General features: G+C 35.3%; 2 protein-coding genes, 2 long non-coding RNA genes and 1 other non-coding gene across 7 annotated transcripts; 2 read left to right on the top strand and 3 right to left on the bottom strand.

Annotated features, from left to right (window-relative positions):
- Positions 1-5,116: 5,116 nt before the first annotated feature.
- Positions 5,117-6,372, bottom strand: LOC130013659 (uncharacterized). Its single transcript, XR_008788865.1, has 2 exons — positions 6,086-6,372; positions 5,117-5,246 (listed from the first exon to the last, which is right to left on the bottom strand). It is a non-coding gene; the product is annotated as an uncharacterized LOC130013659 (long non-coding RNA).
- A 12,127-nt stretch (positions 6,373-18,499) lies between these two features.
- Positions 18,500-35,957, bottom strand: LOC126826664 (uncharacterized). Its single transcript, XR_008788701.1, has 4 exons — positions 35,661-35,957; positions 25,739-25,825; positions 20,157-20,248; positions 18,500-18,639 (listed from the first exon to the last, which is right to left on the bottom strand). It is a non-coding gene; the product is annotated as an uncharacterized LOC126826664 (transcript).
- Positions 35,958-40,295: 4,338 nt separating this feature from the next.
- LOC126826672 (uncharacterized) lies at positions 40,296-43,190 on the bottom strand. The gene is made up of 3 exons (XR_007682359.2): positions 42,688-43,190; positions 42,335-42,432; positions 40,296-42,164 (listed from the first exon to the last, which is right to left on the bottom strand). It is a non-coding gene; the product is annotated as an uncharacterized LOC126826672 (long non-coding RNA).
- Positions 43,191-43,246: 56 nt separating this feature from the next.
- LOC126826661 (transcription cofactor vestigial-like protein 4) lies at positions 43,247-53,074 on the top strand. 2 transcript variants are annotated; one of them, XM_056102127.1, is made up of 6 exons: positions 43,247-43,294; positions 43,438-43,971; positions 44,318-44,495; positions 46,481-46,767; positions 49,620-49,763; positions 51,016-53,074. In XM_056102127.1, the coding sequence occupies exons 2-6, from the start codon at positions 43,893-43,895 to the stop codon at positions 51,234-51,236; spliced, it is 909 nt and encodes a 302-aa protein (XP_055958102.1). In that variant the 5' UTR covers positions 43,247-43,294; positions 43,438-43,892; the 3' UTR covers positions 51,237-53,074. The 2 variants fall into 2 exon arrangements, with proteins under 2 accessions (XP_055958102.1, XP_050411601.1); XM_050555644.1 differs by having other exon boundaries at positions 49,617-49,763.
- Positions 53,075-57,156: 4,082 nt separating this feature from the next.
- LOC126826649 (uncharacterized) lies at positions 57,157-83,188 on the top strand. 2 transcript variants are annotated; one of them, XM_050555624.2, is made up of 19 exons: positions 57,157-57,503; positions 66,717-67,032; positions 67,647-67,751; positions 68,272-68,346; positions 68,838-68,984; positions 69,636-69,749; positions 70,240-70,348; positions 70,758-70,852; positions 71,063-71,113; positions 71,380-71,496; positions 72,003-72,149; positions 72,972-73,088; positions 74,114-74,287; positions 75,159-75,295; positions 75,485-75,548; positions 76,410-76,615; positions 77,601-77,787; positions 78,653-78,748; positions 79,248-83,188. In XM_050555624.2, the coding sequence occupies exons 2-19, from the start codon at positions 66,724-66,726 to the stop codon at positions 79,392-79,394; spliced, it is 2,397 nt and encodes a 798-aa protein (XP_050411581.1). In that variant the 5' UTR covers positions 57,157-57,503; positions 66,717-66,723; the 3' UTR covers positions 79,395-83,188. The 2 variants fall into 2 exon arrangements, with proteins under 2 accessions (XP_050411581.1, XP_055958101.1); XM_056102126.1 differs by lacking the exons at positions 57,157-57,503; positions 66,717-67,032; positions 67,647-67,751; positions 68,272-68,346 and having other exon boundaries at positions 68,774-68,984.
- Positions 83,189-138,103: the final 54,915 nt, after the last annotated feature.

Raw genomic sequence — 138,103 nt, 5'->3', positions numbered from 1 at the left:
AGAAAAGCAGTTTAATTAACTAAGCATATTATCAATATTATCATAATATTAAATATCAAGATCAAAGTGACCATTGACCGTAAACGCACACACTGATTTCACACACTTATATTTATTTTATTATTTCTGTGCCCATGTCAACTGATTATAGTGGGCAAGGTTAAAAAAAAACAGCGGCTGCCAGGCAGGATACGCCCACATTTTCGAGAGATGGATAGAGAACAAGCTAACAAGAAAGTGATTTTTCCTACAATCAAGGGCCATAATTCAGGAAATTACAATTCGATATGCGCATATATCGAAAGGAACTGAGATCTTTGTGTTATAAACTTACATTTCAAGTTTCAACAAAATTGGATACAAATTTTGACCTCTAGGAGGGTCCACAACCTTGATATACCATATTTTTACGCTATTGAGAACGAACGGCGGCCATTTTGTCTGTCAATTTTGGGGCGATTTTCACAAAATTCAAACTCAACTGTCCTTAGGGTGGAACGGTAATATAATAATACAGTTTTTTAAATCGGATAAAAATTATGACCTCTGATGGGTCCACAAGCTAAAAACATGATTTTTCGTTCAATCAGGGGCCATAATTCAGGAAGTTACGGTCCGATATGGGCAAATATTGAAAGGAACCGAGATCTTTGGGTTATAAACTTATATTTCAAGTTTCAACAAAATCAAATAAAAATTGTGACCTCTATAGGGTCCACAACCTTGATATACCATATTTTTACGCTATTTGAGAATGAACGGCGGCCATTTTGTCTGTCAATTTTGGGCCGATTTTCATGAAATTCAAACTCAGTCGTCCTTAGGGTGTAACGGTGATATAATAATACGTTTTTTTAAATCGGATAAAAATTATGACCTCTATAGGGTCCACAAGCTAAAAACGCGATTTTTCGTACAATCAGGGGCCATAATTCAGGAAATTACGGTCCGATATGCGCGAATATCGAAAGGAACCGAGATCTTTGGGTTATAGACTTACATTTCAAGTTTCAACAAAATCGGATAAAAATTGTGACCTCTATAGGGTCCACAACCTTGATATACCATTTTCTTACGCTATTTGAGAACGAACGGCGGCCATTTTGTCTGTCAATTTTGGGCCGATTTTCACGAAATTCGAATTCAGTCGTCCCTAGGGTGTAACGGTGATATAATAATACTTTTTTTTAAATCGGGTAAAAATTATGACTTCTATAGGGTCCACAAGCTAAAAACGTGATTTTTCGTACAATCAGGGGTCATAATTCAGGAAGTTACGGTCCGATATGCACGAATATCGACAGGAACCGAGATCTTTGAGTTATAAACTTACATTTCAAGTTTCAACAAAATCGGATAAAAATTGTGACCCCTATAGGGTCCACAACCTTGATATACCATATTCTTACGCTATTTGGGAACGAATGGCGGCCATTTTGTCTGTAAATTTGGGCCGATTTTCACGAAATTCGAACTCAGTCACCCTTAGGGTGTAACGGTGATATAATAGAACGGTTTTTTTTAAATCGGATAAAAAATATGACTTCTATAGGGTCCACAAGCTAAAAACGTGATTTTTCGTACAATCAGGGGCCATAATTCAGGAAGTTAAGGTCCGATATGCACGAATATCGAAAGGAACTGAGATCTTTGGGTTATAAACTTACATTTCAAGTTTCAACAAAATCGGATAAAAATTGTGACCGATTTTCACGAAATTCGAACTCAGTCATCTTTAGGGTGTAACGGTGATATAATTCAGGAAGTTACTGTCCGATATGCGCAAATATCGAAAGGAACTGAGATCTTTGGGTTATAAACTTACATTTCAAGTTTCAACAAAATCGGATAAAAATTGTGACCTCTATAGGGTCCACAAGCTAAAAACGTGATTTTTCGTACAAACATGAAGTTTCGATCCGATACATGCCAATATCGAAAGCAGCCGAGATCTTTTGGGGATAAACCTATATTTCAAGTTTCGTCGAAATCGGATAAGAATTGTGACCTCTAGAGAGTCCACAAACAATTGTGGACGGACGTCCGGACGGACAGGAGCGACGGCATAATACGTCCACGTGAAAATGTGGGCGTATAAAAATTATTCTCGGCATCTTAGGTTAACCCAGAAAGTAGGAAAGGTATGGACCAAGTATTTTTATATCCTTGGGGAAAGGATCCCCGTCAAGATTTAGGACTGGTTAATCGCCCAGTCTTTGTCCAGGGAAGTAACTCGGCCAATGTAACTGGGAGCAAACCACCAATCTTTTTGGCATTGACTTTAATATTTAATTCATGTCACCCTTTTCGACTCCAACTTTTCCCAAAATGTTGGTTTAATTGGATGCTCTTTACCACATACGAGGTGACATTTCGCAATGTTTTGCTCCAACATCGTTATGTAAATGAATATGAACTATCGTACATATAACTATCCGCCTTACATATCACCGTAACCAAGCTAATAACCAAATCAATAGGCCCTAATAGCCTATTCATGCGCGCCGGGGAGGGGAGTGTCTACGGTGCCTGGACCCCCTCCCCACCTCTGAAATGGTGTCCCCTGATAAACGTCATAAATCAACATTGACACCGCGATTTTGGCCAGTTATTCTCGCCCCGTATAGTGCCCCCCCCCCCCCCAAAAAAAAAAAAAATCCTGACAACGGGTCTGCGTTGCTATTGGCATAAAAAATGTATTCACTGCAAAAGAAAAGTCTCTCGGGATTAACACTGTTTACGATATAAGCCTCATTAATCTATTTATCATTTTCATATAAATTTGCAACATCCCCATTCCTCAATTATTTACCCTTCTTTAGGGTTCTCTTAATGCTACACTTGTCCAACTAGTCTGGGCTGTCGGAACAATGGGTTGTTTTTTTTTTCAGCTTTGCGATATACGAAAGCCTTCAACAGAAACCATTCAAGAAAACATTACCCGGGGACATGACATGGTGATGGCTGATAGACTGAAAATCTTTCCTCGCGAAAAAGCGGTAACCAAAAAAAAAAAAAAAAAAAAAAAAAAAATGAGTAACTGGGGACTTTAAAGGTACAATTTCATATTTTCTAAGAAAGTCATAACATAATTATTTCTATGTCTTTTGCTCAATAGGTTGTCAACACACTATACGATCATAGGTTATCTTTCTCACGCTTAAACATCTTCACACCGGAAATAATAACACAATTACCTCTCTTCTTTTCCTATTCCCCACCATGGAATAACTATCTTCAAACGTTTGAATTTGAAGTTGAAAATTATATTTTTGCCAATTTCTCAACTGGCAATAGTGAATTATAGGATTAATAGGATTATTCTTTAACAAGGTAGGACTGTTTATAGATACCATCTATTTTAGGGCTTTATTTTAATACATTTTAAAAATATAACTTAAAAATATGAAATTGTAACTTTAAACTTAGTGCTAGACACACGGAACGAAAAGACACACTTGGTAGTCTACCTCTAAAAACTTCTGCACGCATTCTGTGTAGAATCTACACGAAAACATATCCAGTTAGGATGGATTATTTTAGGAAAATTTTTGAATGCTAGCTGAGATCCTTGACGGGGGGGGGGGGGGGGTAGGGAGTGTATGTCGAGGTTTCAATTCCCCGCTTGTACGTGACAAGAAGTAGGGTCGCCTGTCTAACCTTTTGGTTTTTCTCCGGGTCCTGCGATTTCCTCCCACTGCCAAAGACCCCCGAGCTCAAAATAAAATTTAACCATATGTTAGTCCCGAACTAGTTTTTGTCTAGTGTACGTTAAACCCAATTTCCTCCATTTCTCTCGCGAAAGGGCCACGCAGACGAAGGCGACTAAGTGCTGACTGTCCCACGTTGCATTAAGCGTTAAACCCCCATATTAAATTTGATTACAGCATCAATAACAAACTGTCTTGGGCTTAATTTTGGATTGTGGCTGAACAAAATGTCCATGGTTTCATGTTTTGAATTCGTCATATAAAGGGACAAACAAGCAAAATGCGTCCCCTTTCAGGCGAGGAGGTAAAGAATTCAGTGAACATTAACTGACAATCACACTGTAGGCACAATAGCGACGGAAACTACTAATTTCAGTTTATTGTCAGATCATGATGGAAAATACCATTTCTACAAATATAACAAACAACTCGACTGTAAATTTTTAATATGATTTCTTTTATAATTTTTAGAAATCTATTTTTAAACAAAAATTCTAACAGACGGTAACTCCACCGTTTAAATAAGGAACAAGTGATCTCAAAATCAACATAATTACATAAAAGTCTGATTAACACGAACGATTGATGAGGAACAAAAATATCTTAATAATTGTAAGATTAAAACAATACACTTAAATTGATATTACAAAAGAAACATATCAAATGATAAAGAGCTAAACCTCTTTGAATTAGGTGAAATTGAAGTATGCAATTGGGTTATCTGATGTGTTACTTGATAATAACAATGTGACAAACACTATGCAATTCAACTCTTGTTCTGAATGATTAAACGGGAGTCGGCTTGCTTACACATTTTTGTTGAAATTTGTCTTCCTGTGTCGACAGTGGAACATAGAGATCAGCTATATATCCCAAAACATCTACTAACGTAAAATTTTCAACCTGAACAAAATTCTATTTCTGACCCAAATCAAAGAGGTCTGGCCATTTTAAGACATTAATGATTGACATCTCGTAATAAAAGCAAATACTGTGAGCGCATAATAGTTATAAAAGTCAAGCGGTTTATTTCTTTTCTATGGGTATGTTTCGCGGGGCATCTTCCAAAGCACCAGCCACTGGCCCAGATATGCTTAAAATTCCATCTTTAGACAAGCTTGAAGTTACAGCCTGGGGATCTACGCCCTCGGGAAGGGTGAATTTTCTAGAAAATTCTTGATAGACAGAAGAATTGTCTGTCTTTTCCTCGTGTTTAGCGTGTACACATAGCTCCCTTCCGACGGTTCTGATATCAATTTCCTCGGGTTTAAAATTACTGACATCTAGCTTCAGGTCGAGGGCCTTACTACCGTCATCTTTAGTGCTGACAGGCTGTCTTAAATGCGCCAGCTGCTGCTGTAGACTGCCAATAGGACTAGCAGAAATAGGATCACGCGGTGTTAGTCTCATCATAGCATTTCTCATATCATGCTGCATTCTCATGGCATTTCTATTGATTTCGTCAAAGATGTCATCAAAGTAAAGGTCTTCAGCCAAAAAGGGAATCAAAGCTCGTCCAGCCATGTTTATGGTTACCTGCAAAAATTTGAATATTTTATTTATTTTTAATAATAAAACCCCAAACCAAACAAAGATAACAAAAAACAAAAACAAATAAAAAAAAAAAACAAAAAAAAACAAGCCCAAGTAAACGCGACAAAAGTTGATTTTTAATGTTGACTGTAAACAATTGTTTGAAATGACAATAATGTAAATATATTTCTCAAAATTCTCGACCTATAATTGTTGTTTACTAAAATCGTCGATATAGCCTGTGTCTGTTCTCAAGCGGAGCTTCTTGTTGGCTAAACATTCAGCGTAACATTGACGGGGCCACAACAGAAAAGTGTTGTATGGTAGAATATTGCTTACACAACATCCATAATTCTATCTCTTAATTACTACAAACATAAAATAAATAGCACCATTTTAAAGTGTTTTTTTTTTTTTTAAAATTTGAACTTTTTTTTATAGCAACTAACAAACCAACGTTTTCTTATATTATAGCTGATAATTCAAACTAAAATCGGGAAAATAGCCTAATTTTAGTCGTTGAGATCTTGTCCCATAACTAAATGAAACAAAACATAATGCATAGGTAACGTTTACAAACAAAATTAGTACGCACAATTCCATTGTTATACAAATACATGTACTCTATAGTTACATCTAAATAATATTCAATTTAAAGCCGATGAACGTCATTTGCATTTTTCGGGCAATGTCTAATTTTCATGACTTAATCTTCTCAAATTGATTATCTAACATTTAAAAGCAAACTGATAATATCACGGTAGATAATAATCCAATGAAGATCATTTTTCTATAGCCTGTTGACTGTAATGGAAATAAGAAAACAGCCAAAATAAACCCACCTTGTGTTTTCTGTGAATGAAATCTTTTCAGTCGTTAACTTAAAAATTCCTAGCGTTTGTCTTGGTTGCTTCTTGTGCGACAATTACTGCAGAGTGGTCAGTTGTGTTACGTTTAAACATATATATAGTACTCTGTGTTAAGTCTACAATGTTCCAGTAACGTGCAGACGTTTTGATGCGAATTCAACCAGTCGTAATATTTTGTTTTTAGTCGAGATTGTCAAGATTGGTAATAAAGACGCATTATACCAAGTGATTATCTAACAGTCAAGGCCGTGTCACTATTAGGTCAGGCCAACTGTCTAGAAAAATCTAGAATGAACGCTTGTTTATAAATTTTTACCCGGAAATACAACAATGGGCTAGGATTTAATGATTCGTTGATACAGTACTTTGGTCATTTTGAGACTAACGCATGATATTTTTTGGTTCTATTGTTACATGCAAGATAGAGGGAGGGATTTAGAGAGAGCGAGAGGAAGTTGAACGGGTTTAACGCCTAACTAAGTCAACTCGGGACAAACATGCAGGGTTTAAATGTTTTTCAATAATAATCCTTCTCGCGTATGAGATTTGATAGTCCGGTACAAGTCTAAAACGCGATGCGGTTTTATTGGTTCCACTAGCCTACTGCTGGGCATGATAAATTGGTAGAGAGAGAGAGAGAGAGAGAGAGAGAGGAGGGGGCCTACGGAGTACGGTACTACAACTTTATTTCAACAATTATTAAGCGCAGTATATAATACATATAGCTTGGTTAGAGCTGACATGTCATAAAACCCATTTCAACAATAACTGTGGTCTTTAGCAGAGGAAGAAATACGGAAAACCAGGCGATGATCCCCGGATAATCATAACTGGCTCAATGGCAGACCTTATGATCTAAAGCGCACGCGTCAGTCCACCCGGCAAGACGGCTAAATCCATTTGTTAGGACGCTGAGATGTAAATAAGGTTGGGGCACGTGTTTGTTGGCGAGATTGTAGTTTGGGGATTACATCTCGTGATCTATGAAGAAAAATTGAGTTGGCCTTTTCATTTAGCACTAACCGGGCTACACCCACCCACCATCAGCTGGATATCAATAAATGTTGTTTGTAAGCATTGACTGGGTTGGATATGGCTCAAGTTTGGATTAGGTAGCTAACCATAGCGCTATCGTAGTTAATTTTGCCGATAGATTATTGTTGATAAAACAATGCAACATAAACGCTTTTTTTAAAACTTAAATACAATATGAAAACAATATTTAACCATTATTTTATTTCAAAACATATAGTCCAGGCAAGATGCGGGGGGGGGGGGGGTGTTGCTGCAATGCTGCAATAGAAATGCCGACCTCGGTTTTATGGTCGGTCTAGATTACCAAAAAAAAAAAAAAAAAAAAGTTCTAGTCCGAAATCCGTGCCCAAAAGGATAAAATTGGAAATTGTCAATTTTTATCCAATTATCATAATATCGAGTGAGGCGGGAAAATTCGAATTTTATATAAGGATCAAAATATACGTTTCCGAGGTAGCTGAATTCATTTTTGTGCATATTTTAGTGATTAAGTGATTCCTCTGTGTCAATATAGGAGAAATTCCAATTAGTGATTTAGATTTCCGATTAGGATTGGGAATTAATGATACTCTACCTTAGACCTAATTCAATGACAATCATCCAGTATCAACTAAATGTTGCGGCGTGTGGGTATGTCGACTAAGGCCACTCCCAGGTCATGCGGAAGCTGATCATGCCTATTGAAGCACGCGGTGAATTTAATTCGCAAAATGGTTCAAATTTGAGACGCAGATGGAAATAGTATCGCCTGTTTGTCAGATATGCAGTGAACCATTTGATAATGATCTGCACCGTTTTAAAATAACGGGTATTGGGGGCTTTAATAAGGCGGCTAGGCTGACAAATTATGGTCCTGATTTCAAGCTCGGTGAAAAGTAGCGTGTGGAATGTCTCTACTTTCACTATTGCACAATGTTGTAACACTATTGAAGTGGAAAAATCCTGTACCGGTCTAGACAGTCCGTGGTGCCAAAGTTCATTTTTGCGGACCTTTGTCTTCTGTAAAAAAGACTAGCAGACGGTCCATTACAACAGATGTAAGCGGTGACCGCTGTTACAGGAAATTGACGACTGGACATTAATCTACTTGTATTTTGCAAATTAACGTTGAAGATGGTGTCCCTAAATAGATGACACTCATTAATTACTTGCACATCTAACATATCTATAAAGCATCTAGCATTGAAATTGTGGATATCGCTCGAATCCGATGAAAATTCCTGCCAGGGTGTAAGGATGGTTGCGGGGTCTGGCTATGTGCCATCCCTTCCGAACATGTGCCCTCGACTTTCGACGGAGTTACCTTAAATACTCAAAGAAATGCCCACATTGCCCACCCTTATGAAAACATTGTGCCCTCTTTTTCTGCTCCCTTACCCTGTTCCAACTAAATCCAAAGATATTAAAAATCATTCGCACTCAATGTACGTCCGTTTTGTATGATGATGTAAGAGCCCCATACAAGCTCAAACAGAATAGATTTCACAGCCGGATTAATGTTTCCATAATATTCAGAATCAATTAATTTGTTTTATTTATCTAAATGAATATAGAAAAATTGCAACACGGGCGACGGGAACGTTTTTTGCTGCTTAGCATACTCAATACGCCGCTAACCGTCACCACGAACTCTGTTGACATTTAATCTGTCATCAATAACTTCCATGGCCTCGTTTAAAGTGTTCCTTGATCGTCTTCGCGTTCTTGGGGTTGTCAATCTACTTTCAAGTCTAACCCCTACCCCTCCCCTCATAAGGGAACAGAATCGAATGAAACTTGGCAGGTACCCTTTGTAAGGAATAGCAGTCCCTGTTGATGCTTGTTTTTCTTTACTCACAGGTCGTTTGGCATGCAGCTAACTATATTCATGTTCAGATCTTTAGGACTTAATCATAATCCCTTAACCAAGTGTCAATGTATGGTATGTCATGGCTCACAAAGACGTCAAATCGATTCTATCATGTGGCACAGAACTCAAATTTTCCCGATCATTTTCCCGATCCTACCCCCTCTCCTAAAGTGCCCTAACTTTGGTCTACCAACCTTCATTCGGAGGCCTTAGCTCATTGTCGAACTTAGTCATGACTTTATACCAAGTTTTATTCTGTCCTACTTTTTCTGCCATTGAAATTGTTATCTCCGCTCATTATAGTCGGTCTCCATTTCCTGTTATCTTTGCGTCAAATTCGGAATGAAGGTGTGTAGTTCATTATCAAATGTTTCACTGTATATCGGGATCCATCTGTGTCTCATCGTATGATTCATTTTTCGAAATAAATTCGGTGTGTGCTTTAGTAGGTTTGGCCATCTTGGCTCAATTTTTGAGGTTGGTGATCCAAATTGGACACACCCGCGACGCTGCGTCCACAGTAAGCTGAGAGAGGACTCTTTAGTCATGCCTGCTACGCTGCTTCCGCAGTGAGCAGTTGTCGACCAGAGAGTCTAAATGAAATTTAGTTGATGCTTGATGAATGCAGTAGTGTTAGATCTGAGGCAGACTCGACTACACTTAATCCACAAATCTCCAATGGGATTTCCGTATATTTTGATCCAGGTGAAATAATTAATTACCAAAATAAGAAAATGTGTCGAAAATGGAATCAGCTGCCTCCAAAACGTATATTTTGACACCAAAAATCCGAAACTGACCGCCATCTGGAATTATGTCCCAATATTGACTCCACTGTATAACTAAACACCAAAATGTGCATGGGAATGGATTCAGCTACCCCGAGAAGATATATTTTGAAACCAAACTCAATCATAATATGATAATTGGATGAAAATTGACATTTTCCAGTCTAAACTGGCGGCCATTATCAGAACATTATATCGATATGTAAAGGTTTCATTTACATCACCATACATATAATTATGTCGTATTCCGTTTAATAATAAAACACTTTGCAGTTTTATAAACGTAAAGAGTTTTTTTGATAACGGAGCCTCCACCCAAAAAGTTCAAATGTCCTTGACCTTACGCTAATAGCAATGAGCAAAACGTTATTTCAAAATACAAATTTTTAAATATATAATTCAAACAACGACTGAATATATATCAGAATACAAAAAAATGTGTCATTACGTTCAAATTAGGCCTACGATTTAAAGCGATTCGAAAAGGATGCTTTCCTAAAATATGTTATAAAATAATCATCATACGCGATCACCTTACATGGGAATGGGTTAATACTTTAAACAAACGCATGTACCTGATTGGGAACCGAAAATCTGGTTAGTAGAATGCTTTATTGTGGCACCGCTTGTGATTGACGAGCTGCCTTGACCGTCTGTCAGGTGAAAATGTTTTTTAACTCCTTTTTGCATGGGAAGTAACTCTACTTAACGAAAATAGTTTTTTATTACGACATAACGCCGGTTCCAGTAACCTTCATTTTAATGAGTTTGGGTATAAAATCAATTTACAAATCTTTCAATGTTGATAGATTGCTTTTCAAACCGCAAATAAAAAGGATACACACAACAACAACAATTGTATGTTCGACAGCACTGAGCACACATCGATCTGTCGCCTGTTAGACTGTAAAATATATTAAGGAAAATCTTTAAATCAAAATACATCAACATACTAGGTGGACATATTATTGCATTCTGAACATGAGAGACATATGGTGGCTGATTGGTATCATGTCGTAATGTCGTGATGTCGCCTTTCATAACGCGACAACCCGACAAACCGACATCACGACATTTCTACCCGACATCACGACAACCCGACAACCCGACATCACGATATTTCTACCGACATCACGACATTTTTACCCGACATCACGACACTAAAAATGTCGTAATGTCGATCGGGTAAAAATGTCGTGGTGTCGGGTTGTCGTGGTGTCGGGTTGTCGTGATGTCGGGTTGTCGGGTTGTCGAGTTGTCGACTTCCATGATCAATGTTATAAGCGGCCACGATGATATTCATAACAAAAAACTGGCAATTAAGAAAATGGTTGATCAAGTGGAAGTAGATTCATACTCACCATAGGCGTACGAGGCGGGGGGGGGGGGAGGGCACCGCCCCCCCCCCCCCCAAATATTTTCATGAAAAAAAATAGAAATCTGAAAAGAGCTCAGAATTGTGAGATCTTGTGAGATCGGTCATTAGCCGAGGAGTTGTTGAAAATGGGGTAGGGGTAGGGGTATGGCCTTGTCGGGGAAGGCTATGGTCTTGTCGGGAATGAATGCTCAGTTTGTCGGGAAGCGTCGCGCCGTCTGTCGGGTTTTGAATATTTTTAATAATATGGAAGCGGAAAGAAAGCAGTCCAGTCAATGATGAACACGTACGCCATCTGAATAGAACTAGCACGTACACATGGCCTTTCTCAGTTCTTGACTGTGTTCCTGTATACTGGCATCCAACTCCATGCACCGGACGAGCCCAGTGATAGAAGTGATCTGAAAAGCAGTATAAACTCTCTTTTTATGCCTTCCCTGATAAAAAAATGTGAAGTCTAATAAAATGAAAAATGTGGCAAAAGTAAATCGTTCGACTTGTTCTTTGTTTTCGTAGTAATAGAGCTTGTATTTTAAAGATGACTTTTACCAGTTTTTATGCTGCAACTGACATAATTTACTACCCACTCCAAATTACTAGAAAGTATTCGAAATGCCTGGAAATCGCGTCTACGGCCGTCTGGTTTTCAAAATTTTATGAGGGAGGCCCCCCAGACCCCCCGTCGGACGCTTAGCGTCTCCGGCGCCTTGTCCGCCCGCGGACTCTTAAAGAAATATATTTGTCGGGAAAATATGCTGGCCCCCCAAACAAGTTCGGCCACGTACGCCTATGACACTAACAGTGCAGTTTGAGTTACATTCGTATCCATTTGTATACGTCCACATTCATAATGTGAACCGTCTTCATTAGCTCAGTCGGAGCAGAACAGTAGGACGTTAAACCCCATTTCATTTCATAATGTGAACATATTATGAAGCCGCCCTTGTCTGTGTGTCTGTCATTGAGTCAAGTGGTGTGGTTTCCAGCCCAAGCTTGTACATAACAAAGAGTAGGGTCGTCTGTCTAACCTCGTGGGTTTTCCCCGGGCCCCCCGCTTTCCTCCGACTGCTGAAGACCCCTACGCCCGAGCGAATTATTGAAATAAAATTGAACCATATGTTAGTCCCGAAATGACCTAGTTTGTGTCGAGTGGACGTTAAACCTCTCTCTCTCTCTCTCTCTCTCTCATGATCAAACTCAGAATTAGCTAGAATCAAGGTTATTGTGTCCCAAAACATCGACCAATCAAATTGCTTATCTCTGCTTAGCCTTAGGAAAATCATAAATAAACAACAAGATTATGAACATGTTAACGATTGTATACAGAGTCAGTTAAAAGCCTGATTAAATAAATGTGTTTTAAGTTGTTTTTTAAACGAATATAGAGATGTACAACATGGTCAAGATATAACGCGACAACCCGACATCACGACAACCCGACAACATGACAACCCGACACCACGACATTTTTACCCGACATCACGACATTTTTACCCGACATTACGACATTTTTAGTGTCGTAATGTCGGGTAAAAATGTCGTGATGTCGGGTAAAAATGTCGGGCTGTCGGGTTGTCGTAATGTCGGGTAGAAATGTCGTGATGTCGGGTTGTCGGGTTGTCGCGTTATGAAAGGCGACATCACGACATTACGACATGATACCAATCAGCCACCATAGAGACACGCTACCTGCTGAGAATAAAACAGCTAGTTATGTTTAGTTTGTAGACTTAAAGGGCGTATGGCTCTATTTTTGGAACCTTGAAATAAACAAAAATGGTTATAAAAGCACATGCTAATGTAATATGAATGTATGCAAAGTGATTTATATTCAATTTTTGAAGAAAATATTGTAATTTCTAATCAATTATGTTCGGGGAAATACGCGAGCAGTTAAAATTGAACGGCAGTCGTTTACGCCTGCTTAGTGCATCCTACCGTTTTTAAAATCATTATTTTTGTCGTTTGTGAATCAGCCTTTACTAATTACTTCCAGATTGTGTTGTAGGATATGTTTTTATTGTGCATATCTCTCCCAGAAACTTTTTTCTGCTATTTAAGTCCGTGAATATAGCAGCTTGAAATTAGTCTCTATCATTCTGACAAATATAGACTACCTGAAAATGGCCCAATATTAAGAATCATAGCCAATGTGAACTCCAGTCAACTAGTCAATCAATCAGATTTACCGTTACATTTACATGGCATTAGCAATTTCACTGATTAAAGGAGCTAAATCTCTAATATTTGAGACCTAGAAATTGACACAAATGGGTCACAACGCATATAATAATGTAATACGAATGTATATAAACTGATCTACATTCAATCGTTTCTGTTTTTACTCTAATTTGAAATCATTTATGTTCGGCGAAATAAGCCAGAAGTATCAATCCAATGGCAATCTCTAGTGTCTAGTTATTCCAGTCTACATCGATAGCATTTATTGCGCATGCTCTCCAGATAACATGATTTGTGGAAAATGTCTAGCCTCGTTCTTCGAGTATGATTTTACAAATGTTTGTTTTGTCTGAAATATTGGATATCAGAAGCCCATCCTTTCCCGGAAAGATCACAACGTCAATCTTGATTTAAATTGACAAATAATTCGTGTTTTCAATGTCGAAGACTTTGGATGATACTGAGTTAGAGACTTTAAACAAATGATGAGTCCCAAAAAACTAGACACTGTTTATCGCATTGATTTTAAATGCTTTATCCATTAGTCAATTTAAAGAAATTTCGATTCCAGAAAAATTTATAATTATTGTTCAATTGATATAGCGCTTCATTACACATCAGTGTTTCTAAGCGCATTTACAAAAAACAGTTCAAAACCATGGAATAAATGTGTTTTAAAGTTAGTTCTAAAGCTCTGGATGGAAGAGGACTCACGGTTTTTTTTGGGGAAAGATCATTCCACATTTTAGCTACTCTGACAGAGAAAGCTTATTCACCAGAATGCTTATTAAATTTCGGAATTCTCGATATGCACAAATCAAAGAGTTCTGTTAAAGATTTGGGTGCAGTTTCAGAATAAATTGATTTAAACACATTCACAAGAGCTTTAAATTAAATTGAACCCTCGCTCGAATTGGAAACCAGTGGAGTTTCTGTAACTTATCTGATATATGATCATGTTTTCGTGTTCTTGTTATGAGACGTGTAGCATTGTTTTGTGCTATTAAGATGTTACTAGTGCTCTAACAACACTTTGGCGGGTACCAGTATTGCGATTAGGGGCGTATCCTCGAAATAGCTCTCATTTGAAGATGCATTCTCCGTATATTATTATTGATTTGGGGAACTGGGGACATAAATTCATCGGTGACATTACTAAGATTCTTAGTCCGCTTCTTTAGATCTGAATAGTATCCGCTTTAATCAATTTACTGGATTGTGATTTTGATGATATGACAAGAAATTCGGATTTGTCATCGTTAAGTTTTAGCTTCTTTCTGGTCATCCATCATCGAATGTCTTTAAAACAAGTCTCTAGTCTACTAATAGAATCCTTGGAAGCAAGATATTTGTTGTACTGAAAATAGTCATATATTTGGGTGTCGCCAGCAAAGCCGTGGTTTTGTATCCCATGTCTTCTGGTGATGTAACCAATTGGAAGAATGTATAGGAGAAAAGGTAGGAGTCACAATACAGATCCTTGTGGAACGCCTATTGTAACATCACAGGGTTGAAACACGGACCTATTTATTTGCACCTGTTGTGTTCTATCTTGAAGATATGACTTTATCCATGACAGTGTGGCACTACAGATTCAAACTGAACATTCCAGCCTTTGAAACAGAATACTATGATCTATAGTATCAAAGGAGCACTGAGATCCGAAAGTACTAGGTGCACAGCTAGTTTTTAATTTAAAGTAGAGCCGTCTCTGTGCTATAACCTCGTTTGTAAGCTGATTGAACGATTCGTGTAAATCATTTTTAGACAGATACTTCGAAATTTGAGACGCAATAACTCTTTCAATAACCACAAAAATAATGACCGGTGGCCGAAAACTGTCTCACAATGCACAATTGCTTCAGACCAAAATCTCAGTCATGGGATTCCGGGCATTTTATTTCTCCGACTAGAATGCATAATGCTTATCACCCCCCCCCCCCCCCAGAATATATCTCTTTACCTTTCTTCCCGAAAAATCTGATTGTGAATGCCTTCACTGATTGTGATGGCGAACATTTTCCGCTTAGCCTAAACTAAGAACTTGGTGTTAAGCTTCATGACATCAATAATTTGACAAAATTCGATAATGAGCAATTCCTGCTTTGATTAAAGGGAGTTATAATTAATTTGGTTGCCCCGTGCTTTGTAAAAAGTATATTTTGGAAGTGGGCCTCAACTGTTGTCTTGCTGTCTTTGAGTAAGTGTTTTAAATAAAATATTAGACACAACTCAGCTGTATATCTGGGTACTGTTAGATAGTTTAGAGTGAAAATTAATATAACACGTAAAATCTGAAACAAAATAATGGCTGCATGTATATATTGCAGAAACTGGCCTCTCAAGGGAAATAATTAAGAACACCAGCACGTGTACTACGTGATGTGTATATCCTTTTATCGGATAGATAAATAGGAATTGGTATCATTTTCTCGGCTTTTAGTTTCATAATTGTAAAAAGAAATTGCAGTATATCTGCATTCCCGAAATAACCTTACTTTATTTCGTGATTACGAAATAGTATATCCTGGGCTGTCATGGAAATATTATACAAAAATATGCTCTTCTATTCACTTGTATTTTGACCCAGTAGTCCGACATGTTCTTCCATGTTAAACGGGAATCCAGAAACTTTCCATTCTGAACCTTATTCTCCGTTGCACTTCTGCCCTCTCCACATTCACCCTTACATTCCGCGTATAATGGTTATTTGACAAATAGATCAATTGCTTAGGTTTAGATGACTATGGCGGCGTCTATCTACATTGCTCAAATATCACAAAATGTCAACTGTTGATAATGCCCAATTCTTCTCATACAATGAGATGATTCGAACGGGGAGGATGTTTAAGACAACTGGGGTATACGAATTGAATAAGCTGTTTGATCTTAGTATGAGTGTTTACCTATCCATAGCTATCAGACAAGTTTGCTAGACGATGGAATAAAATGTTTGCCAAAGCTCGTGAGTCTTTAATTCCAAATATCAGGTTTGATTTCTGGAAGCTCGGAATGCCTGCAATACCGATTTAAAGTTTCATCAGTTCACTAAAATGACTTCTGAACATAGTCCTTATTCCGAATTCTTTCTATACGGGTCACAGTGAATATTTTAATCGTAATTTCCCAAAGACGCGCAGATCGCAAAAGCCAACCAATTTCACACAAAGAGGTATAAGTATTACACCGCAGTTGTCTATTAATACTGGACCCCAATTCACCAAGAACTGTAGTGCCGTGATGTTGGGTTTCGCAAGCAGTGAACTATAATTTAATACCAAATTCACCGCCCCCTCCCTCCCCCTTGTGTTCTTATAGATACGACAAAAACTTTGGCGCTTCTTTTATTAAAGGCATAATATGTACATGCGTGTCTTGTTATAAAGCACCTACCAGATTTCTATACAATTGTAAAAATGATTAAAGTTTCAGTATTGGTAATTGAGCCGTCTTATGGAGGAAAAACCTATTTTGTCCACTTTCTATGTAATGTTGATCGAATAGCAGCCAAATGGAAGCTAAATTTACCATCTGGGTATTTGTTAATAAGGAATTCAGCCCGTTAATATGCTGTTTTGTAACACAGCGTATCCCCTTAGCAACTTTTTGGACCAGGAACGAGTACCCAAGAGCTATTCATCTTGTAGTTCTTCTACTTGGTAGCAACGGTCTTCGAAAAAGCTTACGCATCCGCCAATTGAATTGCGATCGATATGAAACTTTGCATGCTTGTTCCATCGATCGATTTTTGATATGACGCCACTCTCGGTTCCTGGTTAATTATGGTCGTACTTGTTAAAAAATATAAGGAGAACACTTTCCAACACAGGTATCTATATACTTTCACATCCTGATAGAGCAGGAACGTAACTTTATACCATCCGGAATACGTTGATAATTAATGTTGGAAGTCAGAGATAATGACAGCGAAGTTAATATTTTAGCAATATAATAATGCACATTAAAATCACAGCCTGTCTTCAAGCCAATCAGCTTTTTTTTCTATAGTTCACTACAGGTAATAGGATTGCACAATATAAGGGTTTATATGAACTGTAGACAATCAATATTTTACAATGATGACGGGACAACAAATATAAATATTATAATTTCACAATATATATAGCAGTTATATCAATAATCATTTCATCTGAGTTAGCCAATATAACTAAACACAGAGCTTTTGTATAGTATGTTTAAGTATACCAAGCCCTTTTCAATATACTTGCATTCACCTATTGTTTTAATGCTAGGGTTTTCACCTGTTTCGAAGCCACACTTAAATGACAGCGAATATAATTCTAACTAAAACTGGGTATTATTTTCGTTCTGTTCAGTGGGATGGACACTATATTAACATCTTAAGGCATATTTATTAAGATAAGCACATTCTGTGCCAGTGATGAGAGCATACATAATAGGCTTTCTCTTGATCTTGATTTACCAGCCAATCAAATGTCTTGAAAATCAAAGCCTTTAAAAGGTTTTGAATGGTAGGATTAGTTGGTGTAAACAAATCACAATCTACGCATTTCTGAACACACACCTTAATGAAATGTCTTTAGAATAAGACGAAGTGGAGTAACCAACTGAAAAATATCCAATGACGTGTCTAAATATTGGTATCATTTTATTTAGACTAGTAACATCTATGCTGTAAGAAAAGTGCTAATTCCAATGACCTTTGTGCTAATTAAAGAGTACAATATTTCCGCAATATTCGGGCGTAGGCTTTTTATATCAAAGTAAGGAAGCTTTGGATTTTCCATTACCACTCTCCCATTGTCGGGAGCGGCGGAAGTGGTGTGACAAGGAAAGAGCTGGCTAGTCATTCGGATGGGACAACAAACAAAAGTACACCTGTAGAATTCCAGAAAGCGGAAAAAACCACGTCTACAGTCCCTAGAATTTCACACAAGATCATAGACATAATAATTAACTTCATTTTAAGTAAATTGCATGCCAGGAACAATATCTCTTAACACTAATTTTGATAATATGGCAGTGTTTACAACAAACATGGTGTATGCATATAATTGTGTTTTTCTAACGAATAATAATAATCATGGTCTTTCTGCTGTTTCCTTGAATTTGCGATCGCGTCTTAGTGTTTTCTACAAATAATAACTGGAACGGGAGAGTGATGAACAACGTAATCGCTGACGCTTCCCAGGAATGTCCGCTTGATCTTCCCATGACCACGTGTTCCAGTAACAATCATACTAGCCCCTTCGTCATTAGCTGCTTTAATGATAGCCTCCCCTGGTTTACCACTTCCCCGCTGAATTCTACCAGATATCTGTCAATAGAAAAAGAATATGAAAAGACCTGGCAAAATAAATGTTCGCTAACTACATTGATCTATATAGAAGAGAAATGTACATGTATCAGCGCAATCTGTTTTACAGTCCTAATGCGACATCCGTCTTTTATCTCTGTCCAAGATGACTGACCTTTAAAAGTTCAGACCGCTGTAGTTCTAAGGGTGACGTCACATCACAATGTTTACCAACAAAGCAAGATGGCATCGATAACGCCAAAAAAGATTACTTCTGTGGCTTGTTTTTGTTGTTTTAAAACAAACACGAGCAGGTCAATCAGATTAGACGGTAAAAAATGTACTTCTGAAAGAATTCAGAGTAGACAAACAGAAAAAAACGTCAAATTGATGGTCACACGTGCGTTGTTTACATTGAACGTAGTAATATGAACTGGTACGGGCAAAATTATATCGTTTTACCCATTTTACGCCTCCGCGTACTATTTTCTGTACCTATTTACGCTAAATATGGAATATTTTTTATCAAGATATACTTCAAACACCTTTATTTATTTTTCTAATACTAAAAAAAAATGTTTCAGAATTTAATTTGTCGAAAGAAAAAAGTTAATATTTTGTAGTCATTAAGTCGCATCGATGTCATCCTTATCAGTGATTGTAGCGGCCAAGCGAATATTCACTGCGGATCAGTGTGGTATCAGCGGCGATGTCGTGGTTTGGGTCGTTACACGGTTCAACACGATTTCTTGTGCTTAAGGATCGAGTGAAAAAATATGTTATGTACCTATTTGGTTCCGCTACTAGTACTAGAAGCTTTTCAGTAAATGTTTATTATTAAAACAAATCTTTAATTGAGTTTTATTCCTATAAGTTTTGTTGTTTTAGGGGCCTACTTATTATTAAGGTCTACGCTCTACTGTCGATTATGTGGTTGTAAATTATGTATGACTGCTATTTTACTTGAAAAGGTCACTTTTTCTGGCAAAAAAACATAATGAGCGGAGCCAGTCAGGATACCAAGTCAAAACGCAAGGTTTCAGGACTAAAGAGAGAGAGAGAGAGAGAAATGGGGTTTAACGTCCACTCAACACAAACTAGGTCATTTCGGGACTAACATATGGTTTAATTTTATTTCAATAATTCCTTTGCGCGTAGGGGTCTTTAGCAGTGGGAGGAAACCGGAGGACCCGGAGAAAACCCACGAGGTTGGAGTTTCAGGACTAGAACCTGCAGTGTTATGATTCGGGAGACCTGAAATGTGTGGGTTTTCTCCGGGTCCTTCGGTTTCCTCCCACTGCTAAAGACCCCTAGGCGCAAGCGAATTATTGAAATAAAATTAAACCATATGTTAGTCCCGAAATGACCTAGTTTGTGTCAAGTGGACGTTAAACCCCATTTCTCTCTCCCTCTCTCTCTCTCTCTCACACACAAGAGATGCGGACATTTATTACAAATTCTCCATATAGTTTAAGAATAAAAAGAAAGTTGATGACATATCATCAAATAAACTACTGTAGAAGTTATAATCAACCCACCCCAGCATGGTTCATTAGTTGACCAAATTTGTCTTCTATAAATTTCATTTTTTCTGTTAATTCTACAATCATTGTTTTTGTATGTCCCGGACCTGAAAAGACAAAAAATCAAAACACAATTTATTAAAGATACTTTATGGAAGATTAAATAATGAACTGGCAGTTCTCGCTATAATAATTAAAAACTAGATGATGTAAATGGATTATGCTGAAAATTACAGTCAAATTGCTTCCTTCTAAGTCCAGTACACCTTGTTACCGCTGTCACGGTAATTAAAAAAGTCTCGATTATCCATTTTTGCGTTTAATCATCCACGGACGTCGACCAGCAGATCGGATTCAAATCCATTGAAAATCGGACAGAAAAGGTAGCTTCGAGAGTTGATTATTGTCTATTCATGTTAATAAATGTGTAATTAATAGTTTATATAACATTTCGGACCCAAAGAAATACCTGCAATAGGCAGATTTGCCTCTTGCATAATGCATGTTTAACTGTAAAAAACATTTTCCATAACGCTGGGGCTAAAGAGGAATCAACGCATAAATCATTAAACTATATATGAAATGTCTTTTATTTTGTTTACTACTTTACGGCTGGCTTGAAATACTATCGATTTTCTGTTGAGTTAAAAAAGACGGCCATATAAATCTTACTTTATCTATAGTTTATTTCTTTTTATAGTCCGGTTAACGTGGTGAGTCTCGTGTGCACACGGTTGTCTGAGAATAGAGTAATCGTTAAACGTGGGAATAATTGTATTAAGGGAATTAAAGACTATCATGTTCCGAGCTCTATAGATATATATCATTACACATACGAGGGCTGACTGTAGAAAGTTGATGGTTTCCTATTATATTTCTACATAGTCCCCTTCCGAGTGTACACACTTTTGTCGAGGAAGGCATTTTCTTCATCCACCCTAAAATCGTCATTCACAGCTGACATTGTGCCACCATTACTAGGGAATTGAGGATCCGTTAGTTGTTTTTTATTTTTAGTCTGACGGGTCGAAATCTGGCCAAACAATTATCAGGATCTGAGTCAAAACGGCGCAGATTGTCACGGGACGCCAGGAATCCGACACGTTTCAGATCCGCAGTCAAGAGCTTTGGCGTCCACCTTGCAGAAACTTTTGTCATTCCTAACTCTATGGCGATAATTTGCTCAACCCTCACCCTCTCATGACAGATGGTCATACCACTGGCAATTTGTCGAGTGGTCAATTGTCGACCAGCCATCACCATGCCCTGCACCCGAGTAATATTTTCTTGAATTATGGCCTTCCAGTAAGCGCGTGATCTACCGCACTTAAATTCCACAGCCCACTTCTTTACTGTGGAAAGGAAGGGGCATCATCCCCTAAAGGGGAGACCATGTCGACATGTATCTGTGTTGCGGTTAACCCTTTCAGGTGCGGGTACTGGATGACTGTCTGATAGTCAGTTTTGTCCATTTCTGGTGATTTAAAAATGGGTAGGGTCGAAAGATGATGTGGTACAAAGACAATAATAACACTACAGTTGCAGGTCTTCTGTCTATGATTGTACTTGTTGGTGGCAAAAGTTTATTTCAAACCAATAGATTTATTCTTTTCAGACTTAGAACCTTTCAACCAGCCCTCATAGCAGCTCGTGTTTCATAGTAACTCGCATTATTTTATCAATTGATTTCATATGAATAGTTGAAGCAAAATTATCCTTCGATAATTTATACAATTCTAATATAATGCAGGTTGTTTTCTTTTAGTATGATCGACCAATGCCATGCACACAAAGAAAATAAAGAATCGTTATGCGATCACACACATTATTCAAACTGATTCCTGTGCGATCAATATGCCGTGTATCGTCTTATATTGGTTCTCTTCTCGGTATTAACTGGTTTAGTTACGTGATAGGGATGGCATGGCCGACAGGTCAAGGGCTGTCTGTCATGGTTTTGTTCTCTCCTTGTACCTGCTAACCATCAATCGTCGATACTAAACATGCGAATAACAGATGACTAACAATAGAAGCTAAAACTATCTTAGACATGCTTTCCTGGTGTTTCAAATGGGAGGGGGGGGGGTATATAGAAATGATGTAATGCATTAATTCTGGCACAGTGAATAAAACAATATAGTCGTCAATTTTATGTGCATGAAATAGTAGTTGTCAGGTCCGGCACATTAAGCACCATACCACACTCGGTCAAATATGAAGATAGACATTTGATTGGTCTGTACGGGAACCACGGTGGCTGAGTAAGTACGACATTGGCTCACTAGCCTGGCGGTTCTGTGTTCGGTCCCTGCGTTGGCCGCCCAGAAAATTCATCGGGGTTATTAGGCGTGCCCCCCGCCCCCTTTTCAGTGGTGTAGGACAGGGGGTCTGCAAAGGAACAGTGTATAGTCGTTCGGATGTGACGAAAACCGAGGTCCCGTGTACACATTGGCGGGCACGTTAAAGAACCCCTGACAGTTGGAATTTGAAATAAGAGCAGGCCACAGCGCCGCTGTTCGGACCCAATTTTCCTCATAGCACACTGCATGACGAATGCCCGTCTTCATTAGCCCTGTTGGAACAGAACAATAGGACGTTAAACCCCCATTTCATCTTGCTTGTCAAATATGTACGTATATCCATGATGTGCTACACGGGTTACATGTCCGTAAAGCAGATTGATACTTATACACTGCTCGTATGTATCCGTTAAAATGCTTAGCGTGTTGCGCAAATTGTTTTCATGGATCAAGGATTCTTTCCATTCTGCATGGATGCATCTTAGACAACCCCACCCCAGCACCATCCCCACCCGACCTCGTTACTAGAAATAGAATAGTTTGAAAAACGCAATTAACGATCAGCCTTTTGTAAATATCTGCCGTCATGTTATACAATATTCTACTGCTCTCTCAATGCATTTCAATATACATTTTAAATACTTACACTATGATGACGTCGATGTTTTACTATTTTTCATGATTCTATAAATTACACTTAATTAATAAACATATATAACGATAATCTTCTCAATGATCTCTATAGCATATGGCTGAGTGCCTTTTAAGTTTTCATGATTCTGTAAATTGCACTTAATTAATAAACATAACCGTAATTTTCTCAGTGACTTCCATAACACACGGCTGAGTGCCTTTTAATTAGAATAAGTCTGTGGTAATTTCATATTCATAATTATATTTAATTCTAATAGAACATCAATAGCTATAAATAAACCAAATCATATAAATGTATAGTTAAAACTGGGCTTTTGGTGTATTACAAGACGTAGTGTTTTCGTCTAAAACCAATAAGACAAATAACATGCAATATTTACATATATAGAATAACATCATACAATATTATAGACAATCCCAAATCGAGAGTTTCAAAACTCAAATTAATTGATAATCATATCATGGCTTGTATTGAGTTAGATTATCTATAAGAACGTCTCAGAAACTGTGAATCGATCACAAATCATATAGGCTAGATCTGTCAACAATCGCCGAAGATTATTCATTTTTGGCGTTAATTAATCATGTCGATGCGATGGTGTCGATGTGCACCCCCCCCCCCCCTCTCAACACACTAGATTCAGGGGGCCCTAATGGCTTCTCCATGTTGCTCTAAATAAAAAATTATAATTAATCCACCACCTCCCATCCCTAAACACACCCAAAACAAGAGTGCACGCCCTTTTAAGTCAGTACATAATACTGTTAGAACCCCAAAACATGGCTGGGTATTACGTTACCCCGTAACACACTTGAAACCTTCTGTGTAAATATAACTAATTTTAGGTAGAAACTGTATTAGAATATATTTTCCTTAGCGGTAATTATGAGTCAACCAACGGCATAATATAGAATATATTTTCCTTAGCGGTAATTATGAGTCAACCAACGCAATAATGTTGACCAGATCTGGGCGGTAAATTCCACCACTACTGCAAAAAGTACAGTTCTTACAATGGTACGATAAAGACGGGACACAGAAATGTAAAGAAAAAAAACTAACGGAAGTATTAATTGTATACGTAAGTACATTATACAGTCTAGAGACACTACAATGTACTTTAACGTCGAGTACAGTGTTTGGCTGCTTAGGCATTTCCATGGTACATGTACTATTATCTAGTAAACTTATCAGGAGAAACTGCAAGGAATGTTGTGCTAATGCGTCTGTTTACGAAATGACGTCTGAACTAATAACCACATGTTTATGTCTCAACAGAATATTAATATAAACATAAAAGATTTGTTAATTTGGTGGTATTACCTTTAATAACACAGCTTATCAGTTAGGTTTTTGGTGGAATTACCTTTTATAACACATCGCAGCTGATCAGTTAGGTTTTGCAAACTGTCAATTTAGAAAATAGGTTACTTAAATACCAGTGGCTTGCTTTCTAAATTATGTCACTAAAACGGATAATTAAAGATTCTGTTCAAAACATGAACTGTCAAGAAACCGAATCTTTCAATTTGTTTTTTTTTGTTGGGTAGTAATATATACACTTATCAACCTGTTGAGGATTAAAGTCTCCAATTTCCTAACGACTCACCAGGAACATAAGCTGAGATAATTGAGTAGAAATTACCTTCATTTGTTGATTAAATGGCATCTATTTACGTTTATTACGTATGCTATAAATGTATATTTTCGCCACGCGCTTTCCTAATAGCATTACTGTTATTTTAATGATGTATTTAATGAGCTATATCGCTTTTTTTCAATCTGAAACCTGTCGAAGATGGGTAATGCAATTAATAAATAATGTTCTATGTCCCTTGACAGTATGTGTAATATAATTTTTACCCTCGTTAAAAATGACAGGCCACAGCGTTAAATTAGAGATTTTCTGTTTTTATGAGAAATATTATCTTGATTGCAGTATTATGTTGTTATGAAATGACGGCGTCGGAAATAAACTAAAGATCGCTAAAGGCAGGATAAAAACAAGTACAGGATAATGATTAGGAAAAAAGGGAAGCGTGGACGTGGTGATGACTATTTGAATAAGAAAATGATAATCGATGTGTTCGTTATACAAACGTTCTACCGTAAATTTTCATTTAATTTCAATCCATTCAACCAACACTGACGAATGAAGAAATTCTCACGGGGGCTCCACGTTTTACTATAGGATGCATGGTAACTGATCGGCCATCAGAATGGACCATACGTGTCTCGGGGAATCAAAGAAAGCATCTTCAAACCAGCATAGGGAAAACCAACTCATGCTCTGGATCTGACACGCACAGGGTATCTAACTCATCATGCAATGGGTCTGACACGTTGAAGTTAAAATGACAAGACTCCTTTGATTTGGGTAAACATTAAAAGTCTTCATTTACTAATTTTGTTTTGTGATTGTCTATATATTTACAAGCTGTAGGTCAAACGTTACAGCCTATGTTGAGATATTTCTAGTTTTGTGTTCGACACTCGATAGTTTCAGCCGAAAACGAAAATAAAATAAATAAACAGACTTCTGCTTTCTATTTCGAACCGAATATTTAATCGTATTTAGCTCCATTAAACATTTGCTGAATGAATGTTATGAAGTGAAATCATATTATCAGTAAGCAACTTACTGGCATCACGCATTGATTGATAATCATGGTCTGTACAGTGAAGTAAAATAAGAAAATTCCCTGGTCTGTGTACAAAATCTCTGTACCCTGAAAAGAGAAAAAAGTTGTATATTATCATATTTCAAAAGACAGCGATGGAACCAACAAAGTAAAGGACAAACAAAACAAATGATATTCCCAGATACATTTTTAAAAACTGAAAAGGAAATATTTAATGGAAACATCTGATATTGGGGCTTATGGGGTTTGGGGAATGTGACGTTGTCACGTTGTTAATGGCATCGCTACCAAAAAAGGGTCCTTAAAGAATGTTTCTCGATGCGTCATTTTAGCGCTAAATGAATCACATTTACAAACTACTATTTTATGAAAGACGAATCTGCAATATAAATACCAGTCCAAAATATGGTTCAATCCCGTTCGATTTTTACAAAGATATGTGGAATTCATCAATCTATGCTGTTCGAAATGTAATAAGCTATCCGCCAACACAATAACAACACAATTACCTCCCCTGTTTTGCTATTGACAACATGGTGCAGCCATTTTCCAACGTTGGAATTCGAAGTTAAAAATGATATTTTTGTCAATTTCTCAGCTGGCAATAGCGAATTATAGGATTAATAGGATTAGTCTTTAACAAGGTAGGACTGTTTATGGATACCATCTATTTTAAGGCTTTATTTTAATACATTTTAAAAATATAACTTGAAAATTTGCAATTGCAACTTTAAATAATTAATACAAGTACATATTAGCATGAATTATGCCGTGAGAAATTGGATTTTTTTTTTTTTTTAGCGAAAAATGCAAATGACGCATCGTTACTTTAACTCTCTGTGTTTTAAGTAACTTATCGGTTTGTTTATAAAGTTTAAATGTTAAGCCCCATCTGTCTTTAGAAAAACATTGTATGTGGATTTTTGTTTAGAACTTAGAGATTTCAATTGTCACTAAGAATGAATGCCATCAGCTCTTTTCGCTATGGCATTTTTTTTTAATCATGGCCATTACAATCTGTCCTCCTTCATAGATCTCAAGTGCCATATTCAAAACCTCCTCTCCACTGAGCTATAGAAACTCAACTCAACACAAGTATAGCCTGGTATATACAAGTTAGTCCTTTAGCCAAGTTACATAACGCATGTGACGTCAAGGGAAAATCCTGACATCAAACTGGATAGGATAGTTATTAAACCTGACAAAGTAAATCCTCAATAGAAAACGAATAATATGTACTTTTATCTGTATAGAAAGCCATCAATCCAGGGGCGTTTGGGATTTGAAATCATGCACATTTTTAAAATATTATTGCAATGTGAAATAAATTAGTTACGAGCGATAAATATTAAGTCATCTGAAAACTGAAGTAATATGGAAACGCTGCACCAGGTAATGATAGGTGATGTTTTGCTATGGTGTTATTTTTAAACTCATTTTTTCGGGTTAATTACAGCCTCAACATGCTAGAATTAAAGGGAGATAATAGCGTCTGAGATCAAAAATACCCCCACTAAAAATATTATTTCAAAACGTATTTTTATTCATATAGTCTGGATGATGTAAACCCATTTATCAGATAAAATTACAGTCTAAACGCACGTGAATTAAAGGGAGATAATAGAGTCTGGGATTAAAAGTACTCCCCACTAAAAATATTATTTCAAAAATTATTTTTATCCATGCATTCTAATCTAAGAGATTGAAGTTAAGTCAATGTGTCGATTCTACACTCATCTGTAGTTTTTCTTATCTATAAAAGTTATGATTTTAAAATATTTCTGTACAAGTCAGATCTTGATTTACATAGCTTTTGTGCTTGTGTTTGCATTATTATATAAGATTGTAACTTCTCCTTAATTTCTTGGGGGGCTGGATGGCCGAATGGTTAGCACGTGCACGCTGTATCATAAGGTCTGCCATTGAGTCAACTGGCGTGGTTTCGATTCCCCGGTTGTACGTGACCAGGAATAGGGTCGCCTGTCCAACCTCATGGGTTTTCTCCTGGTCCTCCGGTTTCCTTCCACTGCTAAAGACTCCTACGCACAAGCGAATTATTGATATAAAATTGAACCATGTGATAGTCCCGAAATGACCTCTCTCTCTTTAGTCCTGAAACCTTGCGTTTTGACTTGGTATCCTGACTGGCTCCGCTCATTATGTTTTTTTGCTCTCTCTCTCTCTCTCTCTCTCTCTCTCTCTCTCTCTCTCCTTAATTTGTTACCCATTTCTCTGTCGGACTAAGAGACAAAATTCAATATTAAAGTTAATGAGGCAATCTTTTGTGGTCTGTCTCCTGTAAAAAATATTCTGCATCGAGTTAACTTCGGAAATGTTTTATCTTGAACAACTTTATGTTATTATATTATGTGTACCTTTATACTATACTAAGTAACGTGTTTTATTGATTTACCACCTGTGTGTATGTATACATGTATAGTAAAGCAAGAAGGTAATATAGGTAAACAGATCAGTAACGGTCTGTAGAATATATGTTTATACAATAGCATCTCTCTATATCTGATTTGTTTATCATGAGTCGACCAATTTGCTTAAAATATGAGTTCAAACCTTTAAATTAGCAACACACCTTTTTAGAAATAAAGAATGATACTTAACAGCGCAATTTAAAATTACAGTGCCGTTAAAGTGGATTTCATTTAACAAACCCCAGAAACTAAACAACACACACACCCAGACACACCCCACACACACACACCATCACAGAGAGAGAGAGAGAGAGAGAGGGAGAGAGTGAGAGAGAGAGAGGCTAACAAATAAAATACAAAATTTCAACAAATAAACGAAAACAAATAATTATAGAGTTTTCATTTAATGTGTGTTCGAATTCCAGTAAAAATATAATTTGACTTCGCAATAGATATACCAGGAAAAACGGCCAAGCAGTTACACAAACATTATTCACAAAACTAAAAATTTTATAAATAAAACCTCAACAAATAATCCCCCTCCCCATCATTAGTGTCGGTCTAAATATAAGATTTTCTTTATGCGAGAAACTAGACAGCGTGACTTTAAAACGCCATTACATATGCCAAGATGTAGTGTAATTTATATTCTCACAAACACTCAAGTATGGTAATCAAAAACATCAACTACAGTAGAGCTTAAACCAGGAACTAGAACCTGATCTGTATATAAATATGAAGGAGGTGATGATATATGATATATACATGTACTACTGTGTTGAAAGTGAGAATATAGACCTGAATATCCAATTTACCCTTTGGCACAGATCGTGAAGAAAATAATTCGATCATCATTGTAGAATGAAACTGAGGAACCCTGAGGAAATCCACCTTAATACCATGCTGGAAATAGTGTGAACCATTTCGGGCACATCGGTTATTACGCAAGTTATCCGATCAATTTCCAGTGAAGCTGCCACAAACATTTGTAACACTATTGACGACAGCAGTGTGAAGCATGGCACTCCAGGTTATCTGATTCGTTAAATTGCATTATAGAGGTATTTGCATCTTAAGAGAATACACCTTCCTTGGCGATTTAATATGATGTATGGTTGACGTTAATTAAATAAAATCTAATATCATTGTTGTATGCTGCCACAGTTCTATTATTAATCGATCATAATTCATCTACAACTATATAATACTATATTATTATAAACCTGGGGCATATTAATAAATTGCAATTGAAGAACAGATGTAGGATTTTTGACTAGTTCGCGTTTTTTCGTTTGTTTGTTTGCTGTTGTTTACTCGAGCTTGGATTAGAATTTGAATGTCTTGTTTTCCACCGGCGTATTTTTCAGTGTCCAGAATATGTTATATATTATGTTTCCACCAGTGAGGTAGAATCACTATTTCATCTACCAGGGTCAAACTCGAAACTTGTGGAAATTTATGTACAATTCAAACAGATATGGTGATAACTGTTATTGCTAGAAAGTTCACAGCAATAACTCATGAAACAAATTATTGGAAATTCAAAAAGCGTCCTCTTCAACCACTGACAGGGAGGACGAACATACACGATAAGATTCCAATCTAAGTATATAAAAATATTATTAAATCCAATTCCAGAATCAATGACAAAAACCAGAACATTTCCAAAACTTAACAAATACAGTATTTTTACAAGAATGTAATTATTTTGAGCTTGGATTTCAAGAGCTGGCGCTACTGAGTTTAAAATAAATTTAGTTTAAGTATAAGCCATTTTTGGTTTCGTTAGTACGGTTGTTAACACGAACCTTGTTAATTTGTTTAGGTAAACTTTACACCTGATGAGGCGTCAGTAAATTTTTATACCTACAATAGTTGTTTTGATTGAATTTCGAAGGAATTAAAAAAAATCAAAAAAAATCCAAAAAACCATGTTGACTAAACTGGTGATATGCCAGAATTCATTATCCGTCGATTAAACGCTCCCTTTCATTGATTGAACATACATGTATCTGGATTCAGTATGTTTTGCACGAAGACCAACATAATATGTTGTTATTTTGAAAGTTCACATTTCTAAAGGATTTGGATAGACGTTAATAAAAAAAAGTCTACTTAACCAATTTACATTTTAGTTAAAGCCAAAAGACGGCTACATGAACATTTAAGTGGAAGATAAGAAAAACAGATCTGTAACGCAATGGCGCCATGCTACATTTATCGATCAACGCATAATAGGGATTGATTTACGGCTCTTTCTACATAAAGTTAACCGTTTATAGGTGAAAACGTGTCATCTGGGGTTTATCTAATGTAGTTACCGATCCGGAAACTATCGTGTCTGATTTTTTTGCTAATAAGTGAACACACCAAAGAATTGTATTGAGCAACTGGCATCGAAATTTATAAAAAATATTACACAATATGATATAAAATAACGGCATGTCAAACAAGAAAAATACATTTAACCGACATGAGTGGGCAGATTAAGAACCGTTTCAACCGTCGGTATATATAATAGCATGTCAATTTCCAATATCTTATAGGTTGTATAATATATACTCCCTTTGGAATCATCATATTTCACTGGACTTCTTTATTTCACTACATATAAATAATGATGAAGAAAAGCACGTACTCCCAACCTTTAACATTGTCTTGGCCTTTTAATATAGCGTACCAGGTGAATGATGCAATGATCGATGTCGAAATCATTGTTTTACACCCAAGCAATTGCGTACTAAACAGATTGTGGCCATACCTATAGAGAAACTAATAAAAAGTCAAACAATTCTCTTACATCAGCTAGACTTAGTTATGATTCATTTAAGGTAAAGCATTTTGTTCGCCGGAATAATGTTTTCGAAAGCGATATGGAAACTATTAAAGAGTACAAGCAGTCTGAAACAGACATATCCTAGGATCATAATATAGCATCGACGTGGGTTTTTGTGAAAATTTATTTCAAGGGTTCTGTTAATATTTAAACAGTCCATTGTAAATCGGCCAAAATTTATTTGGTTTTACGATATCTAATAATTAGAATCGAGAAAATTTTCATTTTGAACTGGTGATTTTAGTATAACACGCTGGTACAAATGCACGCGGTCCTGTAAAAATCATTTGGGTATAATATGCCAGGAAAGCACACGAATTTATCTTTATATCTGTCTTTTAATGACTTATTAACGCGTCTTCTTTGTCTTTTAAATTATTCCGGTTCCAAACCAGTCGTCTTTGAAAAAAAACCTCTTGTCAAAATCTCGGCGATTCTTCCAATATCGACACTATTGAACAAATTCTAAGTATTCTACGGTATATACCCACATGTGACGATGTCGCGGCGATGTCATTACCACCTAAATGAATAGACACGGTCACCAGTTTCCTCCCACATATGCATATGTTTATATTTATTTTTTCATCTCAACGATTAAGTTATTGCATATATACTTAATGGACGATGTTTTAGTTTAAAATTTACGAAATTATACATGTTTACAACAATGCACATGTTTATTACAAATGTGTAATGCTCTACTCGTATATACATTCCACCTGACTTAACAATTAATCAATGGGGTTAAGATTGTTGATTGGGTAATCAAGTTTTGGTTTATTTATATTATCAAAGAAACCGACAGAGCTGTAACAGGCCGCAAATAATAGTTTGGATGAACTGAGATTTACACACTGGAAAGAAACATGTGCAATTTCGTTAATTTTAAAATAAAACATCGTGCAGTAAGTAAATACCGAATAAGTTAATAGTTGACACGAAAAAATGAATATAAACATTATGCAGTTGTTTTGTTAAAGCATTAATTTTAAAATAAATACAAACAATCGACACTAACTAGGTAATTTTGGGACTAACATATACATGTAGTTCAATATTATTTCATTAACTCGCTTGCACGAAGGGGTGTTTAACAGTGAGATGAAACCGGGGGACCCGAGAAAACCCACCTTCTTTGACTTACGGCCCTATCAAGTGGTAAGAGACAGATGGGTCATTTTGGTAATAAAATATGGTACATCGTCATACTTGTTTTTCTTATTTTAAGTTTGTCGTCTTGGAAACCAACTGCAAAGCCAAAGAAGATGATTAAACCGAGTAACAATCTAAAATCAATTTACCGGTTGTAAAGGGAGATAACTGGGTAAACATTTCAATTTTCTGCAAAATATCGAATATTAGTTGCAGTAATTATACTAATGTGCTGTTATTTGTTATTTGATCATACTGGGTATTATTTGGTAGTATTTGATGAGTATTTGGTAGTATTGGGTTATTATAGGCTTGTTTGGTGTGGTATAGAGAGGCAAATGGAACAGCAAGACATCGGTATCGCATTTGAAGTACATTTCCCGCGATATAACTCTCTATTTTTGAAAAAAATCAAATGATATGTCTATTTTGCATCATTATGTTGTAGTATTGGGTAGTATGTGGTGATATTGAGGTGGTATTGGGGTGGTATTGGGTAAATAGTCCCACCCCTGTAACAGTGACAGACTAATGTTGTCTTATTAAAGAAAATATTAGTCCCAACACTTTTCCTGGCAAACATTTTCCCTATATTATAATTCAAGCAATTATAGAGACAACTTATATGTTCAGTATTCTCTGCGGATATGCCCTTTTCTTGGTCCGATAAAAATGAATTATAAAACATGTCTTACAAGTGTTCAAGAATTGTATCTACACTTCGTTTCTGTTCGTGTTTCTGGTGAACCAGTTTTAAAGAGACAAAATGATTAAGAAGTAACCGGTGTGCATCGGAGAACTGGTTAAAAAGATAATAATAAGTCATTTAAAATCAGTTTGGCTCTAATTGATGTCAATGAATAAGAGTCTAATATAAATGTAAATGGCAGGATGCTTTATACTTTATGAAGTTTATAACTCTGAATATTTTTTACATTATTGATCATACGATAAAAATCTGAAGTAGATAGATTTTTAGAGAAGAGCCCTGGCAACGAAAAACACAACAAAGTGAATTATTTTTCAAGGTAAGAAATGTTAACCTGGAATTCCGAAAGGCGAAAGCTACCATAGCAGAGACCATCAACGCTTCAGAATGGAACGGAAAAAAAAGTGGAGTTCAATACCTCATCAAAACTCTACTCTGGTCATTCCCACGTAGATCAGTCTAATGATATTCGGCTTTAGTCGAACCTAACTGTTTCGTTGGCATAATATTTCATTTGATAGGTCATATCATTTCAACATCACTAAGAGATTAGTAAAATTTGTCTTACTTGAATCGAAATGAAATGAAATGGGGTTTAAAGTCCTGCTGTTCTGCTCTAACGGGGCTAATGAAGACGGACATACGCCATACAGTGTGCAATGAGGGAAATGTTGCCCGGGTAGCGGCACTATGGCCTACTCTTATAGCGAATCCCAACTGCCAGGGGATCTTTTACATGCACGCCAATGTATACAAGGGGCCTCCGTTTTTCGGCCCATCCGAACGATTAGACAACTGTCCGTGTCAGGCCCTCAGTCCTGCACCAGTGACAAGAAGAAACCACGTTGGAAAATCCCGATGAACTTTCTCGGCCAATACAGGGAGGAACACGCAACCTCCAAGCTAGCGAGCGAGCGCCTTACCCACTTAGCCACCGTGGTTCCCTACTTAAATCTAACATAATAAATTAAGAGTTTTGGGAGCAACAGGCAACAACTTAGTTTACGAAGACATGGAGGTGGGTGAAGCAGATGTGTTTCCGTTTATGCTCTCTTGTTTGAATTTAAACTCATGCCATGTTTTTTATTTACACTACCGCGGTGTGATCAAAAGAACCATGAATGTTGGTTGATCCTATTCCAATGACTAGAAACATACTACATGTCAGTCAGGTATCACGCCCCCTTATCAGCGGTGAATATTCGCTAGGCCTTTACAAAGCCGCTTTCGCAATACCGCTCTGAAACAGATTGGTGTTACGCCTGAAAGTGAGAACCAGTTTGAAACATCACAAAGCAAGGTGTGGCCATAACAGCTAAATTCTAATAGAGTGTCGCGCTTCGACCTCTAGCTGGCTGGTCACCTCTGGCTTGCGGTTGTGGTTTCGATCCCCGGTGTGAGCATATGTGGCTTGGAGATATGGGCACCTTCTCAACCTCGTGGGTTACTCTGGTTTTCTCTCACAGGAAAGACCCCTGCGCGTGCGCTGAGATAATAAAAATGAAAAAAAGACTTGTATGCGATATCACCTTCGGTGGAAGCGGACGTTAAACACTAGGACCAACAACAACAACCGTTGAATTGATCTGATCTTACTATGCAATTCGTCGTATCAATTCACGTAAAAGACTGATTCGTAGAAGATATTAATTTTGTATGTTTTGAAGGTGTGTTATGATTTAATTGTATGAGATTACTTACGTGTTTGTACCTGATGGTGTTTTGATTAAAGTGAATTATTATAGACGTTGTTTTTATACATTGTTAGAGACGTTGGCAAGACGTCCCGTCCCATTCGTTCCGAATTACCCAAATTGCTGCTGGCAAATCCCCTATCGAACGAATATTTAATATTCACAATATAATTTCTTAAGATTCGTGCCCAAGATCTTCCAGTCGTGATCAACCCCTATTCAACTACTCAGACAGATAATTGACCTTTGATTTCTTTTTTATTTAAAGTGTCACGAAATGTTTGGTTTTATTTATCTAGCATGCGTAGACAATACATATGGCTACAACGTGATTGACCGAAGTCAGGATATCAAAGATAAATATTTGCAGTTCTATAAGCACGTACCGGACATCATTATAATAGTAATTAACCTTTATTAAATTCAGATGTGTTTTAGAAACAAGATGGGCGTCGGTACGAGAATTAGAACCATAAATAATGAATTTATAACGGATGCCATTAGTGTCGGAAGAATTCTTGAGGTCCCGTGCACGGTGCACCTGTTAAAAAAATATAATTCATTAACGATAAAGTATCTTCTGTCCACATCTATTTGATGTAAATGTACACTAATTGCTTAGATTAAAATCAGATTGAATCAAGGGGTATGTATAGTCGTTATACCAGAACGCTCAAATACTGTGTAATTATGGTATTCCGTTCTAGCGTCGTATCTTATAAATCAGATTATTCAGATCAGTACTATACAAATCTCTGTGTTATATTTAAGCTCTTGCTTGTTATTTGACTGACTGTCTATTTCAAGCTACATTTATCAGAATATCCTCGTGTATTTTTACACGGTATATAACAACCATGATATGTTAGAAATGTAATACAGCAAGCGAGTTAATGCTAACAGACGTTATTTTTGTTATAGCTTGAACATAAACTAAGTAACCTGTAAATCCTGAGTAATTAATTAACAATCTCTTTTGTCATCTAATTAATATATATTAACAGCCTTAATTTCATCAAAAAAGTCCACACTTTACCGAAATTGATTACATCATCCATTCTTGATATTTGACGGACAAACGTAAAAAGGTTATACTCACAGTTAAAGGCATATTCGGAGTATTCCGTTTCATCGACAGCTAATAACACAATCACTCTGAAATTAGACATATCAGGCTTGTCATCCTCTGCCATGTCTTTTTTGTTATGTTTCAAATATCAGTTGGATAATGTTTTGCAAGAAACACACCTAAAAAGTTGAAGGGATTTCTCTACAACCTCGAAACTACACGTACATTTACCATCTACTTAACGTTGACTGTTAGACAGACGATCGCCAAGAATCGGCAATGATTTGGGATGCGTGCCGAGAAGTCTTTTATATACCAAGCTAACGGATATGTGCAGATCTCGAGATACCTTGTCGGGTCTATATGACTGACAACACGCCGCCGCTCTTGCACAACCGTCAATAATGCACAAGTAATGATAACGGAGTCCGACTAATAATGTTAACAGCTATGGTATGATGGTTACGTATAATGATAACAATAATTATAATCGTTCGTTGATTAAATAATCGACCGGCTTTGTCTTTTATTAATTAAGACATTTTAGTGGAATCCACAGAAGTTGTTTCCATACGAAGAATGCACAGCAGCTCTGCTATGAGGGCATCGATTTCGGTACCATCTGCAACCAATTGCATACTTTGTACGATTAAATTAAACGATAGCTGGCTCTAATCTAATGATGATGTGATTATAGAACTGGGAAAGGTAGATCCAATACCCGTATATTGCTTTGCCAAATGTTTTTAAACGATAAATTAAATTAAATAAAACTATTGGTGGTCTTGTCGGAATAATTAATTTTTATGAGTGTATTTAATGAAAGACGCACCAGGAAAAATTAAACTATTGATAGTTAACTTTTCTTTTATCGCAATACTTAATTTTTAGGATTTTATTCAATGAAAGGTGAGCCATGAAAAATTAAATAAAACTATTGATTATTATGTCTAATCTTATCTAGTGTTCACAGAATAATTAGATAGTTGCGTTCATGTATTTCAGGAAAGATGCCAACGTAGATGTTATTTCCAATTTGAAAGTGATTTCTTTATAGGAAAATATAACGAATAGGGCAAGATATCCCATCGTCTTTGGCAGCGACGTTTCTATATTCTTCAATGGATTCTACACCGAATCCATTTGAACAATGTGTTAGGGAGATTTGAGAAGTACATTTTGTGGCGTGCAGAGTTTTGGTTATGTAGTACTCAGAAATGTGAGGAAGGAAGACATTTTATATATGTAAATAACAGATAAAATTTAAAAAAAAACATATTCTAATTAAGTAGGGCAGCTAATTCCACCCTTTGATTTGATATCTCTCGGAAATTGATTACTAGGGGCGTCGCTCCCCTGTCTCCTTCCTTGCAGGAACTGGATTGGTATTATTTAGACTATGCTTCAAGAAGGTCATGGAGACGACGATAGCAAACTTCTGTCGTGATTGAAATTGCCATTCGAAATATTATATCATACATCAGACTACGTGTGAATTATTAGAGATTGACAGGATGTCTGTTACCAACACAGATCTTAATCCACACAGACATGATTATTATCATGGTTCAGTCAGAACTGTCGCCGGGGTTCGATTCGGTGCCCGATTTAACTGGGTATATACCCTGTTTTACTTATATGTATGCTATTAATATAATATACAATATATTAATATAATATATTACAGGAGCAATGTAAGTAAGAGCGACAACTAATGTAAATAAAGAAGAAACACGTCACAAGATCAAAGATTTTACACTAATAATAAACACTTGGGTGATTGAAAGACTCTCTTACAAAGTGTTTCACAAACAGACAGCAAAAAAAGTGAAGCAACATTCTCGCCTGTTATCAAATAGGTTCCATATGAAAACAGAGATACGCTGGAGTAAATTCCTGGTTAATACTGTAAGAAAAATGTACATTACTGATTTACCTTTTCCTCAAATCCATTCCTACTGCTAGTAGACTCTGATATGATCGTTGTTGAAATATCGTTTTGTATATTTAATCTATCACAGTCCATACAAAGACAAACCTTTACATTGTTTTTGAAACGTTTTACACAATGAACAGGTTAGAGATATAAAAGATGACTAAATACACACTGCCATAAATCGATAGAATTTAATCTATTTGTGGAGACGCGAACAATTAATTGATTTATTTTTCAATAATAGTATGTGGAACTTGTATTTCATTTTTATTACAATGATTTGACATGTGTACTTCTGGTGTAACAAAATCATATTTACTATGTAGTTGAATTAGCGTTTTGAACTGTAACAAACATACAAATGAAATGGGTTTTAACGCCCTTCTGCTCCGAACTGGGCTAATGAAGACGGGCATACGCCATACAGTGTGCTATGAGGGAAATTTTGTCCGGAAGCGGCATTACGACCTACTCTTATATCGAATTCCAACTTCGAGGGATCTTTTACGTGCACGCCAATGTGTACAGGGGACGTCGGTTTTTCGTATTAACCGAACGACTAGACAGCTGCCCTCCGTCCTGCATCACTGACAAGAGGGAACTACGCGGGAAAATCTGGATGAACTTTCTCGGCAAATGCAGGGATCGAACACCCGACCTCCAGGCTAGTGAGCCAGCGCCTTACTCACTTAGCCACCGTGACCTCGCTAACTGTAATAAACATACAGATGAAATGGAATGGGGTTTAGCATACGGGTTGTGCTATGAGGGAAATTTTGCCCAGAGTACCGCGCTACAGCCTATTCTTATTTCGAGTTCCAGATTTAAGGAATCTTTAACGTGCTGCCGATGGTATACACGGGGTCTCAGTTTTACGTCCCACCAGAAAGAGTAGACGCTTTTCTTTGCCAGGCCTTGCGTTCTGCACCACTGACAAGGGAATAACTAGGCTGGAAAATTTAGATATAATTATATACAATCATTCGGGTTCATAGATACACTATAAACATGTAGATATGGATATTGGCCCGGTGTTGAGGTTTCACTAGGTACCCGGTTTATCCCGGTTCCATGTGCACGGCACAATCAGTAAGGTATCGATTTGATTCAATGTTTAAATATACACCCTGTTTAATAAAAATGTTGAATTGATTGGTTGAGTTTCGAAAAAGAAATAACGCAGGTTATATTTATTTTATTGATTTATTTTACCCAAGAACTGACATTGGAAGAATTTTTTTTGATCTAATGTAAAACCACTGTATATACTTGGTTTATCCTGAAGTTATTGCACGTTTATTGAACGCAGACTCTTTAAGCAAAACCAGTTTTTTTTTCTTAAATTAGACTACTTTAAAGGTGCTAAATCTCTACTCTTTGGCACCTAAAAAGGGACATAAATGGGTAGCAGTGCATATATTAATGTAACATGAATGTATATAAACTGATTAACATTAAATCATTTCTTTTTTACTGTAATTTCTAATCAGTTATGTTCGGCGAAATACACGAAGAGTCCAAATTGAATGGCAGTCTACACCGGTAGAATTCTCATGTGGGATATGTTTAGCCTCCTTCATCTGGTCGCTTCATTACAAATGGTGCCCAAAAGCATTCTGGCACGCCATTCGTGTGCCAATTTTCAATTTTTTATTTTGTCTTAAATATTGGATATCAGAAGCCCATCTTATCACGGTAGGATAACAACATCAATGTTGATTTAAATTAACCAATAAGTCATGTTTGCAATGTCGAAGACTTTGGATGACATTGAGTTAAAGATTTTGCCTCCTTTAAATCATGCTTTTCCATAACAATTTCACAATGTATCCTTATACGGGATAAGTAACAAGTAGAAAAGTAACCGTATGCGTAATGTCTGACGAACTCGTGATATCATATAACCAGCCTCCCCAATTGATCTTTTTTTATGATTTTGAAAATAAACCCGTCTTTGTTCTGTGGCTTGATATTAAGCTGATAGAGTGCACCAATAATTCTATGATAAGGAATCGGTCAATGCAACACGTCACGTACACACAGAATAAGTCGGCTATCCAAACTATGTGGACTATGTCTTTTAAAGGTCGGTGTATATTTCCATAATAATCTGATGTGTTTAAAAGCCAAACATGTGGAATAAATTGTAGCTAAACATACAACTGTTATCAGCCTGATCGACGTCATCAAAGTGTACACCCACCATTACAGAAGTCATTAGCTACAAAATTGATTGTCGGTTAGAATAGCGACAGTTTTAATGTCAGACGACCTTCGAAATCTTATAAATCATTTTAATAATTGAGATATAATCACAGACTAAGGTCAAATCAATGGAGACAGCTCGAAAAGCCAGAGTACATGTAGGTGTCTTCAGGTGGGGGCGAGGAACGGGAGAAAACACACGAGGTTGGGCAGGCGAACCTACTCTTTGTCACGTACAAGCTTCTGATCAAATCCACGTCACTTGACTCAATGAGAGAACCTGTGACGTAAAGCACACGCGTGAGACATCTTGCCCCCCCCCCGACATACACACACGCCAAACCCTCACCAACCCCTCACCTGTAACAGACAACCGATTCCAGCTACCAAAGCAAAACATATACCCAAAATTACATGAATATAAAATGTTATGATCAGTGCGAAACTCTTTATTAAAACGGCAAGTGGTAGCTGGTATTCAGACAAAATTCATTTCGAAAAACCAAATAAACAAATTTGGCCGATTTACTACAAACGTAAGATGTGTCAGTATTGGTGTTATTATGAACGCATGGTTTAATTGAGGGTAGCACTTAAACGTGGAAATCTGAACTTTTTCTAATGTCTTTATTATCATTTATTAGATGCGACATCTCTTTTATGTACGCAGTTGTAACAAATTATAATTCGTCTGTGGATTGAAGATGTCTGTATTAATAGTGGTCAAGGGCTGTGCCATGCTAGTCCAAACAAGACACGAAAGAAAAGTAAAGTTTGACACACAAGATTGATATTCTGCGCAGACAAACCTGCATTACACTAATTCAATTGTCTATTGTAGTAAGATACAAATGGCCAAGCAAACTCAGGGCTGATTTGTGGTGGCATTTTAGAGATCTAAGTCGTTTGAAGAAGAAGAAAAAAAACGACAGCAGAGAATGTTTATGGTTTCTTCCAGTAATGTATATATAACTCAGTAGACATAAGTCTATAATTTACTTCCTTTATCCTCAGATAGTGAGGCTATCATACCATTTCTCAATTATCTAGGAAGTTCAATCACTTAATAATTGGGTTTTTTTTATCATGTATAATTATTATTACATGTATTTGTTTATACTTTGTAATATTAGTATCTTAACTTAGACTAAAAAAATAAATAATAAAAATGCCTAAATATACATAACAAAATACATAACAATTTACATAACACTGTGTCAGTATTTCATTCAAATTGCCCAAAGAATGCTCACTCAGTAGCAAGACCACCACACTATTAAGACCAGATCTAGACAGTTTCACAGGTGGTCTTAATATGGGGATTTCATTTTGTTAATTTCCAGGAGGGGGTCCCTAGGGTCCAGTGTGCATGGTGGTGCGTGAGTGGCGTTTTGCTGTTGATCACCATTGCCGCGGTTTCATCCCACGTTTGTACATGCCAATGTGTAGCTTGTCCAATCTGGAAGGATTTTTCTAGGCATTTCCTATTTCTTCCACGGTTACATGTTAACAGTGACGTTATATTTTATTAAGCTTTAATCAATATTCGGATAAATATTCCAAACTGGTCAGAAATTATCTGAATTTATATAGGAATGTCGATTGTATCACAGAGATCTAGACGATCGAGAGTGGGCAATAAACATTACCGAATGTATAGAAGCCGCAATAGCTACAATATTTATAATTACCTATCCTATCAATTTTATATACACCATTCAAGAATTAATCAATTAAGTTGGTAAAGGTCCAATGAAACAACAAGTGACCTTGACCATTATGGGTTACACTGTATATGTATTAACATGTCTATCATTGCACGGTTGATTATCTACAAGCAAGGTTGTCTCGCTAGAGATCAATATTCAATCAGCATAATCATCTTGATATTCTATCAAAGTTACCGATGATCGACAGTTTCTTCATCGGTTATCAAACAAAGGCTCATAGAAAATAATCGCGATATTAAAAGGTGTGCAACTTCGATCGGTTTGAATTTCATATAATTTAGTTGTTTGCCATACTCGTATTTGCTGTTAATACATGACGTGTTCAACTGGGATATATCATAGTGACTTTCCCAAGGCCATACCATTTCCAGTGGTATGAACCGTGTTTTTTCAGGCAAGTTCGCATAATATAATATGCTCCCCGCCCCCCTTTGCACGTTAAGAAGATGGTAGAATTGATTTTTGCCTCTCATGAAGTTCGTCTATTTATAGCAACTCGCTCGTTCTTTTTCTCTCTATTACCTGGGAAGCTGTGTTGATGTTTTAGTCTAGAATCGATGAACGGTGTTTGAAGTTACATTTTCTGCAAGGTTTTGGTGAATATTCATGATCAAGACGGCAACCACCTTCAATATCTTTATCAGATGGTCGGTCTCTTTGTGGCTAAAAAGATAGAGATTATCAGTATGGATCGAACATTGAAGTCAATAGAAGATAATTACTAGTCTGAACCCATAAAATGATATAATGGAGTTATTTCCCTTGGTTTATTGACTCTATTACGCAGTCAACGCACATAAATTATAAGTAGAAGGTAATATTATAGAGCTTACTGTATCGTCAATCAATGCATTAATTTTTAGCATTTGGGTTATGTTTTTGGCCGGACGGTGAATGTAAACTTCGTCACTATTCCCTGGCTAAGTCTAACCTGGAAGATATCATAGAAACAGAATTTCTACATTTCCGATGTTTTCAATCGCGGTAACCAAAACATAAAAAGTATATAAAAATGTCCCCAATTACTTGTGTCTGTGCTTTAAAAAAAATGAAGACAAAAATCATCGGTCTGGAAAGTAACATTTATAGAAATAAAATCAACCAATTAGCCAGACACGAACAAGACCACAGACAATATAAAACCAATAATAGCACCTCAAGAGAATAAATGTCAAAACTATCATACCTTGTCGTGAATATTGTAGCGATATTCTTTATACCAATTACGGTATAGTCTGAACATACATAATTTAATTTATATTCCCAATTATCTTTTCACTGAACACCCTGTCTGGATCGGATATCCGCACATACTTCAGAGGCGGAATATTACTTTGACGTTCGACCCGCCATTCGGTAAACAAATATTTCTTTTCTATACCACGGGTTAAAACTACGCCACAAAAGAGCTTATGCTTCAAATTCTGGGCTGTATCCTTCAATTCATTTCCGAGCACCAATCATTGGTATTAATAAAAATCCGATTCGTGTAAAATTTACATATTATTATTATATATATATAGGATCGAAGGAGGGCAACCGGGCTTGATATACTTTCATTTTATAAATAGACATCAGAAATTGGTATTTATGTTATGTTAAACACTCAACTGAAACGGTGCCCTTGCATATAATACGATCTATTAAAAACTGGAGTCGTATTTTAGTTGCATCACTGAACAAAGCCATTTTTGCTGGCACTGCAGCGACATTTTGTTCGTCATGTGACCCAGCTAGTCATGTGACTTGTGGTATGAATTCCATGCATACCAACCCGCTGTTGTGAAAAGAAGGTAACATTTTTAGTCATTTTTCTCAATTTATGTAAAAGCTTTAAAGAAATATTCACTTGTAGATTAATTCGTATTAATACTGTGTACTATTAAATCGGCCAGGGCACTAAACTGTTCTTTTTTTCTTTTTTATTTCTTAACAGAACTGTTATGGTCCAATATTTTCAACATTGTACCGGTAGACCTACACATTGTACTACATTGTAACATACCACTAGTATACGACCGATACGAGATCACGAAGCGTCGGCGGAGTGCCATAGCCAGCAATACCAAGTGAAGGCCCAAGCGGGTTGCAAATTCCTTACATTCTTTGCTTAGTCAAGGAGCTTAACAAAGAAATGAACGATTAAACAGACCTAATATTGTTCTGTTGTGACAAAAACATCGTACGAGAAACATTCATTGAAAAAGATTTTTTTTTTTCAAATATTTCTCGAACTTATGAATTTACAAGAGATCTATTTCATTAAAAAAATAGGGCATATAGCTTTTGAGTAAATTCACAAAGGGTCCTATATTAATAGGAAATATCTTGATATGGATTCCAAATCTATGATTAAATAGAATAGATTTTACAGTAAAAATATTTGAGTGAATGATAGCTAGTCAAATGGAGACCCCACTAGATGTCTTATCAAGAGCAGCTTCCATGCTGGAAACCACAGAAATTAACAGTGAGTACCAATTGTATGAGTCATTTCATATCTTTATGATGAATGTAAATATTGAATTGATTCTAGCTTGTTCAGGAAAGTAGAGAATAGAATTATTCCTTATGAACGTTTTATATCAAAATATTAATATACAGAATGTACAGAAAACTGATTTCATATGGGATAGTAAGATGAGGAATTCTGTTTCTTGTAGAATTTAGGTGGTCCAGGCCTTTTCTTCATTATTATTATTAATGTATTCAAGTAAACTATATATAAAATTATACAATAGTTTTACATACAAATGTAGGTAAAAAAAATTCTATAATAATTTATTGATTTTTTGTTATCTTGTATTATTTTTTAGGTTCATTTTATAAGAGATGTATACAGATTGATCCACGAGATTCACCGAACAGAGAAGTTAGAGCCAAGTGTTTTAAAACAGACAGGTTAAAAGATATATCTGGCTCATCGGAAATTCAAATTGATGAACGACATTTTAGAGAATTACGTATTGAGAAAACAACAGCAGGAACACAAACGTAAGAATAATTCATTGTTTCTAAAAGATACTATACTGGAAACCAGTATATGCTTGTCCACTTTTATTGGTTTGCCGCAATGCTCATGATGTAGCAAGGTTTATTTCAGCCTATATTAATATTATTAAATTTTATTATATTGCTCAATAACGGAAGAAAATGAAATATATTTAATTTTTTTCAACAAATAACATGCATAATTTCAGCATTTGAGCAGAAATTTATATTTGAAAAAAAAAAAAAAAAAAAAAAAAAAGGGAAGGGCATAATTATTTAATGGGTATTATAGGCCAGTGTTGAGAGGAAAATTCCGCCCCTTCATGTACTTATAGACGGCTCCCCCACTCTGTTACACCACTGTCCCTTTCTTAAAACAATATTATTTCATTCGAATCTATGTTTAATTATAAGTTACTTTGACTTTTTGTTTTATTTAAATTTCCTAGCGATGGTCAAAGCTTTACAGTATTCTAATTGAGGTAGAATGTTCATTAGGTAAATGTCTTGACTGATGAGCAGTTTCTGTTCAGGCTAAACAGAAATAAGCAATTTGATGTGTTGATGCTCTGTGACACAATAACTCAGATTCTAATGGTGTATAGTTCATTATTTCAATACCTTGATTTTCTAAACTGGACTTTCTGCAGTGAATCACAAATTATGATGTGGATCATAATCAAAGTTGGAGTGCTATTTTAATGTTCTAAATAGTCTTGCACCACTAAATTTGAAAAATGGATTCTTAATTATGTTTCTCAGAAAAGAGAAAAAGGTTGTCAAAACTTGTAACTGATCAAACCAGCAGTTCCTTGGTGTTACATACTTTTACACTGTTTGCGTAAAGGGGCAGCCATTTTGTCACAAAATAAAAACTCAACCTTCATTGATGTGGGGGAGTTGAATGGCCGAATGGTTAGCACATGCGCACGTTATCATAAGGTCTGTCATTGAGTCAAGTGGCGCGGTTTTGATTCCCCGGTTGTATGTGACAAGGAGTAGGGTCGCCTTCGGGTCCTCAGTTTTCCTACCACTGCGCAAGCGAATTAGTGAAATAAAATTGAACCATGTTATAGTCCTGAAAAGACCTAGTTTGTGTCTTCTCTCACTCTCTCTCTCTCTTTTCATTGATGCGTAACAGTGATATATTGAAAAGGTTTTTAAAATTGAATACAAAAAGGTAAAAACACTATTTTTGGTACAGTCAGGGGCCATAATCCAGGAAGTTACTGTCCGATATGAGCGAATATCGACAGAAACCGAGATCTTTGGGTTATAAACATACATTTCAAGTTTCGTCAAAATCAGAAAAAAATAATGACTTGTAGAGGGTCCACAACCTTGGTATTATAAGGTCCATGGTATTACATACTTTTAGACTATTTGTGTACAAGGAGCTGGCATTTTGTCAGGCAGTATCAGTCACATTTTTACAAAATTTGAACTCAACCTTCATTGAGTTGTAACAGGGATATACATGTACTTAAACTGAACTCAACCATCATTATGGTGTAATGGTGATATATTGAATCGTTTCTTTTTAATCAGATAAAAATTGTGACCTCTAGGGGGACCACAAGCTAAAACCCCAATTTTTCTTACTATGAGGGGCATAATCCAGGAAGTTATAATCCGATATGCACGAATATCGACAGGAGCCAAGATCATTGGGTTATTGAAGATTGTGACCTCTAGAGTGTACACAAGCTAAAAATGTGATTTTTTGTACAATCAAGGACCATGTGATAATCCCCGAAGTTGCGATCCCTTACATGCCAATACCGAAAGGAACCGAGATCCTTGGGAGATACATGTAGACCTATATTTCGAGTTTCATCAAAATTGTGACCTGTAGAGTGTCCACAAACAAATTGTGGACGGATGGACAGGGGCGACGACAATATACGTCCACATGAAAATGTGAGCACATAAAAAAATGAATCAAGTGGAAAAAAATGATAAACGATTTCTACGATTGTATATTTCAGGCAGCTGTCAAGTATAAATGGTAGAAATGACATCAATTATAGATCATATTATTATGAAAATGAGAATTGTCTCCCCCCTCCACCGCCACCACCACCACTACCAATTTCTGTAGACTTGCATGAACAGAAGTCTCCACTTAATCTCTCACTATCAAATACTAATAATACTGGAGAAAGCAATGTGGCTATACAATACAGGTCGGATATATTAACCTGTCCAACAACTCTACCACCAAGATATCCTGTCTCTCCTCACACTACCAGTATCAATACATCTCAAACAAAAGGTAAATATCTTAATTAAAAATAATTTTCGTCTCTTCCTCACCAGTTTCAGGTTTAGTTGAGGTAGATAAAAGTTACGACAAGCATTGTGCTTACTGTTTCCAGAATACCAGATACTATTGGTTAGGTAATTTGATTAAAACACAGATCCTATTTCGTTTCGTTTTTTATAGTTCAAAATTTCATTTTACTTGTCTTTACTGCACTAGGATCTGGAAGAGTTGTTATCATTGACGTGTTCTGGATGATGTGAGGGTTTAGGTAATGAAACGGTCTGTTACAGCAAACTTTTGGCGTGTGGTGCACGGAACTGTGGGTAATCCACTAGAAACATCATTGCTTATTGGTTAATCAAATGTCTGATGTCATAGGGTCAAAAGCTGCTCGTATGACCTCTGAGGCGACCTATCACTACAACCGGTCAGATCTTCATGTAGTGTAGGCCATCAAAAGTATAAAAAAATTGAAACGAAATATAGATCTGTATTTTAATCAGATTTTTGGTCAGGGGAATTTGATTTGTTGGTTCCCACCCACTGCTTATCTTCTTTTTTTCCCTCTTGTGGGTGACATGAAACTTGGCGTGTGTGTTCCTTGGATAGTCTAGGATATTGAGTGTACCTCAGTCCACATTTGATAGTCTTGAAAAAATTGCTTTACTATCTACATTATTGATAATTTAAAGACATATTGTAACTGTAAATAAGAAAATAAATGTAATCAACTTCATATAGTACCATATTCACAGAAACCTCTAATCAGACCTCTACTTGAAAGCAAATATAACATGTCTAAATGAAGTTTTATGCCCTATGTTTTTCCATGAACCAGACTAATGAAGATGGATGTAAATTAGTAAATTGAATCTCAAATTGTTTATAACTCAACAATTACTTATATATCTGCCTGAAATTATGCAAATAATCTAAATGACCAAACTGTAAGGGAAATCAATAAGAATCTTTCTACTAATTTACCGATGATTTCCAAAGGGTTGTTTTCATTCATGAAGAAAATGAGGAATATTACAAGAGATATCTCTAGACTAGTGTTTAAGGTCATGAAACAAAGAATCCTATTGATTTTCAACGATTTCTGATAATTACTGCCAGAGTTATGGCCCTTGTGGATGCTTTAGCGACCATAGTTATCATCTGATTGATTTTATATTCATACACTGTGTTTACGTTCATGAGACGAAGACACCTATAATATAATCGTTTCGGTTGACTTTTAGATTGATACACTGATTTTTGATAACTCGAACAGCTAAATCCATGATATTAAATGTTTTGTATACTAAACATTAGCATGGGGCAGAACTTTATAAAGCCAGACAAATTCTGATGATTTTCTGTTAATTATTTAATGAGTTGTTACTCTTAATCAGTGTATTATAATATGCGACAACTCTTGTTTACTGCCTGGACGATTTAACTGTTGTGGGCGTATGTTTTGTTGCCTGGCAACATATCTTTTATTTGTGAGCATATATTTTTGTGAAATTGATTTCAAGCAACCAGAGATAATACAAAGTGGTAAGGGTTTTAGATTTGTTTATTGCTCGCTTTTTGAGTAAACAAATCTCTGACAAGTAGGGGTCTGGAGCAGACATAAAAAGGCTATAATATAGTAACACATTGAGAATGAATATATATTTTATGACATATAATACATGTACTATATTACATATGACTCAGTACACTAACTTTCTGTGGAATGTTGTTTATTTTTTTTTTTTAAATAATCAATATTTAATAGATGAACATATGTTACCATCAAATCTCTTTGATCTTCAAAATGTCCAAATATATTCATTTATGTGTGTCATAAAGTTAAATTCAATTGTATATAGAAATATTACAAATTTTTCATGAATGTTTTTATTGTACAAATTTGGGTCATAACAGTCTGTTCTTTTACTTATAAAATCTATTAAATTTTACATGTAGCTATCAGATCTACATGTACTCGGCTAATAAGAACACAATACTACCGGTATTTGAATCTTTTAAAGTGTAAGAACACTCAACCATGTACTATTGTTGATTGTTACAAATATGGTTTATAGATTCTAGGTAGTATGCCCATTTTCTCACAAATAAAAAAAAAATGATTTCAGTGGCTTGTCAACATTTTCTTGTGTGAGCCAAGCGCTGGTAAACCTCTGGTTTGATTAAGTGAAATAGAATACAAGCCAGTGTTATTGAATGTGCCATTATTGTCTGCAGATCGTTGCTTAAGTCAAGCGTCACCAAGCCTAATTTGAAAATGGCAGATTAGTTTATGGCATGAACTTATGAATGATGTCACAATGTAATAAAAGCAGCCAACACCGTGAACTGAACGAACCATGCCCTCCCCCCCCCCCCCTCTTTGTTTTTATTTTTGTCGCTTGCCTTTTAATGGAAACAAATATTTAAAAAAAAAATTTTTGTGTCTATCCGTCTGTCTGTCTGTCTGTTTGTCTGTCTGTTTGTCTATCCATCTGTTTGTCTATCCATCTGTTTGTCTATCCGTCTGTATATCCATCTTGCACTTTTTGGGACATAGTAAATGGGTCTTTCTGTCCGTCTTACACTTTTTGGGACATAATAACAGAATTGAGGTAGAATGTTCAAACTTTGTCTTTGTGTAAAATATTTTAGGAATGAGATGGATGATGATCATTTTCTGCTCTGGTTAAGCAGAGTGATAGGCAATTTGATTGTTCTATGTTTTATGAAAAATTAAAGATTATTTATTTATTTTTTGGCAGGGGACATCTGCCTCACTGTGGCTTGTGTTACTTGTTTTGAGTTAATCTGTTTTTCTTTCAATATATTTATTGTTGAATTGTTGTTTGTTTTAGCAGTGGTTACAGATCCTTTGATAGATGAACATTTCCGCCGTTCATTAGGTACTACCTATAGAAAGGAAGCAGTCTCACAAAATACAGGCACAGATGTATCTCCTATAGATTTTACCTCTCCAGATGATCCTAATAACTCTATAGCAGGTAAATTAAACTATTTCTGTCATTGATTTGGGATCTTTATCATTCAAAAGCAATAACTCTATGCACAGTAAAACGAGCGTGTATCCTTTCTCTCCTGACCCATAGTGGAACGCAGGGGCCATTTTCGAGGACTAAGGGAGCCCTTCCACTAGACTTCGAGGCCATGTCTGAGGGGTTCTGTCAAGCTTTCTTCCTTGATTAGCATTTATAGTGCTTCCACTATAATCCACTTCTGTTATTGTACCTAGCCTGTTCAAGACAAAGGATTTACTGCTTATATGGAGTTATCTCCCTTCTATAGTTTCAAATTTGACTCCCAAATTCATTTAGTTATTTAGTTAAATGGATATTTAGATAAAGTGTTATCAGTATAAATGTATTTTAAAATGCACCGAACAAAACAGTTGGGGGCGGAGGGGGGGGCACTGAAACTTTTGCCTTGGGGCGCCACATAGGCTTGTGCGGACCCTGCAACACCATGTAGGGAAAACAATAACTGGTTTATACACATATACCACAACATTTTGACAAGTATTCTCGTATAATTTTCAAGTACAAAAGAAATTTGATCTTTCTCTCGACTTATAACTGGAGAAGAACCTTAAGTGTCAAGTGTGGCTCCTGGTGGTGGTGGGGGGGGGGGGCATTCATAAAAAGTATTTCTAGTCTTTGGGCTGGGAAGAAATTCGAAGAAGTGTTGTAATTAAAGGCAGAAATGTGGTAATTATACCCCAACACATTGTACAAGAAGCTATAGAAATAAAAATTATCGTATCGTTCTGAATTTGTTTATGAGGGGTTGAATGCCATTCTCTCTAATTAAAGATACATTATGGGAGACTTGGTAACGAGTTGGCAGTTCTCACTATAATAGTTAAAAACTAGATAATGTAAAGGCAATTTGGTGAAAATTTCATTCAAATATGATCCACTATGAACTGAGAACAAAGCGACTGAAATTCCCATAAGCCTCGGTCATCATTACTAAAGTCAGTACGATTCACAGCATAGTCTCGATTATCCATTTAATCGTTTAATCGAGAAGGAAAGTTGTGCAGTAAATCGGCTTACAATCCACTAAAGATCGCAGGCTAGCGCTGCCATCTAGAGTTGATTATGGCCTGGATAGGTTAATTAATGTCTAATTAATAATTTAGATAACATTTCAGGCCTAAAGAAAGACCTGAAATAGGCAGATTTAGCTCTTGCATAATGTATGTTTAAATTGTATCAAATCTTTTATTTTTAACAGGCAGTGTTGATGATCATTTCGCTAAATCACTCGGCGATACCACATGGACAGCTATAAAGGCAAAAAATGACCTGGTCGCCTTAGATATGTTTACAGGAACTGTGGATGACCATTTTGCGAAAGCGCTTGGTGGCGAAACATGGCTTAAAATCAAGGCCAAAAAAGAAAACAGTTGTAGTGCCTCGCCTGAACCATGTACTCAGCAGCAATTCATATTATGAAAACAATGAACTCTTGGTTTTGTATAGTAAATGTTATGCAAAAGGTGTTGTGAAGAGCTCACAGTTTGCTCCATAAATTCCATCAAGGTTGACTGAAAGATTTATAATATTGCAGATAAACTGGAGAAAATGTTCAAATGAGTTTTTGTGTATGGTAATCATTATAATGTGAACGACTCTCAGTGTGGAAGTATTGTTATTTTGTTTTGCTTGATTGTTGTTTTTATTTTAACATGGCAACCATTTTGTTGCTAAGGGCCTACTGTATGTAATAATTGCTTATTATTATTGAGTTACATGTATTTATATAATTGTTGAAGTTAATGATGTATATATGTGTATTTTGTGAGTTGAGCATCAGAATAACTATCATCATTTAAAAATATTATAGTGCTTATTATAAAAAGGGTAATCACATATCTCTTTCCTTCTATAGTGCTTCTACATGTATATATTGATCATTTGATATTTGAGCTTAATCATATTTACTTACAGAACTTTATAATTACCTACAGTTATTCAATGTCTCATCAACTTAATACTTTTGTCATTTTGAGACTATCATACAGTTATTCTGTTTATATGGTCATGCGTGCAATGCTAGGAAAGAGAATTTTTCCAAGACAGCAGGGACTTCTCTCTGGTCTTTGAAAAATTACAACTGTGAATGCTTCTTTGACGTGCACATTAATGTGTACATGAGTGGACCTTTGTTTTTAGGCCATCTGAATGACTAGGCAATACCTTACTTGCCAGCCCTGCAGGTCCTGAGTGGGAATCAGGTATGAAATAAACAAGATTCTTTTCAGTCTACATTGGGATTCTGGGCAATCTAATCCAGTTCCCTTACACTCGACTATCCAGCTCCCCTACTGTTTTTATGACACAGACATTTTGAAGCATATTTTACTTTCTGATGACTGGTTTATTTGAAAAACAAAATATATCAGTTCTCAGAATTGGATGGAATGAAATTTTTGTGTCTTCTACTATATTTTACTTCAATCAAGAGTTGGTCAACTAACTGCTTGTTTGATTTCACAAGCTCTTTAAGATGCATTATGTAAGAGCTAAATCTGCCTATTACAGGTTTTTATTTTGGCTTATTATTTAGACATTTATTCACATGACAAGCCTATAATCAATTCTCTAAACCATCAAATGGTGCAGATGTACACAGATTAAAATAAGATCGCCATTTAATGATTTAATTTAACAATGATTCTTAATTAACAAGTAACGTTGCTACAATAATAAACAATCTATGTCAAAACTTCAGTGATAACGTTGCTCAGAATAAAGTAATTTGAATGAAATTTTCAATATATTCATTTTGAATTATCTATTTTTGAACTATTATGGTAATCCCTTTACCAAACAAAATCTTACATAATGCATCTTTAACAGACAACTCTATGTCAGAATTTAACTTTACCTATTAATTGCATAGGACTATATCTTATAGAGCTTTTAAGCTTGTACAGAGAGGGGACGGATGCGAGGTCAATGTCAAGTGTGGGTGAATATAAGTACCCTTTAATTTCGTTATCACGAAGACCTCAGAAGACCTGGGTTATGCCGGTCCATCAATTTATGTTAAAATGATATTGTGATATTAATGTCTTATTATTAATATGCCTTTAAAATTCAAGTCTGGAGACTTTAAATGATGTTATTGTGTTCATTTAATTATTCCATTCGATGTAGCTGGTCTATACTAAGTCAAAAATGTTGGGATATAATTTTAAAATATTATTCAAATTATTTATATCAATCATATTTGTTATATTGTCTGTATAAATTTGCTTTGAAAGATATTGACGCAATAAAATACTGCTATAAAATTAATGTTTGTTTTATGTCGGCTACATGTGCACCATTAGACAAATAATAACGCCTGATTGCCACTGGCTTGTGTTGGGTCCAGTTTAAAGGAGGCAAGTCTCTAACTCAAGGGGGGTTGGATGTGCGCATTGTATCATAAGGTCTGTCATTGAGTCAACTGGCGTGGTTTCGATTCCCAGGTTGTACATGACAAGGAGTAGGGCCGCCTGTCCAACCTTATGGGAGAGAGAGAGAGAAATGGCGTTTAACGTCCACTCGACACAAACTAGGTCATTTCGGGACTAACACATGGTTTAATTTTATTTCAATAATTTGCTTAGGGGTCTTTAGCAGTTGGAGGAAACCGGAGGACCCGGAGAAAACCCACGAGGTTGGACAGGCGACCCTACTCCTTGTCACGTACAACCGGGGATTCGAAACCACGCCAGTTGACTCAATGACAGACTTTATGATACAGCGCTCGCACGCTAACCATTCAGCCATCCAACACCCCCCCCCCCCCAACCTTATGGGTTTTCTCCTGGTACTGCGGTTTTCTCCCACTTCTAAAGACCCATTGAAATAAAATTGAACCATATGTTAGTCCCGAAATGACCTAGTTTGTGTCGATAGGGCGTTAAACCCCATTTCTCTCTCTCCCTCAGGAGAATACTACAAGTGTAGACTTGAATAACCAGACGCCAAAGAATGCCATTTAATTTGGACTCTTCGCGTATTTCGCGGAACGTAACTGATTAGAAATCACAGTAAAAACAGAAATGACTGAATGGAAATTATTTTACATACATTCATATTACATTTTTATATGCACTGTGGCCCATTTGTGTCCATTTCTAGGTGCCAAAGAAAAGAGATTTAGCTCCTTTAAGAACATCGAATGAGACTCTAGGTTGGAACAAATTTGTTACCGTTCCAACCACAAAATTAAATAAATTCCCCTTCGGTTGAGAGAAAGTCCACCACTATGCAAAATTTCAGATGTTTGATTTCAGTGAGAACACTGATTTGATTGGTACCTGGCGAAACATCCGTCGAACGAGTGAGGTACCATTCCACTAAAGCCAAATTGAATTTTATTGATGAATGCGAAAAAGATGGGAGTCCAGCAATAAATACGGAGTTATGGCGGAAAAATAAAAGTTTCTTGCGTGATGCATTATTTCCCCCTTGCACAGTGGGGTGGGAGTCTAATCTATACTGAATACATAAAACTTTGATCGATTAAGGTTTTAATGGGACTGTTTTGCGTGGTATCTCAATCAATATAGCAGCATCTTGTGTAAATAACGGATTCGATTTATATACCTTGGATAGTAGTCTACTTGCCGAGACATTTCAATCTATAAAGACGCAATATACAGTCTGCATGGAGTTAAAGATACATTCCCGGGTACAAACTGAGTGATTTGATGATATGTTTGGACTAAAAACAAACTAATTAATTTATCATAATTTTGCTTCAAATCCTTCTTAAAACATTGCAATTGTCGGGGAATACCCTGGCTATAAAAAATCGATCAAAAGAGGTCATGTTTGTGTCACGTGACTTACCTCTCTCAGTACCTAGCAACGCAAGCGAAGCCGGAGGAGAATTTATTGCATACACAAGACGATGTTGTCTTTAATCGCTGACTATTTATTACAAATATCGAAGCCTAATTAAATTTTCAGATTATCCACTGCGCGTGTACATCACGCGTCTAATCTCCGCGTGCAACCTTCGACGTCACGCGTGCAGACACTCCTAACCGTCGGGCTGTCGATTAGGGAAACCCTTACATTTTTGTCCTGTATGCGCTTCATGAGTGTTTTTCAGGGAATCCAGTATTTTTCTAATAAGATTGGATATTTCTACTTTCCATATATAACAAAATTGCCATACTTTTATTGGAAATAACCACCCGATAAATACTTTTCTGGGAACGTAGCTTTAAAACAATTCATTATTCTGGTCATCTAAACAACCATTGAATCTTACACACGTCTACATATTTTCTCAACTACAATGTTTGAAAACCCTAATTGTTGGCTAAATCTATGTGTTAAGGACAGCTCAATTTTTGTCAAGGTCGCTGAAATGCAAATAAGGTTAGGGCACGTGATTGTTGGCCAGATTGGAGTTTAGGGATAGGGTAAGCATTGGGGCTAGGGTTAGGGTTGGGATTAGCTCTATCTCGTGACCTATGACGAAGAATTGAGCTGGCCTTATGTTGACAAATGTTGACAAATATCGTTCGTTTACAGAAATTGACGTTTTATAGAGACTAAAACAATAGGCATTATTCAAGAATATTGAGCCCGGGGGGGGGGGGGGGCGTGGCTGAATGGTTAGCATGTGCGCGCTGTATCGTAAAGTCTGTCATTGAGTCAACTGGCGTGGTTTCGATTCCCCGGTTGTACGTGAAAAGGAGTAGGGTCGCCTGTCCAACCTCGTGGGTTTTCTCCGGGTCCTCCGGTTTCCTCCCTCTGCTAAAGACCCCTACGTGCAAGCGAATTATTGAATTAAAAAATTAAACCGTATGTTAGTCCCGAAATGACCTAGTTTGTGTCGAGTGGACGTTAAACCCCATTTTTTCTCTCTCTCGTTCAACTATCTCCATCGAGCTTGTCGGAAATAATTAGCCTGTCCTTGGTGTCGACCAGATCCATCACAGTAATCAGTGATCAGGCCATTTACAAGATGGTAGATTCTTTAATTTTGAAACACTAAGGTCTATCGAAGGTGGGGGAAGTCTACATTTCAGCCAATTCACAAAATGGGTCAACTTATGATTATAGTGAGTCTATAAATTGGACATGATTAATATAATTGCTTGATAATGCGACACTATAGGTGCATAATAATAGTGCATACTTTTTGAAACGGCCATGTTTAAATGCCCTTATCCTTATCTGTCTATAAATATGTACACAAACTTTTTACCAGGTTCTCAAAACTTGACAGCACAGTTTGTTGCTAGGGTCCTTGATTGAAAAATCTTGTGGAAGTGGTGCTGGAGATTATAGTATTTAATCGATATGATTGTCGAATGTTGCTGGAATTAAAGTTGTGCTTTATTAAATATTTAAGATTTTCGGTCATTATTGAGAGAGTGATGACGATTATAAGTTCACAGACGCTGTGACCAGACTGGAGAGTTGAGCTTTAAGAGAAACTAAATTAGCATAGGTGTTGTGTCTTTTGAATATTTATAATCCTAGATAGCGAGATTATGGGTTTTCTTGAACCAAATTTGGCAAGGGATTTTATTATTACATCATTTTTCAGGTGTGTAGTTTGAAATATTTTAGTTTATCGGTCGCTATTTATCTTGATCAGAGTGGAAAGTAGCCCTTTAATCACATTTGACATTAATGCATTTGTTTCTTTTTTAAATTATCCAATCCTACGATAATCAATGACTTTGTACCAATATATTTGGTCAGTTCATGATAATGTCATCTCGTCCTGACATTCAAAGTCTTCTTGTATTAAAGGTGTTTTTGAAAGCGAAAATGCTAACGCTTTGTTTGCTTATTGTATTAAATTATTAATAAGGTTATATGATACGTTCATGATTGATCTGTTTTATCCTCGGTCAATCAATAGAACAAAACTTAATACACGTATTAACACAGTCTGTACAGTCGATAGCAGTCTACCAACACGGCATCACATTAAGAATGTTTAATTAATGAACTCAAAAGATGTAACAGTCTTTGTCATGCTATACATATTGACGTATGCTTTGCGAAAATAAAACCGTAAAGATGATATTTTTTAACGCCAATCAACCAAACAACTTATAATGAATAACAATATAAAAATTGATAATTCGCTGAACCATAAACTAATCGTTTCAATAAATTCCCGACGACTCGCCCACCCATTTAATTATTGCAACGGTGTGTGTAATTTCATAGATGACAACCATAAGACGGTCTACTGCATGTCGTTACAGACCTAAATCAAATTCCTGTCAAATCTGTCAATCAAGCCCGAAATGTAGTTGACACTATATTACACTTCCAAAATGACACACACCACCTTCCATACATTTTTTAATAACTTTAGCTTAGCCGTCATGTCTCTCGATTATGTTATGTTTGTTACCCTTATCAACCTTAATAAATCGATGTCGTAGAAAATTGGCACAAAGAAGTCTGCTTTCGAGTTGAAAAGGATGGCCATATATGTTATGTTTCTAGGGGATGTCTCTGCTCGCTAATCGATATGCCATAACAATAGTTGTCAAGATAACAAACGAATTCATTTACAGTTATTACAGGAGAATCCCGATGACCGTAATGGTTGACAATTTAAATGGTGATACTTCTTACAGTGTTATTTGATCTGCAGAAATTCATGTGTTCGTTCTATAAACATCCATACCCATTAAACATCAAAGATATATTGACTGATTAATTAACATCTATTTGCAGGTAAGCAATATGAATTATTATTATCATGTCAATATATACTTATGGAAATAATGAATGATCTTATTTTACCGGATGTCATAATATTGGACCAGTTCCAAGGTCACGTGACCAATATTCGGGTGTTGAATACTCTATGATTAGATTCAAGGCTATATTAGCGGTCATGTGTCTCGTCCAACGAGATCATATCGATTAAAATCTTTAAACATTATTCAATGAACGAATCAATATGATATATAGGTACTTACCTATCAGCACCACTCTGATCAGTGATTAAGTAGATTATAAATATGATTGTATTCATCTGAAGCAGTTTTGTGAGTTATTTTATCGGACAATTAACGAAATGCTTTGAATAACGAATAATATACATTGAAGTACTCGTACCTGTATTCAGGTCGGTAACTATTTATATTTAGCACAACCAAACAATACATAACTGGCTTGTAGTCCCATGATCTGACGAATATTAATCAAGTTATATATTTAAAAAGTTATGGAAAACAACTACTAGTGTATTTAAGGCGACGTTTCGAAGAGTATTTTCTCTCCTGTTTTAACAAGACTTTATTAAGACGAGGGGTGAAGATAAACCACCCTCTCTTCTCACGACAGCGAATTTTAACACCGTGTTGTGTTTTTGTTTGTTTTTTTCTATTACTCCTTCATGTGTAAACAACTGTATTTAAACCAAACTGTTCATAATATCATGTAATGTGTATTGGATGTTAAATTTGTAATCAACAACAACAACAGAGTATTCTCTCAATACAAATGAGGAAAGTATATAGACAGATTATCGAAACCATACATGACAACAACATTGTCAAACTGATAAAAAAAAACTTGTTCAAGATGTTTTCCAATGCTATATTTTTAATTTATATCTTCCTCATAAAAAGGTTCCTGAAATTTGGAAATCAGCAAATGTAGTAGCAATTTTTAAAAAAGGACCTCCACATGAATGCGGAAAATATGAACCTGTATCACTATTTAGCATTGTTGTAAAACTATTCGAAAAATGCATATATAAACATGTCTTGAACTTCTTTCGTGTAAATGATATAACTAACTTCGTTTCAAAGTGGTGTCTTAAAGCGAGATAGTGCTATCTGCCAACTAACTGACTTAACACATTCTTTTTGTCAAGCCACTGATCACGGAAAGTATACAAGAGCAGTGTTCTGTGACATCAGCATGCCGGACTTTGTCATAAGTTGAGGGTGTCTGGTATAGGAGGGAACTGCTTGATTGGTTTATTGATTATTTAAAAAATCAAAAACAAGTACACGGTAGTAGTTGTTAGTGGCGCCACAGGATTGCCCCTGCCGGTGTCACACAGGGCTCGGTTCTCGGTTCTCATTTATTTATTTTATATACATGTATTAATGATATTGTAAATGATATTAGACTATTTGCTGACGACACTTCCCTTTATTTACGAATAACGGATTCTTAGGCAAACGCGGCTATCCTGAATAATGGTTTGATTACTACTGGTCAACTTTCAACCCCCTAAAAATTGAAGCAATAACCTTTTCAATTAAAACAAATTTAAGTAAACCACATGTGTATTTGGACACGTGTATTTCAACCTAAATGCAAATGAGATGTCCATATAAACCATATCTGTAATAAACTAGCAAAGCTTATCATGTGTTTTAGGTCATTAAAATTTCGACTTAATAAAAAAGCATTAAAAAACATTTATACTTCTTTTATTCTAACACATTTTGTTTGATTATGCTGACTTAATTTGGGATGGCTGTTCAGATAAATTAGCTTCACAGTTAGAAAATTTACAGTTAGATGCACTAAGAATCATTTGTGGAGCGGTTAGAGGTACAAGCCACGCAAACCCCTTATAAAGAAACGGGATTGTTTCATTAACTGAAAGCCATACCATCTAAGGAATTGTAATAGTCTCGAAGAGTACTTTTGTAGAACAAATATTGTTTCAAATTATTTTATTCCGTCGACGATCTGAGAGTGGAACACACAGAAACCCGAAGTACAAAATTCAAATTCTGTTTCATCATTTGTTACAAGCTTGATTAAATAAACACCATAATATTCCACTCAACTTTTATATTGGAGATAGAAAAAATCAGATAATACCTAGTAATTCAACTGAGATTAGACTGCGGCGATTTATAAAATGGTCATAAGTTTTTAAGGCATTTAACGGAAAGCCCCGCTTGCGCATATGTACACCATTTCGAAGATTGTTACCAATATATAATATTAATGTGCTCCATGCATTTCGGTCTTCGTGGACCAACAATTGGTTTATTTGAGTAGCAATTTCAAGATATTAGTATTTTACTGAATGGCCAGACTGCCCTTTCAGTTTTTTCAAATTCAACTGATTTTTAACACTGTTCATAAATTTTTAAAATTGCCAAAACGACTCTAATTATCGGAAATTAAAGCCCAAAATAATCACCCAACGTAATTCGAAAAATTCAGATTAATTTAGACTTGGTTTGTACAAATACGTTAGCAACACACGTTTTGAATATAGTTTCCAAAGTTTTATTATTGATTTCTTTTGCTAATTATTTACTACGATTCGTTTTGTTTACATACATTCGTAATTCGTCATTGGAATAGTGATTACATGTAAAAAGAAACTGTCAAAGTTCACAGTTCCGAAGTCAGTTGAATGAATATTGACCGAAGTCTCTTTAAATAACACGATGTATTCCACTGCTTGGAATATTGGAAGAATCAACAATAAATATTAGATTCAGTCATGGGACATGAAACAATTGATTGATGTTCAGTCATCCATAGTATCGGTAGATGAGATAAGGTACCTATACCCCATTCAGACGCTTATTTTTAAACCAGTTCAAAACCGAATGGTAAAAACGGGTTTGCCGTTTAACTCCTTAGACTGATTTATTTCATTATTATTATCCCCTTCTAGGCGGTAATAATATTGAATCAGGTGAATGTATAGATCTTAAATCAGAGAGTTGAATTCCATTGAAATTACTGCTCCCTCCCTTAATCTCCTTAATCCATATCAAAATGTGTCACAGTCGGCTGTACGGGAATTAGTAAGTTTTGTTCGGTCGGCGAAACGGGAGGACAACTAAATGTATATGTCTTGTCAGTTACCATGAACACAGTGGATGTTATTTTCTCTAATGATCATCGAACAAGCAATAACTATATCACGTCAGTATCAAACAGATCCATAAAATGGTACAGCATATTTCGTGGGCTGAGAATTAACTGGATCTATCATCTATGTCCACTTTTCGCTAAAGGTGAGATATTTGCATAATCTGTGAATCAACAGGTGTTATGTCCTGTGAGAATGAATTAATACATGAATGCCTTCTTGGTTAAAAAACACATAGGCCTTTGTTTTAATTTTGGGTCCATTCCCACTCACAAAGTTCTATTTCCACTTTCACCAATAGAATTCCTTGATCTGGTGTCATGTGATCTTGTGACAAAATGGCCGAAAAGCAAAATCGCATAGCTGGATGTCCAGGGCAGAAAAGTCCTCGGTAGGCGCATAGAATATTGTCCGACATTATGAAATCTTGTAAGGCACCTTAAGACGACTTAATTTTTGTTGAAACCCTTTTTTTATTTGGTTTTAAGGGGTCGTTCGAGATAGTACTAGTTAATTCTCGTTCAAACATGTATTGTATGTACATGTAAAATGTATACAGTTCATGGAGATGGATTGCTTTTTCGGTGCCAGACGTCGAGAGTTCTCGACACAGGTTATTTCCATTAGAATGCCAAACGCGGAGAGTTTTCGACATGAGTTATTTTTAACTACAAAGGCTGTGCGTTTAGTTCCGACTACCGCTGACTTTCATTTTGCCTTTTTACTTCCGTTTTCTTTCAGAATTTTCACAAATTGGCATGAAATTAGGCCAAAAACGTTGTTTTTGTCCCGGAAAGTCGTGATATTTATCAGAATGTTATAAGATTTATGAAAAACACCTTTTTTACTATGATTCAGACCTTCTTGGGCACAAAGTTCTATCTCCATGTTTCTGACAAATTCATTACATTTTGTAAACTACAAAGTCCTATCTCCATTTATCGTATTTCATTTAGACCAAATTGAATCACACTGCATAAAGAAACACCACACACTCTGCTATATTGATAGCTTCAACAAGTGTGAAAATTTGATAAAAATTCATAGAATTTCAAAATACAGTGATGCCAAACTTCAACCCATTTTTCTCAGTTTAACAAAAAGTGGACATAAACCAGTTAATCCTCAGCCCATGATTTAATTCAAACCGAACCTCCTTCTAAAATTCCCACCCAATTAATACATATCTGGAATAAATCATTGAAAATGCACACCATTCTGATATTTTATGATTTTCGAGCTTACATTGCAAAATAATTCATGCTGCTAAAAGCTTTCGACAAGTTTAGATATTCAGATATGTAGTATTTTTATCGTTGTTGGTACATGCACTAATGAGTTATTTTAAAGTTGTAAAGTACCTTTCACTTGAAAGTAAATGATGCGACATATTACTCCATTCTGTTAAAAGTTACGTCCATTTAAATAAATGCTATATTAAATAAATATTTAATCGTATATAACTTGCTACAACGCTAACAATAATTTACTTATTCGAAAAATATACAAAAGTATAGAAATTTTTGGTTAGTTATGTGAATAATGAGAAGTGGTATTAGATGGTTTACAAAGACTATTTTGAGTTAGATAGCTAACGGGAGCAGTGGTTTGTCCTTGTTAGCAAAACCGTTTTAATTTTGGTCTTTAAGATGTATTTTAAGATGTTTTCGGACTAGTCTAGGACAAATATGATACTGTATATCAAAGATGTCTTAATAAGCTGATTATAGAACATATAGAATACAAGGAACATTGTAGTCTGAAAGCGCGAGGCGGCCGATAATCAATTTTCTTATATCTTGTTAACAAAATAAGGACGCCAGAGTGTTCTTCAGATAGTAATCTAGACTATTAATACCTCGATGTTCAGGGACAGAAAAGAAATATCGTTTATGAGTCGGTTAGCGATTTTAGAAAAGAACAAAACAAGATGGCTAATGCGACCCACGACAGTGTCATGGGCTTTATTCACGAAAACATAAACTTAAATATTTTAAAAATTCAGTTCTTTCATTGGTCAAGAGCTAAAATTAGTGATCAGCCAATGAAATGCTTGCATCCTTAAAATATTTTAGTTTAATTTTTTTGTGAATTAGGCCCGTATCGTTTCGCAGGATAGGTGGCACCGAAATATTCTCAACTGAACCTCTAGCGCACTATTATTTTAAAGCCACTCGCAATATCATGGTCGAAAACTATATCCACCGTGGTAAGCGTAATATGGTCGTATACTAAAGAATAATTATCATTCTGTAGAAATACTAGAATCATCAAATGGCTCTAAATAAACAATATTTTTAAATCACAGACGACCTTTTCTATTAAGTATAAGGAATTGTTTCCCCAATAATAATCAAATCATGTTGATGGCAACCAATGTGTACCTGTGTTACAATGAATGCGTGACTGTTACTCTAAAAGTATTTATGGTAATATTTTATCGATATATTTTTAATATAAACATCATCTGTATCTTAACTACGTATTAGATTTTAAAGCGAAGCCTGTTCGATCATATTGCCAAGTGGAATTTCGATATTCGGATCTATATCATTTAAGTTACTGTTGTGTCGTTGTTTATAATCGATTGGATTGTCTGTAAGTAGTTGGTTAGTTTTTCGTAATTAGTTCAGTTGTTGTTTGTGCTCACTTGTTCTATTTTTATGATCACTCACGTTTGTGTGTGTAATCAGATGTCGTTGTTGGTGATCAGATAGGTTACTGTTTGTTGTTGTATGTAATCAGGTTAATTGTTGTTTGTAATTGGTTGGGTTGTTATTGTTTGTAATCAATTGGGTTGTTTTCATGATCATTGTTGTGTGTAATCATATTATTGTTTGTTATTGGTAGGGTTTGTTTTATGTAACGTATTGTTGGTCCGTGCTTCATGAACATGAGTCGAGGGTCAAAAGCATATTACTGCCCCAGAAGTCCAGACCCCCCCCCCCCCCACGCCCACAAAAATCCCAAATACATTTGCAGCGAAATTAAATAAATGTTTTGCCCTTTGAAACGAGCAGAAAGAAATTGATTCGGTGTGAGCTGATATGTAAGATTTTCCAGAAAACGGAGGTTTTCGATTTGCTATACATCATTAACTATATGATCGATTATGTCAGTTACTACACCATGTATTGTCAATATCTTCATAAAGACGTATTGTCTTTTAATTGTTTACTAATAATCGATTCGTTAATGCACGCAGAAAGGAAATAAAATAAGCGTTGTGGGTGATCCAATTTTGATTCAAATATGATTTCTGTCGAGTAGTGAAATCCGTACTTTTCGTTAGCAATATTCAATACAATTTCAGATTGGGTATATGTCATTTAAAACAACCACTTTTGAATCCTGGATGACAATATATTTAAAACTCGAAAAAAGGGTTACTATTCTTAGAACATTTTCTGGAAACAATATCATTTAATCTCTGATTAATTTGAGACCAGGATTTTTAAAAAAAAAAAACATGAGGAAAATATATCTACTTTTAGGGAAACAATAACTTTTAAGAGGGTAAACCATGGGTTTTAAATTGCTCCGAAAGCTGATGGTCTCTTTAAAGAAGAGAGATAATACATGATTACTGCCAAACACTGTATTTATTTGCAAGCCAATATTACCGAGGCGCTGAATATTTACACTGAATTTCCTGTTAATATAATTACTGTATTAGAATGGTAATACAGAATCAATTAACTTGTATAGAAATGCTACGTCAGAGTTCAGCCATTCTTGTTGAGATAAAAGCATGTATAACGGTTGGTTAATTAAGAAAGGAGTATTTCCATTCGTTTGTGTAATATTATTTATTAATGGAAGTTTTAAGTAGATAAAACTGTACTTTAGAATGATACAGAATAGGGTTTAATGTTTCGCCAACACAATACTTAGATCAATTTGAGATTAATATGTGGCAATTTTCATTAAAGGTGTCCAGAGCAGCTGCGTTTCCGCCTACTCTTTACCGAATTCCAACTGCCAAAGGATCCTTTGCCTGTAGATCTATGCTTGCAAGGACTTACCATCTGCTCGACTAGACACACTTTCCATGTCAACCACGCAGGTGCTACCCCTCACCAGTAAGAACTGGGCTTGAAAAATTATTTGTGAGGAAAGCATATCGTGAATACTGTATCTGTAAGCTATACGGACCTATCACAAGACAATTGGGGATCCGTCAGTTGAACACAGTGGAAATAGTAATAATACTCTGTCTATATAAGTGCAATAGGTGTTAGTGCAATGCAGTACCTATGTTTATGTAATACAATGTTGGCCAATTACTGTTAGTGTTGTATCCTACTATATTATATAGTTCAAAACATTGACGGCGTCAGTGCAAAACCGCATATGCCAATTAATGTTAGTGCAATACTGTACCAATCTGATTAAAACACAGATCCTATTTCGTTTCGTTTTTTTGCAGTTCAAAATTTCGATTTACTTGTCTTCACAACACTAGGATCTGGAAGAGGTGTTATATAAGCCGCGTTCTGGTTGATGTGAGGGGTTAGCCAATGAAACGGTCTGTTTGTTACAGCGAGTTTTTGGCGTGCCATGCACGGAACTGTGGGTAAACCTCTAGAATCGTTAACGCTGGTTGAGTAATCAATGTCTGGCGTCATAAGGCCTAAAGCCGCTCGTATGACCCCTGACACGACTTACCACTACAACCGGTCAGATCTTCGGAGAAAGCTAGATCGGAGACGGTCCTGCACATATGACCTGGAATAGGCAGATTTAGCTCTTGCATAATGCATGTTGAAATAGGCAGATTTAGCTCTTGCATAATGTATGCATATTGCAGATCTTTCTTTAGTTCTGAAATGTTATCTAAATTATTGACCAGATATTAATTAACTTATCCAGACCATGATCAACTCTCGATGTCATCGCTATGGGGCGATATTTTCTGGATTAGGGTCCGATTTCCGCTCAACTTGCATTCAAGATTTAATCATGAAGTGGATAATCGAAACTATGTTTTTTTTATCATACCGACTTTAGTAATGATGATCGAGGCTAGGCCTAAAATTCAATCGCTAAACCCTCGGTTCAGAGTGGGTCAATTTGACTGAAATTTTCAGCAAATTCCCTTTACATTATCTAGTTTTTAAATATTATAGTGAGAACTGCCATCTCTTTATCTAATCTCCCATAAGGTGTTAATCTTTTGTTTTATTAAATGCCAAAACCTGATTTGCTGATCATTGTTTTCACACGTAACGAGAAACATTATTTGATACAGATTGAATAAACTATAAGTACCGACAAATCTGAGTTTTGTCACGATCATCTAGTATCTATTTTCCATTGCCACTTTGTTGCTAAACAGAAGTTTTAGCGCCTCCTATATTGCACACAGAGTTACACCCCCTGAAAAACGGTGAAAAATTTAGCGATGTTTCTTTTTTGGGGCATGTACGTTTTTGATAAAATAAAAATTAATTCAAGGATTTTCTTTACAAAAATGGATAAATATTATCGAATACATGACGATGGTAGACAATAGTATCAATTTTGGTACAAAATGACACGTTTACATCAGAGATTTGAGTCGAAGAATGTTCGTTCAAAGCAAGTTTCAGCGACGGCCAAATTTGCCGATGCAAGTACATGTATTGATGTTTGCACTACATGCACTAAAGTGTAAAATTTACTTGACATCGTCGTCAGCACTAACAAACATTAAGATTTTATTAGGAGGTCACTCCCGTTAAGCTGTCGGTCATGAAAATTCCCATGTGTGGCTGCTTAATATAGATTCCACTCTAGAATTCATATTACGGCGATGTATTATTAATTATTATCAAAATACTACACGCTACAGATATCGTCATGGTAACAGATTAGACTGAATGATATTATTATGTATATGTTTTTAGTGTGGATGAAATGAGTATTATTAACAGAATAATTAATATTAGATTACATAATATTACAACTCTCATAGTAGTTTTGAAAATGTTTATTGCGATTTAATCAAGGAGATAGGGTCTCATGTTGTAGACATTTATATTTCCACCAAGCCCAGTCTTCTTGTATTAATACATGTTGAGGACATTTTCCAATTGTAGGTGTAAAATGGGTAACAGTGCATCTATGCCAAGTAACAGTCCCAGTCCAGTTTCTAAGCAAAAATCGCCAGTTAAAAACGAGCGCACTCCTCAAACTACAGCACCTCGAAAAGGACAACAATTTCAAGAGGTACAGCTCGCCCCTCCTGTTGAAGATAAACGAAACAGTGAAAGCCGTGCATCCCCATCAACGAATAGTTCGTCATTGCCGAGTGACAACGCAAGCAGTCGAAATACAATGAGTAGCAGAAACACTAGTAGTGGAAATGATAATGCGAGTAGCCGAAATTCGGGAAATGAAGCAGCAACAACCTGTGTGAGTATTGTAATAGAATTTCCAGATCAATGCAATGTAACGTTACGTTTATGTTAGTCTTTGTACAATTTGATTAAAACCAATTAAACCATCTAGAGATCGATGTGCATGGATAGAAATGACTTGTCCCCATAGACTGGCGAGTCTAGGACGTCCAAGATGTCGGTGTTAGATCTGTAGGAAATAATGTGAGCATTAGATTGCTGTAACTTCGGTTAGTTTATTTTGGTCTTTATTCAGTTGGCTTTGATTAAAACCATCTAGAGATCGATGTGCATGGCTATAAATGACATTCTCCGGACTGAGGGAGGAGTCGACAAAGATAGGGAGGGTATATAAAATCTATAGGAAATAATGTGAACTTTAAATATATCCGTTATGTTTGATCGACATAACATCCGTTATGTTTGATCGACAATAATAACAAATGGTAAGAGTACTTATTATTGTGTGTATTTGCCATGTAGTCTGGAATATTAGGTCCAAATAAATAATAAAATTCCGAAAGTAGAAATATAAGTACGTATCCAGGTATGTTTCATGACATATCTCACAGTTTGCTATTGTACAAATGGGTCTAACTTTTACAATGATCGTCTTGTTTATTTTTAAAGGAAGGAGATGAAATAGTATTTGAAACTTTTGTTAGAGATGGTAAAGAATTTCAGTGTATGTATACTGGTGGAATGCGGTTTTATTTAGACGATTGGCATTCTAAGGTTTGGCTACTAACAATAATTTATTTGAACATTAAAAATTAACTAATGAAATTGCAATGAAATTTACCGTAAAATGTTAATATACCTTTCACAGAATTATATATACAGATGACTGTATTCCTTCGAAGATCTAATTATATAGCGGTTGATCAGATATTATATCCAGATTACCAGGACAAGTATATTTGTAGCCGGAGCCGGTAAACTTTACGAGCATTTTGTTGGAATGTTCCGTTGTGCAGTCATTTTGGGAGAGTGATACGTGTTCGAAGTATAAGCTGTAGCCATTGACATTTTGGCTTGTACAGTATACCACCATATCTACCCCATGATGGGGTTTCTGTGTTGTTGTTTTTTTTATTGTCAGCTGATAACTTACGGTATCCTATTTTGTTTTACCGAGTCATTAGAAAAATCATATTTGCAGATAAAAATAAGTTTTGGGTTTTGAACGGATGACCTAATTAACGCCAATATCTTTTAATAGTATTAGTTATATTGATGATTATTAATATTTAAGCAATGGCAGCCATTTCCACAAAGATGGTACAAGGAGGGTAAATTTGTGAATGCTAACGTACTAAATGATACACAGGTTAGTACACATTGTTTTCAGACCTTACATTATTATCATTTTTTCTCGCTTAAACATATGACCGCCACATGTGTATCTTTGCAAAGTGGTGAGATTTGCAGTACAGGTTGTCAATAAAAGACAATAGTCTCTTTATACTCGCTTGAATCGCCAGGTCACACCATCAGGTGATAAGTACAAGATGTCAATCATTATGGAAAATTCCACCGAAAATCAGTCAATGCAAATAAGACAAAAATCGAGCAAATTATTACTGTGTCATTTTCCGTAGACCAGTCTAAGGTTAGTGGTATATTTTACCACTGCAAATAAATCTACTTTAATGTCAAATATTATTTGTTATTTGTTATGTTTACTCTCCGAAATAACGTTCAATTTTACGCTGTCTTGTTTTGGGTCTTTTTTTCATTAACACCTGGACACCGCTGTGCTGGTAACGCTCAAGTTATGCGTTTGTATGTAAAAGTAAAAAGTCACCCACTATATTTTAGCCTGCCAAACAACAAACTACAGCAAGCAATAATACACAGAACAAATCAGACCAACGAACGGAACAGCCAGTAGAAACGAGGAAAGATGATCGCGAGGGAATAATTTCTCATCCAAAACGAGGAAATATTAGAACATATTTATTTAAGGTATGTAAATCAATATGGTTTGTAGTTTTAGACACGACATACAGGTAGTCAGGTACGGACAAAAAGATTCAGTTCCATTTGGAAGTTCTGACAATTTCAAAAACAGGAGGGATGAGCTCTTCGGAATTAATTACACAGACCGAATTAGTATTCTTGAAATATTTTATACGTATACTGATGGGAATGAAGATGGGACATGATCATTCTTTATAAGAATTTGTTTTTTGTAAAACATTCCCGGGTGGGGAGAGGGGCTCAGTGATGTAGGACTGGGGGCCTCGCAAGGGACAGCGATAGTCGTTCGGATAGGACGAAATACCGCGTAAACCTTGGCTTGCACGTAAACAAACGCTTGACAGTTGGAATTCGAAATAAAAAGAGTAGGCCGTAGCTCCGCTGTCCGGGCAAACTTTCCCTCATAACATACTGCATGACGTGTGCCCGTCTTCATTAGCCCAGAGAAGAAAAGTAGGACCTTAAACCCCATTTCATTTTAAAAGATTGGGTAATAGTGAAGGCGGTAGAGGTGGCCTACTCCCTCCAAATACAATAACAATGTGTATCCCGTTAGGATTGACTGAGAACTTCTTGAATATTATTTAAATGATTATAGTACATTTCAAATAACGTCCTTACACATTTCACTTTCAGGAAAAACATTATATTCATTGTTTCTATGACGCAACAACTGGAGAATGGATGAGGTTACCTTTAGGTTGGGAACTACGTCACGCTTTAGTGAAAGAAATGGTAGACCAGGTTGAGGTAGGTAGATGTTCACTTGAGATTATTTTATTCGTTTTGACGTATAGTTTCTATATCTATACATATACCAGTTCCACCAGTGGCAGTACGATTTCTCGTCGCCGATAACCCACCGAGCAAACCTCGACACTTCAAAACTTAATCATTGTTTTCACGACAGTAGTATAGCGTCTGATATGAGGTATTAACCAATGGAATGGTCTGTGTAGGCTAGCTGTACGCGAGATGTGGACGGAATTCTGGGAGTCACCAATTGAGCATTCAAAACAAAATAAAAGAAAACAAAATTTACTAGAAGTAGATTAATGCATTCTGTCAAAGATAAATCTATATAAACAGATTGCACAATTGCCATTTTCAATGAAAATAATCAATGGGATTTATTCACAAGTAAAATAACAATAATGTGGAGAAATTATTCTTTTGGTTTTGCATATTGCAATTTACAACGTTTTCTGTTCTATTTTTTCTTGGTAATTATTTGTTTTAGGAAGCATTACCTAATTGGAAGAATCGACCACATATATTAGCATCATTGAGAGCTTGTAATTATAATCCGGATGAATGCATATCATTATATTTACATCTAGAAAACGATGGTATGTTCGTTTGTTATTTAAAATCGCTAAATTTAGTCTGAAGAAACATCTTTTCATAACTGGTTTTTATTCCTATATGAATATAGAATTTAATGACGCCATCCATTACTGTTTAACGAATCACGATTAACACATTTTATTTTTTTTATTTTCAAATACTTTCTGCTAGGCATATTTTGTAGAGAGTTAGGTAGTTGAAAGAGGGTGTTTATTATACATATAGGAATTTACGAGATCTTTCCAGACTACTTATAAAATAATTAATTTCAATCTCATCTTTTGATAAATATATATACGCGGTATAGTTGGAATGAGATTTAACGTCTGTTTATCAATTTTCTAAAAACTAATTTTGACAATAAATGTCCTTACCTGGAAACGGGTCATACTATTTTGTTACTTATTTCAGTGTGGTTAACTGCTCCAAAAACATCCCAAGAAGAAAACACCCTGAAGAATAAGAATTTCGAAATCAAGGAATTAGAAAACAAAGTTAAACAACTGGTATGATTGTGTTGTGAAGTACAGTAGGATGAGAGTGAGGTGGTAGTCATGTTAAGGCGAGATCAAGCCTTCTATTGAAGATGGGGGGTGGTAGGCTATCAGAAAATAAATGTTGATATTACTTTTACAATGCTCTTACGAGAATGTTATAGTTTGCAAGGAAAGTGTGGACAATTATTTAGTATTATTAATTTCGTGTTTTGTTTTCAGGAAACGGAGGTTAGAAATGAAGGAAACCTTAGAAAAGAAGCAGAGAATCAGGTTAGAGTTATAATAGATCCTCTCTGATTGGAGGGAAGGGTATTCGTGACATGTGACTTGGTGGATCCTAAACGTGTACGTGACAAGGTCTACGGTTGCCTGCCCAAAGACCTCTACGCACTGGCCGAAAATTGAACTAAAACTTGTACTATTTTATCTTTAGTTATGTGCCCAGTGGTGTATCATTGATTTGGATCGAATTATGCCAGTATATAAATACGTAACAATTTACATAACATAAGAAGATTTTACATGATTTGTTATAGGTTATGATATTACAAGAAAAACTGAGCACACTAGAAGCTAAATCGGGTATGGCGGTTGCTCAAGTTGAAGCTATGCAACAAACAAGACCAAGAACAGCACGACCGAAAACACCACAGGTAAAACAAATAACATATTGTTAAACGTATGGTTAATCCGGAAGCCAATGCTTTCAATCTTAAACTGATAGCCCGTGCGCTATTACGGTATAATAATATCCTCTTAAGTTAAACCAGTAAAGTAGGATTATTGATTAATTGGTCGTATCGGAAACTACTTTATTCCCAATCTTATCAAGAACGTGAGAACACAAAGAACGTTATGCTTATACTCCCAATCTTGCCACTGGATTAAGGACAATACGTCATCAAACACAACGGAATGTTTAAAGTTTCCACGAGTATCTATATAATCTATTCAATTAGCAAACATAATAAATTGATAATGTATGGATAAACTCATGTTCAGGTACGAAAATATAAGGGGCGTGGTTTTGAATACATCCGTATTCTGGACTGTACAGTCCCTTTTGACTTAAACCAAAGGTAGACTCTACACAAAACTATCCAACCACTATTAGCAATTCATTAAGTTACCTATAGCGTTTATTTATTTCATTTTTCAGGCACAGAAAACGGTGATAGAAGAGAGGTTTCCTGTGGAAGATTTGGATGAACTCAATTTGAAAACAACCGAAATTCATAAGAGTCATTCACAATTAAAACATACAGTTGAGAGACAACTTGATATATTCGCAACTACTGTTAGACAGGTATGATGAGAGATCCATTTCGATAAATAGAATTCTTCACTATTCATGATGTTAGGGGATCCATTTTGGATAAATTAAATCTCTTCACCATTCGTGGTATGAACGAAACAAGCTCGACTACATAGAATGTGGTTTCCAGCAAGCTTCGTCAGGTTGGGGTCATGAACGTCTGATTCCGGTCATGGGCAGTTCGTTCCGGTGACAAACGTACTGTCCACAAGAAGATACGCACCGCCGGGTAAAACATGTCGCCCACTGCGACTTTACTTGGAGTTCATTACAATTTGAAAATGAGTTCTCCTACCTTATAAGATTAACCGGTTTTTATCTATAATGTGTCTATATTGTGGGTCATACACTGTATTATTTTGTATTGGTTTTCTACGAGTGTTCTAATTGTGAATGGTTCGTGTTACTGTAAACACCTTCGGTATACATTGCTATTATGCATAAACACTCTTTCATTTAATCAGTCATAACATACTACACAGAGTAAATCCAGTAATATTCTGAAACAGGAAATAAATGCCACTTTGGATTAGATGTATATCCTGACAACAATCACAAAAACACTTTAAATCAATATTGTGAAAAATTGTAAAAATCAATTTATTTTCAAAGAATTAATCAGAACAAAAGCAATTCTGCTATATGCTCGTTCTCTTCGGTCTATCAGTCATATTGAAGACATTTAAATCCCCGTGGGTGTTATGTAACTTAACAGTCTGTATCTCAGTTGCCAAGGTAATTGCATGTACCTGACATTTACTTACTTGCATTAAATACAATTGATTTTTCACGTTTTTAATTGCTGTTTTACAGGTTAACGAGGCTTTTCTTAAATTGTCTAAAGTCGATAATTCTCATATGGCAGAACTTGAAGAAATCAAAAGCTTATATCAAAAAGAATGTTTGCAAAGAAAGTTATTATATAATAAGGTACATTATTCATATATTTCAAATATTATGTGTATTTTATTAATGGCAATAAGCTTCAATAGAAGTTATTGCAATACATTTAAAACAAATAACATCATCACCATCGGCAATAACAGTTTTACTCTTCAACGGTACGTGCGAAAAAATAGAGCCACCTGTCGATAATAAGGGTCCTGGTCGAAACCTTTCCAGTTCAATTACTAAATGCCATTCAAGCCAGTTTTTGTGAACATTAACGCGGGCTTCTACTTTAAAGGCCAGCAATATTATTGTGGGAAACATGTATAATGTACATTTATATCAAAATAACTACATTCGTGGTCACAAAGATGACGTTGTAATTTAGTCGACGTTGTAATTTAGTCGCACAAAGATGAAACAGACTACTGCAATGACATTAACTATCACTTGTCATATTATATTGCCATCCGATCAGCGTAATCCCAGACATACGGACACAGGCCACCAATTATGAATACGTCGTCACCCACAAAGCAAGTTAATTTTAGTCCCCCCCCCCCTTTTGCATGGCGATATATGTTAACCTTAACCTTTTGGTGTAGAATCGAAGAAAAGGATTTGAATATACATCTTCTGCCAGGTTTTGGTGAATAGTTATGATTTTCAGGCGGAAAGATATGAGAGTTAACAGGTTGTTTAGGTTGAAATGTGGGTCGGAAAGTTGCATGTTATTTATCTCAACTTTCAATTTGTTTATCTCATGTTTTCCCTAATGAACCTCATACCTGCTTTTGAGCAGGAGGCCATACTCCTTCTGTGGTAGAAAGTTGCCTAATACACCAAATCAGAAACGAAATATAGGCTTTTTAATAATTAAAGCCATTACAGTTACTGGCCTAATGTTAACTATGTGGACTTGAGCGTATTATTAGCTCCAAGATTTTTTTCTTTATACAGCTGTTACAAGGTCATTTGCGAATAAGAAAAGTAAATGTTTAAATCTTTGTGGATCATAAAGATATTGTCATATTTTTAGTGTGCCCTTTTCAATATTTTATTTTCAGCTGCAAGAATTACGTGGTAATATACGTGTGTTCTGTCGACCAAGAAAGGATAAAAATGTTCAAAATTGTTTAGATTTTTCTACAGAAAACGAACTTGTGTGCAGTAACAAAGACGGAAATAAAAAATCATTTAGTTTTGATAAAGTTTACAACACTAACTGTTCCCAAGAGGAGGTAAATAGAGAATTTTATTGTTATTTGTAATGAATTATCTACAAAATATAGTATGTACTAATACTAATTGACTTCTGAGCTACAAAATACCTTTTCTAGTTAAAATTTATTACTCTTCCACACATTTTTGGAATGGTTCCATAAAGCATTTCGAAATGGAAACTATTACATCGTTTTGTATTGTATTGCTTACTAACTTTGATTAACGATAAAAAGCTACTGAAATTCTAATGAAACTTCAAGATGGTTATATTATCATAGTTTTCTTTCCATCTCAAAATACATCTGATATTAAGACACAACTTAAATTTAGATATTCTAGTTCATCTCGGTGTTAGCTCAGACAAGACCTCTAGTTTTATTAAATGAAATATAAAAACTATTTGCTTTTTTAAAAGTTCGGATTAAACAAAAACAAAGATCCCATAGTGTCGTTGTCTTTGCAATTTTTTCCCCTTTGCAAACCACGTGGCTTAAATATACATTATGTAAAATTTAGATAAAGAGCTCGCCATTCTTGCTATAGTAGTTCGACAATAGATAATGTAAAATGAATAATTTGAAAATTTCATTCAAATCACTCTGTTGCGAGCGAAGATATAAGCCTTTGAAGGTTTGACAAGGCGTGTGTAATAATTTCAACCATCGTACTGGTTGTTCGAAGCTACCATCCAAAGTTGATTATGGTCTGGATAAGTTAATTAATGTCTAATTAATAATTTAGATAACATTTTAGGCCTAATGAAAGACCTGCAATAGGAAGATTTACCTCTTGCATAATGTATGTTTAAGTCCGTCTTTATTATCTCGTTTGGTATAGATAAACAAGACGTTGGTCTTATTATATTTCATTCTGTGTTGTATTTTAAAGGTTTTTGCTGATACTAAGCCCGTAATTACATCGTGTGCCGATGGGTATAATATATGTTTGATGGCATATGGACAAACTGGTTCAGGAAAAACATTCACTATGATGGGTACAGATTCTAATCCTGGAATTAATATACGGTATAAGAGTTAAACTTAATCATCATCTCTACACATAAAAGTCGTTTATAAGGTTTCTTTGGAGCAAGGCTTATACCACAGTTGACCATCTGCGTGTAATTTCAACATTATTCATTGTATCTCAAATAGATGATTCTGGTGAATGTTAACCAGAAACAGAAAATAAATTTGTTTTCATTTGCTTTTCAGGGCGTTATCTGAATTACTGTCAGTATGTGCAGAAAGAGCTGAGACGAAAGAATATAACCTAAAGGTAATATTTGTTTTATACTTTCGACGGCCTACACTACATGAAGATCTAACAGGTTGTAGTGGAAGGTCGCGTTAGACATTGATTAATCAATCAGCGTTGACGTTTCTAGTGGTTTACCCAAAGTTCCGTGTACCTCACGCCAAAAACCCGCCGTAACAGACCGTTTCATTGGCTAATCCCTCACATCATCCAGAACGCGGGTTATATAACAAACCTTCCAGATCATAGTGTAGTAAAGACAAGTGAAACGAAATTTTAAATTATTAAAAACGAAACGAAATAGGATCTGTGTTTTAATCAGATTGGTGTAATATATTCTATATAGTTTTTATAGTTATAGGCGTTTAAGTTGTCTATCTGATTAGCACATTTAATTGTCCAACTGGGGCCTCTATCTTATATCTCAAATATAAGGGGATTTGGGGGGGGGGGCGAAAGGTTTAACGCATGCGCCTTATATCACTAGGTCTGTACTATTAAGTCAAGTGACATGGTTTCAATTCCCCGCTTGTACGTGTTAAGGATTACGGTTGCCTGTCCAACCTCATGGGTTTTGCCAGGGTTCCCCGGTTTCCTCGCACGAATTATTGAAATAAATTTAAGCCATATATAATTCCTAGTGTGTGTCTAGTGGACGTTAAACTCCATTTCTCTTTATAAATACTATCTTTAATAAATATATCTGCAAAAAAAATGTTCCAGAGAAAGTAAGAATACCGTACTTAAGCATACTATACCGTGTACATGACACTCGTCAGTGGTAGCAATACATGGATCAAATCTTCAATATAAAACAAGGGTATAAAATAATAGCTAAGATAAAGATTGATCGTTTTCATTGACAATTTTTTTCCTATTTAGCTTTCGATGGTAGAAATCTACAACGAGACTGTGATTGATCTATTGGCGGCTAATAGTAAAACTGTTGAACTTCGAGCTGCTGGTAATAATTTTAGAATACCTGGTTTAACAGAACTTGATATAACCACGGAATCAGAAATCAAAGAGGCAATGGAAATGGGTGATAAGAACAGATCTGTAGCTTCAACTAAAATGAATTCCACTAGGTAAAATCATATATATTATTTGCGTACATTTGAGGTTATAGATCGTCTTCTACAAGACATTTAATAGAAAATTGGGGTCGCGGTCGTACTCAGTACCCGGTTTGACTCGACTGAAACCGCATCGGTTACCCATGTCAGTTTGGTTTCCTCGGTGTCCTATGCTATAACATCAAAGATTTTATTTGTCCCGTTTTATTTTTATTTTCATTGTCTTTCTCGAATTTTCTTCTGAAGTACTTTTTAACAACCCTGTCTGACTATTATTGGTATTAACCCCGGATTCGGTGTCATAATGTTTTTTATTTATTCATAATATCTTTTTTTTTACGCATTATTATGATTACTGTGTATTGTATTGTACATGTATGTCATGTTTATCTGCCATTTTACTTACAACAATGTTATGCACTGGACACATTAGCCGAATCGTTCGGCCGAATCGATCGGCCGAATCAATCGGCGCCGAATTTTATTCGGCCGAATGGGTGGACACACTAGCCGAATGCTTCGCCCGATTCAACCTGTCGATTGCATCACCTTTCACGTCACATGATTAAACATGGCGGCGTCTATGTCTTCAATCTATCACGTGACTTCTCGATATGAGTGGTGATTGGCTAATGAATTCTATATTCGGCCGAATGCTTCGGCGAAGCGGACACACCAAGCGAATATAATTCTGCCGAATATGTCAAACCTGTTTGATTCGGGCGAATCATTCGGCCGAATAGAAATTCGGCTGAATGACAGTGGACACACTAGGCGAATTTCGACGCCGATTGATTCGGCCGAACGATTCGGCCGAATCATTCGTCTAGTGTGTCCACCGCTTAAGGGTTTTGTACCAGATAAACTGGGTACCATTCCAAACCGCCACAAAAGGAATGTTAAATGACTAACTAAACTTTCGGGCAGACCAGGACAAGAATAGTACATTAAAAGTTTGTTGACATCCAAACATAAAGTAATATTTTCATATTTTCAGTTCACGTTCTCATTTAGTACTGATGCTTACAATAGAAGGCAAAGACAAAATTAACGGGTCAATATCTAAAGGGGTGTTAACACTATGCGACTTAGCTGGTTCTGAAAGAATTGGTAAAACTGAGGCATCTGGCCAGAGATTAATTGAAGCAGCTGCTATTAATAAATCTCTATCAGCGCTTGGACAGGTAGGTCCCATATCGACCGCCATCTTAAATTGTTTTAATGTCGTCTGGTGTATCTTGGGTAATACTTGGGTAAAGCTGGATATTTGTCATCGTAGGGAGATAGATGCTGACAGGCCCAGATTGAAATGAAATGAAATGAAATGGGGTTTAACGTCCTACTGTTCTACCCCAATTGGGATAATGAGGACGGGCATACGCCATACAGTGTGCTACGAGGGAAATTTTGCTCGGACAGCGGCGCTACGGTCTATTCTTACATGTATATCGAATTCGAACTAAGGACGGGCATTCGCCATATAGTGTGGTATGTGGGGAATTTTGCACGGACAGCGGCGCTACGGCCTATTCTTATATCGAATTCCAACTGCCAAAGGATCTTTTGCGTGCACGTCAATGTGTACACGGGGCCTCGGTTTTTCGTCTCACCCGAAAGACTAGACTGCTCTCCTTGTCAGGCCTTCCACCCTGCACTACTGACAAAAGTAAACCACGCCAGAAATTCCCGATGAACAGGCCTATATTGACAACTCTGCTCCTAACTAGACACCGAGTATCCTAATGAATGCTTCATAATGTGAGTTTATGCCTGTACCTCAACTATACCAACCATGAAGTAATTTGTGTAAATTCAATGCCCACCTTCATTATCCCAGTTGGAGAAGAACAGTACTATGTTAAACCCAATTTCATACATTCATTCTACTAATTAGAATCCTTCAATACATTGACGTTCCAGTTGAAGTAGATGTAGTCAGTATCACCAAGTCTCTTAACAAGAAGTGCAGGAACACAGGGACGTTAATGGACATTTCCAACAATGTACTTCAGTTGAACTTTCTTTTAATCTGAGATTTATTCCTTGCAGGTTTTTTCGGCTCTGAGGACTAGCCAAATGCATGTTCCCTACAGAAATTCAAAACTAACGCAAATTTTACGTCCATGTTTAGGTGGAGATGCAAAGGTAGGATGAACATTATTATCTACTTCCTATAATCTGTAGCTTTTCATGACCTTTATTATCTGACCATTTTAAAATAACAATGCCGAACACTTTGAGACTGTTTTCAAGATAAACAAACGCTGATTGACCTGTTTAGTTTTGGTTTTGTATTTGCCAACTATTACATGTAGTCTTGTTCACCGAGATACACGTTAGAACACCTTGCATTACGTTACTATCAGGCGTCATGGTGACCTAGTCTACGGCAACCAGTTACGTAAATCGGCATTGCGCATAGTACACGAAGTAAAGAAATACATAATATGTATACTTACATTTAACAGTATTAACATTCTAAATGAGCTCTCTAATGACCCCGCTGGCATTTTGTATCGTGGGGAAGTAAGAATACCCTGTCTTGTGTACGACACCTGTCACAGACTGGCTCTTTAGCACACTTTTTAGTAGGTATTCCATTCATGTTGAACTGGTTATAAATTACAATCTTCTCTTTTTTCAGGCATGTGTATTTGTTAATATTAGTCCAGATGTTAACAACTATCCCGAAACGTGCAATACTTTAGAGTTCGGTGCAAATGCTCGCCAGGTTGCACTTGGTCAGGTCAAACAGAACATAAAGAAGGGTCGTGGTGGCAGTGGAGATTGAAAATATATAATTTATTTTTATCCTAGATTACACTGTATGCATGCTGTACTCTTTTATTTATTGCAAGTTGTGTGTTAATTTGGTCAATCGTAGGCTACACGTTGCAATTTGTTATATCATATTCAACGATTTGAATTCGACCGGCAAAATTTCATTTACCAAAAAATATATTTTTTGAATATTTTACTGAAATGAAAATGGGCTTTGACGTCCTACGGTTCTGTTCCGATTGGGCTAATGAAGACACAATATTTTATTGATCATGGAATAAATTATTTTTGTGATACTTTTTCAAAAAAAAAAAATATTTTCCCAATGGCAATAAGTCCCTAAATTACAAAAAGTCCCCAAGTTACTGGATAATTATGTCTATATATTTATCGAAGTTCTAGCGAACAATAAAAGTCCTTACGCAAATCTAGTGAACATTCCCCTTTAAGATAATTGGTCAGTTTTCTCACATTTTGGCTTTTGATTGGCATACTGAGTATGTTCATATAAATAATATATATTTTATATAATCATCTGCATGTATATATCATAAATCATTCGATTTTTTTTCATATCAAATGGAACTTGACCAAAATCATTTAATGAGCATTGGGATTAAATATAGAATTCAAAAATCCAATTTTGCACATTGATTTACCAGCATATGGTAATTTTTTTAATTGTCACATGTGCGATGCTAGAAAAAAAGGGGGCAGGGGTATTTTGCTCGCCGTGAATATAATCCTGTTTCGTTTCGTTTTTTATAGTTCAAAATTTCGTTCTACCTGTCTTTACTACACTAGGATCCGGAAGAGTTGTTATATATTCCGCCTCCTGGTTGATGTGAGGGATTAACCAATGAAACGGTCTGTTACGGCGAGGTCTTGGCGCGCTGTGTACTGAACTGTGGGTATCCCACTAGACACATCAACGCTGACTGGTTAATCAGATGTCTGACGTCATAGGTTAAAAGTCAGCCGTGTGACCCCTGACACAACCTTCCATTGCAACCGATCAGATCTTCATGTAGTGGAGGTCATCGAAAGTATAAAAAACGAAACGAAATATTGATCTTTATTTTAATCAGATTGCCGTGAATATGGACTTAATGTGACAATTATTTCGAATGGCCTAAAGTTCGGGCTTTTTTATGGCTATAAAGATTAAGATCATCGGAGTGTTCGAAAAGTCAAGATATGGCATGGATTTTTATTTGAAGATAATAGTGATATAATTACCAGTCGGAAACCATAATTGTGATATTAGGAGTTATTTCCCTTATTTTAAATTTTACCCAAGACGACCACACATCCTAAGGCGTGTTCATTCATCTTATTAATTAAATGACATGAAATGGGGTTTAACCATGGAAAGGTCCATGGTTTAACGTACTACTTTTCTGCACCGACTAGGCTAATGATGACGGGGCCTTATAAATGAATCGTGTTGTAATTGAATAGTCCACCAATAGTCGCCATCGTTAAAGAAGCATAAATTGTGTGCATTTCATGTGTGATATCTGTATATTTTGTGATATGTATATAGGCTAATGATATATTTCAACTGCTGATTTAAAAATAAAACGAATAAAACCGCCAATATCTCCGTCCATTATATAATGTATAAATAGTTAATTTAATATGTAGATGGCTAACAATTCTGTCCGTTATAATGTGCACATTAACTAACAGCTCCGCCTATTCTATAATATGTAAGTATCTAATAACCCCGTCTGTTATATTTGGGTGAGACAGCTTACAATTCCGTCCGTTGTAAAGTATAGATAGCTAACAATTATATCGCCTGTGTAGATAGCTAACACATTCTCCCATTATATAATGTGTATATATAGCTGTAAATAAACCCGTCCGTTACAATGATAATGTGATAAAATGGCCACTGTAGGTATAAGCCACACCATTTGGAAATTCTTTTATTATTTTTAAAATCGTTTACGAATAGAAAAAGTGATTTCGACTATTGTTGTATACATTATTTATTTCAATATTTTTTATGTTGAACCTATTACTTTCTGGTCTGCTTTCATTCTGACACTTGTCGTATGTTATGCGTTTTGTGTTTATCATTCATCTTTTAAAATTGTAAACAAATATATGTTCTAGATAGTCTGTTATGTAAAGCGCCTCGAAAAACTTCGGTGAAGACAGGACTACATAAATGTTTTACAATAACAAATAATACTGAATAATGTTTTGTATATTATGTATGCCTAATACTTTACTTAGAAAAATGTCACGGCTGACAAATAAGTTACGTAGCCAATCTGGGTGCCCACTCGGCAAACCTCAGCAGATTCCAGTACCCTACATCTAGATGTAGAGTAACGGAATCAGCCGGGGTTTGCCGAGTGACTGGGTGCCATGTCAATCAGGAACAACCATCTGAGCCTTTTAATGAAATGACCTTCTGGTTTATTGTTTAAAGGGTATTAGGTAAGATTAGATATATAGCTGACAGTTCTCGCTATGATAGTTACAAAATAAATAATGAAAAGAGAATATCTTGAAAATTTGTGTTACATTACTTCATTCTGCAGAACAGTCATTACTAGCGTTGTTACGATAATAAACAGAGAACTGACAATCGTGTTTAAATCCATTGAAAACCAAAACCATCCGATGGTCTACAGAGTTGATTATGGGCTTGACATGTGGATAAATGTCGATATATATAACATTTGAGGCCAAACAGGCAGATTTAGCTCTTAAATAATGCTTTTTTTAGGGGCATGCGTCTAATTATGTTTTCCAAATGGTGTGGGTCATACATTATAGTGCCTAAGTTAGTTGTTTGTAGCAATGCTTTAAGTTACTAGTATATGTGCTACATGTATTTTGAATTAAATTAACAAAATTATTGCTAGAGCGATCTTAGAATTCTGTATTAACATTGGAGATAAAATAAATATGGATGTTAATTTAAATTTTCTCAAAACCAACCAGAAACGTGTATTTATTAAAGGAGCTAAATCTCTAAATCAGTATTTTTCCATAATATTTGAAATTAAAAAACAATATTAATACTTATTAAAAGAGCGAAATCTCTAACTTCATATTTTCTATTATATTAAAAATCAAAAACGCTAATTAGAATTCAATATTGGTCAAATTCAATCAATTTTGGTGTTGTTATCTTGCCGTGAAAATATAGGGTCCTAATATCCAATGTTTAAAACACAATTAACATTTTATAGTCAGTACACAAGTCGTGTATTCTATGGTTTCGGGTGCCATCTTGTAATGAAAAAATAAAAGCATATCCTACAAGACAAAGTGGAAGTAATTAGTAAAGGTTGATTCACAAACGACAAAATAATAATTAAAAAAAATGTGTAGAATGGACTAAGCTTGCGTAATCCTCTGCCGTTCAATTTGAACTGTTCATTTATTTCACCGAACATAATTGATTAGAAATTACAATATTATTTTCGAAAATTGAATATAAATCACCATTTTCGTCTATTTCAAGGTACCAAAAAATAGAGCCATACGCCCTTTAAAAATACAAAACAAAATGGCGTCTATGATATTTTGATGATTTATTGTACCATTTTAAAAGCTACATTATAAAACCAATCATGCGTTGAAATAATTTATGGCTTGAGCTTGAGACACTCTCAATTGGATTTACCTCCCCTTAGCTACAGATCGCTTCTTGAATGTGAATTGTTTTTATAATTGCGAAAGGTAACGAAGGCTGCTGTTCTGAGAAATTGTTGAGTACTTATCAAAACAGATATGGATGCTGTATTAAATAAGAAATAAAGTTATTGTTACAGTTTATTGTTTGTTAATTGTATTGAATTTCAACCGGAAGCTATGAAACGCGTTTGGTATGTTAATATGATAGGTCGACTTTAGATCAACCTAACAATCAAAAACTTATTTCAAAAAGTCTCGCCATATCTTTAAAATGCTGTGATCATTCATACAGCCAAAGGGAATACGCCATCCCAAGACGAGAGATGAATTCCTAGCTTATATCTTGAATGCTTTAACAATTATACAGTCGATTAGAGACAGCCATGGTTTACTTAATAAATAAAGGTTCTGTCATGATTATTTTCAAACTTTCAGAACCCCGTTTCTGTAAAAGGGATGACAAACAACATAAATGGGATGGACATAACATCTAGTTGTAACCAGATCATAGTAGATATCTCGCTACATACACCGGACCCTAGCAAACCGTACTAACAATTTATTAATAGCTAGAAAAAAACAATTCATGGTTAGGGGGCGGCGGTGACAGTGAGTAATGCACTGAATCTCTAACCCCGGAGGCCACAGGCTCGATCCTTGTAGTAGCCTAGTAAACTCCTGTTGATTTTCCGGTGTGGTATCCTCTAGTCAGTGGTGCAGGGTAGCTTGACCAGGAAGAGCGTCCAGTCATTACGAAGGCACGAAAAACGGAGATCCCGCGTACACGTTGACGTGCACGTAAAAGGACCCTTTACAGTTGAAATTAAAAATAATTCCCGTTTTCATGAGCACTGGTGTTGCAGAAAAGTAGGACGTTAAAACGCATTTCATTTCATTTCATTAATAATGGTTACATCAAGAAGAAGATTTTTGAGAAGTCTGGTTTTGTAGGTGAGACTATTGTCATCGACTATTATGACTGAAATTAAGTTCTATATCTTCTACTTCGATGTCGTTACCTTAAACATCTGATACCACTTCTCATCTGAGGAGTTCAACAATATAACACATCTATGTTGCAGAGTCATTGCTAGATTCTCGAAAAACAGCCTTGACTGGTGACCTCAGGACCACCAAACATTGCAATAAACCGTGTCCAATACTTCAGATGCATAAACATGAAATTTACTCTCAGCAGTCATGATGGCTAAGTATCAATGCCTATAGAATATTAAATATTTGATTTATAATTCAATTTCGTGATGTTAGTCATTTGCACATGTCACGCGTGCTCGATAATGGTCTCTTGTTTTGGGACCGAAGGGGGGAAACCCACAGTTGCACTCGATTTAAATGTACGGTATTCCTATCTTATGCAATTACTGGAAGCTTTTGGTTAAACACAGTTGGATCTAATAATGGTCTCCGTGTGATAGCTACCATCAGATTCATTTTAGGTCGGGAAAAGCGAAAAGGGAGATAACTCTCGGTTGGATTCCATTAAAAATAATAGTGCACTACTCCAGATAATTTTTAAAATAGGCAGGTTTTCATTCAATGCACGCAAATATGTAATGTAATTATCACAATAAATATATGATTTACGAATACCGAATCGACAGGAAAGATACTTATGCTTTAGCGTTGAGATGAAAGAGGAGCATCTCCAGAAAACTCACGAGATTCGACAGACGACCCAACTCCTTTCAACGGACAGGCGAAGGTTCGAGCTCCTAGTACATGTCATACTTTTATCGTCATCAAGGTACGCGTTAAATCCCACCTCGTCCAAGCTTGGCCGTGGCGGGGCGTTGGAGTGGCGGGGTGGCGGGGTGGCGGGGTGGGTGGGTGGGGGGGTAGAATTGAAATAGCTGACACGATTGCAGACTGGAGCAGTTTGGTAATTGTAATTGGGTGTTGTCGGGTAGTTTATTTTACAAGGGTCGTTGGAGATCGGGTGGGGTTGTAGCCAGTTTCTTAGCATATTTGTTTTTGTTTTTTTTTGGTGTGTGTGTGTGTGTGGGGGGGGGGGCGGACTGACAACACGATTGCATCCTGTGACAGTTGAGTAATTACAAGTCTCCAGACTGGGACAGTTGGGTATGTGTAATTGAATGGGCGTTGTCGGGTAGTTTATTGTCGGGTGGAGATTGGGTGGGGTTGTAGGCAGTTTCTTAGCATATTTTTGCCCGAGACGGGTGGAGGGGGGGGGGGTTAAAAAACGAATCAGAATAAACAAAATTGATGTAATATGAATGTATGTAAAGTGATTTATATTCAATTATTGAAAAACATATTATTAATTTATATTTTTTTTTTATTTCGAACATTATGGAAAATATTGAGTTAGAGACTTAGCTCCTTTAAAGGAACTTACATGTTTGGGCTTTAATTGCTAAGATGTAAAGATTGCGCTTAGATCCCATACCGACGAACATTACTAGATAATGTGTATCTGAACTTGCCCCAGTCATAACCGACATTGTGAACAGCTGTATTGAAATAGGTAGAATGAAACTAGCTTTGCTTCTGAAGAAACCATCATTAGATCCAAATGAACTTAATAACCATAAGCCAATGTCCAATCTCTCATTCATATCCAAAATTATGGAAAAAGTTGTTGCTGAATAAATGATCTGTCATCTACGTTGCGACAATGTGATAAGCCTTACCAATCAGGCTACAAGCCCTAGCACAGCACTGAGACAGCCTTAATGGGAGTACAAAATGATATCCTTAAGGAAATGGACGTCAATAAAAGTGTATTTCATGCAGCATTCGACACTATTGGGCATCAAAGTGTGTTAAGACGACTTTCTGCAGATTTTGGCATCACAGAAACATTTCTATCATGGTTTACATCTGACCTTTGTGGATGCTTCCAAACTGTGATAGTTGGCGGGCATTACTCTAAACTCAGTGCCGTGGCGTATGGGGTACCACAAGGTTCGGTCTTGGGCCCCCTGCTATTCACAACCTACACATCATGCCTTGGTACTATCATGCGCCACAATAACCAAAAGTACCAGTTGTATTCTGACGAAACTCAGCTTTACATAGGCTTCGAGCATGTGTTTGTCAGAAATTCGACCAAATTACTTTGAAAATTGGTGACACTGTAGTTGAAGTGAACACTAAGTCTGTACGAAATCTAGGCGTACAATTTAATTCGGTGTGCGATATGTCCGACAACATTACGTCTGTGTGCAAGTCTGTCAATTTTCATCTTCACAATTTTATTGACCAGCCCACTGCGAAGATGCAAGTTAACTCCCTTGTAACATACTGCAACTCACTCCTGTATAACTCTCCCAAATATCAAATTGGCCGTTTGCAGAAACTAAAGGTGTTGGTTTATATTTTGAATGTTTTATATGTGCTACAATCACTTGTCTCCGTGTTTAAAATGAATTATATTTGTGTATTTTATTTTATTTTTTATTTATTTTACAAATTGTGTTTGTAAATCGCCACTGAGCAACATTTGCGTTGGGTATTTGGCGCTAAATAAATGATAAATTATTATTATTATTATTGCGCCCTGTAATTTGTGTAAGTTACATACAGTCTTAACTACTGCGGTCAAGGTGGCAAACATTTGTGGTAGTAACTTGGCAGTGTGAAGATAACTGCGGATATGATATACAAACGCCAAAACGAAACATATCTCGGTGAAATCAGTAGAAGCGAATGTAACGTAACTTTACCTATGATTTTTCATCGGGACCGAATTTCAGTCACACCACAAATCTCGAATTGCTAAGATAAAAGTTACAAAGGAAACTTGTGGGCGTTTCATGGTCAAGTGGCAAAGAATCGGCCGATGTTCTCGATTCGATAGAGTGTAGTTGGTCATCTGGAGGAATCATGTTAAATTTCATATAATCGCGTACTTTTTGCTTAATTATTGCCCCAGTCATTTATAAACCCTCTAAACACTATGCAGGCAGGACTTTTTCGCTATTATTTTTCAAACGTACTGGGATATATTTTATTATCTGAACGGAATGTGGCGTTTCAATTTTACCCATCGTTATTGCTCCCGTCACCCGAGCTTTGTCATCACTCTTCGGTTGATAATTTTTGAGAATCTTTTCTTCACAAATGCTTGAATTGTTCGGCTAGTCGTAAAGAGGGTCCCAAACGAAACGCACAAGTCGCTCATCAATTTAATACATTGTTATTTCGTATCGAACCAATAAGCTCCATGCACCCGATCAAATATCTCTGGTTTTTAAGTTTAATTGAAATGATTACTTATATAATTTAAGTGACCCTATCAGTTTTTATACTGTATTCCCTATATGTTTTTAATGAAAAGAGCTAATAGACTAAATACGCCTTCACAAACGTGTTTTAATCTATCTTGGCATTATACCTTATGTTCATCAAAAACCGGTTCACTAATTTCAAAAGAAATATTATTTTGCGGAAGGCTTTATTTTTTTTCTTCGTTGACCACAGCTTGTATATGTTGATTTTCGATGTTGACTTCAATGCATAAATGGTACCCTGCATCTATCCAAACTAATGCCAAGCGCCTCGTATTTAGACAGAAAACACCCAAAGCCTGTGGCGCATTATTTCAACAGCAACAATTCTTGAGTAAAAGTGACCACGCGATCCCGAACTGTCTTGTTTTCAAATTAGTGCCACGTGCCAAACCTGTAGAAACTTGATTTAAAATCTAAACGCTCTTAGCCACCCGCCTGCTGCTAAAACTCTAAATATATATTACATATTTTATATGATGCCATCCCACTGACAAGTTCTAAATCCCCCCTCCGGCTCATTTCAATGAACAAATGCTCAACTCATTAAAAACTCGTCAACAGCCACACATGCACCAATGGGCAGATTTTCGAAAATATTTCCGTAAAGATAATGTACAAATAAAGATGCTCACAGCCTTGAAAACTTTACATGGCCCTAAAAATCTTCGATTTGGTGCACAAATAAAATTGTCGATTTCATTGAATTTTATGGTTATGTGTCCATTTTCTTTTGTATGTGAGGTGACAATCTGTGTACGTTGAATATTTTATTGGATTTGACATGTTGACTCGGTTTGTGGATGGGGGGTGGGGGTGAGGGGTCTGTGTTAATTGAAAAATGTGTATTTTTTGGACTGATATTCCCATTCGAAATTCATCTTTCACAATATTTTAGTTCGAAAGTGATTCCTATAGCACTAAATGACGTACCGGGACTTTAATAGGGTTATATGGACGAGATTCGCCATATTCCACAAGTCATGTCAAACGGTGACGCCATATTCTTATCTGAAGAGCATGCGCAATAAATATTATCGGTGTAGACTGGAATAACCTGACGCTAGAGATTGCTATTCGAATGAAACTTCTGGCGTATTTCGCCGAACATAACTGATTTGAAGTTACAGTAAAAACAGCAACAATTGAATGTAAATCAGTTTATATACATTCATATTACATTATTATATGCGTTGAGACCCATTTGTGTCAATTTCTAGGTCCCAAATATTAGCGGTTTAGCTCCTTTAATTATGGAAATGAAATGAAATGAAATGGAGTTTAACGTCCTACTGTTCTGCTCCTAACCTGGGCTAATGAAGACGGGCATACGCCATACAGTGTGCTATGAGGGAAATTTTGCCCGGACAGCGGCACTACGGCCTACTCTTATATCGAATTCCAACTGCCAAGGGATCTTTTACGTGCACGCCAATGTGTACACGGGACCTCGGTTTTTCGTCCCATCCGAACGACTAGACAGCTTTCCTTGTCAGCCCCTCCGTCCTGCATCACTGACAAGGGAAAACCACGCCGGAAAATCTGGATGAACTTTCTCGGCCAATGCAGGGATCGAACACCCGACCTCCAGGCTAGCGAGCTAGCGTCTTACCCACTTAGCCACGTGATCCCCCTTTAATTATGGACATATAAAGAATGTTGCCTGGGCTAGTGTAGATGTCCGTTTTAATTTGATGCTTATAACTAATTGAACTAGTCGTCCATTGAGAAACACATCGTTAGAGTGACCATGTTTGTAATAGATATTATAAAATGACTTTTAATAATCATGGACGCTTTATAATGTTTTTGTTGGGTCGTGTGTTCTGTTGGGTCGTGTATATATAGATCAATGACACGACATTCAAAGGTAACCAAATATCTCAGTGTTAAATATTAATGTGTACAGGTGTGGGTATACCGATAGATGTCCTTTTTCTCATTTCAATAAAATTATCAATCAACCATCTATTCTATAATATTAACCCTTGGTGTCCGATTTATTTTTATTTCTCAAGATTGGGCTTTTGAAAAATGATCATTAACTCGATGAAGTGTGTTATCTTGATGATATTGTGTTATGACAAACGTACTATCCCGCTTCAAATAACAGTATTTACAAAGCAGCGTCGATATCATTAGAAAGTCTTCTGATAAATATTAAATAAGGGTATGTTTAATTGGTGAACGTGTGCCCTCCCACCTGCAAATTAACTTAATGGAGAAAAACATCTTGCAACAATAACAATTTGACTAATGTTATATGATACATGAACCTTTTTATTAATAATCAATTAAATTAACACGTGATTTGAAGTCCTTTACCTCGTCCAGTGTTGTTTAAAACACTCAACAGATGAGAATCTTTGAGACCGATGTCTTGTTTTTCTTTTTAATACAAACTATATAAAACTTACCTAAATTGTTCTCGAAGTGATAAGAGGAAACAAAATTCTGAGTGGTACATTGATCCTTTGCTGAGTTATATTCTCTGTCTTGGAAGAGTGTGTTCCGTGTGACCCTAGGAAGAGTCAAAATTTGGGGTTCTCATAAAATTATCCAAGTGGGATACTGAACCTGGCCTCAAAAATTCTCTCGGCGCTAAATGGGGTGCCAGTATGCCAGTATATAGCTACTCAAGAAGTGATTGAACCAATTTTAAAGATGTCCACCAAGTTTTTAGTTTAGAATATGCCCACCAAGATTTCCTAACGGCTGACCCCTAACCCCAAGGCATTGCGCTCCTCACCTTTAAAGCTTTACACGGAGAAGTATTACCAGGCGATACGTTTCAAGTCAGTAGCGTGAAGCGTATATATGGTATTAATGTCAGTGGCCTGTGGCACGAAGTAACAGTATATTGTCGCATACATAATATATTATGTCAACGCTTGGGCGATATAATATATTATGTCAACGCTTGGAACTAGGATGGAGGTGACTAGGCATGAACTTGCAACGATAGATTTAATTGGCGCTTTGATAACCAATGAATGCTTTGGAGACATATTTTGGCGGTATTTTCCATCATGGAATCGGTAAGTTTCGATTGTTTTTTTCTTTTCTGTTTTTTCTCTCTTTTCTGTGTCCTAACCCTAACCCTAACCCTAATCCGAAAGAAAAGTGCCCTTTTTTGAAATTCTGACATCACAGGTGCCCTTTTTCTGATAAGGATGCCCTCTTTTATTTACAGGGACACTTTCTATTGTTAAGGGGGTGGACCGGTCCCCATGGTCCAACCCCTGGATCCGCTCTGATGACGCGTACATTCCACTGAGTCTACAGGTCTAATATGCTAACACGCTTGGAGCGTCAACACAATATATTATGTCGCCCAAGCGTTGACATAATATATTATGTATGCGACAATATACTGTTACTTCGTGCCACAAGCCACTGACACTAATACCATATATACGCTTCAAGCTACTGACTTGAAACGTGCAGGGTGGTATTACAGCTAATACCACAATTGGGCTGAATAAAACTTTAAATGCCGAGCTCATATTATGTATTGCACCTTCATAACGGCTACGTGACAAATGCTAAATACATTAATTTCCCATGAAATAATCCCCCGAATGGTTCGACGTACCTTCTACACGTCAGTTGTCGAAGCACCGTAATATGTTGTAATGAAGACATTTAGACGGCACCAAAAAGCCAGGGGTTTGTCGTGCCACAAAGCACGGGGTTTGGCGTGCCACATTACGTTTTCAGGCGAATCTAATGTATTTTCAACAGATTAGATATTAAACACCGGTGTCGCGGCTCGTTGCCATACTTTTTTTTAATTTCAAGATAAACGACCTTGACATTTGGAAATTAAATTGTAGGTATACACAATATTCAATAGATCTAATAATATTTAATAAAACCAAGAAAAAGAAAAACGACCTTGAAATTTTGGGCAAAAAAAAAAAATGGTAGACCTACACATATACAATAAAGGGAATTCTGTTAGGACACATAGAGACGAAGGGGTGGGTGAAGCCACTGGATGAACCAGTTCTCGAGTATGATACGTAAACAATCGAGAAGTAAATACGAACTACCTACTCAAACGACACAGAATCCCGCAACTTCGGGTATTATATAGCGTTTATCCCCATTATATAGGCATCAAATTAGAAATTGACCTTTAAGTAAAACGTCTAATACTTCTTGTCAGTGTTTTATAAGAGGTGCATTAAAATATGCATAATAATAATTGTGCAATTTATTAGCATTTTAATTGTTGTTTTTGTTTTATTCTAAATATTATTATCAAAAATCTTTCATGTTAAATCATTGCAAATACTATAAGATATAACTGGAGACAAATTCTATCTAAATTTCAATGTTTTTTAAGCTTATTTCATTAGAGGTAAGAGTTATGTCCCATTAGGAATCAGGCTGTCTGTTGATATATAGATAATTGTCGTTTTATAACACTATGATGCCCGACCAACAGAAGCCGATGTTTTTTTTATACAGTCACATCATTTCCTAAATCAAATGAAAAGAATATTAATACGTGGTCTGGTTTCGCTCATATTTAATGCAATATGACACTTTCAATAACAATAACTGAATTTACAACATGAAATTCAACCGACACACCATATTGTCGAGTGATGGACGGCTATTTGCCGTTCTTTACCAACAAACATGCAAGTGTAATTTGATAGTCCCGCAGTGGCCGTATCGGTACCGACAACATTATTGTCATCCCCCTAGAGATCCACCAGACCAATAGTGTTTATTAATGACAAAAAATCCTCTAAATTGAAAGAGAAACTTCGGGGAATTGTGACTTTATTTATGTGAGTGATACAGGGAAGGTGAATTAAAATTTTTTTTATTTTATTTTATCTCAAGTAATAAATTTAGTGACTTGGCGACATGATTGTTGCCATAATTCAATATAGACGACCCTCGATATCGAAAATACTGCAAAATGACGTCACAATATACGTAAAAACTATTTTGCCGTCATAATATTGTATAAAGAAAAATCTAATAAACGTAAATCTAATACATTTTTGCATTATATCGTAATAGCAAAAAAGAAAACAACAAACACAAACAAACCAAAACCAAACCCCAAAAAAACGAAAAAATAAAAACAGAAGAAAAGCAAATCATTTAGGTTAAAGTTAATTGATTTCTAATGAGTTAGCCCCGAGTTGATATGAAGCACTAATCCATTTTCGAAAATCTTTTGCGGCTAGTGTGCGAGCACCTGTATATCGATGCCCATACCAGTAGCATTTTCTTTCTTTACAGTATCAATACATCGACTACAATAATACACTGATGTCGGGTAAGATTCAATAAGTGATTAAAACTAGGATATACTAAAAAAAAACTACTCAAGATTTGATCATCATTCTGAGTCTAATCAGATTAGTATTCACGCCAGTACATAATATTAATAGAATGCTAAAACAAAGCGTTTACATTGTGTCCATGTAGAATTAAAAGACATGAATAAATAAATTGCGGCAAAAAAACAAACAACAGTGGATACAACAGGGTTCGATACTGTAAGCATACTTATTTAAGATCTGCGTCGAAAAACGTGTGTATATAATACACAAAGACATCAATATGAAGTTCCCTTCCCCTTTTATATTGCTTATTCATCATCAGTATATTTCCATATGAATTTTATTTAAGTATTTTTATCTTCTTAGTCCGAGAATATAAAACAAATGAAATTGGTTTTTAACAGATATAATTATAGGGTCTTCGTTTTCTACCCCAAGCCTGTACCTGTGGTGGATATTGGAGACAGAAAAAGAAGATCTTCAAATAATTTTCATACCATATAATTTGTTATATTCCAGAGTATATCAACAACCGTCAAAGTTCACAAATTCGAAAAAAATAACGGATATTAATGCCACGTATAGACAATAACAATTCAGTTTTCATAAAAATATCAAAACGTATTGTTCAGGGTAAAACAAAGACGGATCATAATCAGGATAAAATAGTCAACTTCACATCCAATTTGGTTAGATATGGTGCTTTGCATAAAAGAAATACATCCCATCTCCTTTGAGACCTCCATTCAAACTCGAGTTGAACTAACTCGAGTTGAAAAGCTTTAAATAAAGCTGGGCTTCCTTCCGTCGCATGCGTCTTGTAATGGGCAAAATTTTTAAAAATTATTTGAACATACTTTGTACATGTATGTTACAAAGTAGCGGGGTGGGTGGCCGAATGGTTAGCACGTGCGTGCTGTATCATAAGGCCTGTCATTGAGTCAACTGGCGTGGTTTCGAATCCCCGGTTGTACTTGACAAGGAGTAGGGTCGCCTGTCCAACCTCGTGGGTTTTCTCAGGGTCCTCCAGTTTCGTACCACTGCTAAAGACCCCTACGCGCAAGCGAATTATTGAAATAAAACTAAAAAAACATATGTTAGTCCCGAAATAACCTAGTTTGTGTCGAGTGGACGTTAAACCCCCACCTCTCTCTCTCTCTCTCTCCCTCTCTCTCTCTCTTACAAAGTTTTATTGAAGTTCAGATTCCTAGTGAAGCTAAATTTTCATAGATTGGAATAAAAATCTAAAATTTGACAAATTCCCCCCATTTCCCACAAAAAGGTTGTCAATGAGACAATAAAACAGGAGCTTATTACGTTTTAGTTATTACTTCGGACGATAAAACATAATGTTCGCTGTTTTAAGAACTAACCTACCCCACTTGAAGAACAATCCCCTAATAGTTAATTAATTAGGTAATGATTGTGTTAAAAATGGATACTTAAAAACACGTAACGTTTTACTAATAATGGTAATGGCATTAATCAACCATTTAAAATACATTTTGATTAGCTAATTAATATAGCACGTGAAAAAAAAGCTCGGGGCATCGGTAGGCATTGATTTATGTAGAATAACTTGTTTAAGGACATTAAGTAAATGACACGAAAAGAGTTTAATATTTCTGAAAGTTCATCAAAATCAGAGAATGTTACACTACGAAAGACAACAAACATTGTTTTTACTTGCATAATTTTTCAAAAAGGAGGATGTTAAACCCCATTTCATTTCATTTGTATATTTTTCCCATTTGAATATAACATTGCAATGTTATATCTGTCAATGCATCTTCTTCCGTTACGACAGTTTACACAATTTAAAAGGACGGAACCTTTTTGATTTGGGTTTCCTTTGGAAGCGGACGTTGATTTCTTTGTTGCTTTGCTTTGTGGAATTGCGACCTGTCTTCTGTAAAAATGTCCCGTTAAGACAGTTAACACAATTTAAAAGCACAGAACCTTTTCGATTTGGGTTTCCTTTGGAAGTGGACTACTTATTTACTACTTATGTTAAGAGAAAGAGTGTGAGAGAGAGAGGGGGGGGGGGGGGTAACGTCCACTCGACACAAACTAGGTCATTTCGGAACTAACATATGGTTCAATTTTATTTCAACAATTCGCTTGCGCGTAGGGTTTTTTAGCAGTGGAAGGAAACAGTAGGAGCCGGAGAAAACTCATACGGTTTGACAGGCGACCCTACTCCTTTTCATGTACAGGCGGGGAATCGAAACGACGTCATTTGACTCAATGAAAGACTTTATGATACAACGCGCACGCGTGTACCATTCGGCCACCCAACTCCCCTATTCGAAATAACACATCAAATCAAAGTCGATGCGTTTTTATTTTACCTAAATGAAAAAGGTTTGGTCAATTATATGTTTCAGAGGGAAAAAGGAAGAAAGCGGGGAACTATAATAATGGTGCCAGTTGTGTATCACGCGGCCGCAACCCATGAGCCGTTTCAATGACATCTGTTGAATTTTGGCAGCGCCATAACTCAGCACTGACGCTACCTCATTATTGTGAGAAAAATGTTGAATTATTTTCATGGGTTAGATGCCAGTTAAAGGGTTATTTATATCAGATTCCAAATAAACTGAGTGGTAAATATTAATATCATTAAATGTTTCAGTATAATATATGGTTTCAAACTTTATCATAATATAATGCTTTCAAACTTTATTGGCAAAATTTCATTAGTATTTTCTGCAACCGGAAGTTTGTAATAATACTTGTTACGTTTTACCCTCCAAATCAACTTTCCTACAATGAGATAAGATTGAGATCGAGTGATAGAAAAACTTAATGTATCGCGTATCGTCTTTGAATAGGTTTATAGTTGGAAGGAATGTTACGATTAATGACTTCAACCTTACATTGAAATAACTAGAACGTTTGATTTGGGTCCAAAATTGTCGATTTCATTTCATTTTATGTGTTGATTTGTTTTGTGGAATAACTATGTGTCTTCGCTGTAAATTCTACGTCTAAAGAGATTGCTGAGATAATACCGATTAGATCCTTTAAATATGAGAAAACTATATTATACATTACTTAACTCTTGACTAGGCGCATGTTTCTTTATGAACACTCATGCCTAGTTTTAGATATAGGTTTTCAATTCACTGCACTGATTTAATTGTTCATTAAAAAAATCAGAACTTGCACTAAACAATAATAAATAATATGCCTTCAACCATTGACATACGCATGGTATAACACGGGCGTGGTGACCGCCGATTTTGTATTAAATACAAGCTCCCGGGTGGCCACAAAACATTGTATTTTGTATCATTCGGTCGTCTTCAATAGTCTGGCCGGTTCAGAACATCTTAGATGTCGTTAAACCCCATTTGAATTCATTGTATCGATGGTGCGTGGGGATATGGGGGAATCTCCGATAATTTTCGGGCTGTGTGATCCATAATATGTTTGACATTGGTTGGGCGATAGGATTATGAAGTAATGAATATCAGAATCTGCCAATATACCTGAAAACAATATTCATAGGGGACTCAAAAAAAATCAGTGCAGGCGCAGAAACTTTATATCCTTGGCGCAAATTGTGCCCCGTTCACTAGCGTGGTGCTTTTGAAGATACCATGAAACTGAATTCAAACAGTATTCACCTACTTTTACGATAAAAACAAATATCCCGTTCTCGTTCTTACATGGAGGGCATACATTCGAAACTGTTCGGTTTTCATTGTAATATTTAAGTCATAAAAGAAAATCTAGTCACTATATTCTTTTGAAATCGAAAAATCTATAATAAAACAATCGAAAAAAAGAGATAACACAGTTGTTTGTTAATTTTATTTTATCGTTAGATGTAAAGATTACATACATATACGAAAGAACAATGATAATAATAAAAGTAATTAAAATTCTGCTCATTTATTGCGTGAGATAAGAGTTATTGGGGTTTAGATTGGTATAGCACGATACATCTATGATTAACATAACTCATATTATGTTTAATATATTTGCATATTTCTAACTTTTAAACTACACAATGTTATAATGGAAATGTATTCTTTTTCAAAACGTGTTTCTCCTATTACAGTTTTGATAACGGAACATAATATATTAGAACACACTATGGGGGCTAGATTTCTTTTTTTTTTATCAATCATCTCAGAGATCGTACTTACAACTGACAAGATTGTAAACTGATTAGATTTTGATAACAATTTGTATTAATCTTAGCTTGCATACAATTAAATGTAACGTACGATTTAAATAGACTTGATGCTTAAAATAATCACGTAAAAAGCATCGACAAAACGTTTCTAAGCAAAACCAATGTAAACGAGTTATACGGTTGGTGGCGACGGGTTCCTCTCTTGATCTGTATGCTTCTCTAAATATTTTGCATTAATTAATCCAGGTCACCTTCAAAATGATTAATGGCATGTCTATAACTGGTCACCATTATTGTGTTTATTGTTTACATGTGTATAATGTCATTTGTTTTAAATGGTGAAAACGTCGTTTAGTTATAAACTGTAATTGTATTCTAAATATGTCCTGTGTATGAAATTATAATGGATCACTGTATCACATTTGCCGGGTGTATCATGCCAACACCGCTGAATGAAAATACCTAAAGAAAAAACAATATTAGTCTAAATCGTGCGAAAACAATCGTGTGACACAAAAACGTTTCGATTGCATTTGATGATGCATAAGATGGCGTAAAAGAATTATAAATCTTGCTACCTTAAGAGCGTTTCAAATTGTAAATCATTCTACCTAAGGTTGCGTAAACTAAAGTTCAAATTTTAAACCATGTTACCTGTAGAACGTTTAAATTGTAAATCTCGTGATTTTAAGTGACGTAAGAACGTTCCGAATTGTAAATCGTGCTACATGTAGAACGTAAGAAGGTCCAAATTGTAAATCTTGCGTCTTTAGGTGTTGTAAGAACGTTCCAAATTGTAAATGATTCTACCTATGGTGGCGTCTAAGAACGTTCAAATTTTAAATCGTGCTACTTTTCGAATGTAAGACTGTTCCAGTTGACAATTGTGCTAGCTTTAGAACATAAGAATGTTAAATTTGTAAATCATGCGAACTTGGATGACGTAAGAACGTTCAAATTGTAAATATCGCGACCGGTAAGAATGTTCAAATTGTAAATCGCGCGACCTGAGGTCACATAAGAACATTTCATTGTAAATCATTCTATCTAAAGTGGCGTAAACTAACGTTCAATTTTAAACCGTGCTACCTGTAGAACGTAAGGACGTCTAAATTGTAAATTTCTCATCCTTGGATAACGTAAGAATGTTAAAATTGTAAATTGTGCTAACTTAAATACATAACAAAGGTTCAAATTTAAAAGTAACGCTAAACTTGTAAATCGTTTGACTTTATGTTTCGAAAAAAAATTCAAATATTAAATCGTCCTAAGATAAGAACATAAAAAATGTTCAAATTTTAAATCCTGCGACCGAAAATATTTCGAATTTATTTAAAGCGACAACCGCTGTCTTTTGAGAACGTACATAGAGAAAACACAACAGAAAGTCAGAAATCTTGTGTGATATGACCCTTTAAATTCACGCATGTTCATCATTGAACAATATATAATCACTATATGCACGAACAATTAATTATAATTTAAATTGAGTCTGATATATGTTGTCAGTGTTACTCGTAACTCGATGCAAATCAATGTTCTTGTGTCGCTCTGACAATGTTGATCCACAGCTCTTCCACATATCCAGTAAAACCGTTAACATACAAAAAACCGTGTTGTTAAAAACAATTAAAATGGGAGTCTATGTTAAAACATCGGTGATACAATTTACATAATAACATGAGGTAAATGCCAGCTATTCTTATGGAAATGAAAACGGTGTCGCATTATTATTTTTCATCCCTATTATAGAATTTCCAGTGAATGTGTAGAAAAGTAGTATATGTTGTGTTCATTATTAATATAAAAGTGGTGGTATGATTAACATAAGAAAAGAAGTATAATAATATAGGGTGATATATTGGATTCACCTATTCGAGATATTAATCACACATCATTTTGTATTCGACTACCGTATTGTTATACACCATACTTTCCAACAGTTGGGATGAAAATATTGTCGCTGTAGCTTTCAATAAACGATTGTTAGTCCTCATTTTCTTCATCATCGTGCTTATTTCAATGAGTAGAATAATGATGTGAATTATAATAATTTTAGAAACATTGGCGCCGACGGCTGAATTTTTAAATAGCCTCTACAAAGGGACAAAATGTCTCACTTTATGCTCAAAATGGCGCGTAATGGCTTTCGCATTTCCCCATAAACCTCGGGGCACCTTGGGATCACGCAAAGTCACATTATACGTCACGAGAACAAATCGACCTATCCCAGTTACCTTTAGGCATTTAAAAAGCTCAATGGTAATTTTATTGATATGACCGTTATTATAGATTCAGTTTAAATCCAATACGTATATACGTGTATCGACAGAATATTATATACCATCATAATATATATATAAACAATAGGATGATCAATTATATACATTAAATATATTTTTAAAAACATAGAATATCTGGTATATTTGATTAACTTTCACGGCATGTATATAGTTTTGTATATATCACACTAGAAAATATGTTTGAAATCCGCTATAGTTTATATGGCTTTAGAAAATTTTGTTAGAAATTTTCAGTAGTATACCTTGTCCACAAATCCGTAAATATAACTTAATATAACTTTATCGTTTGAAAAATTTGAATAAGAATATATAGGCCTATATTTATACTTTTATGCTTTATGGAGTACTTTTTTTTAAATAAAAAAAACTTTTAAAGTTTCTCCTAACTTTGGCTTATTTATTTCTTTTGAAAATGATTCGTTGAGGTTTTGTCATATATCTCGCTTCAAGAACAACGATTGCGTGTATATATTATAATATTATTCCAACTTAGTTGTATGAACCTGAGTGTTATTTTTGTTTTTTGTTTTTTTTGTTGTTGCAAAAGCCAGAAGTGCGGTTAATATTATCCCATAATTAATTATCACTTTGCGTTAACAAAAATTAGTAAGGATCATGCATTGAAACAAAATTAGAATATACACACTTTATGGCGAAGGTATATCAATCTCAAATTTCAAACCGAGGAAAAATATAAGTATATAAACACCTTCAAAAAGGAAACAAAGCATAAACAAGAATATATACAAATCACATTTGTTTCTGAAATTGAGAAAAACTTTTCTAAACTCCTCAACAAATACTTTGTGAAATGGAGAGTGAAAGCTTTTTATTATTAATTTTTTTTAATATAGCCGTCATAAGCCAAGAGAAAAAAAAACACATAGTGATCATAATAGAATACCCATAGGAAATGTAATTATGAATGCGTCACTTAACAATATTGGTTGTAGACGACAACATATTTATTTATTGACAGTTATTTTATTCAAACGTATAAAATGTGAATTTCCCCAGGGTGCTTTAAAATAAATTTTTTCAAATGGGTTACTTTCTAGTTTGTGAATAAACACTCTAAAATGTATATTTTGAAAACTACTCATGTCATAAAACAATACTTATGTAGTAGATGCAATTTTTGTTCGTCAGACTTCGTGATTCATAGATGAATATCGCAATCTATTTTATAGCCGGTGACTGCTACCGGGGTACGGTCGGGTCATAAGAGACAATTACTTTTTTTTATTTGGAGAAAGTAAAATACAGTTCGGTCCCAATTCCGATTATTGACAATTAAAAAGCTTTCAATAATCTTTATAACATGCAAGTAAAGGTTTACAATTGTTGGTCTTATTAAGATTATTATTTTCGTGGCGCTATGCCCAGTGTTCTTTTTGTATGATTTATATCAAAACTGGGCTTCTTATAGTTAATACTTTTTAAAAATAAATTCGTGTTTATGTTATAAGAATATTAAATTATGTTGATGTTTTATTGTTGCTTGGAGAAAATGTTAATTATTAATTAATTATTTATCTTAGTTATATGCATTTCTCATATATACACAAAATTATTTTTCAGAAATACTTACAACATATATATTTATTTAAAGATAATTGTGTATTAAAATATATTTATTATTAAAGCTAGAAAGCAATTTGAGAACAGGATTCATAAAATTCGGCACGCATCAACATATAAAATTCCAACTTTTTTTAAAAGTATAAACACAAATTTTGATATTAAACTTGTATTATTTACTTTCCATAAGGTAAGTATGTGTTGAATATATGCAATGGTTTAATGTATACACAAAAGAAAAGTATATTTATGTTTTAAATGTTAAATAATTATTAAAATTCTGTCAGCTTCATTGTTTTTTGTTAATAAAATTCATCCGTATTGGAAAAACAATTTAAAGGTTTTGTTAAGCAAAACTCGTTATTAGATTGTATGAAATTAAAATTTGTATCAATAAGGACGTGCACAAAACAGTTGCTTTTAGCCGGAACACTGGATTTAAAAAAGCACCCGTCTCTTCTTCGAATTTAGTGAAGAAAAGAAAATCAAATGTATTATGAATTCTCGCTGATTTAAGTGCATAAATATATGTTTTCTTTAAAAATCCGCCCTCATATTTATGGTCTAATGAAATCGCGTAGTCTGGGACCCTACGTTTAAATTTATAAATATACGGAAAACCTACCAAATTAAATGCATAAAGCGATATATTTTATCAAATTCTTAGAAATAATGAGATGAAAAAAAACATACCCTAAGCACAGACAGAAAAAAAGAACCCATCAACGAAGCGCCTGACGTGTAAAAAAGAAAATAAGGAACATGGTATTAAAGACATATATATGTCAATAAGCTAAAGGCATGGTTTATATCGCTTCTTATCGGTTCATAAACATTCTGCATATATACAGAGAACAATAAAACCATTGTTTAAAACACAAAATATGTTGATTCACTTAAAGAATAAGTCAGTGCTATAGAACGATTGTTTAGAAATACATATAAACCTACTTGTCAATAGTGCCATGTAAACAATGTAGATAATAAAGATGAAGATAGGTAGATAAGTTGACATGAAGGCGTTATTTAGACACCTCTTGAACCCATCTCAACTAAGTATAATGTCCACTTTCATTGATGAAATCAGCCAGCTTATCATCACCGTGTCGAATCCTATGTACATAAGAAGCACCCGTGAACAATGAATGCAAGCTCTGTCTGCACTACTGTGGGCTAGCATAATGCAAGTTTTGACGACACAGAAGAAGGATATTGCATAATAGCTGGCTCATAATAGACGATATTTAAAAATAAATTTAAACCGACCGATTAGTCTATTCCGTAGAATGCTTATCCGTCGTGTTTTGGGGGGTTATTTTTATAAATTTAACAGGGGCCTTTTAATATGTTAATTTCAATGAGATATTGAAAATAAGTTTTTCTTAACCAGATTGAATTATACAATTATCTGCAATTATGATGTTATGTTTGACTATAAAACAATTTTTATCGTCTTACAGTTGCATTAAAAATGTTATATCCGAAGAGTGAATTCTTTTACGGACGAATGCGGTGTTATAGCGGTTACTCAGTTCCATCTGGCAGAAAACGTCTTTGTACACTTTAAACATCCCCAGTTTCGTATCTGTCCAAGTTTACGGGTAGTCTGTATGTCGTGCAGTGTTGAAGACTAGAAGCCCGCTGTATATGTACATGTAAAACTGATACCATCTCTGATTGGACGTATCTGGAAATCTCATTAGTCTAATTAGATATAAATTAGTAGCGAATCTCCGTCAAGTTGCCGAACAACGTGAATAATAGATTATCAAACTTACCATCTTCTATACAACTTGTGTCTTAGAAACCAGACTAAATTAGAAAACTTTAACAGAAAACATGCATGAACTTCAGTGAGTAAATGTCATCGGTGGTCTTGTTCGTGAAAACAGGCAATATAACTTTGCTTCATTAAGATTATGCTCTTGGTCGACTGTGATTTTGTTACAAACGTTGTTTTGATACTAAGCTGTGTATTGTTGTAGTAGTAAAAGTAATAACCAATTCATATTAATTCTTTATAAAGTCACGTTTTGTTTGTCACGAAAAAAAATGCTGACCACACGCTGAAAGAGGTTAGAATGAAGAACAGATGATGACCTTATAAAAGAAACAAAAATGGTATTTTGTTTAACGTAAAGGTATATCAATGGTGCCAACTAATTTGTATTGGGCGAAATCGCTCCAAAGTTCCATACAAACCTTCACAACAGAATATCTGTCACCGAGGCCACCATGGTTCAAAATGCAATATGACGATATTTATAGAAATACATTTTTAATTGCTTGTATATTAACAGCTGCTGCACCTAGCAAGGACAGGCGTTTATACTCGATCGCGTGTTGGTCCCGTGCACCCCCTTACACAAAATACATGTCGTATGTCATTTTCATCAGTCCGGTTAGTGTAGAAAAGTAAGGTGTTAAACCCCATTTCATTTCATTCAAATTTACCAACCAGCCATAAAAAAAACATATTTCGAACTATGTATAACTAGATTATATTTTAAAATTAGTTCTTTCACAATCACATGTCTGGACGTTTACCTGCCTATACGATATCAGAATATTTTTTAAAAATATTCACATCTGTTTCGTGAGATGATACACTGGTCAAGTGTTACTCAACTTGAAGAAATAAAGAATACGAATGTTCTGTTTGTTGTTAAAAAGAGTAACTGGACCTTTTACAAAAAATATAAATTATAAATTCAGAGAATAAATCTGAAAAATTAACACCTGATAAAATATAATGTCTTCTCAGATTTAATCAAATCTCCCCTTTCTTTGTGTAATATTCAATCTCCGGGGCGGTTTATTTTTAAAAAATGATAAATAGACGTTAATGTCAAGTCTCCCTGCTGTTAAATGGTTGTAAGACCAGCAACCGGCATTACTCTAATAGATTATGTGTTCATTGAAGATCATCGCCGCTTTATTTAATTTTTTATTTGCCGATACCTGCCTTGTCACTCCAAGCCAGTTAATTTTGAAATATGCACCAACAAATTATTTAGAGTTTTGATTAATGTTAAAATGTATGTGCACCACACAGCATGTATGCTGACGTTTCTTCGGTCAAAGGCACACACTATAGAATACTTCAAACGCACCAGGTACAAATTACAGACTAGAGAACGGTTAACCGATAAAAGGTCGTGGATCATTGCAAATTTTGGTATCCCCACCAATTTAGAAATACATATCAAATTGTAAAATACTAGTATATTATAAGCTTTGTTCCAGATTACCGGTAAAAGGTCGTGGATCATTTTAAATTTTGGTATCCCCACAAATTTAGAAATACATATCAAATTGTAAAATAAATATAAGGCAACATCATACAGTGCGCATACAATAAATCTGAAAGATAATGCTATAAGTAATCTCAAATGTTCAAATATTTACAAGTTACTTTCTACTTGACGATACATGTGTTTAACGAAAGTAAGGCGTATCTCAACAAAATTAAAACTTATATGAAATTTTAAATATCAAATTTTCTTACTGTAGACGATATTTACAATTTAAATTTTACTATTATAGTTAAAATATTTACAATAAATAAAGTAACTAAAGTTAGAGTTAATAGCTGAACATTATTTGCCTTAATTCTATACCTTTTGATACAAACAAGGATAAATTCCTTATTTTAATGTAATCAGTCGAATTAAATAGTGACACTAGATTGCTTACTGATGGGGATCTAATAAACCATGACGGCAAGAAATTATGTCATAGATATCTAGACATTGGACAGTATGAAGTGGATTTCATCGCCCACAGTTGCATATACGTTCTACCCAGGGGGTTTTGTCCCTACGACCTTGAACAGTTGAACATTTAAAGTTTGCTAATGCAAATCTCAGCTTATGTGCTAGAATTAAGTTGACTGTACAACATACATTTTGGGGAATTGGTAATAAAATCATGCCATTCTTGAAGACTTACATCTGGAACACGCTGTTTAAATTGTGCAATATTAGCAACACTTTGATAAACCCAACATGACCAAATCCGTATATGAACAAAATCTTACGCACATTAGTTCACCAATTTATTCTAATATGTACATCCAGATCATAGAGCATTTTGTAACACAATTTCGGTAATCTGGAGTTAATGGGCTTTACATATATAATTAGTGTATAATTCATATCTACCACATTCGGCTCTTACTGAAGCATTTGTTGTTTTAACACCAGTACATAATAACCACTTACAAAATCTATATTGGACTTGTTCGATATCTATTCTTAATTCAGTTCCCCACACTTCATCCCCATAATACAATATAGAGAGAGAGAGAAATGGGGTTTAACGTTCACTCGACACAACTAGGTCATCCCGGGACTAACATATGGTTTTAATTTTATTTCAATAATTCGCTTGCGCATAGTGGGGGTCTTTAGCAGTGGGAGGAAACCGGAGGACCCGGAGAAAACCCACGAGGTTGGACAGGCGACCCTACTCCTTGTCACGTACAACCGGGGATTCGAAACCACACCAGTCGACTTAATGACAGACTTTATGATACAGCGCGCGCACGCTAACCATACAGCCATCCAACCCCCCCCCCCCCATAATACAATATAGGAGAAACCTTTGAATCAAATAGTTTGAATGTGATTGTAACATTTTTATGACCTAGTTTGGAAATGCAAAGTTTGATGACATTTAATGCTTTAGAAGTTTGTTGTGCTAATGTTGTACAACATAGATTCCATTTGAGTCGATTTGAGAATACAACTCCTAAGAATTTATATTTATTTACGACTTCAAAAGATTTTCCTTGATAATACCACCTCTCCCTCCTTGGCAGGATACCCCCATTCTTGAAGACTACTATTTTGGATTTCTCTAAATTTTGAACGGGTTAGCACGCGCGCACTGTATCATACCGTCTGTCATTGAGTCAACTGGCAGGGTTTCGATTCCCCGGTTGTACGTGACAAGGAGTAAGGTCGCCTGTCCAACCTCGTGTGTTTTCGTCGGGTTCTCCGGTTTCCTCCCACTGCTAAAGACCCCTACGCGCAAGCGAATTATTGAAATAAAAAATTAAACCATGTGTTGGTCCCGAAATATCCTAGTTTGTGTCGAGTGGACGTTAAACCCCATTTTTCTCTCTCTCTCCATTTTGAACAATATCTATCAAGAATATCCAGCCTCTTCTGTAGATCTGCAGGCGTATCAGCTAGGAGGGAAAGATCGTCAGCAAAAAGAAGTAAGAATACGTCATCGATACTAGGATCAATGAAGATTCCAGCACCACTTTGAGCCCTGGTTAACAAGGCTAGCTCGTTGATGAACAGTCCAAATAACCAAGGGCTGAATATACAACCCTGTTTAACTCCAGAAAAGCATTTAAAATACTCAGAGAGTGAACCATTAGCTCTTACTGCTGATTTTACACAATCCATATTATACAATATATTATACATTCGACCATTAAGACCATTTTTAAGGAGAATATATAGAACAATTTACTTCTAGGAAGACATCCATAGACTGTAGAAAAGTCGATATATCCACAATATAAGACTCCACCTTTTGAGTTTGAGAGATATTTTTGGGTTATTGCATTTAAAACAAATATATTGTCAACTGTAGAGTATCCATGACGAAAACCTGCCTGTTCTTCAACAAGCACATTTTTCTAATCAGACCACTTTACAAGCCTTTTGTTGAAAATGGTGCATAGTATTTTATAGGCGATATCTATCAATGAAATACCCCGATAATTTCCAGGGTTATCAGCGTCGCCCCTTTTATGCAAAGGGTGAATAATGCTAGGGACCAATTTTAGGGAGCACACCACTACTAAATATACAATTATATAGTTTATGGAGTAATGGTAACCTGTGATAGGATACATGCTTATAAAAGTCAGCAGGAATGAGATCCTTACCAGGAGCTTTGCCGGATTTTAAATTTGCAATAGCACAAAGAATTTCACTATGTGAGATATCACGATTTAGTTCATAATATTCTGGATCCGATTGACATTCATCATGTTTACATTTATTATCACGTATATAGCAATCAAACTCAGCATCTGGGGATTCAACTGACGGATTAAGTAAAGACTTAAAGTGGTTGTACCAGTTCTCAATATTAATATTTATGGCAGGGGATATCCGTTTCTGAATTTAAACTTTAATCTTAGTGCAAAATATTTTAGGATCCCTTTCGTCGCATAATTTTTCTAATTGTGACTTTTGATAGGTTTTCGTTTTGGATTTACATTCTAGTTTAAATCTACTTTTGTCATCTAAATATTCACCAAAATCAGACCCATTGTTTGTTAAACGGAGTTTATTTAAACATACATTATGCAAGAGCTAAATCTGCCTATTGCAGGTCTGTCTTTAGGCCTCAAATGTTATCTAAATTATTAATTAGACATTAATTAACTCATCCAGACCATAATCAACTCTCGATGAACGCTAGCTTGCGATATTTACTGGATTAGGATATCATTTTCTGCTCTTGATTTAATCATGAACTGGATAACCAAGACTATGTTTTTTGTCGTACCGACTTTAGTAATGATGATCGAGACTAGGCTGAAAATTCAATTTGACTGAAATTTTCAGCAAATTGCCTTTACATTAACTATTATAGTGAGAACTGTCAGCTCTTTAATCTCCCATATTGTATCTTTAATAATTTACATTTTGATTGCTTCAATACTTCTAGGCCTGAGTCAAACAACGGACACTGTGGATGTGGGGACCATTTAGAGCCAGATCTCATATTCGCTTTATCTCCAACAGTTCTGAGACTTTCGTTAAGTTTTAACACATTTTACAAGGTTATGTTTATAGATGATTAATAAACTGTACAAGCAATAAACAATGATGCATGCTGAAGCATAGGTACAGAGAGATATAAATTATTGATACACAAAATTCATATAAGTATTTTAATATGTCGCCATTTTTGTTCAACGTCCTTATGTTAAATTATTGGGAATTGGTCAATCTATTGAAAGTTGATGCGTGATATAATTTGTCTAGAAGATGTATTGTTCTTTCTGAATATTTTATTTGCGGGAATTTAGAAACGGACTTTCATCGTTTACTGCCTGACATATATTACATAGATGATCTTTAGCATTTAATTTGATACAGCTTCTTCTTTTAATTCTAAATTTATTTGAGCTTATTCTTAGACTTGGTAGTGTTTGTCTATGCTTTATATATTTCTTTTTATTATATCTCGGCAACTGTTCATTTTTTACTTACTTAGTACGTGTCATTTTGGCGTTTGTCATGCCAATTCTTCCATAACATACTGAACAAGTAATGGTTCTTTCCTGATCTAAAATTACATATATTTAGGAGATGTAATTAATAAAACGGGCGCGTTTAAACCAACAATTTATTTGCGCGTTTAAACCAACAGTTTATTTACACGTGAGCTAATAAATTTGTGTACTTCTGTATTAGCTTCGTCTTTCAGGGCTTCGCCGTTTTTGCCTTAATCCAATCAAAAGCCAAAACCTTTATGAAACCGATCATCAAAACAGTGGATGTTGTGATTGAAATCCATATGGATCGAAGAAGATAATAAAATTCTTCAATGAACTAATTGAATCCTTTACCAATAACCCCTCTTTTCGTGATGGTGTTAGTTAGATTACTTTTAAACTTTGCCGACAAACAGAACTTGATGGTAGAAAATGATGATGCTGTCTTTGGATAAATGTGGGCGTAGTTGACTTTTTGAGTTGACAGTGACTTTTAATTGACCAGTCGAATTTGATGACACCATGATAGGGTTGACTTTTCTGAGATATATCAACAACCGCTCCGGGTATATTTGTTATAATTTGAAATTTGTCCAAGTACAAAAATTAAATGAGTTACAAACAGAATGTAGAAATAAGGTTTCAGTCATTAACCAAATGAAATGGAGTTTAACGCCCTACTGTTCTGCTCCGACTGGGCTAATGAAGACGGGCATACGCCATGCTGCAGTGTACTATAATTAAAATTTTGCCCGGACAGCGGAGCTGCGGTCTACTCTTATATCGAATTCCAACTGCCAGGGGATCTTTTACGCGCACGCGAATGTGTACACGGGACCTCGGTCTCTCCCAGGCCCTCCGCCCTGCACCACTGACAATGGGAAACCACGCAGGGAAATACCGATGAACTTTCTCGACCACCGTGACTCCCCAGTCATTAACGTCATTAACCAACCGATTGCGAGAAAACCACACCCTCCGGTAGTATTTTTTTTTTCAAAATATGTTTTTTTTTTAACATTAAAAATAAAGGAAACATATCTGATAGTTGACTGATAGTTCTCTGATGACTTCGTATATGTCGTGTCTGTATTTTTTCAATTGATATTATTTCGTTTCGTCTTTTCATCTCTGATTTTTTTACACTGCATAATGCGCGTATGGATCTTTAGCAGTGGGAGGAAACCGGAGGACCCAGAGAAACTCCACGTGGTTGTACAGGAATCGAAACTACCCCAGTTGACTCAATGACAGACCTTATCATAAAGCGCGTACTTGCTAGCCATTGGCCACCCAAACCCCCGCACTGTGTAGGAGAGTTATAGTGAGTTTATATAATATATAGTCTCGGGCATAATTCATTTTTCATTTTCTTTTCTTTATATTCCGTATTTTATGTTTTACCGAACTCATTTAAACTTCTGAATGTGTACTTCTATGTCCCAGACTATTCTGGAAATGGAAACTATGGCTGAAACGGGAACAATAAAGTGAAATTCTATTGTAAAATGTCGATTATGAAACAGATTCAGTTCCATGACATGAGGCTTAATATCTTTGCCATATCTGCGACGATGCATCCTTTTCATGATAAACAAATAAAATCAAACATATGATTTGAAATACATTCTCCGAATTAAACTAAAATGGTTGTAAATTGTAATGTGTCTGGGGTTAAACAATTTTATCATATGATTGTGAACCTATCACAACTCGGATAAAAAAAATAGAAATAGATTTGTATGTACAGCTGATGATCGTATAGATAGATAGAGCAACACAAAAAATCAACTGAAATCACGTCAACTGAATAACGGGGAAAACACTTGTCACAAGGAATTCACTAATAGTCTTTGTACTGGGTATAATTAAAGTTGTTGGTTTTGATGTAATTTCTTGTTCTGCTCGATGATCTGTTTTGTTTGAGTGATGTTTTTTGTTTTCGATGGGAGGAAAATGGGTGATCATTTTTTCTATCAAGAGAATAAAATGTGAAGGGAACAATAATTACTACTAAGCTGTCCCAGACCTCCACAACCCACCTTCTTAATCAATTAATGCAATCATGGGTGACGAATTTCAAAGGCATTTTACTGTGATAAGAAACAAATTAGATGTGATGTGTACCAGTGTGTATCTGTCTTTATAAGTTTAACATACTATTTCACAGTTAGTTAGCTACCCAGCAGTTACCACCCAATTCTACTCCTTATCTCCCCCTCGCTAAATGAGAAGAACCATTATTACGTCATGGTTTACCTTCCATTACGTCATATTAAACGCCTCCTCCCAACCTCGCTTTGATAATGATGCCTGCAGGAAATGATTGTCCTTTCGCGCATGAATGTCGAGCATGTAACTATATCAATGAAAGAAACAGCCATCGTCCCTTATTTTCGTTTTAATTTTTATGTCTTGTCATATTTCTTTTTTGTTCATACTTCACTGTCTTGCCTACCGCGGCCGCTATTTAACTGGGTTTTTTATGGAATAAAAAATAGTATCTTTACTGTGCAATTTCATTTTTATAATATCATTTCATCACTTTGAGTGATTTTTGCTAGATAAGATATATCCCTCCTTTTAAAATGGTATAAAACAGACGAAATGACCATTTTCAAAGCAGGCTTTAGAATTTTACAAAAGGGAATGTTATCATCGGGTATGAAAAGACCTTGGTTCAAATAAGTGTAAAGATAGCCCATCTCTTAGATAACACCAAACATGACACGCCGTGCGTTGCAGCATTTGACGCGAATGATTAATGGTTGAATAGCGAGGATAAAGATAATTACAGATACATATTGGTGATATACTTTCACTTCGTTTCATCTACTTCATTCTTCAGTTTGTATTTGTCTGTAAGGTGGTAGACCATATCCGCCAAAAATACAAGTACATTAGACCGAATGCTATTACATAATATTCAAATTAACTAAATTGAACTTCAATAGTAAATCTTAAGAATATGACTTTTCGAGATATTGTGACGCGATTCTGAATTACGTCTTCACTAATTGCAGGATATACATTTATTATTGTGAAAGAATACGAACAGAAACGAACATTTAGTGTTGCCAATTTTATATATCGTACTCGTATGCCGCAATAATAAGTTTCCCGTTTCGTAATTTGTTGTTTGCTTTCTCATTTTATCAAATAAACAAAGTTTTTGGTAATGCCGTCATTTGATCGTAGTGTATTATCTATGTCTTGGTTATAATGCACTTGTTTATTTTAAATTTCGATTACTAGACTGTACCAGTTATACCTAATACGCAATTTCTGGCTTGCTCCGTTGCCAAGTAGGCTTAGTTGCAAATTCATGAAATTTCATTGCTTTCATGAGGTTTGGCTTGTTTTTCTTCTTGTGGGAGGGGCGGGGGCGTGAAAATTTTAATAGTATTATTGTATGTTGCAAAAGTGAACCCTTTCTAAAATCTACAGATTAACAGAAGTATTGCCCTTGACATGAAAACCTTGTTGAAGCGTTACTGATGAATTGTTTTGGATTGATTAAGAATAAATTTTATGAATGAAGCTATGGAACTTTGGCAGTTATTTACAGTTATTCTCCGTCTTGCAAATGCCATGTAAACACATTACCGTCCATGATAAGAGAAGTTGTTTTATAATGTTTTGAAACTGTCGTAATGGACATCTCAGAGGGGTTGGGAGACCAAATGGTTAACGCATGCGCGTTGTATCATAAGGTCTGTCATTGGTTCAAGTAGCGTGGTTTTGACTCCCCGCTTGTACGTGACAAGCAGTAGGGTTGCCTGTTCAACCTCATGAGTTTTCTCCGGATCCTCCGGTTTCCTCCCACTGTCAAAAGACACCTACGCGCAAGCGAATTAATGAAATAAAATTGAACCATGTTAGTCCGGAAATGACCTAGTATGTGTCGAGCGCACTTTAACCCCCCTCTCTCTCTCTCTCTATCTCTCTCTCTCTCTCTCTCTCTTTATGGGATTCTCCATGGATATTTACAGAGTTATTGCCCTTATCTCGTAAACCATCTAAAACTTTATAGACAAAGCATATTAGGAATTATGTCCAAACTTTGATGGTTTAGTCATATCATGCGTTTCTGTGGCCATGCGCATAGTTATTGACCTTGTACACCAGTGTACTTGGGAGATTTTTACAGAGATACTATACTTGCTGTGAAAGCGTTTTATCTATAAACATGTTACAGTGAAAGGTTATTTTGATTTGTAAATTTCATTGGTAAACGTCAATCAGGCGATTGACTGCCTCTACATGACTGCACCTTCCATTTACAGCAATACGTAATTTGAAGTTTTGAAACAATTTTCAAAAGGCATGATTTTCAGATGTTGTTGGGATTTTTATGACATTTAGTTGCTTTCACGGGCAACCGTACAACCAGTTCCAGTGTTGTCTGTAGTATTTTTTGCCCTTCTAGATTAAAGCACACAGTTTTATTCTGTTAGGTAAGAAGTTCTGATGAAGAAAATAGATTAAGGAATCGTCGACACACATGCATCTGTACAACCATTTGAAGGGTAGATTTTGTTAATTCGTTATAAACACTACTCTGCTTCGTTTACCAAAGAACCAATTATTTGAGAGTCCCTTTGACGCTCAGTCTTTATCCTCTGTAATATAGTACGAATGTACCAAATTTCTGGGACAAATACAATCAGAGAATACCGATATATTGGCACACTCTTCTCTCCATAATTTTTTCAAATAATCCAAATGGAAAGAATCTCAGATAGCGCAATCTTAAGACATTAGAGACATGATAAGCCGTTATTATCATATCTTGATTGGGCCCAGTCTATTATACGTATCATTTCATAAACACAGATAAGGCTATTAAAACCGAGAACATTATAATGTATGGATTTTAAAAACAAAGACTAAACTGCACTCATATTTCTTTAAATTTTAAATGCTTTAATTGGAATAAGATTAAAATGATAATACAAGATAAAGGGGGTTTATTTATAAACCAAATATGCTAAAGCATCTCAATTACATAAATGTTATATCTCGCTTAAGTATATATCTAATAAATGGGGCAGAAAGTATCTGGTTTTCGTGTTGGAAGGGATTGACATAAAATATCTTTGTGCCAAATGTTAAGAAAGCAAGAACTGGGTAGTCAATCAAATGACTGCACAGCATAAGATGGTGGAATATTCATTATATTTATGTAATATTCTCATAGAAGTCATTCTTCTAACTGGGTTTTTACATCTATATATAGTCTATTTGCATATTTCAAAAGCTTCAACTGGATCAGCTGTGAAAGAAACTAGAAGAGTCTCTCGGTTTTATTTTCGTTTTATAAATTATAATATAAGCCTATTATTTACACACTTGCCTTCAGTCGACACCCCAAAAATCTCCAAGTGTATCTGTTTCCTTTGAAGTGTGTATTTGATAGTGTTCAATACAGAGCTACCTAATCAATTGTATAACCGTGATGTTAAAATTACCCCTTGTCAATGTCACATGGAGTCAACAATAACTCTTCATTATCTGTTCCGTTTTTAATCAATTTCAAAATTTAGATGGTAAAGGGTGTGGTATAAATTTCAATTTTTAAAGAAACGAAAAGAAATGAAGTGATAATTACGCAGAGAATATGCCGAGTATACCCAGTAACTATTCATATATTGTGTTTTATAGAGTTATCGATAAGATCAAAATATGAAGTGGGTAGAGTTTCAAATTTCCGTTTTTTAAAAAAAAAATCACACTTTAATAAAGATGAATACAGCCAGCGCGGTGTCAAAGATTTTGTTAAAAGTTGTTTATATGATATATATATAAAGACATTAGCCTTAAAGTGTATTCCCTCCATATTTAATGTATATTGTATATAATTGTATTTTATCTTAATATTAGAGTTTCGATTTAAAGAGATTGTGTCGACACCAAAGCTCAGTATACTAGTGTTGGTTTTGTGTTGTCGAATCAAGATTAGCCCGTTTAACAATTTTAATGTGTAGGCATACATTTGCATATAGGTGAAAATAGCAAAATGATGTAAAACTATATTAACCCGTATCAAATAGAATGGATAAAATAAACAAAAACCTGTGATCGTCATTATTTGTAATGAGTGTATGTGATTTGTTATCTGTAGTATCTAAAACATTAAATACCATTTCATTTCCTATTAAAGAGTCATAATACGTGAATTCAGCTATTACGTACTGAACATGACATTTTTATAACTTAAATTATGATTTAAAGATCAACTTTATTAATTTTCAATTACGTAAAATTACAAATATTGAAATAAGTGTTATTTTGAGTGTAAGGGTCTCGAATGAAAATTTTTTTAAAGTTGGAAAAGTCATTAAAATATGTCTTTTCGATATTACGTGTCAGATCTTACTCGATAACAATCAGTAAAAAGTAAAATACAATTAAGCCTTTCTATATTTTTGATGAAATGTTAGCATGTTATATCATATTTCTGGTATACAGCGAATATATCGCCATATTTATATCATCTCTGATAATACTACAATTTCCTAAAACAATAAACAAAATATCGCCTGGAGAAATATTTCACATCAAAAATAATATTCTAACATTACCAAATAGCAGTCTACAACAAGTTTGTTTTATTCTTTATCAAAGATAAGAAAGTTTTGTTTACAAAGAGCCTCATAAATTTTAGGCAACCTTGTATTTTTTACCACTAACCTCTAAAGCATGAAATGTATATTTCAATAAATTCTTTGTCAGGTTTTTTTTCTTAAATGAAAGCTTTATATAAATTAGATATTTAACAAAATTGCCGAGGTTGTGATAACATTTTTTTCAGAAATAAATATTTATTCTGATTGTATAGAGACTTTTTAAAACTTAAATAGAGGTATTTAAAAACTCAGAAAATCTGATGAATTCTTAAGATTTTTTTTTCTACGTCATTTTGTTATGCTGGCTTGAGTATAAATATGATTGCAGTGATGTTTAAAAAAGAAAATGATAAGTCGCTAAATTAAGCAATAAGATTGACTGATATAGCAGCACTTTGTAATACTTAAACCAATTGAAAAGTGTGTTTAGCACAGACATTTTAAAGAAAATTCTTCTAAATTTAAAATGGAATTTAGCTGATAAAAAGATAATTAATCCTGATATATTAATCTATGCAACAAACAATCATTTATTGTTTAATACGTTAACCTGTCAAGTATATACTCCTTTGATCTTTGTAGTTGTATTTGTAACTTATAAATTGTAGTTTGGGTTGAGAAGTTGCACTGGATGTTAGGGGAGCGAGGAGGGGGGAATAAAATTTTGTAGTTCTGATAATAAAACACGACAACCAGCCCCTTTCTTTAACAATAATGATTATGGCTGCTCTGTGGTGTTTTACAAAAACAATTGCGATAAAAATAAACAAATAATTATGATAAATGTACAGAGCAACTCGGAACAGCCTGTATCTGACAATGATAAAGTAATAAATATATTAGGGGATCATTCAAATGTATTTTCAAATGGTGAATAAAGTCATGGGAATTGTTTTTAAAAAAGCAGAATCGGGGCTTTTCTGGACAAAAAGGGATAACCTGTTCTATTCACAAGGAGCCGCGCGAACAAATACCCTCCTACCAACGTTTGATTATGGTACTGGAGAAGGTACGAGAAGGTATATACGACGTAATTACATCCATGAAGTTGCAGTATGGTCAAGTACACAGTTATAAATTACATGAAATGGGCTTTAACGTCCTACTTTTCTGCATCGACTGGGCTAATGAAGACGGGTACACGGTTATAAGTTACATTCTAGTTGATAAACGATGCTTCTTGTGTGATCAGAAATACATTTCACAGCTATTTCAAGCCATTTGTACCTAAAACAATACTTAAACATCATAATGTCAATGTAAACAAAAACATAATATTATGTGATTTGACAATATTTGAGATTTATTTATTTGAGGCTTAGGTTATGCAAACAAAAATTGATTTCAAATTTGTCAGTGGATAAAATCTTATTTTAATATAGGAAATGTAGTATTTTGATTATTGTTAAATCACATATGTAGATATAGGGTATGTCATTATGATAAACAAACATATATAGTTAACAAAAAATATATTGTTAGATATAATCAATAACATTATTTTACTAAGATATTTATAGTTACTCTATCTAGATAATAATTATCTATGGGCTAGATATACCTGTAGGCGAAAACATATCATGAAACTATTGAAAGTAAAATACAAATAAGGGTTCCATACGTAACAGTAAGACTAAATATAGATTTTTAAATCTACGACATAGCCAGGTGATTTTCTTTATAAATATTAAAATACCTGGATTTGTTAATAAGATAATGGAAACCAGAGAATCACAAATTATTGCCTGAATTTAATTTGAGAAACGCTTATTAATCAGTAAACATTTCCATTTGCTCCATAACGTTTTGCCTAACGAAGGGAGGTAACTCTAACTACATCCGGCTAGAATACGACATTCATTTTTATTTAACAAAAAGATCAATAAGTAAAGAGACTAATATATGTGATTCAGCTTATATAATTAAAATAATTAGTGACATTTAAATTTATTATATTGACAACGTATATTTTGGAAATTTTCATCAATCGTTTTGAGTTCCTTAATGAGCCACGCTTGAAGCTTGTTTCGGTAAATTATAGTATGTTTAAACGTATTACTAATTATTATATTACGTTCTATATAACGTTTTATTGTGTCAGTAATGTCTATTAATATGTATCTCAGTACAAATGTTTGACATCTTCCATTACATTCCGTTAGTAAATTCGCCGTAAATTTAAATAGCTTTAAATATTGTGCTAAAGGTGGCTCAGCGAGTAAGGATCTGGTGCACTCAACAGGAGGACCAGGGTACGATCTCGGTGTAGGCCGAGGAAGTTCTCTGCATGTTTTCAGCGTGTTTTCCTCTTGTCAGTGATGCAGGATCTGACAGGGAACATCGTTTAGTCGTTATGTTGGGTCAAAAAAACGAGGTCCCGTGTACACGTTGGTGTGAACGTGAACGTAAAAAATGCCACTGTCCGGACAAAATGTCCCCCATAGCATACTGTATCACAAATCCAGAGCATTTCCGGTTTCGGATAGAGGTCACATTTCTGGTAATAAAGCTGCGCAGAATGAATACAGATTTAGCCAATCCCTGTTTATATCTGTTTATTACTTTTCGCCATTCTGCACCATAACTCAGTTTTGAGCTAACAGATTTGGCAATACAATTACCTTTTAGAATACTGTTCCTTTCATGAATTTTTCGGTTTTGAAATGTTCTTGTAGAAACAATTAAGAAATCAGTCTTAATGTGAACTCAAGCGAGAAATTCTAAAAATAACATTTTGATGTTAGCTGATTTCATATAAAATCATATACCAAAGTAATGTACAAACATGTACAACTACTCAGTAAATACTCTGGTCGCTTGCCTTATACTGTTTATTCATCTTTCTAAATAAGTTATTAGAACATACATCATGCCGTGAAATTTCGTCAGTAGTTCAAAATTTTTAATAAACTTGTCAAACTCATGGAGCGTACGTGTATGTGCTTTTTTTCCAAGTGGCGATAATGCCTACGGTGCCGATAAACATCGCTTTGAAGCGGAACGTAAGGTCAGACACTTCATATTAATAGCCTGATTGAAGGATTTCTTACTCAACAATTTTATCTAAATAATGTCGCTCCTCTTATCGGGTTGTCATAGATACTTGAATATTAACATGGATGCTTTTATCGCAATTTATATTTCATATCTTTGCTTTAATAAACACAGAAAAATTTAATTTTCATAAATTTAAATTTTTGAAATAATTACATTTTTTATAAACGGCTCAAGACTCAAGAATGCGTGCAAATATGTGGTTAGGTTTTTGTCATACATATAAAAGTTATACTAAATCAACAAACCACACAATGATTGTCTTAAAGCCATTAATGAAAATTAAATGAAATTAAATTGATGTTTTAAAAGTGTCATTGTATTTTATGGACGCCGTAACTCTAATTTTTCTAATTTTAATTGTTGTTGTTGTTTTGTTGTTGTTGTTGTTATTTTGTTTTCGTTCGTTGTAGTTTGTGTGTGAGGGGTGGAGTGTATTTGTCTGTGCCAAGTAATAATGATAGAACACGCTGGATCCTAAAGTTCTCAATCTTTTTATAAACCACAAATCCAGTCCCCACCCGTTTTGTAATAATGATAGAAAGCACTGGAATCAATTTCGTGTGGTATATTCTGGCATCGTACAAGACAGCACCACAAAAAGACCCACGCCTTTATTCTATTCTTTACGCATTTCAATAATTGATATTATAGAGTTTCTAGTTACACACTTTAACCGTAACATGATAGTACAAATCTACAGATAAAAGATTTCATCAAATCTTAAAGTCTTTAATTTCCCACGTTTTACAAATAACAATTGTCAACTCATCAGATCGGAGATAAAGCCAGATGACAGTTTTAATTACTGTAAACTGATTAAAATAATCTGTTAACAAGACGGGTCATATATTAATAAGCAATCAGTGTAATAAAACTATATGTAGTCCACATTGTACTAATTTTATAGACTACAAGATATACGGGTTGATATATAAATAAATAATGTTCTTTTATTTATAATTAAAGGGACAATCAACCGTTTGACGATATAATAAGAGCTGAAGTGGGCTTAATCCTCAATAGATCATGGATTTTATAACACCAGTAATACAACTATCATATTTCGTTGAAGTCCATCATATTTATTGTCTAATGGATGATAAGTTTGAACACGGTAAATTTGCTCATTCATGATGTTCATCCATACCTGATAGAAATCTCAGCCAATCAATACCATTCAGAGGATGTGGTTCGAAACTACGCTGAAACACCGGGCCCGAGCTAGCACCTTACATATTTAAATCAAATACATATCTTGAATGGAGTCGGGATTTGCCACCTCTGTAGTTTTAATACTAAACAGAAATGTAATTGTTTTCGAAAATATAAGGCATCTTATTTTGTGTTGAAGATAATAAACCAAACATTTCTTAACCCGTTAGAAGACTTTCAATTTTTTCCAGTGCACGCACTAAAATATATTTTAATGTATATAGAGAAAATTTACACGATTCATGTCTAAGTTGATTAGGTGGCGTGGTGTAAGGACGAAACTACGTGTGTTTTCTAATCTTTGACAAGTATCAACTGCTGTGGTGCCAGCACTCTGACAACTAAAACATATTGGATGCATAATGGAATCTGTATTAAGCAGACGTGGAAACTTTGTAGTATTTTACAAATTTATGGGTGTTGTAATTGTACGGATGGTGCTGAACGAGGTGAACTCTTCTACTTGTGAATCAGTAATAGTTGTAGATGACGTGTACTTGTTTTCGTAGTTTTGTTGTACTTCTTGAAGTTCATGGAGTTTTTACACTCGTTTGGCATCTTTCACAACGGAAGAGATCAACTTCTCGCTCGTCGCTAAACATAGTCTTATAACACGTATTAAATTATTATCCTTGCTTGCAATTCTTTGCTAAACTTGAATATTTATCATCCCCTCAATGGTCGAATGACAGCATTAATATATTTTCAAAATTAAAATACTGTCTAGTCGACTGGTCTCTATAAAACTAATGTAAAAATTATAAGAAATTGTACCTGATAGAATATAAGATTCTGGTTGGTTACGCTACAATAAATACAGATTAATCCGCAATGGCGTTGTGAACCTTGCGTCAATAAATGAAGTCGAGTGGATTAGAAATAATGCCGACAATTCTCATTCCATCGACCGATGGGAACCAAATTTATGACAAGAATTTAATGAAATAACAACTCAAAATTTTATGACGAATTCAAGTCATTTCATAAAGAAAATGCCAAATCTGAAATATTTCGGGATCAATTAGCCAATCATGTGGCACTATCAATTTGTTTCGTGAATTTAATAATATTATATGAGATCAAAGTTAACACCGCCTCTAATCATGGTATAATGAGCTATATTTCCTATTAAAGAATATCAAATATCAAATGATATTTACAAGTGGGTATTATAACCTTGTAATTCTGTTCTCCCGTCAAGGCTCGTCGCCAAATATGTAGTCAAATTTCCTTGTCAAAGAACAGTTACGGTCGCCGATGTCCTGATGTGCGTCTAAAAGGATTAACAGACTGATATGGCGAGTCGACTTGAATAACCAGATCGAATGTTAGTCACCCGCTGATACCTACATGTATTTTGTTTCGTATGAGATTTAAAATAAAGATTTTAAAAGTGAAATATCCAATGTTATCACACTCCATCGTTATTACTCGAACCGAGCTTTTAAACGTCCATCTTAAAAGAGACGCACCGTTTGTCACCGAACTAGTAATATTGGAGACAAGAGTAAAAATACTAATATAATTTGACCAAGCGGTTGTGTGAATACCACACATTATATCAATAAAATCACAAGCCCGACATCTACGTCATTGCAGTCATTGCTTCCACTATAAGATGTGAAGTCAAACCTGAATATCTCGCTTATCACCGCTCCGGGCGAGAACTCCGTGACACATGGAAAAATGTCAGGCGTGTAATCATTGTAATGGTGGCCGATCTCGTTCATTAGAGAATAAGCGATGTAATTGCATAACGCCTGCACTTTATCTCTGTCGAACAAATTTTGAAAAAGCCTGTAAAATTAACAAATTTTGAAGTGAGTTGTAAAGAGATATGCATGTAATATTAACACAACAGATAGTTTTCTAATAAATGTAGCTTATCTATTCAAAACAATACAAATGGGGTATATGGTATTTTGCCTACTTTAGTTATATGACACTAACACAATGAAGTTTATTTTATGTAGTAATGCACATAATGAGATTGACATTTTTCCAGAACATAAAATGAATTCCAATCGTTTATGACTCTTTTTTCACCTGATAAGCTTCGTTATTATTTATTCATTTTCACCATAACCACACGACTACCATAATAATGAAAGATAAGTAGTGCATAACAATTACATATTTTAAAGTTTGTGGGAGCCACGGTGGCTAAGTGAGTAAGACGCTAGCTCGCTAATCTGGAGTTTGCAGGTTCAGTGGGATTTTCCGGCATGGTTTCCCCTTGTCAGTGGTACAGGGCGGAGGACCTGACAAGGATAGTTGTCTAGTCGTTCGGATGGGACCAAAACCGAGTTCCCATGTATACATTGGCGGTTGTAATTCGATAAAACAGTAGACCATAGTGCCGTTGCCCGGGAAAAATTTCCCTCATAGCACACTGTATGGTGTATGCCCGTCTTCATTAGCCCAGCTGGAGCAGAACAGTAGGACGTTAAACCCCATTTCATTTCATTTCACATACATATAAATTGTTCTTACATGTATGAAAAACATGTTTCATAGTCATGTTATTACTACATGGTCCTTGAACTTGACTTGATGTCGCCTTAACGTGCGCTTCCATCTAGGGTCATATCGCAGTTGACCAGTCATGGGACGAAAAACAGAGGTCCCATGTACACATAAGCGTGCAGTTGGAATTCGATATAAGAGTAGGCCGTAGCGCCGCTGTCTGGGGAAAACTTTCCCCATAGTCCACTGTATGGTGTATCCACGTCTTCAATGTCCTAGTCGGAGCAGAAGGACGCTAAACCCAATACATTTCATTTTCATTTTAAAGGTTTACTTCTTAACGATTAGGGTAACATAAATATTATCACATAATATGTTTATGTAAAAGAAATAACGTACAGTAGCTAAGGCCTTGCTATGTCAAGCCTTGAGGAGATTTTTTTTAAATTTGCTGGGCTAAAGATTTTTTGAACAAAGTTTTTGCCCAATCACCGAAACCCCGGAGCCACGATACAGGTCAGATTTTTTTCCGTTAGTCGTAACGAATCACGCACCAATTTTTTTCATAATTTCAGTCCACTTCATTGACACCCTAAAAAGCTTCACTGCAAGTCAGATTTTGCAGGATTGATCAACTGATGTCAAGGAGAAACCCTGTCGAAATTCATAGTAGCTCATCAGTTATATGTGGAGTTATTGCCCCTATCACTTAAACCATGCAAACGCTGTGCAGATCAGAATGTTTTAGATTTATTTTCGAACTGTGATTGTTTGGTTAGTCATAAGGAGGTAGTCTTGTTGAAATAGAAAATGATGCGTCAATTTATGCTAATGCATTGCGCCTGTCACTGACACCTTAGTAGTAAGAGTTTTGTGGAATATTTTCATTTCACAATATGCTATGACAATTCAATTCTAATTTGGTCATTCGTGGGAACCGTGTTGGTTTGAGAGTTATCTCCACCTAAGATGTTACATGATTAGTCTCTATCACACAGAAAAATATTCTACGGATATTAGTCTGGATGCATTGCCAACATTTGAGAATAATAGATCATTGGCTAGATTATCCGGCCTTTTACATTATCATAAACAGCGTCTAAGGCGGGTAACTCGTCCTAAAACAAGATGACGCCCATGAAATTTATTTAAGAATGCCATTTCAAATAATCCATTTGATTGCATGCCAGTTCAATATCCAACACTCTTAATTTTTTTATTGTAAAATGTCTCTTTTCATGGGCCATATCTATGGTTTTTTTTAAATTAATCCTAATTCGTGTCAAGATTCATGTTTGTTTATAATAATGCAAGAATTATGGGATTTGTTGCGGGAAGGGGCGCAACTCTTACTTAACTTGGCCAAAGATACTGGATAATCAATCACATTAAAAACCAAACTCCCGGTTACGCAGGGGCAATGGACTTTACCGACTTTACGTCAAATATTGACAACGGTCCCAGACCCTCCGTACGTTGAAGACTAGAGGGTTCTGGGTGACCGAGACTATTACATAATCAAATTCAAACTCTAGGACCAGCAATTTTATATACAAAGCTAAATATAGTGGCGTTTTTCAATGGCGTAAACAACAATCTCCACTATAAAAGCGTGCATTTTGGAAAATATTTACCAATCCAGGTAATAGCAGATATAACTTACATCGGGCCAATGATTTATTAATTGATGATATAAAATCACCGATAAATAAAATTAATCCTTTGTGTGCACGAAGTATGAACTGTATTTTAATTAGTTTAATTGGGTGGGGCTATCGCGTTAAACAAACGTTTTAAATCAATGTCTGTGCCACTATTTAAAAAAATATATCGTGTCAACACCCAATGTCATTCACTTTTTAAAAAGAATTCTAACCCTAACCTAACCCTAAATCAACCATGCTTAGCATCACAGACTACATGGGAGGTATAGCACGTTGTGGATTTATACTTCGGAAATATTTCAAGATTTCGTCATGATTGAAATAACAGCTTTAAAGTTCCAACACCACAAAGGTTGAAGGTTGTATCAAATTGCACAAACGATACAATGCCGTATGCGGTATTTGTTTACACTTGCATTATGGTTTCACACTTAAATAAATTACAAGGGCAACGTTTAATATTTGTAATTCCCCAGCTTCATCTTCTGATAGAGGTAATAGTTGATTATGTAATCAATGATATTGAATGTGGAATTGATGTTGTGTTGATTTGCATGATTCCCATCCTTGTTAAATGCAACTTTTCATTTTTGTATAATTGTACTGTAAACGCGTGTTAAATGGACGTACATAATGTCACTAAAGATAAATCAAATTTCTTAATTGAAAATTATTAGATCTCCATATGTGTAATAGCTAACAAATGAGTTGAGTCTGATACATATAATGTCATTCTCCTGTTTGGTGATGATTCGGGGTATCATTTTCCACCTTATTGATTCATAACAACTAAAACTAAACTACGACATCTTTAATCCGTCAGTCTCCAGTGGCACAAACGTCCAGGACACGAGACAGAGACTCGAATGTTAGGTTATGCCATGTACATTTTGACGTCACGTAAAATAACCCATTGGCAATGGGGGTCAATCTCCTCTTTCGTATTGCATACAAGACCATATCCGTATGTTTGTCACAATACGACATACTTTCGACGAAGCATTAAATCTTTTTTAAAGAACCCATGCAATGAAAATAATAATCAATACAAATCTTAACACTTCTTATCTAATTCCTTATGGGCAAGTCTTCGAATTAGCTAAGTGGGATATGAACTAAATTAATTCTCAAAATGCGTATAATCCTTGCATTCCAATAAATATTGCCTTTGTCAGATATGTGTTTCTGGGTTATCTTAGCTACTTCCGGTTGGATAGTATTAAAATCATTGATGACTGGTCAACTGCGATATGACCCTAGGTGGAAGCGCACGTTAAGCCGACATCAAGTCAAGGTCACCTACCACGTAGTAATAACATGACTATGAAACATGTTTTTCATAGATGCATGAACAATTTATATGTATATGAAATGGGGTTTAACGTCATACTGTTCTGCCCCAGCTGGGCTAATGAAGACAGGCATACACCCTACAGTGTGGTATGAGGGAAACTTTTCCCGGATAACGGCACTATGGCCTACTGTTATATCGAATTACAACTGCCAAGGTATCTTTTAAGTGCACGCCAATGTATACATGTATACGGTTTTTGGTCTCATCCGAACGACTAGACAGCTGTCCTTGTCAGGTCCTCCGTCCTGCACCACTGACAAGGGGAAACCACGCCGGAAAATCCCGATAAACTTTCTCGACCAATGCAGGGACCGAACTCGCGACCCCCAGCTAGCGAGGCAGCGTCTCACCCACTTAGCCACCGTGGCTCCAACTGATATTTAATAAGTTTAATCTTTATCAACTATTCATAAAAACCTCCGAAAAAAAAAATCCACTTTCGAGTATATCCCACAAAGTGTAATTATTTTATATTTAAATATCAAATCACTTCAAAGAGATGATATTTTGATATGAACTGCAGTTTTCACTTAATAAATGAGATAAGATTTTTACTACTATAATATACTTAACAAAAAGGAAATATGTACATAAAAATAATAATGAGTCGACGTCAGAACAATTTTACTCCATTTGAATAATATCCTTTTAACCTTAGAAGTTAAATGCATTTTGTGCTGTATCACTGACTCTGGTAACGCCTCCCCTCATAATAAAGAATTTTTATTTTTATTTTTTTAATTTAAAATATGAAGAATATGATATACAAATAATTTACACACATTTATCATAAATCAACTTTTATCTCCACCTCTTATCTCAGTTAAGTCACCTATCATATGATATCGGAGAAATCAGTAAACCTTTTAATGACAGATTTTTTGAATGGTAAATTGCGAGTCTCCTTACCTCTCCAATTTTCTTTATATGGACTATTCAATCCAACCCGCTTTACTAGAAGTGTCAAGTGTATCAAATATGTATTAAATATTTTTTGGTATCTCGTTTCGACCCTTTTTATAAACATTCAGTGAAGCTTGTTCTTTATATGTAAAGGGGTGTGTGTGTGTGTGTTCGTATATATAATTATGTGTTGAATCAGCGGGGTTTAATGGCTTTATGTATAAAGTTTCTTTAATATTGACACGAAATGATCTACGAAAATATCGTTACGCTTCCGGACGGTCGAATAAGTCTTATTGGTTTAATCTTCTCACTGTCGCTATGGGTATATGACAGACAATCAAATGAACATCTCCGTCAGATTCCAAACCTTTAAAAAATGACCTGGGTGCATGCAGGCCATAAGAATCAAATTTGTGATGTACTAAGGAGGATCCATATCGGGACGAAGGTCGCCAGGGGAGGAGTGTCATTGTTTCTGATAGTCATCGAGTTTTGGTTGCATTTGAATATTCTTTATTATGTTTTAATGGAAACAAATTTGACGTAATTTTTATGTACAATTTTGTTCCCGGAGCATTTCCCATAAACCGTTCAAGATATCGTTTTAAAACTTTGCAACCTATTACAGTAGTTGTGCCTTTTTCTAATTAGAAATTTGTCAGATTAATAATTTTTGTGTTTCCATGGAAACAATTTTCTCTGATTTTTTAATTTTTACTACACATTTGACTTATTAGTTTTTGGTATATAATTATTATTCTAGAGCATCTCTGAGAAACTGTTCAAGGTACCATTATAACACTTTTATATTCATCAATCTATTATTTTATTTTCCGATGTTCGTTCTTCAGTCCCAATTTCGTTTCTGGAGCATATTTCATTATCCGTTCAAGAAATGTTTTTGAAACTTTGTACAAACTTCAAACTATTATAGTATCTTATTTTCTGATTTATAAACTTAATGTTTAACAAACCGCAGCTGATTGGGGTAAGTAAAGGGTGTTGAGCAAACCTTACAGGGAGTAGCGACCCTTTGACGATCAGAGTATGAATCTTCTGACTAGTCCCATTGATACTCCAAGAGGAGCGCAAGGGCGCGAGATGATGATGACTAGTCATCTTGTTGTATTTGCTGTGTCATTGTAATCACACCATGATACTGTTCGCGTGAGGAAAAATCACGATTATCAAAGATCTATATATCATAAATATCAAATACCATTTTCATTGCATTCATTTGTGGTGTCCATCCGGTTATTGAATTACACATTGGTTAATGTATATCTGTCAGCTTGCCATTTCTACTAAGGTTGGCGCACACCAAAAACTATTTGTTCGCGATTTTTTATCATGGTTGTGCACGGCATACGATGGTCAACTAAATGTCGGTGAAGGGAAATCCGTATAGTGTTTTGTTGCCGATGATAAACAGACTGTCGGCAACAAAATAAATCTTTCAATGCATCAGTCTTCAGTCAGTTTTAGTGTGTTTTTTTTAAAAAAACAAACCGGATACATTGTTTTACTGTTATATCAGACGATTAAGCTGTTAAACGTGTGACAAGGAGTAGGGTCGCCTGTCCAATCTCGTGGGTTTTCTCCGGGTCCTCCGGTTTTCTCCCACTGCTAAAGACCCCTACGCGCAAGCGAATTATTGAACAAAAATTGAACCATGCGTTAATCTCGAAAGGACCTGATTTGTGTCGAGTGGACGTTAAACCCGATTTCTCTCTTGTGTGTTAAACGTGTACATCCATATCTATGTAATGGTGGTCGATGATATATCTTCCCCTCACAAACGTCGATAATAGATAATCGGCTAAACGTTCTTTGATTTGTTGACCCAAAAAACATATCAGCGACTAAGAGCTCGCAAGTATACCCAGACCTCTATGGTGTAGTGCTAGGGGGAATTTAGTCCGGGCATCGTCATCTCGGATTTTTGTTCCATCAGAACGACAACAGGAAACGTTATCCTTGTCAGCTCCGCAGGAGTCACTTCCTGTCAGAAAGTTGTTTATCATAAAACCATTATACTCCTCCAAAATTGCAAACTGTATTTTGATGGTTATCTCGATTAAAATCGTCCAGTCAACGGTGAAGATTGTGTTTGTGCAAAAGATGGGAGATGATAAAGCTGAAATCTGGAAAAGAAAAATCTGTTCCTGGGAGGGAAGGTCAGGCTTTGTAGCCTAAAGGCAGTCAATACATAGTTTTGTTATGGTATGCCAGCATTTCACACGGTTATGTCCAGTGACAGCCGCAAGGCTAAGAAGATATTTATCTGAAAACTTTGTTTTCATAGCCTTTCCCTACATTTACATATTATATACCTTTAGTGTCCCTATACCTACGTATTGTTCAGGGGCTTTCGATATTGTCGAGTTTATTCTCTTACCAAATCCGAAGCATCAGGTGAACTGTCAGTAGAATCATTCAGCTGACCAGATTATTAAATTACATTTAATATATCTAATAGTAAGTGCAGGGGGGGGGACTGCACCACACATAATTTACATAAAACAAATCTACGGGCAAGAAACAATACGCAGAAATCACAAACAAACCAACATATCACATTAAGTGAATGGATCTGGGGGCTGGCCGTAAGCGTCCACTGCGTAGTAATACAGGCTTCACTCAAATTTGAAAACAAAAACAATCAGGAATATAACCCAGTGAAAAGCATTGTGAAATACCAGCATGAGTCATGATCTGTTATATGCCACATGAAATATGAATGTAAGCATATTGAAGTAAAAATTATTTATAAAGTAGTCGCCTGACGATCGTGTGTTCAATTTAAAGATACATTATGGGAGATAAGATAAAGAGATGGCAGTTCTCGCTATAATAGTTAAAAACTAGATAGTGTAAAGGTAATTTGCTGAAATTTTCAGTCAAATTGATCCACTATGAGCCGAGAAAGAAGTAGGTGAAATTTTTGCATAGTCTCGCTCATGATTACTGAAATCATTAATATAAACAGCATAGTCTCGATTATCCACTTTTTGAAATTTAATTATCAATGGCCGTTAGCGGCATATAGGAATCTAATCCAGCCAACATCGAAGGCTAGCCTTGACATCGAGAGTTTATTATGGTCTGGATAAGTTAATTAATGTCTAATTGATAATTTAGATAACATTTCAGGCCTAAAGAAAGACTTGTAATAAGCAGATTTTGCTCTTGCATAATGCATGTTTAATTAAAACCTCGGATATTTTGCAGAAGACAATCAATGGGGCTTTATCATGCGTCATTTTTTTTTAAAATTGTTTAGCTAATGATTGGATGTAGAAAACAAATGTAACGTTAATATGTACATGGTGTACGTTTACAACATTAAATAACCGTTTTAGAAAAAGGGGGATAAAACATTTAAATTGATGTTTGACTATTTGGGATTTTTTTATTTTCATTGATGAAAGCAAGTCTGAGGTTTCCATATATAACGGATTGTAGAATAACTTAAACCCAATTTAGAATACAAATTTCCTGTTGTTTCAGGGTTTTTTATTTTTGTGACTAGTAATTTTATAGCCTACTCATGTTAGATCACTTTACGGATAATCGCTAGGTGAATGAAATGATCAGATACATGTAAGTTTATCTATCACATATTTATCGATGTCAATTACGAAAGTTAAATTTAGAAAGTTTTTACGTTGTTACAGCGCTGAACAACGTCACGGCAGGTCTTTCTATTACAAACAAAAACCTTTTAATAGAGTAAAATGAGGTCCAACTATCAAACCAGTCATAAGGGATACATGGCTACTACATACATATAATAACCATCATTTTACCATATTAAATGTTTATCAGATTTTAATAGTACAGGAGAACTACACAAAAAGAAATGAAATGGGGTTTAAAGTCCTAATGTTCTGCTCCGACTGGGCTAAATACACCATACAGTGATTTATGAGGGGAATCTTTTGCCCGGGCAGCGGTGCTACGGCCTACTTCTATATCGAATTCCAACTGCCAAAGGATCTTTTATGTGCAAGCCTGTTGTACAGGGGACCTCGCGGTTTTCCTCCTATCCGAAGGACTAGACGTTGTCTTCTGTCCTTTATGAACTTTCTTGACCAAAGCAGGGAACCTCCAGGTTAGTAAGCCAACGCCTTACTAACTAAGCCACCGTGGCTCCTACAACAAGAAACCTATACTTGGGTTTTGGGTCTGGCTTCCAAGTTAGAACATTCTACAATCAAAGTAATGGTACGTTAGGACTCAATCATCAAGTGTTATCAAGTGTTCTGTTTTACTAGTAGTTAGTAACATCTGTATGGACGACTTCGTGCTGCAGTCCTTTTAGATATATTATGGATAACCTTGTCTTTTGGAGAAAACCATTTTCAGAGCCTATTTTATTTTATTAGATTTCCCCGGAGTCGTGTTGAGCGAAAAACGATAGCTTTGATCTCGAAGACGGTTGGTGGTTAAAGAAATACCACAGATGAATTTGAAGGAAGAACACCAAGAATTTCTATGAGATCATCAATAGAATCACTAGATGCACATCGGTCAAGATAAAGTGTTGTACAGGTGTAAATGATAACAAATAATTCTATTAAATATTAACAAATGATCATTACAACGCTTCAAAAATGATCTAATGTTAATTCTCGACTCAGTGGAACAGGTAAAGGATAATCAGGCTTTGGGTCAAAATGGTTATGTCCATATCGGTTAGAGAGAAACGGAATGAGCTGGTCCGTATATGAACAGGGGTGGATTATTAGTTTTGAACAACTATAGAACATGCAATCGGTTTATTTATATTATGAAACATATATAACAGTAGCCTTTGGGTGTAGTTTCGGGGGAAATGTGATATATATATATATATATATAAAACGATCTAACTCTCAGTTAAATATATTAGTAAAATTCAAGTATTAGAGAAAAAACACTAAAAATTAAAATTTTGGCTAGTACTTTCATCGTTATCAAACGAATCGTCAGGCCATTTTAACGCATGTGTGTGTAGGCCCTATGTAACCACTAGTGGAGTTTCTCCCCCGAGGTTTATTCAACATCGAAAATCGAAGTTCAAACTATCGCTTAATTTAGCTCTTACCCTTTCTAAAATATCTGATACCATGTCTCATTTGCGCAATTCGTACAGCTAACAAAGTTACGTATTAGTTTTGAATGTCACCACATGCAGATTTCTAAAAATATATGATTTTATAGTTAACTGGTGGGGGCGTAGTGTTACGCCCGGAAGGCTATTTTACGTTTTACAGATATTGCAATCAATTCACAGTGGAATATTTAAAGGCACTAGTAGCCCTGACTTTTCTCAAAATAGTTAAACAATTTAAAAAACCGATATTTTTCCAGCAAGGCATAGAAAAGGTAACACAAACCGGTCAATTGTTTAGATCAACAACCTATAACCATACAATCGATAGCACATCGACCATTTATTGTTCCCACCAGACGGACCAACACGACTTCATTGTGCAGGTAAAACCGGAATTCCGTTTGCCAAGATGAAACAGAAATGCCAAATCAATATCGAACTGAGCGTGTGATTTGTTCATTGAGACAGAGCTAAGTTCGTCAGGTGACTGATACCGCACAAGAACCACTGAGATACCAATATGAAGCGTGATACATAAACTTGACGCCAGGTCTCTGGACACGGTTTTCACACTGTGCGCCATTTTGATTCAATACATGTATATGAAAGGTTATATCACCTAGACGAAAAGTTCCCCCATGTCAACCGATGATATATAGGTGTTATTGAATAGATTACTGTAATTCCCTGAACTGTCGCTGACGATAGTTAAAAATGATGGATGGGGCTGTATCACGAGGAATCCTGGGTTTTAGCAACTTGGTGAAAAGTAGTCTTACATCAAAGGACTGCGGAATAATAATTTTTCTAATTGTTGGTTTATATACATTGTAATTAAAGTCCGGACAATGTAATAACATTGCCTTTATAAAATCAATATGGCTTTTGTAAGGTTGTTTATCGTTATAATCCTAGTTAACAATCTCCCACCACTTTAGAGCAAACGATAAAATGTTATCATTATTAATATGCTATTCGCATTGAGAAATCTGATATCTAATAATTTATGATTATTATAGCGATAACCATAACCACTAGGTTATCATTATTATTAATATACCATATAAATTAATCAAATACTTAGGCCATATTCATAAACCTTTATTTGCTAGGCTAAACTTGAAATCCAGATAAACAGGTCCGATAACTCATGATGAACCCGTTTATGAATCGGACATCAAAGTTGTTGAATCGCAGTCGTTGTATTTGTTTTTAATTTTAGAACTTTACTATGTACAAAATAGTACAAGGAATTTTTCAAATCAAAATTTAAGGTGTTTAAACTAATGAACGGTGCGGTGCGAACGGAGTCCCTTTGAATACAACCCAAGTTCGATCATCACCCAATCACAAAAAGTTATTGCGTTTCAAAGACTGTAACCGGAGGACGGAAAGAACCAATTTAATAGCCCCGGATTTCGCTGAAAAGCAGGGACGTCAACAATTAAGAAGAAGCCTCTTCGAAGATGACATTCATTCTAAATAATGTTGATCTAAATCTGATTGTGCTGCTTAAGAAAGTTGATGACGTCGAATTATGATTATGCGCTTAACTAAAGTAAATTATTATATACTTGTGAATACGCTATAACACTCCTCAGTCCTTTGAAGTTGTAAAATATTGTCTTTTATTACCTAGTGTCCTAAAGTATTTAATAATTACCAGGATATCAAAACACGATATATTAGATATTTAATTTGATTTCCGCTGATTAACATATTATTACCCTAGCGTAGGTGTTCTTTTATAATTCTGAATCACACATTAATTTGTATTGTTCACTGAAAATAAATTCAGCTGTGGTAGGATAGCGGGATTGAATCCTTAGTCGAGTACCTTATTTCCGAGCTGCTGTCAAACTTATTTCGTAATTGATAACAATGTAACATGTAATTTCGGACACTATGTCACCCACACACTGTCAAAATTTAAAGAAGGCAAGTCTTTAATTCAGTATCATCCACAGTCGTCGACATTTAAAGGAGCTAAATCGCTAATATTTGGGACCTAGAAATTGACCAAAATGGGTCGAAACGCATATAATAATGTAATCTGATTGTATATAAACTGATTTACATTCAATTGTTTCCTTTTTTACTCTAATTTCAAATCAGTTATGTCCAGCGAAATACAGCATGTGTCTCAACCCTATAGCAATTTCTAGCGTCTGGTTATTCCAGTCTATTAAGCAGGCTCTCCAGTTGAATATGTCTAGCCTCGTTCTTTCTGGTCACTTGTTGCAAATGACGCTAAAACGCACTATGGTACACGATTCGTGTACCAATGGTAAAATGGTTATTTTGTCTTAAATATTGGATATCAGAAGCCTGCCTTTTCTTGCTAAGATCACAACATCAATGTTGATTTGAATTGACAAATAATTCGTATTTTCAACGTGTAAGACTTTGGATGATATTGAGTTAGAGACTTAGCTACTTTAAACTTATTGGTCAGTTTAAATCAACATTGATGTTGTTATCTTACCGTGAAAAGATGGACTTCTGATATCCAATATTTAAGACAAAATGAAGATTTTAATAAATGCTTCCGAGTGTCATTTGGAATGAAACGACTCGATGAACGAGGCTAAACATATCGGAGAGGAGAATATTACCGGTGCAGACTGGAATAACCAGACACCAAAGACAGCCATCAATTTGGACTCTTCGTGTATTTTGCCGAACATAACTGATCAGAAATTACAGTAAAACAGAAACCACTGAATGTAATTCAGTTTTTATACCCATTTGTGCCAAGGAATAGAGAATTGACTCTTTAAGCTACATACACTGAATGATACTAAACCAGTTATGGTATGATAAGTGAATCTCAAATCCCGTTATGTTATCAGGGAAATACACCTTAGAAACACTGTCGACAATGAATGTCTTAGTAAATATCTACCGAGAAAAAATATAGCCATAAAATCCACTGCGCAATGCTTTAGTGCACTACTCCTTCGAAATATGAAACCAATTCATGTGCATTAATGTCATACGTATAATATAATATGGAGCAGGTTGGTATACAACGTAATCCATCTTTAAAATATAAATATTTCTTACACAAGTGCTAAGCTAGTCCTGGGAGAAGAAATACTGTGTGCTCCCAAGTGTGCTCATAATTAGAGCAAATCGATGAACATGATTGGTTATTTCTTGTTTTGAAGTGTTTTATAGATTACTGTTAGATTAACGTTGGTCTGTTAATTTTATGGTGTTAAGAATACGAACGTGTTATTAACTTTTTTGACCACCTATTCTGACGATCTGCCAAACTACTGAAATACAAGTTTGTCGAGTACCCTAGGTTATACAATGCTTGTATATTATACATGAATTGTAACTTATACGAGTACACTGTAGAAAATACTGTTAATTTACAGAGATTAAATCTATATTTATCTCTAAACTTTATTAAATACTAATGAAACTGGGAATTCGGATCACGTTATTATTAACCTTTTTAGATTTTGAGATTGATTTACATAATGTGTGATCCCAAAAGTAGTTAGCTTTGAAAAGAAAACACAAGGTAACATATACTTACTTGTTCAGGTTGTAGGGGGGGGGAGTGGATGGCCGAATGGTTAGCACGTGCGCGCTGTATCATAAGGTCTGTCATTGAGTCAACTGGCGTGGTTTTGATTCCCCGGTTGTACGTGACAAGGAGTAGGGTCACCTGTCCAACCTCGTGGGTTTTCTCCGGGTCCCCCGGTTTCCCGCCACTGCTAAAGACCCCTACGAGCAAGCGAATTATTGAAATAAAATTGAACAGTCCCGAAATGACCTGGTTTGTGTCGAGTGGACGTTAAACCCTTATTTTTCTCTCTCTGTTCAGGTTGCGCAGTTGCAGTGGTGGGTAGTCAAATGGTTTAACGAGCTTTAGATCATTGGGTTTGTTACTGATGCAAAAAACGTGGTTTCGATTCCATGAATCCGCGCTTGTGTGACAGGAAGTGGGGTCGCCAGTTTCCTGCTTGATGCATGTGAATCTCGCTCCTCTGTCTCCGTGCACGGAATTGCAAATTATAAATCTTCCGCTGTGATTACACAGTTGTGTTGTTACAGGGTATGCAGAAAGAAGTGTGTGAAGTATATCTAATGTAGGAAGAGATGTTTGAAGTATGTTTATAAGTAATTCAAACATGTAGTTTGCTTTATGATAAAAACTAACGCCACATAAATCAACAATTTTACGTTCGTTTAATTCTGAAGATATGAATAACTGTTGGGAATTTCTTTTACCCCAATAAAAAATAAACTAAGTTAAAACATTGCCAACAATTGTATTCTGTTATATTAATGAAAACGTTATAGGTCAGCCAACATTGTAATGGAGGAATAGGCTTGTCGACTCTTAACTAAAATCCTCTAGAAGAAAGGTAAGGTAGCTTGGAAGTAAGAAGTTCTGGAACAACTGATGGTCGCACCAGACTGTAATCGTGCGCACACAACTAGGTTGTTGATCTGATGATTGAGACTAGTATGATATCTGTTCTCTAGATTGTACCCCGTATCCATCTAGTACTAGGACTCCTACCATACTATAATATTTTAATATATCAGTAGACCTAGTAAGCGAGACTATAGAACTGTACCTAGTAACGCGATATGACAGCAACAGTGGTTGACGCTCTGTAATGATGAATTAATTTAATTTATTTGAGGAGGAGGTAGAAGGAATTTATAGTCCCAAGTTTATTATGGTCTTATTGGGCATTTTATGTAAAAAAAATTCGACTTTTCCTGGTCAATACAAACATCCGATTTTTAGATAATCAAATGAGTTTAAAGGGTCGAACAAATGACACAATTCTATTAAAGGTGGGTTGATAATTGGCTGCTATCAAAACATTTTTTGATGCAAGTATATTTTGCGTGTACAGTTAACACTGCGGAAAAAACATGTCCATAACATTCATTTTTCTGAAAGAATGCGCATGCGTGGGTGGCATGCTCATACATCACAAAAAGTAAAGTCGCACCTAATTAGAATTCCCCTCCCCAATAGCTTATATATCTCTGTTTGTTATTTGGGCCCTTTAAGATTTTGTTAGGTCATATTATTAACCTTAGAGAAGATATAAAATGATATGACGTTAACTACAATGATATCTAATATACTACCTAATTGTTTTGGTTTCTGTACTTACAAAAAGTTGTAAATCAATTGACAGATTGACAGAACATTATTGAACCTATAACTATAATATTTATAGACTTTATTATAAAGTTGAAATATTGTATGTTTTCATGTAACAATGGCAGGGATTTGATCGAGTGCATTAGGTACAATAAGATATAGTAAAACGGTAACCACGTTAAAGGGGTTTATAATTAGTGCTTCTTACCTAATATATTAATTAAAGTTGCTAACAAACATGAATTATTTTTATCTTTTTCCTCTCTTGTTTCTTGTCGTAAATTGTTCAAGATATATTTATGAAACTTTGTACATGCATCAATATATATGTATCCTTTGCTAACTAGAAATGTTTTCATGTAAACAAATTTGGCTTACTATTGGTTTTCATTACCAATAACACACATCAATATATTTTATGTATCCTTTGCTAACTAGAAATGTTTTCATGTAAACAAATTTTATGTATCCTTTGCTAACTAGAAATGTTTTCATGTAAACAAATTTGACTTCTATTGGTTTTCATTACCAATAACACACATACCCTGTCAAAGGACGTGGGATAATGATAACTTATTTCATTTTAGAAAACCAAATATGAAACATTCTGCGCTTTTTATACGATGATGGAGTCATTTTTATTCACTTGTCCATTTAAATGTCCATTTTATCAGTTTATCTGTGTAAGATTGATAAAGAAAATTAGGAATTTTAATATGTTCCTGTCTGTTATGTGGGAAACCTTTTTTAAATGCTAATAACTCTTAATGTTCAAGTGGATTATTACAAGTGATGAATATGTTTATTAGCCAGAATTAAATGTCTGCTATAAAATATTGCATTTTTCAAATAAAAAACGTAATTTGTCTTGAGTTTTATGAAAAGATATCAAGATAATACACTTGCTTGCCCAGTGCATACACATTTGTCATTTTGCGGGGAGATAACCGAGAGACAACTTAGGCACGAGTGGAGTTCGTTGAGAGCACTAACACATATTAATATACAAACACTTCTTTTGCCATGCCGGTTAGATCAATGTACAAAAAGAAAAAAATGAGAATATCCTGAACTCAAATAATAAAATATTGATGCGATCGACGTTGTTCGAGTGGGAATTAGTTTCATTTCGTTTCGTTGATGGTAATCCTGATTTTCACACCTCCCATAGTGTTTTATCACAGCTACATCCAAAGTAATATATCTGATAAAACCCTTCTAATCAACTCTTCTTCTCATAAATCTTATACATTCTGTCTTCATTTCAAACTACACAACTTTTCCTTTCCATTTTTTTTTTTTTATGATAGTCATAATAACATGACCATTTATAGGATAATGTACGTCGAGATTTCATAACTAATAACGTATACTAGGATATGTAATGTAAGTACCTTTAATTGATAAGTTGATTGTGTCTTGTGTGTTTTGTTTTTTGTTTTGTTTTTTTTTGTTTTTGTTTTGTGTTGAATCATCTTTGATTATTTGGATACTTCGTCGAAAATTTTAGGAAAAATGAATTTTTTTTTTTAAAAAAAACTAATAATGCTGTATTTATGATTATTGTCTGTGATAGGAAACCATAAATGCATAGATAGTAATAAAAAACAGATAAACTTTTTTTTGATATTGAGTGAATTAGAGTTTATTTCGTGATTTACAAGCGGTTCCAATGTTTGATAGGTGGTAACATCATCAACTACCAATACCACGTCTGTCATCATCGACATTCTCATGCCGTACCATCTTTATATGTATATAGTGTGCGGGCGGGCATCGGGTTCAGCCACATAATATATACACATGTAAAACTTTGTATATATTTCTAACTTGAGTCCAGTATTTTGTAGACATAATATGGCGTCTACAACATGGCACTGACCCCGGTTTGGTAGTTCAATACGTCTTATTATCATGCTAATAAAAGGTCACAAAGGTGATGAATGGAAACAACTATACACCAGTGATCTAGTCAAATACCAAGACTACTGAAGACGAAACCATTCGCCATTGTGTATACAAAAAATTACATCGACTGTAAATGGGACCCCCCTACATGAAATGATGATATCTGAATATTTGAGTAATAACTTGAGGTTTTCGCTTCACTTTCTAGATATGTTTTGATGTGATTTTAATGGTTAATCAAATAAGTGTTTTACATCTCCCATCAATGTTTGATAAAACAGAAAAAGAGATATACAACAAAATCTCGACTTTTCCATCAGATTAGATATATAGTCCGCTTTCCAGTTAACACACCATCCACATAACATCACAAGCAATTAATATATTATCGTATATAGAGTCTACAATGAGGCGATATCTTTAAGTAGATTTTCTTATCTTTGAATATATAGGTAATCAGTGTATGTCTATAGATACGCTACTCAAATCGTGGAAATAAGCAACTGGGAATACGCTTTAATGTTATGTCATGGAGAAATGTTCTCAAGTGAACTAAAGTTAGTTGTGATAAGACTGAAACCAACTGCTGTGTGTTAAACGGTATATTTGTAAGAAATATGAATTTTGTCGTCTCTATGTACATTTTATGGTTTAAGTGGATTTTTTTATATTCAAACTTGAGTTTTTGAATGCTATGCGGGAGCTAAAGCAATGATGTAAAACCTCTTTCATTTGCCGCATACTGAGTTC

The sequence above is a fragment of the Patella vulgata genome, chromosome 7 (genome assembly GCF_932274485.2).
Source record: "Patella vulgata chromosome 7, xgPatVulg1.2, whole genome shotgun sequence".
Taxonomy (NCBI): domain Eukaryota; kingdom Metazoa; phylum Mollusca; class Gastropoda; family Patellidae; genus Patella; species Patella vulgata.
This window is presented reverse-complemented; position numbering and strand designations above follow the sequence as displayed.

Excerpts from the sequence above, each read along its gene's own strand:
- LOC126826661 (XM_050555644.1), top strand. The coding sequence starts at position 43,893 with ATGATAGCTAGTCAAATGGAGACCCCACTAGATGTCTTATCAAGAGCA. Across the intron at positions 46,768-49,616 it reads CAATACATCTCAAACAAAAG|CAGTGGTTACAGATCCTTTG; the intron begins GTAAATATCTTA and ends TGTTTGTTTTAG. Across the intron at positions 49,764-51,015 it reads TCCTAATAACTCTATAGCAG|GCAGTGTTGATGATCATTTC; the intron begins GTAAATTAAACT and ends TATTTTTAACAG.
- LOC126826649 (XM_050555624.2), top strand. The coding sequence starts at position 66,724 with ATGGGTAACAGTGCATCTATGCCAAGTAACAGTCCCAGTCCAGTTTCT. Across the intron at positions 70,349-70,757 it reads TTTACATCTAGAAAACGATG|TGTGGTTAACTGCTCCAAAA; the intron begins GTATGTTCGTTT and ends TACTTATTTCAG. Across the intron at positions 71,114-71,379 it reads GAAAAGAAGCAGAGAATCAG|GTTATGATATTACAAGAAAA; the intron begins GTTAGAGTTATA and ends GATTTGTTATAG.